This window comes from Aulonocara sp. 'chitande type north' Nkhata Bay, linkage group LG6, assembly GCF_057382095.1.
Source record: "Aulonocara sp. 'chitande type north' Nkhata Bay isolate Kocher_YH1m ecotype deep benthic linkage group LG6, A_spYH_male_GT1.1, whole genome shotgun sequence".
NCBI lineage: Eukaryota > Metazoa > Chordata > Actinopteri > Cichliformes > Cichlidae > Aulonocara > Aulonocara sp. 'chitande type north' Nkhata Bay.
In genome coordinates, this window is record NC_141349.1 from 28960556 (window position 1) to 29074090 (window position 113535).

General features: G+C 39.9%; 6 protein-coding genes, 3 long non-coding RNA genes and 1 pseudogene across 15 annotated transcripts; 7 read left to right on the forward strand and 3 right to left on the reverse strand.

Moving 5' to 3' along the window:
* Positions 1-3626: 3626 nt before the first annotated feature.
* On the reverse strand, positions 3627-5950 carry LOC147328031 (uncharacterized). The gene is made up of 5 exons (XM_086297625.1): positions 5895-5950; positions 5326-5658; positions 4722-4775; positions 4281-4384; positions 3627-3959 (listed from the first exon to the last, which is right to left on the reverse strand). Exons 1-5 carry the CDS (start codon positions 5944-5946, stop codon positions 3849-3851), a joined length of 654 nt encoding a protein of 217 aa, XP_086153751.1. The 5' UTR covers positions 5947-5950; the 3' UTR covers positions 3627-3848.
* An 8150-nt stretch (positions 5951-14100) lies between these two features.
* On the reverse strand, positions 14101-20520 carry LOC147328032 (ubiquitin carboxyl-terminal hydrolase 12-like). 2 transcript variants are annotated; one of them, XM_086296156.1, is made up of 18 exons: positions 19644-20520; positions 19390-19445; positions 19009-19078; positions 18816-18899; positions 18272-18327; positions 17862-17952; positions 17714-17776; positions 17504-17604; positions 17324-17380; positions 17092-17223; positions 16876-16999; positions 16638-16789; positions 16433-16532; positions 16216-16292; positions 15927-16035; positions 15260-15317; positions 14933-15090; positions 14101-14846 (listed from the first exon to the last, which is right to left on the reverse strand). In XM_086296156.1, the coding sequence occupies exons 1-18, from the start codon at positions 19668-19670 to the stop codon at positions 14841-14843; spliced, it is 1521 nt and encodes a 506-aa protein (XP_086152282.1). In that variant the 5' UTR covers positions 19671-20520; the 3' UTR covers positions 14101-14840. The 2 variants fall into 2 exon arrangements, with proteins under 2 accessions (XP_086152282.1, XP_086152281.1); XM_086296155.1 differs by having other exon boundaries at positions 14107-14846; positions 17324-17383; positions 19644-20509.
* A 4500-nt stretch (positions 20521-25020) lies between these two features.
* On the reverse strand, positions 25021-26739 carry LOC147328033 (uncharacterized). The gene is made up of 3 exons (XR_015129910.1): positions 26320-26739; positions 25747-25883; positions 25021-25517 (listed from the first exon to the last, which is right to left on the reverse strand). It is a non-coding gene; the product is annotated as an uncharacterized LOC147328033 (long non-coding RNA).
* Positions 26740-27981: 1242 nt separating this feature from the next.
* On the forward strand, positions 27982-28600 carry LOC147328034 (uncharacterized). Its single transcript, XR_015130053.1, has 3 exons — positions 27982-28107; positions 28224-28357; positions 28464-28600. It is a non-coding gene; the product is annotated as an uncharacterized LOC147328034 (long non-coding RNA).
* Positions 28601-28633: 33 nt separating this feature from the next.
* LOC147328035 (uncharacterized) lies at positions 28634-30258 on the forward strand (annotated as a pseudogene).
* Positions 30259-33297: 3039 nt separating this feature from the next.
* Positions 33298-44179, forward strand: LOC147328036 (uncharacterized). 2 transcript variants are annotated; one of them, XR_015129911.1, is made up of 8 exons: positions 33298-33665; positions 36070-36170; positions 36407-36739; positions 38611-38709; positions 39306-39436; positions 40002-40093; positions 43535-43640; positions 43954-44179. XR_015129911.1 is itself a non-coding variant. In XM_086296164.1 (6 exons), the coding sequence occupies exons 1-6, from the start codon at positions 33649-33651 to the stop codon at positions 40146-40148; spliced, it is 828 nt and encodes a 275-aa protein (XP_086152290.1). In that variant the 5' UTR covers positions 33298-33648; the 3' UTR covers positions 40149-41148. The 2 variants fall into 2 exon arrangements, 1 of the variants encoding a protein (XP_086152290.1); XM_086296164.1 differs by lacking the exons at positions 43535-43640; positions 43954-44179 and having other exon boundaries at positions 40002-41148.
* Positions 44180-44878: 699 nt separating this feature from the next.
* Positions 44879-48263, forward strand: LOC147328037 (uncharacterized). The gene is made up of 13 exons (XM_086296162.1): positions 44879-45035; positions 45234-45289; positions 45588-45657; positions 45767-45850; positions 46339-46394; positions 46714-46804; positions 46890-46952; positions 47062-47162; positions 47283-47342; positions 47443-47574; positions 47667-47790; positions 47877-48028; positions 48134-48263. Exons 1-13 carry the CDS (start codon positions 45009-45011, stop codon positions 48261-48263), a joined length of 1146 nt encoding a protein of 381 aa, XP_086152288.1. The 5' UTR covers positions 44879-45008.
* A 110-nt stretch (positions 48264-48373) lies between these two features.
* On the forward strand, positions 48374-96150 carry LOC147328038 (uncharacterized). 5 transcript variants are annotated; one of them, XM_086296157.1, is made up of 29 exons: positions 48374-48450; positions 48631-48739; positions 49349-49406; positions 49576-49733; positions 49820-49913; positions 60317-60397; positions 60596-60651; positions 60963-61035; positions 61145-61228; positions 61717-61772; positions 62092-62182; positions 75886-75969; positions 76458-76513; positions 76833-76923; positions 91277-91360; positions 91849-91904; positions 92224-92314; positions 92400-92462; positions 92572-92672; positions 92796-92852; positions 92953-93084; positions 93177-93300; positions 93387-93538; positions 93644-93743; positions 93884-93960; positions 94141-94249; positions 94859-94916; positions 95086-95243; positions 95330-96150. In XM_086296157.1, exons 2-29 carry the CDS (start codon positions 48693-48695, stop codon positions 95333-95335), a joined length of 2397 nt encoding a protein of 798 aa, XP_086152283.1. In that variant the 5' UTR covers positions 48374-48450; positions 48631-48692; the 3' UTR covers positions 95336-96150. The 5 variants fall into 5 exon arrangements, with proteins under 5 accessions (XP_086152283.1, XP_086152284.1, XP_086152286.1 ...); XM_086296158.1 differs by lacking the exons at positions 75886-75969; positions 76458-76513; positions 76833-76923; ... (13 more) ...; positions 95086-95243; positions 95330-96150 and adding exons at positions 62268-62330; positions 62440-62540; positions 62661-62720; ... (7 more) ...; positions 64954-65111; positions 65198-65944; XM_086296160.1 differs by lacking the exons at positions 75886-75969; positions 76458-76513; positions 76833-76923; ... (13 more) ...; positions 95086-95243; positions 95330-96150 and adding exons at positions 62268-62330; positions 62440-62540; positions 62664-62720; ... (7 more) ...; positions 64954-65111; positions 65198-65942.
* On the forward strand, positions 70575-73765 carry LOC147328039 (uncharacterized). Its single transcript, XR_015129912.1, has 3 exons — positions 70575-71851; positions 73220-73288; positions 73388-73765. It is a non-coding gene; the product is annotated as an uncharacterized LOC147328039 (long non-coding RNA).
* On the forward strand, positions 77325-78382 carry LOC147328040 (ubiquitin carboxyl-terminal hydrolase 37-like). Its single transcript, XM_086296165.1, has 5 exons — positions 77325-77461; positions 77562-77693; positions 77786-77909; positions 77996-78147; positions 78253-78382. The coding sequence occupies exons 1-5, from the start codon at positions 77325-77327 to the stop codon at positions 78380-78382; spliced, it is 675 nt and encodes a 224-aa protein (XP_086152291.1).
* Positions 96151-113535: the final 17385 nt, after the last annotated feature.

Here is a 113535-nt window from a genome sequence, read left to right on the forward strand (position 1 = left end):
GTTTGCCAGAGAGCACATGGATGATACAGCAGAGGATTGGGAGAATGTCATGTGGTCAGATGAAACCAAAGTAGAACTTTTTGGTATAAACTCAACTCGTCGTGTTTGGAGGAAGAAGAATACTGAGTTGCATCCCAAGAACACCATACCTACTGTGAAGCATGGGGGTGGAAACATCATGCTATGGGGCTGTTTTTCTGCCAAGGGGACAGGACGACTGATCCGTGTTAAGGACAGAATGAATGGGGCCATGTATCGTGAGATTTTGAGCCAAAACCTCCTTCCATCAGTGAGAACTTTGAAGATGAAACGAGGCTGGGTCTTCCAACATGACAATGATCCAAAACACACCGCCCGGGCAACAAAGGAGTGTCTGCGTAAGAAGCATTTGAAAGTCCTGGAGTGGCCTAGCCAGTCTCCAGACCTCAACCCCATAGAAAATCTGTGGCGGGAGTTGAAAGTCCGTGTTGCTCGGCGACAGCCCCAAAACATCACTGCTCTCGAGAAGATCTGCATGGAGGAATGGGCCAAAATACCAGCTACTGTGTGTGCAAACCTGGTAAAGACCTATAGTAAACGTTTGACCTCTGTTATTGCCAACAAAGGTTATGTTACAAAGTATTGAGTTGTATTTTTGTTATTGACCAAATACTTATTTTCCACCCTGATTTACGAATAAATTCTTTACAAATCCTACCATGTGGATTCATGGATTTTATTTCACATTCTGTCACTCACAGTTGAAGTGTACCTCTGGTGCAAATTACTGACCTCTGTCATCATTTTAGGTGGGGGAACTTGCACAATCGGTGGCTGACTAAATACTTTTTTGCCCCACTGTATATATCAGATGCTGGAAATGAAAGACAGCATGAGCACATGAACAGTTTTTATAGTCTGACAGGCTGAGGTGAACTATGTCAACTGGGGAAACTCCCATGTTAGAAGAATACATGTTGAAGTTGGACAGGAAGGCTCAAGGACACTAGAAAGAGCATCACAAATTTAATTTTTGTGTGGCAACAAAGACAACAAACAGAGATAAAAGAGTGACATATGAAATATTTGAATTAAATAACACTTTTAGAAAAGATGTGAAAGAAATAGATTAGATAGAATTTACATTCCTTTGTTACTGTACAGATGAAATAATCAGAATGATGCTTTATTACACATTAGCCTTCAGAAGTATTTGCCTCATAATCAGTTACAAATAGTTTGATAACCTTGATGCTGTAGCAGTGTAGGTAAAAGATACTGTAGCATAGTATTTTCTATAGGGTTTAAAGTCACTGCGTGTAAAAGTTTCAAAGCTAGATGGGAGTAAATATAGACTGTACCCCAAAATGGTCTGTAAAAATGTCTGCAAAATCAATAAAACAAATAGCACAAACTATATTTTAACTCTGAATAATATCAATACTCAGAATAAATTAAACAAAATATGTGTCAATTAAATATTTTGCAATATTTTATGCTTTTACTCTTGAGTCTCCTCAAAAACGGTGGCACTCTGGGTAGGCTGTCAGTCCACGTTTCACCTCAGCTGTTAATAAGCCAGGTAAGAAACATCTATATCTATTTTCTCTGGAGGAGTCAGTGAAGCTAACTTTGGCTACGTCTTTCCTTAGCCTTTTCTTGGTGAAACATAGGTACAGTGGCTTGCAAAAGTATTCGGCCCCCTTGAACTTTTCCACATTTTGTCACATTACAGCCACAAACATGAATCCATTTTATTGGAATTCCACATGAAAGACCAATACAAGGTGGTGTACACGTGAGAAGTGGAACGACAATCATACATGATTCCAAACATTTTTTTACAAATAAATAACTGAAAAGTGGGGTGCGTAATTATTCAGCCCCCTGAGTCAATACTTTGTAGAACCACTTTTTGCTGCAGTTACAGCTGCCAGTCTTTTAGGGTATGTCTCTACCAGCTTTGCACATCTAGAGACTGAAATCTTTGCCCATTCTTCTTTGCAAAACAGCTCCAGCTCAGTCAGATTAGATGGACAGCGTTTGTGAACAGCAGTTTTCAGATCTTGCCACAGATTCTCGATTGGATTTAGATCTGGAATTTGACTGGGTCATTCTAACACATGGATATGTTTTGTTTTAAACCGTTCCATTGTTGCCCTGGCTTTATGTTTAGGGTTGTTGTCCTGCTGGAAGGTGAACCTCCGCCCCAGTCTCAAGTCTTTTGCAGACTCCAAGAGGTTTTCTTCCAAGATTGCCCTGTATTTGGCTCCATCCATCTTCCCATCAACTCTGACCAGCTTCCCTGTCCCTGCTGAAGAGAAGCACCCCCAGAGCATGATGCTACCACCACCATATTTGACAGTAGGGATGGTGTGTTCAGAGTGATGTGCAGTGTTAGTTTTCCGCCACATATAGCATTTTGGGCAAAAAGTTCCATTTTGGCCTCATCTGACCAGAGCACCTTCTTCCACATGTTTGCTGTGTCCCCCACATGTTTGTGGCAAACTGCAAACGGGACTTCTTATGGTTTTCTGTTAATAATGGCTTTCGTCTTGCCACTCTTCCATAAAGGCCAACTTTGTGCAGTGCACGACTAATAGTTGTCCTATGGACAGATTCCCCCACCTGAGCTGTAGATCTCTGCAGCTCGTCCAGAGTCACCATGGGTCTCTTGGCTACATTTCTGATCAGCGCTCTCCTTGTTCAGCCTGTGAGTTTAGGTGGACGACCTTGTCTTGGTAGGTTTACAGTTGTGCCATACTCCTTCCATTTCTGAATGATTGCTTGAACAGTGCCCCGTGGGATGTTCAAGGCTTGGGAAATCTTTTTGTAGCCTAAGCCTGCTTTAAATTTCTCAGTAACTTTATCCCTGACCTGTCTGGTGTGTTCTTTGGACTTCATGGTGTTGTTGCTCCCAATATTCTCTTAGACAACCTCTGAGGCCGTCACAGAGCAGCTGTATTTGTACTGACATTAGATTACATACAGGTGCACTCTATTTAGTCATTAACACTCATCAGGCAATGTCTATGGGCAACTGACTGCACTCAGACCAAAGGGGGCTGAATAATTACGCACACCCCACTTTGCAGTTATTTATTTGTAAAAAATGTTTGGATTCATGTATGATTTTCGTTCCACTTCTCACGTGTACACCACCTTGTATTGGTCTTTCATGTGGAATTCCAATAAAATTGGTTCATGTTTGTGGCTGTAATGTGACAAAATGTGGAAAAGTTCAAGGGGGCCGAATACTTTTGCAAGCCACTGTATATCTTCTGAAAGTGCAGACATGACTAAAAACTTACCTCCATGGCATGCAACTGTCTACGCGTCCCTTTCTCCTCTGGTTTTGGTGTACTACGTATATGGTTGGTCTTTGGCCATCTCAACAATGTCCATCTCAGCTGCAAAACTATACCCATTCCTATCTTTTTTTAATGGACTAATTCTAATTAATCATGAGAATCCATTAATTGGCCGAAGATCTATTTACACACTAAGTGTATATTTTTAAACACAATAGTCTATTTTCTATTAAATAAGCAAAAAAAAGAAAAGAAAAAGAAAAACGATTGTGTGTACCAACTCCTTTATCTATTTGCAGTACTTGTGCTTCATTATTCAAATATAGACCAATACTATACAATGAAATATGACAGTGAAAATAATGCTGATCAATCCTAAGAATGATTTGAAATAATTCAAGTGGTTTCGATTAACCAGTGTTTAAAAAATGTAAAAAAAACCAAAAACAAATTAATGTTTGACATTTTGACCTGTGATTGAAATGACTTCATGAGACTTCAGTGAGCCAACAACATTTGACTGCATTACTAATCAAACTCATAGGGACTTGAGTTTGATTAGTGCCCTGAGACAGGGGAGAGGTCACTCTTGGTCATGACTTCGTAAACGTCATTGGATTCTTGCATCGAACGTCTTGGTCTTATGTTGTCACTACGCTTTTGTTTCACCTGTTGGTAGTAAAACACCAAAAAAGTTTGTATACAAGTTTGTATACATACATACATATATATGTGTGTGTGTGTGTGCGTGCAAACATCTGCAGCTGCACTCTAAGATGCAAACAGAGCAGTCAGTGGTTTTAGATGTTATCATGAACTCAGGGCAAGAAGATTTATAATGATTACAGCAGTTCTAAGCATTTGCGGTGATTCTGATAAATGTGAAAACTTACTGTATCTGCAGCTATACAAAATAACCACTGCTGCACATGATAGCTTGCAGAGCATGACCTTACTTTAAAACCTTTAAGCAGACAGAACTGAACTCACCTTTTGAATGATCAATAGGATGAAGACTACGATTAACAGCACGCCCAAGACACCAATGCTGATGATCAACACCAAGATGTGCTGGTCATCTTGTCCAGGATGTGCTGTGAAAAATATAGGAAAATTGGATATTTGCTTATACAAGCTGTGGTATTTTAGTGCAGCTACACAAGAAATTTGCTGTAATTTTTTTTTTCTGGTCGCACGTCTTTAAATGTACTGTTTTTACTCTTTGCAATGCAATACAGAATTCTCTGAAACCCTGAAGAGAGGTCATCTAAAACTAAACTGTATGTATCATATAGGCAAGCAGTAAAATAAAAATAAGGGTGGACTAATTTATGTCAAATTAGAACCACAACTCCTGTTTATTTTGCAGCCAACTGCAAAAAATCATAGAAATTTGGCTATTTAAAACCAATAACGGTGTACTGAACTCACTCGTGGGTATCTTGGGTGTATTTTCACAGGAACAGTTCTCCACTACATGTACCCCTGTGCAAAATGAAGGAAAATGCAGGTTACACCAAATGTCTCAAATCTTGCAGCTGCCCTTAAAATATTTACACGACAATCTTTTGTACTTTTCCATCAATAAATTTTCTGCTTGTTAAATAATTCTCAGAAACCATAAAAAACCCAGAAAGAGAAGAACATTAAAAATTATTAAAATACTGGTAGACTAGTGATATTTTCTTTTTCACATCATTTTAAAAACTGAAAGAAATATTAAAACAATATGAAAGACAATAATAAAAGTAAGAGTCTTTTATTTATATAATTTAGCCCATTGGAGTTAAATTTTGGCTGTAAAGAAGCTGAGATCACATTCAAGTGTAATGTCGCCACTGCATAGGTTATGATATTGCTTTTTCTTGGATATTTCTGCAATTTCTCACCTTCACAAAATTCAAGATTACAAAACATTGCATAGATTTGCATATTCAACAGACAATGTCCTGCATTTGGCCAGCTCTACAGAGATGCGAGTTACAGGATAAAAATAGAGAGTTTTTAAGAAGAAGGGTAAAAAACAACAACACACCTCTTATAAAAACTGTGTAGACTTTGCACTCAGCACTTTTGTCTACTGATTCTTTGTAGACACAAGTGTAGACACCAGAATCATCCACAGTCAGATTAGTCACGGTGATGCTGTGGTTCATGGGAGCTCCGTTTGACTCAATCCTGCCTTTGAATCTCGATCGCACAGAAACTTTGCTGTTTACCTGGTTGATATAGTAATACACCTCATTCTGTTCAGTAAACCTATGATACAGATACATCCCGGTATATCGACTATTGTTTTGGGGGCATTCTTCTGAGGAACATTTCAAAGTGATGCTCTCACCAGGCTCTGTGATGATTATAGTGCTCTCTGTTATTAAAAAAAAGACAAAATATCTGATTAGTTGGTGTAAAAATATATAATATAATATAATATAATATAATATAATATAATATAATATAATATAATATAATATATAAACGTCAACATTAATAAGTCAGTATGGATAAAAATATCTTTGTCTGATGATTTTGTAAATATTGTTCCAAGCAGTCTTGAACTATACCAACACAAGAAAATATTATAAGAAAAGTAAATGGACATACCTGAATAGCAATAATAACAAATCAATAATATGGCCCAACAGAGTCGTACCATCTCTGCAGCACTAACAGCATAAAGTCTCTGTTTCAAACACAATGCGCATACTTATGCACCAGTTCAGACAACAAGCAGTGTTTCCTGTATGGTTTTTGATGTAGATCAATGATGTGTGCATCCTGTGAGATTAAATCATTCATTACATTCACTCATTTAGACAGCGTGTAGCTTTATGTAACACTCTGAAAATGTGTACGAATAAAACAAAGGTTTACAAATGTATAAAGAACTCAATAAAACAAATAAGACACATAAATATGCCAAGCATTAAAAAGCAAAAGAGGGGGAACTCAGTTCATCAACAATAGTTTTAATTCATGCTATTACTACGAATCCCAAAAAGTAATAAAACTATTCATATAGTTAGTTATTCATTCATGTAGGAATTCTTTTCATGTATAAACCATGAATTCTGCCATAATGGAGCCAGAAGATACATTTACGTTTAGTTCCAGGATTGATACAAAGTACTGAATTCATCCTCCTTGTCTAACTCGAACACCAACTCATAAATATTGCTTTCCAGTATAGTCTGCTAGTGAGAAAGCCTCTCTAGCAGAATGATTCATGTGGATTAAATGGTCATTTTAGCCATATGAATCCCTGGGATTTTATTCCTGGATTAAAGACTTATAAAAGCAGGAAACATGTGGTTAATACTAGTGCCCAAATATTTGGTATATTGAGTACATTAATTGATACATTAGTGAAAAACAGCAACATCCTTCTCACAGAGCTGATCTGAGATGGAGTTAAGATTTCTCTTTTATGTTTAACAGGCATAAACCAAAAAAGGAATCATAAACACACACCTTTTATATTTATATGTATATTTATACCTATATCCCTAAATTTATCTATTTATGTTCATATTTATCTATCACTATCTCTGTTTCTACACTCATTTATATGAGTGGTTATGATGTTGTATATTTGCTGCCATGACAACTCTGCCCTCTTGTGGGCAAAGTGGAGAAAAAACTGAAGATATAGTTTTACACGATTGCGCAAAAAATCCATGCATTTTCAGGTCAGGCCCCTCTTCTGTGGAACCAGCTTCCAGTTTGGATTTGGGAGACAGACACTATTTCTACTTTTAAGATTAGGTTTAAACCTTTCCTTTTTGCCAACGCATATAGTTAGGGCTGGACCAGGTGACCCTGAATCCTCCCCTTAGTTATGCTGCAATAGGTGTAGACTGCTGGAGAATTCCCATGATGCATTGAGTATTTCCTTTTCAGTCACCTTTCTCACTCACTATGTGTTAACAGACCTATCTGATGAATCACACTTGTTATTAATCTCTGGCTCTCTTCCACAGCATGTCTTTCATCCTGTCGTCCTTCACCCCAACCAGTCGCAGCAGATGGCCCCGCCCTAATGAGGGAAGTAGGTACACATGGGGAAGCAGCTGACACACATGAAAATAACGACATCACAGGGGAAACATAAAGCTAAACACACTGAACACAGGACCTCTTCAAAATAAAACAGGAAACATAATGAAACGCAGACATGACTACACGAACCTGACGACAAAAGACATGCAGACATGAAACACATGAAGGGCAAGGGAGACTTAACATAGGGCTGAAGACACAAGCGGAGTCTAATAACAAAGAACTGTAACGGCAACCTAAGCATAATAGAGATGAACTCAGAAAACCTAAACGACTTAAACATAGAAATAAACTAAAACTCAAAACTCAGGGTCAAAAGACCCAGGATCGTGACAAAATAATCATAATTACAATGCACCAAAATCTTTTAAAACAGGTCTTTTTGTTTGTCCCCAAAGCAAAGGATCTGGGCTAATGTCAGAGTCATCTCTGATTACTTAGTGATGACTGATTACAGAGCGCCTGAGCGCCCTCCTGGGGAGTGCAGTAATTTCCAGTAAGAATAAGCATATTAAATAAATTGCTGTAATAATATAAAGATAAATGAGCTAATGTATAATTTCTGATAGGGGTGGAGGGCATACAACTTTTAGGTAGATACAAACTAAAGGATTATAAATCCTTAAATGTAGTCATCTCTCTGCACCATTCAGATATTGTCGTGCACATGGAGTGAATTGATTGTTTAGCTCTTAAGCATGATAATGTTTGACATTTTGTCTCAGTTATTTTGATTGAAATTACTACATTGTTAAAACAACATCAACAACAACAAAAAGAAAATCCTTAGATTTAACGGCACTGCAAAGGAAACTCTGGAGCTGATGGAGGTTGCACACCAGTGTTCGTATAACTTTGATTACAAAATCAGTGGATTGCCCTGCAGCTACTCCATTGTTTCACCTGTCAATAGTAAAACAAGACTGCAGTGATTGTGTGTGTGTAGTATAACAATTTTAACAGATTTCAAAACGATTTATTCCAGAAAAGATTAATTTTAAGCAGAAGGACATGAGCTTACCCTCTGGACGATGAATATGATGAATGTTATGACTAACAGCATGCCGAGGACACCAGTGCTGATGATTAAGACCAGTAGTAGATAACGCTTTTTTGCGGTGGTCTGGAGCTCTTCTCGGTTTGTACATGCATTTCCTGTGAAAATATAGGAAGACATGGGTTATAACAAATTAGTTGTTTTCCTGTAATTACACTATAACTCTGGGGTACATCTTTTATTAGAATGTTGTAACAATAAATATGCAATGTGCACTGAAGAACAACTCATCTAAAGCTAAAAAAATGTTTCTATTCTCGTTGTATGTGTCATACAGATAGCTAGAAGGGTGTATACCATCCACCTCTATCTATGCCACCTGTTAAATTCTCTTTTTAGATCATTTTACAAACTGTAAAAAGTAATAAAATAATAAATAAATAGATTATGTTAACATGAAGAGTCCTACACCTACAGGGGTAGGTGTGCCAAACTTGTGTTAATACAGTAACTTTTTATATGCTTTTTAATCTTTTTATAGACCTTAACCCATTCCAAGGGGGATAATTATTGACTACGTTGTGAGCTTTAGGTTTAGGCTTATGAGAAACTGACTTTCTTGTAGATCAAATGACCACATTCAGGTGTAATATCATCACTGTGTAGGTAAGCGTAAAGGAAGTTTCCTTCCTATTCTTAGACATTTCTGCACTTTTCACTTTCTTAGCTGAGGAAAAAGATAAGCATCATGTCTTGAAGATGGAAATGGGACTGTATGCATGCATACAGTACACTGCAATTAGCCAACTCTGAAGCATTGTGAATTACTCAATGAGATTGTGGAGTTTTTAACAAATAGAAGAAAAAAAACACACACCTCTCACAAAAACTCTGTAGACGTTGGAGTCAACGCTCCTGTCAAGCAATTCTTTGTAGACAGAAGTGTAAACACCAGAATCATCCACGGTCAGATTAATGATGGTGATCTCGTAATTCATGAAAGCTTCATTTACCCAAATTCTGACTTTGAGTGTTGGTCGCTCCACAGTTTTGTTATTGAAGTACACCTCATTCTGTTCAGTAAAATTATGATACAGATACATCCCAGCATATCCATCATTGCTCAGGGGACTTCCTTCTGTTTAACACTTCAAAGTGATGCTCTCAGCAGGCTCTTTGACAATTATAGTGCCCTCTGTTAAAAAAAAAGAGTGTGTGTAATATAAGACACATACATTTGCATTAACGGTGACAACATTTTTATTTATTTTGGAAGCACTCAGTGTCAGGGTCCTGGGTCTGGGTCATACATAACCTCACTTCCTCAAGTGCTGGTCCACGCAACAATGAGAGTATAAAATCACACTGTTCCTCGGTGCTCTGTTCTCTGGACCTCGTCACTCTTTCAACCTCTTCAATAAATTCTTCAACAGACCTCCCGTCCTTTCCCAATTCCCCTGTAAAGACTTGGACCTGGCGTTCACGTGGAACACAAATGTATGAACGGTTAAGGGCACGACCAGCACTGTCCCTTTGAGCCCTTGTTTCATCAGTTAATCTGATAAGGTCATCCCTCAACCTCGTCAGCTCCTGAAGCTGGTTTTGTATCTCATCATCTGGAGCCCTACTTGGTCCTGCCGGCTCTAATGGGCCCTGACTGGATAAATCCCCACCACTGGCCTTATCCCCAGCATCTGGAGCACTTGAAATGGCGCTTCTAATTCAGTCCACAGTCCAAGCTTAAGTATAGTTTAGCTATAATAAGGATACTATGGGAAAAGTCCAGTTCAAGGAACAAGACAAATCTTGTTTGCTGCTATCAGATTGCCAGGTCCAGATGGGTTCTGTTCCAAGCGCCGCACCAGCAACTCTGCAGAATCACCACCTCCGCACGTCCTCCCGCAGTGATGGTTAGTCCCTGTAGTCTTCACCACTGCCGTATTTTTTTGTATTTTTAATAAAAAGGAAATAACATGCCACTGTGCTGCCAGTTATAAGTTAGTGAACTAAAACTCTCCTTCTGCTGCACACCCCACTCCTGGTACCAAAATTATGTAGCCTGGGAAATGATTAGCCACACAGGACACAATTACTGGGGTTCTTAATGTGCAGTTTTATTGTCAATGACGACTGAATAAACCAAAAAAATGTCCTTTGACCTTTACTTTTGTCAAACAGCGGCCATATGGACTTGTACTGAACATCGACAGCACGAGAGGTAACGTGGCAAAGTAACAGAATAACCGATTGAACAAAGATGCGCCAATACAATACCAGGAATTTATTATTATTTATTAAGTGGCATACTGTTAATTGCATGGGTAATCTCCTCCACTGTAATTGGAGCATCTATAATCTGCTGGTCAGTAGTAGAAAGCTGTGGCAGGTTTAAATCAGTAAAGAATGCTTCGAATTTCTGTTCATCTAAACTACCTTGTGTAGAATAAAGATTATTGTAAAAGGCCCTGAATCCATCATTTATATGTCTAATAGAAGCTGAAATAACCCCATGTGATTGTCGTATGCCTGGGATATGGTTCATACTGTCTTTCTGTTTAAGACGGTATGCTAATAAACGACTCGGCTTTTCTCCCATTTCCCAATATGCTTGATTAATGCGAAATAAAGCGTATTCTGCCTTTCTGTTGTACAGTACATTCAACTTATATTTAACTTTAACAATTTTATTCAACGTAACTCTGTCTTTTGTATGGGAATGTACTGCCTCAAGTGCCTTTAATTTGGCTTCTAACGTAATGATATTCTTGTTAGCTGCCTTCTTTTTAAAGGGAGCGTAAGAAATTATCCTCCCCCTTAAGTATGCCTTCATAGCATCCCACCAAGTAGCCAATGTAGTGTCCTCTCGATTATTTGTCTGTTTGTAAAATTGTATTTCATCTCTTATCAATTTAATAAACCCAGAGTCTTTAATTAAGGACACATTTAAATGCCATCTGCGGCTTTGAGGTATCTGTAAAATATTTCCAAGACACAGAAAAATTGGCACATGGTCCGAGAATACTATATTACCAATACTAGAATCTATAGAGTTATTCACTAAGGCTTCAGAAATAAAGTAGTCGATTCTAGTATAAACATTATGAGGCGGAGAGTAAAAGGAATATTCCCTGCCTTCTGGATGCATTGTCCACCAAATATCATTCAGACCTAAATCTGAGGTCATCTGCCTTATGGCAACTACAGATTTACTCTCTGTGCCTCTCCTAGGAAGTGATCTATCTAGGTCTTGATCCAGTATTTGATTAAAATCTCCTCCTACCACTATTTGTGCACCTTCTAATTCCAAAAGATACTGTGACAGGTTATGAAAAAAGGCGAGTATGTCCGCATTAGGTGCATAGATATTACATAAAATTATTGGTGTGTCCAGTAGTTGTCCATAAACCAATATAAATCTACCTCCCTTATCTGTTATTACTTTTGTTTCAGCAAAGCTAACTGCTTTATGAATCAGAACCGACACTCCCCTACTTTTACCAGTTCCAGGACTGTAAAAGACTTTACCTACCCAGGAACATTTAAGTTTTAAGGCTTCTGACTTGCACATGTGCATTTCTTGAATAAAGGCTATATAAACTCTTGATAACTTTAGATATGTTAATATTTTCTTCCTCTTAATCCCGTTATTCAACCCCTTAACATTCCAGCTGGCTATTTTGAAATCTGTCTGTCTATCCATCTTATATGTTGTCTGCTTGACCTGGAGACAACATATAAGATGACACCGCCATGGACCTCAACCAGCAGGCTTTGTGTTACTTGTTTCTTTATACAGGAGCATGTAGGGGTGGACGGCCTTTTTATTTGATTACCCTTTTCTCATGTTTTTGTTAGTTAGGGACATTTTGGGGGACGTTATTCTCTTACTTGTTAAACACATGCTCCCATCCACTCTCTTGGTCCAGAAGCTCCATAATCCAAGTGTCCCAACTCAGGTCTGATGGCATTTTTTCAGTGGTGTTTTTAACCTCTTGGGAACTTTCACTACATTCCTTACTTGATGCAGAAAGAAGAAACGAGTCAGGGATGCATAGCAAGCACAACAAGACACCAGCAGCCCAGACCTTTCACCAACTGAAGACATTTGCAGCACCATAAAACATGACAGAGAAGAGCTGGGACTATGTGAAAGGGTGAAGTGCTGCAGTAAAGTTGCAATGGTCCTATCTTTTATACAGTCTATAGTTCACTCTATTCGATTACCCTTTTCTCATGTTTTTGTTAGTTAGGGAGATAAGACATTGTTATTTGGTTTTATTCTTTTCATAAATAAGTTTTGTACATCCTTTAGATACGGTCCCTTTTGTTTGTTGTTTTGGGGTCCACCCCGAAGCTGTAGTTCGCTCCTTTCCTTTGTTAGAATTCAATCACTGTGAAAAAAAATCACCATCAAAATTGTACTGGTTGTGTGATGTGCTGCTTGGGGTCAGACAGGGGTGGATCACCCTTATATTATGGTCTGGCCACCCTTAGACAGGCCATAACACTAACTAAAATGAAAATTAAAACTAGACTTATAACTGGCTGGCTGGTGTCCTTACCAGTGTCCTTGGGTCTGAACTGTGGGCTCCTCTTTCCAGGTGTTCGTACTGCCTGAGTGGCACCAAGGTGTGCTGTCTTGCCTCTTTTGGGTTTTCTGCATGTTTCTGGCTCAACATGCAAGTATCCACTTCTTGACGTTCGCTGTTGGTTGCAGCCACTTGAGGTTTTTGGGCTCATTTGGGTTCTCAACACTGGGCGACTTTGATGGGAGTGAAAGCATCCTCACAACATAAATCACCACACTACCTGCTTTTGTTTCAGGTTTTTTCTTTATCCTTGTTAACATGTTTGGGTACTGGGTTTACCTGTAATGCATTTTGTGCTCCAAAAGCTGTTATTTTGTGCAGCTGTGCTCCAAAAGCTGTAAGCATGACCTTTCTTATCATTAGATTGTGCCACACCAGCACCTGAGAGAAAAGCTTTGAGTTTGATTTTGTGTTTGTGTTTTGCAGGCACTCAGGAGAATAAGTCATGATGTTTCTTGTGTTTGTCATGTTAGTATCTCAGTGCTTGTCAATCACCAGTCAACAGTGTCACCACTGTGAACAACATCCTGCGACTGTTTGAGCCAAAACCTTCGAGAAGTCCCTGCAGCTGCTTCAAAACTCATCACTGAGCTCGATCTCTCTTTTAACACGCTGGAGACAACAATGAAAGATGACTTTCTTTCATATGCTGCTTTGAGGGCTTTGCTGATGAAGTTCAGCCAAAACAGGAAACATGCAGCAGGAGACAGTAACTTGTTAAAATGTTATAAAAGGTACAATTAAAGATTTTCACCCTACAGGGTTGTCAATGATCCAAGGATAAATGTCTAATTTGGTCAAAAGTTTATAAGCCATTTCTGGAGAGACTGCAGTGGAAATGTTGTCACTTTTGGACTTTGCTACCTGCAGCTAAACATTTGCAGCTAAATCATTTATTTAAAAGCAGAAGCTGCAACTGATCGAGTGAATGTTTGTCTGAAAACTTAAACTGAACTCCAAGCGTACCATTGCTCCAGCTTACCATCTTTACCTGAGTGAATCAGTTTGTTGAACAATCTAAATGATTCAGAAACTTCTGTGACATCAACTTAACTAAGGCTCATTACAAATTTCACAAAACACTGCTGAATACTTTTAATATTTTTTTTATTAGTTATTTTTGTTTTGTTGTTATTTTGATTTTAATAAAACAAAATAACATAAAGAATCAAATTGTTTCTTTGTTTTTTTAAATTTAATTTATTTTACAAATAAATTAATAATAATATTAATAATAATAACAACAAATTAGTGCTGTCAGCGTAAACGTCATTAGTTAAAATGACGTTAACGCTGACAGCACTAATTTGTTGTTCCAGAGAGCAAGCCAAACACTGGTCTAGAAAAGGACGATCTCTAGTAGTGCTGCACTACTAGTAGATTTTGTTTTAACCTCCTAGGACCTGGTGTCCACATATGTGGACATAAGATTTATGAGACCAAAATACAAAATTTTGCTCTTCAAAAACCTGATATCCACTTATGAGGGAGGACATTACACTGCCCCTGTTCAATCGAACTTTAAAATGAATGTCCTCATATGTGGATCTCATTTTTTTGAGAAACAAAAAAAAGATAGTCCGAATCTGATGTCTTTGTTTTCACATTCATCAGGTCCCAATCAACCCAAATGGCACAGAGAAATTAAAAATGCATGCCATGAAAGAGTTCAGGTCTTAGGATGTTAAAAATGTCCCTGCTGATGAGACCAGTGAATGTGGGGCGACGGTGGCAAGAAAAAACTCCCTCCTGGAGGAAGAAATCTTGGGAGGACCAGGCTCTCTGGGAGGACCCTTCCTCCTGAGGGCAATACTTACCAGTACTTGTCCTCCAGTGTGCGATGGTGGGCTGGGACGAGTGTTGTTTCTTCTCAGCATGATGATGACCTTCCTTCCATTTCCTGTTTCAGAACTGAGAATGAAGACAAAACTGGTTAACAAGGTAACAGGACATTTAAAAATTCTCTCACTTCAGGATGAGATGCTGTGTCTTCTTACGTTTCTCTTGTAAAACAGCATGTAGGCCGAGTGCTGCTGTTCCTCACAAGCTGCCGATCCGGTTGTGTGGAGCACCTGTGCGTCATTATAGGTGAGCCAGCGATCTGATGTAGAGTGCTGACTCTCCTCAGGATGGACAGAACTACAGATGTAGTGTCCTGAAATCACATTAAGACAAATGAATCCAACTTCTGGAAGTCAGCTGATTCAAGCAAACAGTGATTTTGACTTAGTGCGTCTTAGAACATCAAAAGCTTTTGTGTGTGAGTCCTTCACTGAAAAGTAGAAAGTTTTCATTTTCTGTTTGTAACAAGTCTGTTGTTTTACCTGATTCTGTGCCTCCATAATGACTGATGATGCTGACAAGACTATAACAGCCACCACCCTGAGAAGGAACAAATCCAAAGAGTGTTAGTTTCACAAAGTCTCACATCAGAGCCATAATTAAGCTGATTTGCTGAGGCTACGTCCACACTAATGCGTTTTCGTTTGAAAACACATCGTTTTCTCTCCGCTTTGACCTCCCGTCCACACTGAGATGGCGTTTTCCTCAAGGAAAAACACAGCATCTTGAAAACGCTCTCGAAAACGCACACATTTCAAAACGGAGTTGTCCCGTCGCAGTGTGGACACTCGAAAACGCAGACTTTCTAAAACGATGACGCATTTTAGCCATGTGATGCAGTCATGTGAGCAATTAAACAAAGATAGCCGAGTGCATTATACAGCGGTTGTTTTGATTGCTCTCAACTTTGACAGCCCTAAAAAAGATTAATATCAGTTTGTACATGCTCCGGATAGCTTTTCTTCAAATTCTGTAATCCTCACTCACTTTTGCGCATGCGCAGGACTGGAACGTAAGCGTTTTCGGCCGTTTCAATGCAGACGCACAACTATTTGAAAATGACTGAAAACACTAGTGTGGACACGGAGTTTTCAAATCTATCAGGGCTAGTGTGGACGTAGCCTGAGACGTTCTGCAGTCTCTTTTTACCTGATTGGATGGCACCACCAAGTCCCTCTGCAGCCTGACGGGGTCATCCACCTTCTTAATGTTGTAGGTTTGTGTAAAGCCAAACCTCTTCAGATGCAAGATCAGGACTCTGGCAGAAAAGAAGAAAAAAAACACAAACAAGGTAGAAAATAAGAAGAATGAGTGTCAAACACAAACAGAAGATGGGAGAAAACGACTGCTCAAGTATTGTCTCGAAAAACTCTGATATTTGATGCGCCACAGTTTGGAAACCTGGTCAGTCGATCACTTCTGATGTGACCTTACTCACCTTGGCAGTGTATCAAAAGACGACTTCAGTTCTGAGGCCGTCCCTCCACAATCACAGCGAAATTCTATTTCTTGTTCCTGAACAACAGCACAGAGAAAACAGGCTTTATGGTAGAAAGAAATCTCAACATATGCACACACACATACGCACAAACACTAACAAAAAAGGTGTGTTAAGATCGCTGACACTACAACTCTATTGGAATTTGTGATCTTACCTTCAAGTATGTCTCTAACATGTTTATAATAGACCCCTCTGGAACAAGGTCAAGAGACAAGCTGGTGAAGTCCTCGTGCTGTGATGATTGGTGACCACAGCTACACATTTCAGGAGTAACGTAGTTAAAGTAAAGATCAGGTAGGTGGAAAAGAGGTATATGAAAATATTGCAACCAGCTCTGCGTTTCTGAAAGACAGGCTTACCTCTTGCATGTCCTCATGTTTTCCATTTTAAAAATGTGATGCTCTTCTACTGGGCAGGTATAACTTTGGCCCAGGAGAGCTGCGTTCCTCTCCAGGTGAGGTGCGAGCCTTTTGACCTCATTGAGGAACAATGTTAGGAATTCATGAGCGTCCTGAAAGAAAAGCAGAGAGATTTAAAACAGTACATCAAAATCAGAAGGTAAAGCAAAAAAACAAAATGTCCAAATAGCTGACGCACTTTCTGTGCACTGCCGGTGTATTCAGGAGCTTGACTGCTGAATGCCTTCTTAAAAGCTCTTAGGTGGTGATCTTTAAGGCCATAATCTGTTGACTCATGACAGTCCCTGACATCAATGAGCCTTCTGTAGAAAGGAAAGGGTAAACAGACATTTCTGCTGTTAGATCTCTTTGTTCTTCAGGTTTTTGAAGAAAGTAGAAGGTTGACGTAGCGCACCTTAAGAGCTGAGCTTCTGGATCTGTGCTCCACAAAACCTCCTGACGCCTGATGTCTCTTATGAACTCCTCAATGTTGAGGAGGCTCTGCAGGCAGGAGTTCATGTAGCAGGTGTTTCCGATGTTTGGAAACCTGACACACACGCACAACGTTTACAGTATCAGTGTAAAAGAATTCATTTTCTCCACTTTGACAAAGTGAGCTTTGGTCTTTGTGCACCACGTGTACTCACCCGAAGCAGTCTATAGTCCCAGTTTGACTTTCTATTATTTCTCCACCGCATGCTACACTGCTCCAAAAAGGTAAAAACACAAACACAAAATTAGGAAAGATGTCAGGATGCTGAGCAGTGTATGTGCATGGATGCATGAGCTTTGAAGTTGAAACATTTTGGAGGACGTCTTTCTCTTACCTGTTAAACACATGCTCCCATCCACTCTCTTGGTCCAGAAGCTCCATAATCCAAGTGTCCCAACTCAGGTCTGCTGGGATCGTTTCCGTGGTGCTTCTTACCTGATATAAATATATAGGACATAGCTGTGTGCCTCATTGCTCTTAATTGCTCTCATTTAACTGTGATGAGTAAATGCTTGATGACAGTGACTCTTTCCATAAAACATACCTTCCCGGATTTAAAAAGAGTCTTCACAGTGTTGCTCTCTGCCTCTGCATCGCTGTCAGTTTGCTGCAGAGGACGAACAAACATAAGTTTATTAAAAAGTACATTTTAAAGAAAATGTGTATTTCATATGTTTTGTGTAAAAGCAAACCGAGGAACAGCAGAAGATGTGTCTCCATTTTCTCTTCTTTTGGCCATTTTCAGGGTTAGCTGGTGTGGCAGCAACAGAAGCATCCGGGATGCTGATGAGGACAAAAGTGTAAATGTTGTGGAAATTTATAAGAAGGAGTACATTTTGCTAATACAGATTGCTAATAAAAGTGAATAACTGTAATGGAATACCAACATGAACAAAATCATGTATTTTATACATTTACACTCTGCATTTTCAAACGCTAATCTCTGCATCCATATAAATAATAGACAAGACTAGAAGGAGTAAAAAAGATGTAAATACACAAGGTGGAAGAAAAATGCCAATAAAAGGGAAATAAAAGAGCTCCAACTCAACCACTGCTATAAATATCTCCAGCAGCATTAAAGAGTGGCGCATTTCTTTACCTCTGATGAGACGTAGAAGGAATTTCCTTCTCTGCCACGTTTTGTTTGTGTAATTTCTGTTTAGAAACAAGAAAAGCAACATCAGTAATGGCATAAAACAAACATACCAAGTGGGTCTCTCCATGAAAAGTGTCCAGTTAGAGAATTTGGTATTATTTCATATTATTTATCACTTTAGTGAGCTGTCAGCTCATGAAGCAGATATAGGAATATCTTTAAATAAAATAAAAACAATTTATTCATGCCTTAAATTGAGTTTTAAAGTTTGTCCTATGAAATACAAAATCCTTCATTTGGTTCTGATCAAAATTCAGTTTTTACAGAAATCATCCATGAAGCTTCAAAAATGCTTATTCACCATAAAAAATATTTAGAGAAACATCCTGCAAGTCTCTTCGAACTTACCTTTCTGTGAAAAAAAAACGCTTAAACATCTTTGAACTTAATTTGAGGACATGGCTGTGTGCTAAATTGCTCTTAATTCTTCTCATTTAACTGTGATGAGTAAATGCTTGATGACAGTGACTCTTTCCATAAAACATACCTTCCAGAATTTAAAAAGAAACCAGCGACACTTTTTTTGTGTCTTCACAGTGTTGCTCTCTGCCTCTGCATCGCTGTCAGTTTGCTGCAGAGGACGAACAAACATACGTTTATTAAAAAAGTAAAGTCACTTTAAATTAACAAGTGCAATTTAAAGAGAATGTGCATTTCATATGTTTTGTGTAAAAGCAAACCGAGGAACAGCAGAGGTGTCTCCATTTTCTCTTCTTTTGACCATTTTCAGTAACAGGAGCATCCGGGATGCTGATGAGGACAAAAGTGTAAATGTTATTTTTCAAAGTGCAAATTTTTAACAAGGAGTACATGCTGGAGATTGCAGATAAAAATTAATAACTGTAATGGAACAAAATCATGTATTTTGTACATTTACACTCTACATTTTCAAACGCTAATCTCTGAATCAATATAAATTATAGACAAGACTAGAAGTAGTAAAAAAGATGTAAATACACAAGGTGGAAGAAAAATGCCAATAAAAGGGAAATAAAAGAGCTCCAACCAAACCACTGCTATAAATATCTCCAGCAGCATTAAAGAGTGGCGCATTTCTTTACCTCTGATGAGACGTAGAAGGAATTTCCTTCTCTGCCACGTTTTGTTTGTGTGATTTCTGTTTAGAAACAAGAAAAGCAACATCAGTAATGGCATAAAACAAAGTATATGGTATGAAAATACAAAATCCTTCATTTGGATTCAAAATTCAGTTTTTACAGAAATCATCCAAGAAGCTTCCTTAAAAGTTTCAAAAATGCTTGTTTACCATAAGAAAATATTCATAGAAATGTGCTGCGAGTCTCTTCAAACTTACCTTTCTGTGAAAAAGAAGTTTAAACATCTTTGGACTTGATGTGATCGCAGCCAAAATCTCCTCAGCTTTGCAAAAGTTCAACTGAAAACAAGCAGTCAAAGGTTGTATATTTATAAACTTTCAGCATAGAATGTTCATACCCTGAACAGCAAACATCATCATTATGATGTATGGGGCAAATTTGCATATTTTGGAATGTATGCTCATTTGAACTGTATGGTGCTCGTCTCCAAGCAACTGCTACACAAAACAGGTCAAGTCAAGTGGCTTTTATTGTCATTTTAACCACGTGCAGAGGTGCTGTACAGAGTGAAACGAGACAGCGTTCCTCCGAGACCCTGGTGCTATATATGACATATACGGACAAACCCAGGACTACATAAAGTGCAGTGTGCATAAATTGCAAAAATAAACAAGACAAAACAGTGCAAAACGTGACAGAACAGGACGAAACAGACACAAGACAATGGAAATGTGCAAAATGCTGAGTATTGTGCAAAAGTAACTTGGTGTCTGTATGTATGTATATGAGTGTGAGATACTGCAGATAAGTGCTTGGTAGTGACATGTGTGAAGGTGTGCGTGTGCCAGTGCAGTCACTGAGTGTTCAGGGGTCTGACGGCTTGTGGGAAGAAACTTTTCCGTAGTTTGGTAGCGAGGGCCCGGATGTTGTGGGACCTCTTTCCAGAAGGCAGCAGGGTGAAGAGTGTGTTTGAAGGCTGTGTGGGGTCCTCCAGCAAGCGGGTGTTATAAGGAGGGGAGAGGGGCTCCAATGACCTTCTTAGCTGCTCTCACAATCCGTTGTAGGGTACTGCGATCCAATACGCTGCAGTTACCATACCAGACAGTGATGCAGCTACTTAGGATGCTCTCATTAGTCCCACTGTAAAAGGTGGTGAGAATGGATGGTGGGAGATGGGCTTTCCTCAGCTCTGGATGAAGTAGAGACGCTGCTGGGCCTTCTTGGTTATGGAGCTGGTGTTGAGGGAGCAGGAGTGGTTCTCCGCCAGGTGGACACCAAGAAATCTGGTGCTCTTGACGACCTCCACAGAGGATCCATTCATGTTAAGTGGGCAGTGATCCCACTGTGCTCTCCTGAAGTCAACGATCTCTTTTGTTTTGTTTTGGTGTGCTGGGGGAGCAGCACAGCAAAGAAGGACTCATCCAGGCTGGAGAAACTGATCAGGAGGGCTAGCTCTGTGGTCGGCATGAAGCTGGACACTCTGGTGACAGTGGCAGAGAAAAGGACATTAAAGAAACTGATGGACATTATGAACAATGCTGGGCATCCTCTGCACATGGCCATTAACAACCAGAAGAGTCTGTTCAGTGACAGGTTGCTTCTCCCAAAGACAAGAACTAACAGACTTAAAAACTCCTTTGTCCCACACGCCATCAGACTGTTTAACTCCTCTCTGGAGGGGAGAGGGAGGGGAAACAGGAGGACAAAGGAGGGGGAACAACTAAGCTGTAGTGCCTCTTCACCTCACTGTGCAATACCTTTTGTGCAATACTTTTGTAAATAGTCAACAGTGCAATAGACTCAATACTTGAAATGTGCAATTCACTTGTATTTTTATTTTTTATTCCTATTTATTCTATTTATCCCCTTCGTATATGCTGCTGTTCCTCACAAGCTGCAGATCCAGTTGTGTGCAGCACCTGTGCATCATTATAGGTGAGCCAAGGATCTGATGTAGAGTGTGGACTCTCCTCAGGATGGACAGAATTACAGATGCAGCAGCTGTTTCCGATGTATGGAAACCTGACACACAAACAAAAGTTTACAGTATCAGTGTAAAATAATTCATTTTGTCCAGGTTGAGAAGGTGAGCTTTGGTCCTTGTGCACCACGTGTACTCACCTGAAGCCGTCTCTAGTCTGAATTTTATTTTCCATTATTTATCCACCGCCCAAATGTTTCACTACGCTACTGCAAAAAGGTAAAAACACAAACACACAATTAGACGCTGAGCACTAGATGTGCATGTATGCTAGTGATGTGTCGAGTAATGGAGGGGGCGTTTCCGCGATGCACGTATCGAGGCTTGCTTCATTTATGGGAGGAGCTGAAAATGATGACGTCCGAAGCCTCGCTGCCCGGCTGTACCACGTGACTGGTTCATGAAGTGGTTCGAACTTTGCCGCGAGATGTGACAGCGATACAAACCCCTCAGACTTCAATCAAAATGTGGGTGTTTGATGGAGAGCTGCGGTTAGTGAGAGTTGGAGACAGCTGGGAGGCAGTTTGGAGGTTTATGAGAGTGAGGAGAGAAAGTCAGGAGAGAATGGAGCCAGCTAAGAAGAGGAGGATGTCCTCCCCTGTGTGGGAACATTTTGATCTTATTCCTCCCAACAAGGTATTTCTACAGAAGATGTATTTTCATAATACTGATGGTGCAATACAATTTATGTTAAGCTGTATTTACTTTTGTACAAGGTGAAGTGTTTGCTATGTGCCAGGGAGCTGGGATATAACAACAACACCTCATCCATGCTTAGGCACTACAGAGCTTTGCATGAGAATAAGGGGAACAGCGATTGTTGAGCAAGACCAGGTGAGCCATCAAATGCCATGATAATAATAGCATGCCGTAATGTTACTAAATGATATAACAATATTATACAACTGTAATAAGTTACGTGTGTGATATTTATATTTGTGCTTTGTTTTTATTGTCTTTCCTCAGGAGAACAATCTCAAATAGATGAAAACCTGGTTAGCATGGTGATTGAGGACTCCCAGCCATTTAGCATTGTGGAGGACAAAGGATTTATAAGATTTGTTAAATCATTAAATCCTAGCTATGTTCTCCCCACTAAAAAGGTCATAAAAGCAGTGAAAATTTAGTTTTTACTGAATAAAATATGGGCAGGACTGACGCCTCAGTGTGTATCTGTCCATACCTCAACGTTACAAAAGCACAACCACTGTCCACACCCCAACCACACCTCACCTCACAGTAAATGATCATTTCCATTTTAAGCATTTCCAAATAATCATTTTCCATACTGCCAGTATAAATATACACAGTATACTGCATCACTACAATATACATGTTTTACACACTCCTTTTGTTGTTGACATTTACAGGCTGTGTGCAAAAGGCCACACTCTTCAAATTCATGCCAACTAATATTTTTACGTCCAGTAGGTGTCCTACTAGAGCAAATGAAGCTTCAAGAAGCTTTGCGCTGGGGTGAACCAATTGGATGAAAAGCTTCAGTGCTTCATCTGCCCATCACTAATGTATGCATGAGCTTTGAAATTTAAACATTTTGGGGGACGTTATTCTCTTACTTATTAAACACATGCTCCCATCCACTCTCTTGGTCCAGAAGCTCCATAATCCAAGTGTCCCAACTCAGGTCTGATGGCATTTTTTCAGTGGTGTTTTTAACCTCTTGGGAACTTTCACTACATTCCTTACTTGATGCAGAAAGAAGAAACGAGTCAGGGATGCATAGCAAGCACAACAAGACACCAGCAGCCCAGACCTTTCACCAACTGAAGACATTTGCAGCACCATAAAACATGACAGAGAAGAGCTGGGACTATGTGAAAGGGTGAAGTGCTGCAGTAAAGTTGCAATGGTCCTATCTTTTATACAGTCTATAGTTCACTCTATTCGATTACCCTTTTCTCATGTTTTTGTTAGTTAGGGAGATAAGACATTGTTATTTGGTTTTATTCTTTTCATAAATAAGTTTTGTACATCCTTTAGATACGGTCCCTTTTGTTTGTTGTTTTGGGGTCCACCCCGAAGCTGTAGTTCGCTCCTTTCCTTTGTTAGAATTCAATCACTGTGAAAAAAAATCACCATCAAAATTGTACTGGTTGTGTGATGTGCTGCTTGGGGTCAGACAGGGGTGGATCACCCTTATATTATGGTCTGGCCACCCTTAGACAGGCCATAACACTAACTAAAATGAAAATTAAAACTAGACTTATAACTGGCTGGCTGGTGTCCTTACCAGTGTCCTTGGGTCTGAACTGTGGGCTCCTCTTTCCAGGTGTTCGTACTGCCTGAGTGGCACCAAGGTGTGCTGTCTTGCCTCTTTTGGGTTTTCTGCATGTTTCTGGCTCAACATGCAAGTATCCACTTCTTGACGTTCGCTGTTGGTTGCAGCCACTTCAGGTTTTTGGGCTCATTTGGGTTCTCAACACTGGGCGACTTTGATGGGAGTGAAAGCATCCTCACAACATAAATCACCACACTACCTGCTTTTGTTTCAGGTTTTTTCTTTATCCTTGTTAACATGTTTGGGTACTGGGTTTACCTGTAATGCATTTTGTGCTCCAAAAGCTGTAAGCATGACCTTTCTTATCATTAGATTGTGCCACACCAGCACCTGAGAGAAAAGCTTTGAGTTTGATTTTGTGTTTGTGTTTTGCAGGCACTCAGGAGAATAAGTCATGATGTTTCTTGTGTTTGTCATGTTAGTATCTCAGTGCTTGTCAATCCCCAGTCAACAGTGTCACCACTGTGAACAACATCCTGCGACTGTTTGAGCCAAAACCTTCGAGAAGTCCCTGCAGCCGCTTCAAAACTCATCACTGAGCTCGATCTCTCTTTTAACACGCTGGAGACAACAATGAAAGATGACTTTCTTTCATATGCTGCTTTGAGGGCTTTGCTGATGAAGTTCAGCCAAAACAGGAAACATGCAGCAGGAGACAGTAACTTGTTAAAATGTTATAAAAGGTACAATTAAAGATTTTCACCCTACAGGGTTGTCAATGATCCAAGGATAAATGTCTAATTTGGTCAAAAGTTTATAAGCCATTTCTGGAGAGACTGCAGTGGAAATGTTGTCACTTTTGGACTTTGCTACCTGCAGCTAAACATTTGCAGCTAAATCATTTATTTAAAAGCAGAAGCTGCAACTGATCGAGTGAATGTTTGTCTGAAAACTTAAACTGAACTCCAAGCGTACCATTGCTCCAGCTTACCATCTTTACCTGAGTGAATCAGTTTGTTGAACAATCTAAATGATTCAGAAACTTCTGTGACATCAACTTAACTAAGGCTCATTACAAATTTCACAAAACACTGCTGAATACTTTTAATATTTTTTTTATTAGTTATTTTTGTTTTGTTGTTATTTTGATTTTAATAAAACAAAATAACATAAAGAATCAAATAATTTCTTTGTTTTTTTAAATTTAATTTATTTTACAAATAAATTAATAATAATATTAATAATAATAACAACAAATTAGTGCCAAGTGCCTTGGCACATTGTGCGCTGTCCATCTTGCGTGTTGCACAATATCGTTTATTATTTAGTAACTATTGATATCTACTGCTAGCTAGTTTATTGTGATGGTGCTTTTTTTTTTCTATTATTATGTTGCTCTTTGTTGTTTGCTGTCTCCTCTGTTTTTTTTTTTCTCCATACAGGTGACCCAGGAGTTTTTTGTTTTGTTTTTTTTCTCTCTTCCCCCCCTTCTCACCGTCTCTTCTCCCCTTTGGTTTTCTTTCTTTCTCTCCCCCTCTTTCTTTCATTCTTTCCCCCTGTCCTATCCCACAGTTATGTCTGTCCCGTTTGCAACTGAAAATAAAATAAATTCATAATTATAATAAAGGTCAATCAAATGGACCAATATGGCAAGGCCATGATGATCCACTTGGTAAAATAAATCCGCTTGGCATCTTTCTTGGCCTCAAGACAACAATTCTGATGGCTATCCAAACGGGACACAAAAAAAAAAAAAAAAAGAAAAAAAAAGAGGAAGAATGAGCCGCTGACCATTCACTTTGCATAGATCGAACTGCAAGGGTATGTCTGCAATATTGTCCCGTAGTGCCTGCCTGAATTCAGCTGCATTTAGGTTTACAGGAACGACCACCCGAGTAGCAGGAGTGGCATCTGTAATCAAATTTAAACCAAATTAGCTTTCCCTAAAAACGGAAAAGGGTAAATTGTCACATTGTAGTGTCTCAACATCAACTTATTGGTGCAAGGAAATAAAGATTACAAAGGTGCTAAAAATCTAATGCCAAATTCTACAATTTGTAAACAACTGACACCATGATGTAATTCTCATTTTTCAAACCCATCACTCCAAATAATTAATATTAATATAAATATTGATTACCCCTATGAGATCGGTAGTGTGTCAGTGTGGGATTCCTTAGTACTGACACCTTAAACGTTAACTGGCGATGTCTGGTTCTCCCGCCTCTTGGTCTGCGCACTGGCCCACCTCCGTGCTGTTGGCGGAAAACTCCAAAGCTATCATTAGACCATGAGATAATTTTAGTCAAACTAATGACAGAGACACCCCCCCCAAGAAAAAAAAAGAAAAAAAAAAAACCACCCAACACACTCAGAGTAAGGAATGAGTGTTCAACACATCGGTGTTTATTGCATGCATTTTTCGATTGTCTCGCAAATTAAATGCTCCCTGAAAATATGGGATATGCTACATTTATAAACTAAAATCTTTATGCATAAATGCACATAACAGGGATTAAAATGACTGTCATTTGAAGTCGTCAATCTAGGATAGACGTTTATGATTACAGAATTTGTTGTTGAATTGTAACAGATAATTAGTAAACGAGCCATTTATTATTTAAAAATGTAAAAGTTATTTCCTTTTGCAAAAACAAAAAAGGCGCAAAGCTAAAAGCTTGCCAATAGAGTAACCACCACCAAAGCATTTCACCTTTGTAGAAGAGATGTCCCCTCTTCACTGTCATCTTGATTCAGTAGCCGGTTAAATTGGGCATTCATTCTGTCTCTGATATCAGTGACTCTCCGTCGAAATGCAGCGCTCCGTTCGGACATGACTGTCCACAAAAAGTTCGCCAAAAGGCTGGGCAGATATATATATATAGCATCCCTAAAATTCAAAGTACGGCGGGAGAAGGTACATTGTTTGTGATTGGATCAGCAAGACTGAAGGTTGTGTTTTTTTTTTAATCCACCCCTTACCACAACCTGTGATCAGAATTTGTGTTAACCAATCACAGTCAACCTCATATTTGTGTTGTCTCAATCAAGCTATGTGCGACAAACTACATACAGATGAATGCATGCGAAATCTCTGCGCCAACAAAAAACACCGTAAGTACCCTAGTTAATCTCAATTATTGTTCGACTTTGCTAACTAAAAGCGAAGCGATGATTCAAAAACATTGCTTTGTCCTTTTAAGCACATGTTATATGTTAGCTTTGTATTGTAGTAGGCGGGAAAAAAAGTCATGCTGAGAACCTTCACAGACAAGTCATGCTAACCTTTGTCCGTTAGGAATGTTGCCAACATGCCATTTTAGGTGAGGCATGTTAATAAGGTCTTTAATATGGTACTCCGTTTAGCCACTTTATATTATTTAAAATACGGTTTTATATCACTTGTTACATTAGCCGGATTAGGCTACACGGTACTGCACTGCCATCCCAGATAGCAAGACGACATTGAATTGATGTTGATTTTTTCTATAAAGTACCGGAGAAAGTAGATTGAATGTTCTTTTGTTATCACTGATTTATGGTCTAGTTACAGTTCACTAGCTATGTCGACGTGCAATTTAGGTATATCTGACCGGTAAATTAAAGCAGCGATCACCTGGACTGTTCCGTATCACCCCTCTCACAGTGGTACATCCCTCCAGGTAACCATTCACAAGTCTTGTACAGTAGAGCGGGAATTAATCTCAGCGGAATTGAGAGGAGAAAGTGGATGCAAGCTGCCGTTAAACTTGACTGAAGAAGAAGAAGAGAGGAGAAAGTAAAGAAATGAATAAAGAACAGTCAGTATATGCAGAAACTAAATAATAAAGTTAAAAGACAGCATGGTCTTCATGAACCCAGGGTACAATACAAAAATGTCGTTTTATTTAAGTGAGCAAAACAATGTAGACCATGTTCATTTTGGTAATTAGTTGGAAAAAAAAAACTAATGACAGCATTTAAAATAAACAAAGATGAATAACATGGATGGGAACATTTGACAATGGAATTGGAACATTATCAAAAATGATTTTTCAGATATGCTGAGTAGAAGATGCGGAGATTCAAATTTTTAACTTGGGTGTGTGTTTGAAATATGAAAATATTGGTTGACATCGTTGACATACTGCTATTAAAGATAGGAATATGTATGAAACGTAGATTCAAAAGCTCTATTAACAGAACTATAACCTGTTAGAATGTGACATTTATTTCAGATGCATTCTGTAACTGTTCACAGTCCCAATACTTAGTGATGACAGAGTGTTTCCAAAAGTGCTCAGTCACAATTTTCAGAAGACTAACATGAAATTTTTTGATTTATTTAAATATATAAACCTGTTGAAAGCAATCATTTAAATTTTTGTCTTTGTAGAATCACAGTACAAAGTATGGCCTGGAGGATTTTCATCTCAAGGTGCAAGAACATTCATAATGACTGTACACGGCGGCTGCTGATGGACGATGTTGGGCCAGATGTGCTACAGTTAGCGTTAAGGAGGTATGATGAAAGCATGATGGAAAACATTTAACATTTTAACTTGCATAAAATGTTTAGGGGGAATATGGCCTGAAAATATAACATGAATTAAGAAGTAATTTTTTGATGTCTTTGAGGTTGGAGACAATGCAGAGAAGCCTTCGGTGGGCAAGAGGAAGACTGATCAGTGTAACTGCAGCAGATCAACTTCTGCGTGACTTGGCTGAATTGATTCAGGAGGTCGAACTGTCTACTCAGCATGGCCAACAAGGTAAGCACATATTGCGTCGATTCCTTGACTGATCAAAAGTGTGAAATTAATTATGACTCTGTCTTAACCTATTTTCCAAATACACCAAACGCTTATATATTTTCAGGCTCTTTTGGATACCAGGCACCAGTGGTTTTCAACAGAGGTAGAGGCAGATCCCTTTACCTTATCACTCGGGAACAGCTTTCATTCCTGAAGTCATGTGGATTCACTGCACCTCAGATGGCTGATATTTTGAATGTTTCACTTCGTACAATTTGAAGACGTCTGCGGTCAGTGACTTTTGAAACCAGTGTGACTTTCAGTTCTTTTGTGACACACACCCACTGTTTATTCAAATTAAATGGTATTGTGAAATTGTAAAAATTAGTATATTTGAATGTGCACTAACTAGTCAAGTAATGATGTGTGTTGTTATGGCAGTGATAAAATACTCGTGTTCTTTTTGTCTGATTTCAGACAGTATCATTTCACCCGTGCATCAATGTATGCGGAACTGACTGACAGTGCGCTGGATGAACATGTGCAGGACATTGTCGCTGGCAATGAACAAATTGGTCCTGAGGCTGTCAGAGCCTCCCTGCGAGTACGTGGACTACGTGTACAGCGAAGGAGGGTTCGAGCAAGCATGCTACGGATAAATCCTGGAGCAGCTGCCATAAGAGCAGTTTTGCGGAGACCAGAACGAAGAACATATCAGGTTGCAGGTCCAAACTCATTGTGGCACATTGATGGAAATCACAAGCTGATAAGGTAACCAAGCACACTGATTTGTTGAACACCTATTTTGACCAAAGTGAAATTCAGCATTACATCAAATATAACTGTTGAACAGTAAGACACATCCAATAGAGCCAGGCCCTGGGATGGGCAGTCCTCTAACACAACTGGTTATGTTTAAAGGGGAAAATGAGAGAACACAGACATCGCAAGCAACGTACAGACAAACTTGACATGCAATAGTGCCATGTAAATCAATTAAGAGTGTGTGTTTCCATTGTTTCAATAACAAAGCAGAAATAAGATTTTTCTTCTTATGGACCACGGTTTTAGGTGGAGGATAGTCATTCATGGGGCTATTGATGGATACAGTCGTCTTGTGGTCTTCCTTCATGCCTCAAACAAGCAGTACTGTTTTATCAAGTTTCATCAGAGCCGTGGTATCCTATGGTGTACCCTCGAGGGTCCGGACAGACAGAGGAGGGGAAAACAATGCTGTCTGCCTGATGATGAACATTTTCAGAGGCTTTGATCGTGGAAGTGCCCTAAGAGGAAGGAGTACCCATAATCAGAGAATTGAGAGGCTCTGAGGTGATCTGTGGCGAGGAATGACCAATGTGTACTGTGATTTATTTCACCACCTGGAGGAGGAAGGCATCATTGACATTGACAATGAAATGCACCTTTGGGCTCTCCATTACATCTATCTCCCAAGGATCAACAGAGATTTGAAAGACTTCACTCAACAGTGGAACAATCATGGCTTGCGGACAGAGAGACACTTGAGCCCATTACAGATTTTTGTCCGAGGCAGCCTCCAGCAACAGGGCCGATTCTCAACTGCCATGCAGGACATCTTTCAGACCAGAGCAGCTGCTGCTGATGGGACTATTGGTGGGACAGCTGATGGTGGTGTGACAGCCACTGAGAGTGAGACGACTGCTGCTCAGGGCTCAGGTGCAGATTCTGGTGGTGGTGCTGCTGCTCATGGTACAGATGAGCTGGGATTGCTGGTCGACTGGCCTGAGAGGATTACTGTGCCAGACATTGAATTTACTCTGGACGGAATGGTGATGGAGCAAGTGGTAGAACTGTTTAATCCACTAAGTGGCACCAGAGGGAGTCATGGTATTGAGCTCATCACTGGCTTAATATACTTTCTGGACTCCACATATCACTGAGACAGTTCAATTAATGACTGAAACATAATAGCAGCAAGTGGAAAGACTTCAAAATAACTAGGTGACTGGATACATACAATGTGAAAAGTTATGATACGTGTTTACTATGTACCATTGAGTAGTGGTGTAAATGCTGTTAAAATGTTCTGTGTGGATTTCATGATGTAGATGACTGATTTATAATAAGTTACATAATATCATGAATATATATAGTTTGTGTTGAAATGTCTTTATTTGAAATGTACATGTGTAAAGTGTAAGAGCTAGTGTCTCGTGAGAATACCCTTAACGAGAGTACACGAGACTTTGCATGGACTGCGAGGGAGCAGATGTCTCTCATGAAGCGATTTTAAGTTAAAAGTTTACTAAAAGAAAAAGCAACACAAGGACATAAGGACCTCTTTTCAGGACAAGCAGCCAACGAGGTATTTGTCATTTGAGAAATGTTGTTATTTGTGTTTGGACTTAATATGTGTACTCTAAAGTTGCTAATTGATTTGTACTGTTCGCTTGTGACCAGTTCTCATGGTGTATCGGCGTACTGGTGATGGTGAAGCCGAGGAGAGAAGGCCCAAGTAATAAACGCCCGTTTCAAAGAACCGACCTGTGTCTGTGTTGTTGTGAATTCTGTCATGGAAATCAGTGCATTTCCTGTATCCTTTGGGGCAACAGACCTGAGTCACACTTTTAGAGAAGTACCTGGTGAGGTGGATTGAGAGGAATATCCATGATGCATGGCAGTTTGTTCACTCACTTCCTCTCCACCACAGCTTCCGAAGTGCAGCCAATCACAGAGCTTGCTCTCCTGATCCAAGAAGAACACATCAAAGTGCACTGCACAAGCTTGCTCACAAAAAATAGCCTGCCCATACACTGCTTGTGTACAGCTTCTGTTTTGATCTTCCAGTTCAGCAAATGTATATATGTGGGTGTCCAGGTATTTGTGCTCCTCCACCACATGATATCAGTGGGTTCAGTATCTTATACTTTTGTCAAGATAATGCACACTGCAGCCGACAGTTATCAGAAAGATGTCATTACCATGTTACATGGATTCTTTTTTTTTTTATAACTTCATGTCATATAAACTAGTTATGTTATGTGCAACACTGTCATGTGCCACTCTGGTTTTATGTTTCAAATTCGTGTAAGACATCCAGAGTACTCTGATGACATTGACAAGGACATCTCCAGTTTACATGGGAAACTATTATTTCAGGTTCTTGAGATTATTTACATCACTTTTGAGAAAACGTACATACAGGTCTGATTCAAAACTGTATATCTATTTTTTTAATGCATGTTGAAAGGGCAAAAATATTCCTGAGATACTGTTAACATTATTAAATTTGAAGGCTATTATACAGTGGTATTACTTTAAACTGAGTAAAACGGTATTTTGATAAAAGTTAAGGTCTCCGTTTGTTTCAGAAAGAGCATACTGTCATTTACTTGCTTTTATTATTTATTTATATGCCCTCCGCGGACCATCTCTGCACTGCGTGGGTGATTAGTGGCTCCCTGCACAGTAAGGGCTGCACACAGGGACAAGACGCACTCGGTTACGATCGGATCTTCCCTGGGCAGGGGGAGGTGATGAACTGTATGCCACTTTTTCATTGGCATACATTAAGTACAATGTTTTATTGCCTACGGTGGGGCAGGTCACATACTGGGTGAAGGTGGGCAGTGTGGAGTCCAGCGAGACATGATTAAAGTCCCCTGATATTAGAAGAAGAGCTCTCGGAGATTGCGTTTGCAGTCTGCGGACCACAGAGTCACAGGCTACCTCCACGGATGCTAACGGCTAACGCTAATGCTAACGGCAATGTCTGTGTTGCAGAGTTGTTCTTTCACAGCGATGTGCCCAGAGATACCTCAACCGTCTTTAACAAACACCGCCAGCCCCCCTCCTTTCCTCTCACCGCTGTCTCTCGTCTTGTCCGCCCGCAGCAGCTGGAAGCCGGGCAGCCTACTCACAGAGGGAGTGCCGGGCAGTGCCGGGATACTGCCACTGTGACCGGGTTAGCGTCATTAGCTCCTCAATCATATCAGGGAGCGATCTCACATTTAAAGTGATTACAGGAAGGAGAGATGGTGTGTGAGGTGTCCTCGGGAGACATCACCCCCGTTTCTTCCCTCACTGGGGATGTAGGGTCTGTCTGCCGGTAGCGCAGCTGCAGGGCGCAGCGCTAACAGCTGATCCCTAATGTAAACAAAGGAGCCATGCCCCGAGTGTCCAAACACGGGTGAAAAAAGTGGAGTAAAAAGAAGAGAAAAGTCAACATAACTAGCACGAAGCGGTAATGCAAGATGGCAGGATCTGATTGCTAAGACATAAGTTTAAGGTTAAGAGAAGTAAAGAGGAAAATAAGAAAGAAGCTCAGCTCATTACCTGTTAGCTGCCATAACAGGTAACACAGTTAAGGTTTCAGAAAAAGTATTCTGTCGTTTGTTTGCTCGATCATGCCTTAAACACATCAAAATGCATAGTGGGATTATAATACAAGTGAATACTGTGACAAGCACTGGTACTGAATAGGCAATCACTTAGCAGCAAGGTGAATCGTGATGCATTAGTGTGGTCTGCACTTCCTCTTCTTTGATTGGGTGAAATGAGTTGAAAGTAATTGGATGAGGGAACCATGGGGAGTGCCCTGCATAATTTCAACAAAACGCCGTTTTAAACGCCGTTACAGCTGGCAGAGAACGCCGTAAAAAACGCCGTTCAAAGATGCATAAAAACGGCGTTTTGTGCCGAGTAGCGTAAAAAACGGCGTTTCCGTCTGTCTTTGAACGCCGCTTTTTACGTCACTCGGATGGTGCGTTCAGGGCGCCATCCGAGCGGCGGAAAAAGCGGCGTTTGTCGGAACAGAACGCCGTTTTTTTCGGCGTTTTGAATAATTAAACGGCGTTTTTTACGCCATTTCTTAACCAAACGGGTTAGGAAAGTGGCGAATTTTGGCTCTAATGGCTTGCCATACTAGACCGCCCCTAGCTGGTCGCGTGCACATTTGCACCTCGACGCGGGACCAACACGAATTGGTCGCGCTTCAAAATATGCAATTTTCACGCGTGTGAAGCGGAAATGTGGGAGGAAGTAGTGCCAGACGGTATGTTTGCAAGACGGCAGCTGTCAATCTAGCGTTTGAAGAGAGAGTCTCCTTCTCTATTTACTGTGGAGAGCAGAGCAGCGGCGTAAAGGATGTCCTCGCCGTACCTGGGTCCATCTGGTCCTCTAGAAGCATGAGCAGTTTGGTGAGTTTCACCACTTGCTCCAGGAGCTGCATATGGATGATGGCCGCTTTCAGCGGTACCACCGTCTTTCCCTTGCCCAGTTTGAGGAGCTGCTGTCCCGCGTGGGTCCCAGCATCGCCCGCCTAAACACCAATGTCTGTCTTCCTGCGGTTAGTAAAAGTGTTTAATACGGTAGTCCTTTATTGATACCTGTGCTAATATATTATATTAGGGGTGCAACAATACTCGTATCGATATTGAACCGTTCGATACAGTGCTTTCGGTTCGGTATGCATATGTATTGAACAATACACATTTTTTATTTATTTTATCAACTTTTCTTCTGACGATGCTGTCTGTGTCGAGCGCTCAGTGGATCTGCGTTCAACTACTCCGCCTAGGCTGCACTGTCGCAGCACAAGCTAGCAAGACAGAAGCTAAGCTCATTGTAACATGGCAACTGCCTCAACGCTACCCGAAATTGAACGGCCCCCACCCTCATTCAGATCTGCCGTTTGGAACTATTTTGGTTTTCATGTGAAGCATGACCCTGATGGTAAGCGCGTCATGGACAAAAGTAAAACAGTATTTCGGATGTGCCACGCAATGCTCAAATGGTGGGAACTAGTGCGTTAGCGCAGTTAGCTCGTTAACGACAGACTGTCTGATGAAGGAAGAACAAACAAATATTATTTGAAATCAAATTTAACTTCCCTTTTCTTTTTTTTTTACAGAACTCTTAGTTACCACATAGCTGGTTAATGTGCATGACTGTGCATCCTCCCAGCCTATAACATGCAGTAGGCACGATACATTTTGCTGTGTGTGTTGTATACAATAATGTCACACATCTTAAATGACATCAGGGAAATATTAAAAATAAAAGCTTTATTGCAGTTTGTGCACCCACATAACCACTGGTGTGCTTTCACACACCTGGAAAACTTTTATTTCTCTGATTGTGACTGTGAGAAGAACATTTGGTGTTTTGTCTTTTGACAAGACAGCCACATCCCACTACCACACAAAATGTTGTAGATGTACACTGTGGTTTTAGCTTAGCTGCAGAGGTGGGGCAGAGCATTTCAGAGAGCAGTGCCAGCTTGAGCTGAATGGTACAGCTGCTGCATATCTTCTAATCAGCCATTCCTTTTTACTTAGCAGGCTGAAATTTTGAGACACAGAGACCACAGAGCAGCCACAGCCGTACCAAGCTACACACCTGTCTAAGAAGGAAGTAACCTGAGTTGTTGCTTAGCGTATTGTGGCAGACTGGGTTTGAGCAGCACATGGCTTTTGTTTGTATACAACTGCATGTGAGCTTAGGCTGCTCTCAATTAAGATTATTTCTTCTGAAAGTCATAAATCCCTGCAGCTCAAGAACTTTGGATACGGACCCAAGATCTCTGGGAGTATCCCCAAAGCATCAGAGTTTTCCACATTAATGCACATGGAACAACAGTAGTACCCTAAGCCTTTCCACAAAGTCATAGTTTTGCTGCCATTTGGAGCACACCAGCTTTAAAGCAAGGAAGAACACACAGAACCTTCATGGTTGTTGTGATGGAGGACATGCAGAAGGGCGATGTGACAGTGGAGGATGGGTGAGATGGAGGCAGATGTCCCACTATGTTGATTCCTAAATGGAGTGGCTGGAAAAAAAAGCTGCCGTTTCATTACCTGCGTGAAGTAACTACAATATGGCAACACACAGATGTTACAGATGGTTCTGAAATCCCCAAAATAATAAAGAAGTTTTACAGACATTCGGACTTGCTTAAAGTGAACATTTCACTTCTCAAATGTTGCAGTGTGGAAGGGAAACATCTCCAAACATTTATGTAATATAGCCAAAAAATAACTGAATGAAATAACTGTCCATACTTCCCAATCATTACATATTAACTATGCTTCTTTAATACATCCCAGCCTTCATTTATCAGAAGCCAAAATTGGCTTTTGTGTAGGTCTAAGTCCAACAATCAGAGACTCATAGTGGATCATCTGGTTGAGGCACCTTGACCTTAACAGTATTTCTTCATCTTACGGTATGTTATATATTCCTTAATACGTATGATACTCTGATGATGAGCAGGAATGTGAACCGTGAGACCAGTTGAAAATCTACTGCTATTGTCTGTTGTCAACTTTTGTAAAAGGTGATTTGATTTACATCTACATTATTTACAAAATATTGAGGTAAACTAGGTTATATGCTTTAAAAAAATGTAATTTTTAAAAAAACAGACATTGTGTCTTTGTTAGTAAAGCACAGAAATGAGTTGGGTTTTTTTTTATTGCTGTCTTATTCTTCATTGTCAGATTGCGCATGGCAATCTGCTTTTTGCTTTTAAATGGTAAATCTGAGTCATTTTAAAGAAGTTATTGACATACTTGTACTGTATTTTTTCTCATGAACACATTTGCATCGAGATTTAAAAGCTAAACACAACTTCACTATCTAAAACTGAAACCAGTGATTTTATCCTACAAGATGCGCTAATCATCAGTCCAGACCATACATACAGGAAACACTACTCACTGTCTCTTTTATCTGTGTGTGTGTGTAAATAGAGAGAGAGCATTAGAAACACAAGCAGTTTATGCTGCCACTGCTGCAGAGATGATGCGACTGTGTTGGGCCCTAGTACTGATTTTTTCTTATTCCACTTCAGGTATGTTCATTTACTTTCCTATTCTGAGGTTTTCATTTTGTTTATGTCTGCATGAAATAACACTAGCTGAGAGAGGACTTTTTTACCATTTCTTAATTTGTTTCTGGTTTAAATTAATGTCACATTACATTTTGATATGTGTCTAAAGTGCTTCCAGAACAACTGGTATTCAGCCACTGTTAATGCAGGTGTCTTTGACATGTCTTTAATCAGAGACTTTGTCTCTTTTATAACAGAAGGCACTATAATCATCACAGAGCCTGGTGAGAGCATCACTTTGAAGTGTTCCTCAGAAGAATGCCCCAAAAACAATGGTCGATATGTTGGGATGTATCTGTATCATAGGTTTACTGAACAGAATGAGGTGTATTACTATAGAAACCATGTAAACAGCAAAGTCGCTGTGCGATCGAGATACAAAGGCAGGATTGAGTCAAACGGAGCTCCCATGAACCACAGCATCACCATGACCAATCTGACTGTGGATGATTCTGGTGTCTACACTTGTGTCTACAAAGAATCAGTAGACAAAAGTGTTGAGTGCAAAGTCTACACAGTTTTTGTAAGAGGTGAGTGTTTTCTTCCATTTAACTCCAAAATCTTGTCCAGTAACTAAAAGACTTTAGAGGGGCTAAAGACAGTGTACTGTAAATGTACAGTACACAGTTACAAATTCAGGATGTGATTTTTACATTACGAAGTAGCAACAGTATAGGAAGTTGGTTTATATTTACCTACACAGTGGTGACATTACACATGGATGTGGTTATTTGGGCTCCAGGAAAGTCAGCTTTTTATAACCCTAAACTCCAATATGTAGTATTTTTATGAAGTATTTAGGCAGGATAGCACTCTATAAACACCACTGTTGCTGAAAAATATATTTAAGAAAGTTATTGTACCAGCAACAACTGTTTCAGTTTAATACTTTTGCACTTCTGAATCTGTAAAATATAACCTCATTTTTTAAAAAAAGTTCACTGTAAAATGTTACTAAAAACAGCACACAGTGATTTGCAAATCTCATAAACCCACATTTTATTCATAACAGAATATTTAAACTGAAAATATATACAATTTAAAGAAAAAAATTAGGTCAACACATCTACAAAACATTAGGACAGGGTCACATTTAGTACTGTGCAGCATACCTACTTTTTTTTAAACAACAGATCAGTTGCTGGACTTTTAGGAAAGTAATGTCCCATTTTTGTCCAATAGCACTCTAGCTGCTCAACAGTCCAGGGTCTTCCTTGCCATGTTTTTCTTTTTATGATGCACCAAATGTTTTCAGTTGGTGAAAGTTTGGAATACAGGCTGAAGAGCTCGGCACCGTGTTGTCCAGATTGGAACCTACTGTTTGTTGCTCTAAAACCTGCATATACCTTTCAAAATCGATGGTGCCAAATGTACAGGCTTTCAGTTCCACAGGCACTAATGCATCCTCACTAATGGTCCCTCTCTTCTTTAGTCTGAAAGAGTCCAAGTTTTCCAAGAAGTATTTCAAATTTCGGGTTTTTTGTCCACAGAACAGTTTTCGACTTCATTTAAAACTAACTTTGGCCCAGAGAAGATGGCACTGTTTCTAGATCACATACACATATGGCTTCTTTGCATGATAAAGCTTTAACCTCCTTTTGAGGATGGCATGGTCAACTAACACAGGCAGTGATTTATGGCTGTGTTCCTGAAACCATGCAATGATTTCCAAGGTAAAATCATACCTGTTTTTACTGAACTACCACCTGAAGGCCCAAAGATCACTGGCATCCAATACTAATTCTCTGAATCTTTTGATATTATGTAATACAGATGATGAGATATTCAGTCTTAATGGTTTTACATTGAGGAACATTATAGTTTTTACCAATTAATGGCCCTCTGCCCATCTTTACTTCTTAGAAACTCTGCCTCGCTACAATGCTCTTTTTGTACTTTGTTATAACGCTGACTTCCTGCCAATTAACCTAATTAGCAAGAGGTGAAGTGTTCCTGCAGGGCTTTGTTTTTGCTACTACTTTATTTTACAGTCTTTTTTTGCCCTCCACCATCATTTTGAGACAAACTGCTGCCATCAAATGAAAAATGACTTAATATTTTTCATGAAAAAGTAAAATTTCACAATTTAAATATTTGACATGTTTTCTGTGTTTATGAGATTTGCAGATCATTACATTCAGTTTTAATTTACACTTTACACAACTTCTTTGGTCGTATACAAACACAGGGCTCCTGTTTAATGTGTCTTCTATATGTTTCATTACTCCAGCTTGTAAATGATGTGACCTAATCCACTTTTCTTGTCAAGGTGACATATACAAAAAATACCAATTTTCTGTTGTCCTTCCTGACTATGAAGGGTTTTGTATCAAAATTTTTTTTGCTGTTAAAGTACAGTTAAAGCTATTCTAAATTTGTATTTACATTTTTTTCCATACAGAAATAACAAACAAACCTAACAGAGAGCTCCAGACGACCACAGAGAAGAGACGTCTACCTGGTGGTAATCGTGAGCATAATACTACCGAGCATCCCAAAGGTCAGTTTGATTCTCTCAACTAACAGCCTGTCTGTTAACTCCCAGTGCTGTTATCAGCCAAGTGAGGTGCACTGCATACAGATGCTTCCATTGCCACAAATTAGCTTGCACACTTTATGAAGCTATAAAAAAAAGAAGTAGCAATAACAAAGAAAACGATTTTATGTTAAGTTTTACAATTGTGATATCTCTTATGGTTGTGGTCTTCAGTAGGGCTGAACTCAACTTACAGTAGATATAAAACACAATAGACCATAATTCACAATTACTGATGTGCCATTTGGGCTTGGTGACACCCTCAACAGTAATGCTGAATAAAAGTAATATAAAAGGCTATTGTTTTTTTTAAACAAACAGTGACAACACAGATTTTAATTACTTTTAATTACTTTTCCTCTTCCTATATGATATACAAAGAGAAGAGCAATCTTCCTTTTATTTTTAGATGAGCTCTTCTTGAGTTTTCCTTTGGAGAATTCTGCATTACATTGCAAATTTAAAGTTAGAACAGTGTAATTAAAGGAGTGCACCAGGATGGTAAACTTCTTATGTAGCTGAATGAAGACATCACTTGTGTTTCCCTGTATTTCACACAGAACCATGTTCCAGACAAAAAGCGCTCTTGTCCACTGCAGAGGAGAGACATCTACCTCTGGTGTTAATCATCAGTATTTCCACCATCATCCTGCTGTTCATCATAATCTTAATCCTACTGATGATCCAGAAGGTGAGTTCAGTTCTTTCTACTTAAAGCTTTCTATGTAAGGTACTGTTATGTAATCCAGCCCTGCAGCTATGGTGTGCAGCAGTGGTTATCTTCTGTCTGCAGACATGTAAATGTACACATTTATTAGCCTCACCGCAACCAAGTATGACTGCTGTAAACACTGTAAACGCTCTTGCGCTGACTTGCTGATTATATCAGAAACCACTGAATTATCTGTTTGGATCTTGAAGTGCAGCTGTGAAAGGGCTGCAGCTCCTTGGAAAGTGCATCACACTGTTCACGTCTTTCGCTCTGTTAGCTCAAGATGAAAATAATTTTTCTTTGTTACAAAACCCAACGTTAATAATACACTAACACACCTGTCCTCTGTAAACTCCACTTCTTAAGAACTCCACTTGGCTTTGTACCCACTGTGAGCACTGTTTTATTGTTTTACCATGTGTCAAATCATTTGTCAAAAATGAAAACTTTCTAGAAGTTAACTGGATGTACTTTTTTGAAATCTGCTTAAACCATCATACTATTTATACAGAAAACTGATACAGTGGTATTTTACTATTGACAGGCGAGAAAAATGAAAAGCCATGAAAGAAAAGCAAGACCTTCCCTGCAAGGATCCAATGATTATGTGTATGAAGTTATGATGAAGACCAACAGGTGCCCAGCAGCAGCTCCAGAGCAGCCAACACAAAACCCCTATGAGCTTGTTTAGATATGTAGTCGAATATTATTCACTTCTGGAGGGTTTCTTTTGAAGCTGTTGATGGGGTGTTTTTTCTTCTTCTTTTGTGTCACTGCTTTTGGTTGATTTTTGTTTTTGAAGTGATATAAATCACAATGATGCACTCAAAGTGACCATTCATAGTGTTGCATTGCCTCTGTTCCCTGATTATTCGAGACTTGAGAGGGCATTTGAAAAAAGCATAAATATATATTGTGATATCATAGGGATAGGTTTGGGTTGTTGCTTGTGTGGACCTAGACCTCAGACACCATAATAAACATCAGCAGCCTGATTATTCATCTGTTAGTTTAGCACAAATGAACACGTGGTGAGTGTTTCTTGTTTATGTATTATAACTTGGAGGGTGCATGCGAGGACATGTGAAACACACTTGTGGCCAAAAACCACCGAAGATGGGTGGGAGGGTGGGGATGGGGATGAGTGGTTTATATTTCTACATGCAGATATCTCACATGGTTTATTAATGTTGATTTGATAACAGTCGCATATAAATAACTGATGTAATTAGAGTTCTGAAAGTGGAGATGAGACTGGATGATAACTGGTTAGACTGTTTATTGGTAAATGGCCTGTATTTGTATAGCGCTTTTACTAGTCCCCCTAGGGACCCCAAAGCGCTTTACACACCCAGTCATTTATTAGAATGGAAATAACAGACATGTTTTGAAACAGTTGTAGTTTTGTTTGTTTGTTTGTTTCTTGGCTTGTATGCTTTATTATTGTTAATTCCAAACCTTCTCCATAATTTGTGCTCTGTGCTCTGGAATATAAGAACAGTAATCTGAGGTATATAATAAAAAAAACATTCAATGAAAAATATTCAATGAAACACACACAAACACACACACGCACACACATACAAACAGTATATCTGGTTTAAGTAAATGCTGCAAGATCTTTATTGTTCAAAGGGGAGAGTGTACAGTATGTTCTGGATTAAACTCATTTGTCATTGCTGTCAATAAAAACCTGCATTATGTGGTGCTTGCACTTTCATAGAGTGAAATTTGTTTTGATTTAGGGTTTTGTGAGCATATTTCCTAGGCATTGTTTCCCCACTTTTTCAGGTTACTGGGCTATTTTCAGCAGTGTCTTCTTCATATCACCTGCACTGAGAGGAATGTTTGCTTTGAGAGGAGACTTTGTCAGGAGTTGTACCTTGATAGAGTGGTGAGATTTTCAGTACGAGTCCCAGATGGGTTTAAGGTGAGGGTGGAATTACATCAGTGATTGACTCTGAGCTTCTTCTTGTTTGCAATAGTGGTGGGTAGGTTTACTGATGGGGTCAGGCTGGAGTCTCCATGAACTGATGTTTGCAAGCGACATTGTGAAAGCAGGGAGCAGGTGGATGTGTGCTCTGGAGAGAAGAGGTATAAAAGTCAGTAGAAGGAAGACAGAATACTTGTGAATGAGTGGGAGAAAGGTGTAACAACAGAGCTGCAGAAGTATAAGTAGTGAAGGTAGCTGTGTTATGTATCTGGTGCGTGCCATTCAAAACAACGGGCAATGCAGAGAGGTGAAGAAAATAATGCAGGCAGGTTGGAGTGTGTGAAGACCACTGTGAAGGGTGATTTGTGACAAAGGGATAGCATGAGGAGTGAATGTGAGACCTGCTATGGTTTGGTTTTACTGACACAAATTTGGCAAACAGTGTAATTTGTGAATATACATTTTAATGGCAGTCCCAGAGTGAAAAAAAGAATATGACCAATAAAAGCCACGATCTATTTGAACTCTTAGATTATTCATTCATTCATCAGTTAGTTTTGTTTTATTTATTTAGTCTCCTGCAGAGTAAAAGCCAGTCACATGGCTACTGATAGTCTCACTTTTAACCACAAGAGAGCAGCACTTGACAGTTTTTCTATTGTAAAACTCTTCCAGTAGGATCAGCAGGACCGGCACCACAAATACAGGAAGCCTGGATCAGCTCTGTGGTTAAAAGGTTGCAATCTCTGATCCTATGGGTCTTACCCAGAAGGAAATGCACAATTCAGATGGAGCTGATGTGGGTGGGGGGACTCGCCCAGCTCTAAATACGTTGAAGTCGGCACGTCCTCCCTGCTTCCCCTGATGAGATAAGCAAAACCTGAGTAGCCTTGCAGGTCAAATCCTACCAGTCCCACCTGTTATGACAGCTCCCCTCTAGATTGGTGCACTTCTTAATAACATGGTCAATTTTACGGGCCTGGACAGTATTTAAAGGGCTGGAGTAACCTGTAAAAGCTATTTGCACTAATAAGGATAAATACTCGGATTTTTACCTGCACTGCTTAACAAAAGTTTAAAAAGTGAATATCCACCATTTGAACCTATTACAGGATATTTTATTAAAGCAGTTTGGCAGGAAAAAAAGCTAAATGAAATAAAACTAAATAATAATCAGTTAAATCACTTGAACTATGCTTATCCAATCAACCTACTCTGAGCTAATGCTGATTTTGTTTTGATCGTTTGAAGGAGAAAGGCACATCCAGGCCTAGAGATGCACTTATTTCTGTGTTCTGTGTTGACTGGGAATTCAAATGTTCTTGATTCTATAATCCAACATGACAAAAAATGAGTAGAGAAAAAGCCAAAAAAACCATACAAAACCAATTTGCAGGTTCACTGGTTGGGTTGCAGTTGATCCCTCTGGCATCTCCGCTGGAATTTACGACTGTGGACACCTTAGGTCAAATCTGCAGTACTGCAGGGTCACATTCAAACCTGTTTCATTTGCCCAAATCTGCCTGCAATGCTGTAGCAATTAGCACTGACATGGCATCTCAGATTTGAACAAGTCTAGGGGCAGCTCTGTTTAGAAAAAAAGAAAAACAACACTGCGGGGGGGTTTCCATTCAGTCGAGGTTTATTAGCCACCGAGGGCATTGACTGATTGCAGGGGAGAGTGTAGCCGAGTGGTAAATTAATAATATTTTCCATTTCAGTTAACCAAATATCCATTTAAGGTTCAAAAAGGGGTCTTAAAATGTTTTTCTTTGTTTCCATGTATGGTAAGACAAGAATGTTGTTGGGTAATTTAATGTTATTGCTTGTGCTATTTCTTGGGTTATCTGCATGTTGTGTGCACTTGAAGCTGTTAATTTTATAGGTTTGTGTAGGGGGCAGTGCTTAAGGGTTAACTGCAGTTTTCCAAAAAAACTTAACAAGAAATGCATCTTGGGACTTCCTGTTTACCTTTCTTTTTGTTGTGGATGTGGAACGGGAATGTTGTGAAGGAGTTAAATTGTTGGTAGGGAATTGTTAAATATGCACATAACTCATTGAAACATATTGTTATAATTGTAGTGCAGTGGCAAAACGTCAGTATTTTAACAAGATGATGTATTTCTTAAATGTATGATGCAAAGGACCTGTATGTGCAGTGTGGAGCGGCCATTTTCTCCATGCAAGGGATAAGCTGCGAGATCGTCTGTGTGCTGCAGTATTGCAAGTGAGCTGAGATTTCTGTGGAATGTAAGTATTTATAAAAATGTATGTAACACTTCCACATTTTTTAAAGGAGCCTTGTGTGATTTAGTTCTTTGTATTTTGTTCTGCACAGACAGGGGCCACTGCCGTATTTTTGTTTTTTGTATTTCATTTCATTTATTTTATTCCTCGTATTGTATTGGCGCATCTTTGTTTAATCGGTTATTCTGTTACTTTGCCACGTTACCTCTCGTGCTGTCGATGTTCAGTACAAGTCCATATGGCCGCTGTTTGACAAAAGTAAAGGTCAAAGGACATTTTTTTACACTGATACTGTAAACTGTTGTTTGTGTGTCAGGTTTCCATACATCGGAAACAGCTGCTGCATCTGTAATTCTGTCCATCTTGAGGAGAGTCCACACTCTACATCAGATCCTTGGCTCACCTATAATGACGCACGGGTGCTGCACACAACTGTATATTGTAGTGATGCAGTATACTGTGTATATTTATACTGGCAGTATGGAAAATGATTATTTGGAAATGCTTAAAATGGAAATGATCATTTACTGTGAGGTGAGGTGTGGTTGGGGTGTGGACAGTGGTTGTGCTTTTGTAACGTTGAGGTATGGACAGCTACACACTGTGAGAGCAGCTAAGAAGGTCATTGGAGCCCCTCTCCCCTCCTTATAACACCCGCTTGCTGGAGGACCCCACACAGCCTTCAAACACACTCTTCACCCTGCTGCCTTCTGGAAAGAGGTCCCACAACATCCGGGCCCTCGCTACCAAACTACGGAAAAGTTTCTTCCCACAAGCCGTCAGACCCCTGAACACTCAGTGACTGCACTGGCACACGCACACCTTCACACATGTCACTACCAAGCACTTATCTGCAGTATCTCACACTCATATACATACATACAGACACCAAGTTACTTTTGCACAATACTCAGCATTTTGCACATTTCCATTGTCTTGTGTCTGTTTCGTCCTGTTCTGTCACGTTTTGCACTGTTTTGTCTTGTTTATTTTTGCAATTTATGCACACTGCACTTTATGTAGTCCTGGGTTTGTCCGTATATGTCATATATAGCACCAGGGTCTCGGAGGAACGCTGTCTCGTTTCACTCTGTACAGCACCTCTGCACGTGGTTAAAATGACAATAAAAGCCACTTGACTTGACCTGTTTTGTGTAGCAGTTGCTTGGAGACGAGCACCATACAGTTCAAATGAGCATACATTCCAAAATATGCAAATTTGCCCCATACATCATAATGATGATGTTTGCTGTTCAGGGTATGAACGTTCTATGCTGAAAGTTTATAAATATACAACCTTTGACTGCTTGTTTTCAGTTGAACTTTTGCAAAGCTGAGGAGATTTTGGCTGCGATCACATCAAGTCCAAAGATGTTTAAACTTCTTTTTCACAGAAAGGTAAGTTTGAAGAGACTCGCAGCACATTTCTATGAATATTTTCTTATGGTAAACAAGCATTTTTGAAACTTTTAAGGAAGCTTCTTGGATGATTTCTGTAAAAACTGAATTTTGAATCCAAATGAAGGATTTTGTATTTTCATACCATATACTTTGTTTTATGCCATTACTGATGTTGGTTTTCTTGTTTCTAAACAGAAATCACACAAACAAAACGTGGCAGAGAAGGAAATTCCTTCTACGTCTCATCAGAGGTAAAGAAATGCGCCAGTCTTTAATGCTGCTGGAGATATTTATAGCAGTGGTTGAGTTGGAGCTCTTTTATTTCCCTTTTATTGGTGTTTTGTATTTACATCTTTTTTACTACTTCTAGTCTTGTCTATAATTTATATTGATTCAGAGATTAGCGTTTGAAAATGTAGAGTGTAAATGTACAAAATACATGATTTTGTTCCATTACAGTTATTAATTTTTATCTGCAATCTCCAGCATGTACTCCTTGTTAAAAATTTGCACTTTGAAAAATAACATTTACACTTTTGTCCTCATCAGCATCCCGGATGCTCCTGTTACTGAAAATGGTCAAAAGAAGAGAAAATGGAGACACCTCTGCTGTTCCTCGGTTTGCTTTTACACAAAACATATGAAATGCACATTCTCTTTAAATTGCACTTGTTAATTTAAAGTGACTTTACTTTTTTAATAAACGTATGTTTGTTCGTCCTCTGCAGCAAACTGACAGCGATGCAGAGGCAGAGAGCAACACTGTGAAGACACAAAAAAAGTGTCGCTGGTTTCTTTTTAAATTCTGGAAGGTATGTTTTATGGAAAGAGTCACTGTCATCAAGCATTTACTCATCACAGTTAAATGAGAAGAATTAAGAGCAATTTAGCACACAGCCATGTCCTCAAATTAAGTTCAAAGATGTTTAAACGTTTTTTTTTCACAGAAAGGTAAGTTCGAAGAGACTTGCAGGATGTTTCTCTAAATATTTTTTATGGTGAATAAGCATTTTTGAAGCTTCATGGATGATTTCTGTAAAAACTGAATTTTGATCAGAACCAAATGAAGGATTTTGTATTTCATAGGACAAACTTTAAAACTCAATTTAAGGCATGAATAAATTGTTTTTATTTTATTTAAAGATATTCCTATATCTGCTTCATGAGCTGACAGCTCACTAAAGTGATAAATAATATGAAATAATACCAAATTCTCTAACTGGACACTTTTCATGGAGAGACCCACTTGGTATGTTTGTTTTATGCCATTACTGATGTTGCTTTTCTTGTTTCTAAACAGAAATTACACAAACAAAACGTGGCAGAGAAGGAAATTCCTTCTACGTCTCATCAGAGGTAAAGAAATGCGCCACTCTTTAATGCTGCTGGAGATATTTATAGCAGTGGTTGAGTTGGAGCTCTTTTATTTCCCTTTTATTGGCATTTTTCTTCCACCTTGTGTATTTACATCTTTTTTACTCCTTCTAGTCTTGTCTATTATTTATATGGATGCAGAGATTAGCGTTTGAAAATGTAGAGTGTAAATGTATAAAATACATGATTTTGTTCATGTTGGTATTCCATTACAGTTATTCACTTTTATTAGCAATCTGTATTAGCAAAATGTACTCCTTCTTATAAATTTCCACAACATTTACACTTTTGTCCTCATCAGCATCCCGGATGCTTCTGTTGCTGCCACACCAGCTAACCCTGAAAATGGCCAAAAGAAGAGAAAATGGAGACACATCTTCTGCTGTTCCTCGGTTTGCTTTTACACAAAACATATGAAATACACATTCTCTTTAAAATGTACTTTTTAATAAACTTATGTTTGTTCGTCCTCTGCAGCAAACTGACAGCGATGCAGAGGCAGAGAGCAACACTGTGAAGACTCTTTTTAAATCCGGGAAGGTATGTTTTATGGAAAGAGTCACTGTCATCAAGCATTTACTCATCACAGTTAAATGAGAGCAATTAAGAGCAATGAGGCACACAGCTATGTCCTATATATTTATATCAGGTAAGAAGCACCACGGAAACGATCCCAGCAGACCTGAGTTGGGACACTTGGATTATGGAGCTTCTGGACCAAGAGAGTGGATGGGAGCATGTGTTTAACAGGTAAGAGAAAGACGTCCTCCAAAATGTTTCAACTTCAAAGCTCATGCATCCATGCACATACACTGCTCAGCATCCTGACATCTTTCCTAATTTTGTGTTTGTGTTTTTACCTTTTTGGAGCAGTGTAGCATGCGGTGGAGAAATAATAGAAAGTCAAACTGGGACTATAGACTGCTTCGGGTGAGTACACGTGGTGCACAAAGACCAAAGCTCACTTTGTCAAAGTGGAGAAAATGAATTCTTTTACACTGATACTGTAAACGTTGTGCGTGTGTGTCAGGTTTCCAAACATCGGAAACACCTGCTACATGAACTCCTGCCTGCAGAGCCTCCTCAACATTGAGGAGTTCATAAGAGACATCAGGCGTCAGGAGGTTTTGTGGAGCACAGATCCAGAAGCTCAGCTCTTAAGGTGCGCTACGTCAACCTTCTACTTTCTTCAAAAACCTGAAGAACAAAGAGATCTAACAGCAGAAATGTCTGTTTACCCTTTCCTTTCTACAGAAGGCTCATTGATGTCAGGGACTGTCATGAGTCAACAGATTATGGCCTTAAAGATCACCACCTAAGAGCTTTTAAGAAGGCATTCAGCAGTCAAGCTCCTGAATACACCGGCAGTGCACAGAAAGTGCGTCAGCTATTTGGACATTTTGTTTTTTTGCTTTACCTTCTGATTTTGATGTACTGTTTTAAATCTCTCTGCTTTTCTTTCAGGACGCTCATGAATTCCTAACATTGTTCCTCAATGAGGTCAAAAGGCTCGCACCTCACCTGGAGAGGAACGCAGCTCTCCTGGGCCAAAGTTATACCTGCCCAGTAGAAGAGCATCACATTTTTAAAATGGAAAACATGAGGACATGCAAGAGGTAAGCCTGTCTTTCAGAAATGCAGAGCTGGTTGCAATATTTTCATATACCTTTTTTCCACCTACCTGATCTTTACTTTAACTACGTTACTCCTGAAATGTGTAGCTGTGGTCACCAATCATCACAGCACGAGGACTTCACCAGCTTGTCTCTTGACCTTGTTCCAGAGGGGTCTATTATAAACATGTTAGAGACATACTTGAAGGTAAGATCACAAATTCCAATAGAGTTGTAGTGTCAGCGATCTTAACACACCTTTTTTGTTAGTGTTTGTGCGTATGTGTGTGTGCATATGTTGAGATTTCTTTCTACCATAAAGCCTGTTTTCTCTGTGCTGTTGTTCAGGAACAAGAAATAGAATTTCGCTGTGATTGTGGAGGGACGGCCTCAGAACTGAAGTCGTCTTTTGATACACTGCCAAGGTGAGTAAGGTCACATCAGAAGTGATCGACTGACCAGGTTTCCAAACTGTGGCGCATCAAATATCAGAGTTTTTTGAGACAATACTTGAGCAGTCGTTTTCTCCCATCTTCTGTTTGTGTTTGACACTCATTCTTCTTATTTTCTACCTTGTTTGTGTTTTTTTTTTTCTTTTCTGCCAGAGTCCTGATCTTGCATCTGAAGAGGTTTGGCTTTACACAAACCTACAACATTAAGAAGGTGGATGACCCCGTCAGGCTGCAGAGGGACTTGGTGGTGCCATCCAATCAGGTAAAAACAGACTGCAGAACGTCTCAGGCTACGTCCACACAAGCCCTGATAGATTTGAAAACTCCGTGTCCACACTAGTGTTTTCAGTCATTTTCAAATAGTTGTGCGTCTGCATTGAAACGGCCGAAAACGCTTACGTTCCAGTCCTGCGCATGCGCAAAAGTGAGTGAGGATTACAGAATTTGAAGAAAAGCTATCCGGAGCATGTACAAACTGATATTAATCTTTTTTAGGGCTGTCAAAGTTGAGAGCAATCAAAACAACCGCTGTATAATGCACTCGGCTATCTTTGTTTAATTGCTCACATGACTGCATCACATGGCTAAAATGCGTCATCGTTTTAGAAAGTCTGCGTTTTCGAGTGTCCACACTGCGACGGGACAACTCCGTTTTGAAATGTGTGCGTTTTCGAGAGCGTTTTCAAGATGCTGTGTTTTTCCTTGAGGAAAACGCCATCTCAGTGTGGACGGGAGGTCAAAGCGGAGAGAAAACGATGTGTTTTCAAACGAAAACGCATTAGTGTGGACGTAGCCTCAGCAAATCAGCTTAATTATGGCTCTGATGTGAGACTTTGTGAAACTAACACTCTTTGGATTTGTTCCTTCTCAGGGTGGTGGCTGTTATAGTCTTGTCAGCATCATCAATCATTATGGAGGCACAGAGTCAGGTAAAACAACAGACTTGTTACAAACAGAAAATGAAAACTTTCTACTTTTCAGTGAAGGACTCACACACAAAAGCTTTTGATGTTCTAAGACGCACTAAGTCAAAATCACTGTTTGCTTGAATCAGCTGACTTCCAGAAGTTGGATTCATTTGTCTTAATGTGATTTCAGGACACTACATCTGTAGTTCTGTCCATCCTGAGGAGAGTCAGCACTCTACATCAGATCGCTGGCTCACCTATAATGACGCACAGGTGCTCCACACAACCGGATCGGCAGCTTGTGAGGAACAGCAGCACTCGGCCTACATGCTGTTTTACAAGAGAAACGTAAGAAGACACAGCATCTCATCCTGAAGTGAGAGAATTTTTAAATGTCCTGTTACCTTGTTAACCAGTTTTGTCTTCATTCTCAGTTCTGAAACAGGAAATGGAAGGAAGGTCATCATCATGCTGAGAAGAAACAACACTCGTCCCAGCCCACCATCGCACACTGGAGGACAAGTACTGGTAAGTATTGCCCTCAGGAGGAAGGGTCCTCCCAGAGAGCCTGGTCCTCCCAAGATTTCTTCCTCCAGGAGGGAGTTTTTTCTTGCCACCGTCGCCCCACATTCACTGGTCTCATCAGCAGGGACATTTTTAACATCCTAAGACCTGAACTCTTTCATGGCATGCATTTTTAATTTCTCTGTGCCATTTGGGTTGATTGGGACCTGATGAATGTGAAAACAAAGACATCAGATTCGGACTATCTTTTTTTTGTTTCTCAAAAAAATGAGATCCACATATGAGGACATTCATTTTAAAGTTCGATTGAACAGGGGCAGTGTAATGTCCTCCCTCATAAGTGGATATCAGGTTTTTGAAGAGCAAAATTTTGTATTTTGGTCTCATAAATCTTATGTCCACATATGTGGACACCAGGTCCTAGGAGGTTAAAACAAAATCTACTAGTAGTGCAGCACTACTAGAGATCGTCCTTTTCTAGACCAGTGTTTGGCTTGCTCTCTGGAACAACAAATTAGTGCTGTCAGCGTTAACGTCATTTTAACTAATGACGTTTACGCTGACAGCACTAATTTGTTGTTATTATTATTAATATTATTATTAATTTATTTGTAAAATAAATTAAATTTAAAAAAACAAAGAAACAATTTGATTCTTTATGTTATTTTGTTTTATTAAAATCAAAATAACAACAAAACAAAAATAACTAATAAAAAAAATATTAAAAGTATTCAGCAGTGTTTTGTGAAATTTGTAATGAGCCTTAGTTAAGTTGATGTCACAGAAGTTTCTGAATCATTTAGATTGTTCAACAAACTGATTCACTCAGGTAAAGATGGTAAGCTGGAGCAATGGTACGCTTGGAGTTCAGTTTAAGTTTTCAGACAAACATTCACTCGATCAGTTGCAGCTTCTGCTTTTAAATAAATGATTTAGCTGCAAATGTTTAGCTGCAGGTAGCAAAGTCCAAAAGTGACAACATTTCCACTGCAGTCTCTCCAGAAATGGCTTATAAACTTTTGACCAAATTAGACATTTATCCTTGGATCATTGACAACCCTGTAGGGTGAAAATCTTTAATTGTACCTTTTATAACATTTTAACAAGTTACTGTCTCCTGCTGCATGTTTCCTGTTTTGGCTGAACTTCATCAGCAAAGCCCTCAAAGCAGCATATGAAAGAAAGTCATCTTTCATTGTTGTCTCCAGCGTGTTAAAAGAGAGATCGAGCTCAGTGATGAGTTTTGAAGCAGCTGCAGGGACTTCTCGAAGGTTTTGGCTCAAACAGTCGCAGGATGTTGTTCACAGTGGTGACACTGTTGACTGGTGATTGACAAGCACTGAGATACTAACATGACAAACACAAGAAACATCATGACTTATTCTCCTGAGTGCCTGCAAAACACAAACACAAAATCAAACTCAAAGCTTTTCTCTCAGGTGCTGGTGTGGCACAATCTAATGATAAGAAAGGTCATGCTTACAGCTTTTGGAGCACAGCTGCACAAAATAACAGCTTTTGGAGCACAAAATGCATTACAGGTAAACCCAGTACCCAAACATGTTAACAAGGATAAAGAAAAAACCTGAAACAAAAGCAGGTAGTGTGGTGATTTATGTTGTGAGGATGCTTTCACTCCCATCAAAGTCGCCCAGTGTTGAGAACCCAAATGAGCCCAAAAACCTCAAGTGGCTGCAACCAACAGCGAACGTCAAGAAGTGGATACTTGCATGTTGAGCCAGAAACATGCAGAAAACCCAAAAGAGGCAAGACAGCACACCTTGGTGCCACTCAGGCAGTACGAACACCTGGAAAGAGGAGCCCACAGTTCAGACCCAAGGACACTGGTAAGGACACCAGCCAGCCAGTTATAAGTCTAGTTTTAATTTTCATTTTAGTTAGTGTTATGGCCTGTCTAAGGGTGGCCAGACCATAATATAAGGGTGATCCACCCCTGTCTGACCCCAAGCAGCACATCACACAACCAGTACAATTTTGATGGTGATTTTTTTTCACAGTGATTGAATTCTAACAAAGGAAAGGAGCGAACTACAGCTTCGGGGTGGACCCCAAAACAACAAACAAAAGGGACCGTATCTAAAGGATGTACAAAACTTATTTATGAAAAGAATAAAACCAAATAACAATGTCTTATCTCCCTAACTAACAAAAACATGAGAAAAGGGTAATCGAATAGAGTGAACTATAGACTGTATAAAAGATAGGACCATTGCAACTTTACTGCAGCACTTCACCCTTTCACATAGTCTCTTCTCTGTCATGTTTTATGGTGCTGCAAATGTCTTCAGTTGGTGAAAGGTCTGGGCTGCTGGTGTCTTGTTGTGCTTGCTATGCATCCCTGACTCGTTTCTTCTTTCTTTTTTTTCTTTTTTTTAAATGTATTTATTTATGCAAGTTTCAAAATTTTTTTACACATTCACAAACAGCGGGACAGAAGAACACAGACAATAAAGACAATAACAACCAAAAAAAACAAACAAACAAACAAAAAAAACAGAGCAACAAACCACACAACAGGGTACAAGGCCAGCACTTATTAAAAACAGCAGAGAAGCAAACAAAGCAACTGGTATACATGTCAAACAACTCACAATCTAGTGAGTCCAATCCACAAGATCAAATCCAAAGATCGCTAGGAGGAGCTGATAACAATCATGCAAAAACAGTTATGGGCAACAGCTCAGAATGAAAGCAGTTAAAACAATGTGGTCAGGACCCAGGGCGTGGACTGTCCTTCTTAATGTGGTCTATAAAGGGCCCCCATATCTTCCTGAACTTCTCCATGGAATCAGACGTAGAGAACCGAATTTCTTCCAGGTATAGACAGGAGACCATCTCCTCGAGCCACCTCTTGAAGCAGGGAGGGGAGGCAGATTTCCACTCCCCCAGAATCAAACGTTTGGCAATCACCATACCAAACATGAGGGCCTGTTGAACAGCAAAGGGAAGTGCCAAGGAGTCGCCGGAGCAGCCCAGGATCACCATAAGACAGTCAGGATACAGTTGCCTATCATAAACAGTGCTATAGAAACTAAAAATACTAGTCCAAAAGGCTGTAAGCGTAGAACAGGACCAAAAAAGATGCCCAAGAGTACCGTCCACAAGTTTACATTTATCACATTTGGGGGAAACGTTAGGAAAAATCTTGTTCAATTTGGTTTTGGAATAGTGCAGTCTATGGACAACCTTAAATTGAATTAACTGAAGCCGGGCGTTAACAGAGCATAGTTTTATCCGACTTAACACTTCAGCCCATAGATCGTCAGAGATAACCAAACCAGTGTCCCTTGTCCAAGCCTCTTTAATATGGCAAGAGGGGGCTGCCGAAGAAAAAAGGTTGACAAGCCGAGAAATTAAGTGTTTTGAGGTGGGAGGTTCGTTCATCATATTGTAAAAGACATGCTGTATGGGGATGGTATCTAAATTTGAGAATGCTTGCTTGACATAATTCCTAATTTGTAAGTACCGAAAAAAATAACTTGTAGGGAGATTGTACTTTGTCTGAAGCTGAGCAAAAGAGGCAAAATGATTGTCAATATAAAGATCCTTTATAGCAATTAACCCTTTGACAGGCCATTGTTTGAAAGCAGCATCCATTGTACTAGGCGTAAAGCTAGGATTGTGGCAGATCGGGGCAAAAGTTGACACTACCGGGAGGTTCAAGATTCTCTTAATTTGATTCAATATTTTTACGGAGTTGCAAAGAATAAAGTCATCACATGCACTTTTAATAACCGATTTTGAAAATAAGATAGCTGGCAAGGATGCTCCAGTGTGCTCGATAGCAGTGCTAAGCTCCAATTCGAGCCATTTAGGGCTGGACCTGCATCCCACAGCATCACCAACTATAGGCAGATTCCAGAAGACCCAGGCTCTGGCATTACAGGCCCAGTAATAATGTCTGAAAACTGGAAGGCCCAGACCACCCTCGTCCGAGGGCTTTTGCAAGTGAGACTTCGAGATGCGGGGGGGCTTGTAGGCCCAAACGAAAGGCATGATAATGGCATCCAACGCTTTGAAAAAGGAAGACCTGAGAAAAATAGGAACGTTCTGGAATAGGTACATGAATTTAGGGAGCACAACCATTTTGATTATATTGATACGGCCAATCATTGAAAGTGGGAGAAGTTTCCACCTATCTATCATACACTTGAGCTCATCAGTTAGAACCGAATAATTAAGCCTGAAGAGGAGTTTTGAGTTCCTAGGGATGTTAATACCCAGGTATGAAAAGTAATCCTGGGAGACCTTAAAGGGCAAACTAGACAGGAAATCAGGGCCCAGACCAGACGACAGCGGCATAAGAACAGACTTCTTCCAATTTATGGTGAACCCTGATAGGTGGCCAAAGCTGTCAATCAGCTTAAGAAGTGGAGGAAGGGAGATCTTTAAATCTGAAAGAGCCAATATGATATCATCTGCATACAGACCGATGGTGTACTCTGACGTGCCACAATTTATACCAGAGATATGGGAATTGGCTCTGATGGCAATGGCCAACGGCTCAAGAGCTAAAGCAAAAAGCATTGGAGAGAGGCAACAACCCTGCCTTGTCCCACGGTGTAAGAGGAACGGGAGCGACCTCTCATGGTTGGTAAGGACCGAGGAACGAGGGCAAGCGTAAAGCAACTTAATCATATTCAAAAAATTCGACCCAAAACCAAATTTTTCAAGAGTAGCAAACAAATAACTCCATTCCACTTGGTCGAAAGCCTGCTGGGCATCGAGTGAAATCACCGCAGAATTGGGCAGTGTCGTTGAGTACATCGCATTTAAGAGACATCTAGTATTAGAAAAAGAGAATCTATTGGGGATAAAACCCGATTGGTCAGGATGAATTATAGAGCCTATGTGCTTATTTAACCGGTTGGTTAGGACTTTAGCAATTATCTTTTGGTCTGAGTTGAGAAGACTTAGGGGACGATAGGAAGAAACATTAGTTTCGTCTCTGTCTTTTTTCAGGAGGAGACATATATGGGCATCGTAGAAAGAATGAGGGAATGAGCCGTTTAACACTGCGCAATTTACCATCCGAAGTAGCAGGGGAGCGATAACGTCAATATGTGTCTTATAAAGCTCTATCCCGAAACCGTCCGGACCACATGCTTTTCCATTAGGAAAGGAGCAGATTGCATTTCTAATTTCCTCCAGCGTAAAGTCTGCATCGAGTAAGCCCCGTGCAGCCTCAGGAAGAGTCGGGATGTCTAAAGCATTAAGAAAATTAGTGATTTCAGCAACTGTGGCCGTAGTACTAGATGTGTATAACTGACAATAAAAACTGCGAAATCTGTCATTTATCTGCTTGTGATCGGACAGCAACTGGCCAGTTGCAGAGAGAATTCTGTGTATCGCCCTTTCAGCTTGAATGCCCTTCAGCTGTCTGGAAAGCACCTTGTCAGCCTTTTCACCAAGCTCAAAATGCTTCTGTTTTAATCGACGAATACAATTCATGACCTGCTCCCCCAACATGTGGTTGTAGTCATATTTCAATTTGAGAATGGTATTAAGTGTGTCAGCAGCCCCGGTATCGCGATACTTCTCCTCCAACACAGACAGCTCTGCCTCAATATTAGTACGCAGCCTGAGTTTGTCCCTCTTCTGAGAAGCTTGATAAGCAATAATATGGCCTCTAATAACGACTTTAAAGGACTCCCACAAAACAGAGTCTGAAACTACACCATTATCATTAAATTGTAAAAATTCTGCGATTTTAGTAGATAGGTAAACCGTAAAAGAGTCATTTAGATATAAAGAGGGGTTAAATTTCCAATTGTATTGGGGGGTATATAGGTTGAAGTCAATTACCGTTGAGAGAGGTGCGTGGTCCGAAACTAAAATACTGTGATAAGTGGAACTAACCACTTTCGAAATAAGCCTGGAATCAATAAGAAAATAGTCAATTCTACTGAAGCTGCCATGGACAGGGGAGAAGAAAGAGTATTGCTTTTCTAACGGATGCTGGTGCCTCCAAATGTCAACCAAGTCCAAAGATTTAGTAAGAGTATTGAGTACAGAAACAGCTCTCAAGGTTGGGGCCAGGGACGCAGAAGACCTATCCAACAATGGATCGAAATAACAATTAAAATCACCACCGAATATGATATTATGGTCATTGTATTGTGAGACAAGATTGAATATTTTACTAAAGAAGTCAGGGTTGTCAAAATTAGGGGCATAGATGTTCAAGAGGACTACAGGGGTGGAGTTGACTGTACCTGTAACAAGTATGAACCTCCCACCTGGATCACATATCTGAGTTTTGAATATAAAAGGAATAGTTCTGCGAACAAGAATGGCAACCCCTCTCGCCCTGGAAGAAAAGGCGGACTGGTACACCTGTGACACCCATACCGATCTTAATCGCCTCTGCTCTGAAGGTTGGATATGGACTCGTTTCTTCTTTCTGCATCAAGTAAGGAATGTAGTGAAAGTTCCCAAGAGGTTAAAAACACCACTGAAAAAATGCCATCAGACCTGAGTTGGGACACTTGGATTATGGAGCTTCTGGACCAAGAGAGTGGATGGGAGCATGTGTTTAATAAGTAAGAGAATAACGTCCCCCAAAATGTTTAAACTTCAAAGCTCATGCATACATTAGTGATGGGCAGATGAAGCACTGAAGCTTTTCATCCAATTGGTTCACCCCAGCGCAAAGCTTCTTGAAGCTTTATTTGCTCTAGTAGGACACCTACTGGACGTAAAAATATTAGTTGGCATGAATTTGAAGAGTGTGGCCTTTTGCACACAGCCTGTAAATGTCAACAACAAAAGGAGTGTGTAAAACATGTATATTGTAGTGATGCAGTATACTGTGTATATTTATACTGGCAGTATGGAAAATGATTATTTGAAAATGCTTAAAATGGAAATGATCATTTACTGTGAGGTGAGGTGTGGTTGGGGTGTGGACAGTGGTTGTGCTTTTGTAACGTTGAGGTATGGACAGCTACACACTGAGGCGTCAGTCCTGCCCATATTTTATTCAGTAAAAACTAAATTTTCACTGCTTTTATGACCTTTTTAGTGGGGAGAACATAGCTAGGATTTAATGATTTAACAAATCTTATAAATCCTTTGTCCTCCACAATGCTAAATGGCTGGGAGTCCTCAATCACCATGCTAACCAGGTTTTCATCTATTTGAGATTGTTCTCCTGAGGAAAGACAATAAAAACAAAGCACAAATATAAATATCACACACGTAACTTATTACAGTTGTATAATATTGTTATATCATTTAGTAACATTACGGCATGCTATTATTATCATGGCATTTGATGGCTCACCTGGTCTTGCTCAACAATCGCTGTTCCCCTTATTCTCATGCAAAGCTCTGTAGTGCCTAAGCATGGATGAGGTGTTGTTGTTATATCCCAGCTCCCTGGCACATAGCAAACACTTCACCTTGTACAAAAGTAAATACAGCTTAACATAAATTGTATTGCACCATCAGTATTATGAAAATACATCTTCTGTAGAAATACCTTGTTGGGAGGAATAAGATCAAAATGTTCCCACACAGGGGAGGACATCCTCCTCTTCTTAGCTGGCTCCATTCTCTCCTGAGTTTCTCTCCTCACTCTCATAAACCTCCAAACTGCCTCCCAGCTGTCTCCAACTCTCACTAACCGCAGCTCTCCATCAAACACCCACATTTTGATTGAAGTCTGAGGGGTTTGTATCGCTGTCACATCTCGCGACAAAGTTCGAACCACTTCATGAACCAGTCACGTGGTACAGCCGGGCAGCGAGGCTTCGGACGTCATCATTTTCAGCTCCTCCCATAAATGAAGCAAGCCTCGATACGTGCATCGCGGAAACGCCCCCTCCATTACTCGACACATCACTAGCATACATGCACATCTAGTGCTCAGCGTCTAATTGTGTGTTTGTGTTTTTACCTTTTTGCAGTAGCGTAGTGAAACATTTGGGCGGTGGATAAATAATGGAAAATAAAATTCAGACTAGAGACGGCTTCAGGTGAGTACACGTGGTGCACAAGGACCAAAGCTCACCTTCTCAACCTGGACAAAATGAATTATTTTACACTGATACTGTAAACTTTTGTTTGTGTGTCAGGTTTCCATACATCGGAAACAGCTGCTGCATCTGTAATTCTGTCCATCCTGAGGAGAGTCCACACTCTACATCAGATCCTTGGCTCACCTATAATGATGCACAGGTGCTGCACACAACTGGATCTGCAGCTTGTGAGGAACAGCAGCACTCAGCCTACATCCTGTTTTACAAGATTAACGTAAGAAGACACAGTCTCACTAACCACTTTAATAGTGACTTGTGTCCCAAATACTGTTTATTTGTCTTAGTTACAGATAGTGAAATAAAATGGGAAATGATTGTTTCATAATTGTATACTCAGCTTGGTCGAGAACGAGGGGCAGGATTTTGAATTGATGCCATTGGTGCATTTACTAAAGTTCTGGGGTCAGTTTGAATATCAGTGACTTTGACCTTGAGTTCAAGTTTTCTGAAAATGTTGTGAATGCTACAACTCTGTGACGAGAAGTAAGTCTCCTAGGTCTTTAAATTTGTATATAGGTGCATTTACTAGGAAGCTGAAGGGTTGCACTGCGGGCCATCTGTAGAGGTGTAGAGTCAACAACCTGTCTCTGAATGTTTAGATTAGATTAGATTAGATTAGATTAGATAGAACTTTATTAATCCCTCGGGTGGGTTCCTCTGGGAAATTCGATTTCCAAAAAAGCACAGCACCGACGGAAGTTACAGAGTTACTGAATATTATATATATATACACACACACACACACACACACACACACACACACACACACACACATATATAAATACAGAGACAATATAAATAAAATATACGAAGGGGATAAATAGAATAAATAGGAATAAAAAATAAAAATACAAGTGAATTGCACATTTCAAGTATTGAGTCTATTGCACTGTTGACTATTTACAAAAGTATTGCACAAAAGGTATTGCACAGTGAGGTGAAGAGGCACTACAGCTTAGTTGTTCCCCCCTCCTTTGTCCTCCTGTTTCCCCTCCCTCTCCCCTCCAGAGAGGAGTTAAACAGTCTGATGGCGTGTGGGACAAAGGAGTTTTTAAGTCTGTTAGTTCTTGTCTTTGGGAGAAGCAACCTGTCACTGAACAGACTCTTCTGGTTGTTAATGGCCATGTGCAGAGGATGCCCAGCATTGTTCATAATGTCCATCAGTTTCTTTAATGTCCTTTTCTCTGCCACTGTCACCAGAGTGTCCAGCTTCATGCCGACCACAGAGCTAGCCCTCCTGATCAGTTTCTCCAGCCTGGATGAGTCCTTCTTTGCTGTGCTGCTCCCCCAGCACACCAAAACAAAACAAAAGAGATCGTTGACTTCAGGAGAGCACAGTGGGATCACTGCCCACTTAACATGAATGGATCCTCTGTGGAGGTCGTCAAGAGCACCAGATTTCTTGGTGTCCACCTGGCGGAGAACCACTCCTGCTCCCTCAACACCAGCTCCATAACCAAGAAGGCCCAGCAGCGTCTCTACTTCATGCAGAAGCTGAGGAAAGCCCATCTCCCACCATCCATTCTCACCACCTTTTACAGTGGGACTAATGAGAGCATCCTAAGTAGCTGCATCACTGTCTGGTATGGTAACTGCAGCGTATTGGATCGCAGTACCCTACAACGGATTGTGAGAGCAGCTAAGAAGGTCATTGGAGCCCCTCTCCCCTCCTTATAACACCCGCTTGCTGGAGGACCCCACACAGCCTTCAAACACACTCTTCACCCTGCTGCCTTCTGGAAAGAGGTCCCACAACATCCGGGCCCTCGCTACCAAACTACGGAAAAGTTTCTTCCCACAAGCCGTCAGACCCCTGAACACTCAGTGACTGCACTGGCACACGCACACCTTCACACATGTCACTACCAAGCACTTATCTGCAGTATCTCACACTCATATACATACATACAGACACCAAGTTACTTTTGCACAATACTCAGCATTTTGCACATTTCCATTGTCTTGTGTCTGTTTCGTCCTGTTCTGTCACGTTTTGCACTGTTTTGTCTTGTTTATTTTTGCAATTTATGCACACTGCACTTTATGTAGTCCTGGGTTTGTCCGTATATGTCATATATAGCACCAGGGTCTCGGAGGAACGCTGTCTCGTTTCACTCTGTACAGCACCTCTGCACGTGGTTAAAATGACAATAAAAGCCACTTGACTTGACCTGTTTTGTGTAGCAGTTGCTTGGAGACGAGCACCATACAGTTCAAATGAGCATACATTCCAAAATATGCAAATTTGCCCCATACATCATAATGATGATGTTTGCTGTTCAGGGTATGAACGTTCTATGCTGAAAGTTTATAAATATACAACCTTTGACTGTTTGTTTTCAGTTGAACTTTTGCAAAGCTGAGGAGATTTTGGCTGCGATCACATCAAGTCCAAAGATGTTTAAACTTCTTTTTCACAGAAAGGTAAGTTTGAAGAGACTCGCAGCACATTTCTATGAATATTTTCTTATGGTAAACAAGCATTTTTGAAACTTTTAAGGAAGCTTCTTGGATGATTTCTGTAAAAACTGAATTTTGAATCCAAATGAAGGATTTTGTATTTTCATACCATATACTTTGTTTTATGCCATTACTGATGTTGCTTTTCTTGTTTCTAAACAGAAATCACACAAACAAAACGTGGCAGAGAAGGAAATTCCTTCTACGTCTCATCAGAGGTAAAGAAATGCGCCACTCTTTAATGCTGCTGGAGATATTTATAGCAGTGGTTTGGTTGGAGCTCTTTTATTTCCCTTTTATTGGCATTTTTCTTCCACCTTGTGTATTTACATCTTTTTTACTACTTCTAGTCTTGTCTATAATTTATATTGATTCAGAGATTAGCGTTTGAAAATGTAGAGTGTAAATGTACAAAATACATGATTTTGTTCCATTACAGTTATTAATTTTTATCTGCAATCTCCAGCATGTACTCCTTGTTAAAAATTTGCACTTTGAAAAATAACATTTACACTTTTGTCCTCATCAGCATCCCGGATGCTCCTGTTACTGAAAATGGTCAAAAGAAGAAGAGAAAATGGAGACACCTCTGCTGTTCCTCGGTTTGCTTTTACACAAAACATATGAAATGCACATTCTCTTTAAATTGCACTTGTTAATTTAAAGTGACTTTACTTTTTTAATAAACGTATGTTTGTTCGTCCTCTGCAGCAAACTGACAGCGATGCAGAGGCAGAGAGCAACACTGTGAAGACACAAAAAAAGTGTCGCTGGTTTCTTTTTAAATTCTGGAAGGTATGTTTTATGGAAAGAGTCACTGTCATCAAGCATTTACTCATCACAGTTAAATGAGAAGAATTAAGAGCAATTTAGCACACAGCCATGTCCTCAAATTAAGTTCAAAGATGTTTAAACGTTTTTTTTTCACAGAAAGGTAAGTTCGAAGAGACTTGCAGGATGTTTCTCTAAATATTTTTTATGGTGAATAAGCATTTTTGAAGCTTCATGGATGATTTCTGTAAAAACTGAATTTTGATCAGAACCAAATGAAGGATTTTGTATTTCATAGGACAAACTTTAAAACTCAATTTAAGGCATGAATAAATTGTTTTTATTTTATTTAAAGATATTCCTATATCTGCTTCATGAGCTGACAGCTCACTAAAGTGATAAATAATATGAAATAATACCAAATTCTCTAACTGGACACTTTTCATGGAGAGACCCACTTGGTATGTTTGTTTTATGCCATTACTGATGTTGCTTTTCTTGTTTCTAAACAGAAATTACACAAACAAAACGTGGCAGAGAAGGAAATTCCTTCTACGTCTCATCAGAGGTAAAGAAATGCGCCACTCTTTAATGCTGCTGGAGATATTTATAGCAGTGGTTGAGTTGGAGCTCTTTTATTTCCCTTTTATTGGCATTTTTCTTCCACCTTGTGTATTTACATCTTTTTTACTCCTTCTAGTCTTGTCTATTATTTATATGGATGCAGAGATTAGCGTTTGAAAATGTAGAGTGTAAATGTATAAAATACATGATTTTGTTCATGTTGGTATTCCATTACAGTTATTCACTTTTATTAGCAATCTGTATTAGCAAAATGTACTCCTTCTTATAAATTTCCACAACATTTACACTTTTGTCCTCATCAGCATCCCGGATGCTTCTGTTGCTGCCACACCAGCTAACCCTGAAAATGGCCAAAAGAAGAGAAAATGGAGACACATCTTCTGCTGTTCCTCGGTTTGCTTTTACACAAAACATATGAAATACACATTCTCTTTAAAATGTACTTTTTAATAAACTTATGTTTGTTCGTCCTCTGCAGCAAACTGACAGCGATGCAGAGGCAGAGAGCAACACTGTGAAGACTCTTTTTAAATCCGGGAAGGTATGTTTTATGGAAAGAGTCACTGTCATCAAGCATTTACTCATCACAGTTAAATGAGAGCAATTAAGAGCAATGAGGCACACAGCTATGTCCTATATATTTATATCAGGTAAGAAGCACCACGGAAACGATCCCAGCAGACCTGAGTTGGGACACTTGGATTATGGAGCTTCTGGACCAAGAGAGTGGATGGGAGCATGTGTTTAACAGGTAAGAGAAAGACGTCCTCCAAAATGTTTCAACTTCAAAGCTCATGCATCCATGCACATACACTGCTCAGCATCCTGACATCTTTCCTAATTTTGTGTTTGTGTTTTTACCTTTTTGGAGCAGTGTAGCATGCGGTGGAGAAATAATAGAAAGTCAAACTGGGACTATAGACTGCTTCGGGTGAGTACACGTGGTGCACAAAGACCAAAGCTCACTTTGTCAAAGTGGAGAAAATGAATTCTTTTACACTGATACTGTAAACGTTGTGCGTGTGTGTCAGGTTTCCAAACATCGGAAACACCTGCTATATGAACTCCTGCCTGCAGAGCCTCCTCAACATTGAGGAGTTCATAAGAGACATCAGGCGTCAGGAGGTTTTGTGGAGCACAGATCCAGAAGCTCAGCTCTTAAGGTGCGCTACGTCAACCTTCTACTTTCTTCAAAAACCTGAAGAACAAAGAGATCTAACAGCAGAAATGTCTGTTTACCCTTTCCTTTCTACAGAAGGCTCATTGATGTCAGGGACTGTCATGAGTCAACAGATTATGGCCTTAAAGATCACCACCTAAGAGCTTTTAAGAAGGCATTCAGCAGTCAAGCTCCTGAATACACCGGCAGTGCACAGAAAGTGCGTCAGCTATTTGGACATTTTGTTTTTTTGCTTTACCTTCTGATTTTGATGTACTGTTTTAAATCTCTCTGCTTTTCTTTCAGGACGCTCATGAATTCCTAACATTGTTCCTCAATGAGGTCAAAAGGCTCGCACCTCACCTGGAGAGGAACGCAGCTCTCCTGGGCCAAAGTTATACCTGCCCAGTAGAAGAGCATCACATTTTTAAAATGGAAAACATGAGGACATGCAAGAGGTAAGCCTGTCTTTCAGAAACGCAGAGCTGGTTGCAATATTTTCATATACCTCTTTTCCACCTACCTGATCTTTACTTTAACTACGTTACTCCTGAAATGTGTAGCTGTGGTCACCAATCATCACAGCACGAGGACTTCACCAGCTTGTCTCTTGACCTTGTTCCAGAGGGGTCTATTATAAACATGTTAGAGACATACTTGAAGGTAAGATCACAAATTCCAATAGAGTTGTAGTGTCAGCGATCTTAACACACCTTTTTTGTTAGTGTTTGTGCGTATGTGTGTGTGCATATGTTGAGATTTCTTTCTACCATAAAGCCTGTTTTCTCTGTGCTGTTGTTCAGGAACAAGAAATAGAATTTCGCTGTGATTGTGGAGGGACGGCCTCAGAACTGAAGTCGTCTTTTGATACACTGCCAAGGTGAGTAAGGTCACATCAGAAGTGATCGACTGACCAGGTTTCCAAACTGTGGCGCATCAAATATCAGAGTTTTTCGAGACAATACTTGAGCAGTCGTTTTCTCCCATCTTCTGTTTGTGTTTGACACTCATTCTTCTTATTTTCTACCTTGTTTGTGTTTTTTTTCTTCTTTTCTGCCAGAGTCCTGATCTTGCATCTGAAGAGGTTTGGCTTTACACAAACCTACAACATTAAGAAGGTGGATGACCCCGTCAGGCTGCAGAGGGACTTGGTGGTGCCATCCAATCAGGTAAAAACAGACTGCAGAACGTCTCAGGCTACGTCCACACTAGCCCTGATAGATTTGAAAACTCCGTGTCCACACTAGTGTTTTCAGTCATTTTCAAATAGTTGTGCGTCTGCATTGAAACGGCCGAAAACGCTTACGTTCCAGTCCTGCGCATGCGCAAAAGTGAGTGAGGATTACAGAATTTGAAGAAAAGCTATCCGGAGCATGTACAAACTGATATTAATCTTTTTTAGGGCTGTCAAAGTTGAGAGCAATCAAAACAACCGCTGTATAATGCACTCGGCTATCTTTGTTTAATTGCTCACATGACTGCATCACATGGCTAAAATGCGTCATCGTTTTAGAAAGTCTGCGTTTTCGAGTGTCCACACTGCGACGGGACAACTCCGTTTTGAAATGTGTGCGTTTTCGAGAGCGTTTTCAAGATGCTGTGTTTTTCCTTGAGGAAAACGCCATCTCAGTGTGGACGGGAGGTCAAAGCGGAGAGAAAACGATGTGTTTTCAAACGAAAACGCATTAGTGTGGACGTAGCCTCAGCAAATCAGCTTAATTATGGCTCTGATGTGAGACTTTGTGAAACTAACACTCTTTGGATTTGTTCCTTCTCAGGGTGGTGGCTGTTATAGTCTTGTCAGCATCATCAATCATTATGGAGGCACAGAGTCAGGTAAAACAACAGACTTGTTACAAACAGAAAATGAAAACTTTCTACTTTTCAGTGAAGGACTCACACACAAAAGCTTTTGATGTTCTAAGACGCACTAAGTCAAAATCACTGTTTGCTTGAATCAGCTGACTTCCAGAAGTTGGATTCATTTGTCTTAATGTGATTTCAGGACACTACATCTGTAGTTCTGTCCATCCTGAGGAGAGTCAGCACTCTACATCAGATCGCTGGCTCACCTATAATGACGCACAGGTGCTCCACACAACCGGATCGGCAGCTTGTGAGGAACAGCAGCACTCGGCCTACATGCTGTTTTACAAGAGAAACGTAAGAAGACACAGCATCTCATCCTGAAGTGAGAGAATTTTTAAATGTCCTGTTACCTTGTTAACCAGTTTTGTCTTCATTCTCAGTTCTGAAACAGGAAATGGAAGGAAGGTCATCATCATGCTGAGAAGAAACAACACTCGTCCCAGCCCACCATCGCACACTGGAGGACAAGTACTGGTAAGTATTGCCCTCAGGAGGAAGGGTCCTCCCAGAGAGCCTGGTCCTCCCAAGATTTCTTCCTCCAGGAGGGAGTTTTTTCTTGCCACCGTCGCCCCACATTCACTGGTCTCATCAGCAGGGACATTTTTAACATCCTAAGACCTGAACTCTTTCATGGCATGCATTTTTAATTTCTCTGTGCCATTTGGGTTGATTGGGACCTGATGAATGTGAAAACAAAGACATCAGATTCGGACTATCTTTTTTTTGTTTCTCAAAAAAATGAGATCCACATATGAGGACATTCATTTTAAAGTTCGATTGAACAGGGGCAGTGTAATGTCCTCCCTCATAAGTGGATATCAGGTTTTTGAAGAGCAAAATTTTGTATTTTGGTCTCATAAATCTTATGTCCACATATGTGGACACCAGGTCCTAGGAGGTTAAAACAAAATCTACTAGTAGTGCAGCACTACTAGAGATCGTCCTTTTCTAGACCAGTGTTTGGCTTGCTCTCTGGAACAACAAATTAGTGCTGTCAGCGTTAACGTCATTTTAACTAATGACGTTTACGCTGACAGCACTAATTTGTTGTTATTATTATTAATATTATTATTAATTTATTTGTAAAATAAATTAAATTTAAAAAAACAAAGAAACAATTTGATTCTTTATGTTATTTTGTTTTATTAAAATCAAAATAACAACAAAACAAAAATAACTAATAAAAAAAATATTAAAAGTATTCAGCAGTGTTTTGTGAAATTTGTAATGAGCCTTAGTTAAGTTGATGTCACAGAAGTTTCTGAATCATTTAGATCGTTCAACAAACTGATTCACTCAGGTAAAGATGGTAAGCTGGAGCAATGGTACGCTTGGAGTTCAGTTTAAGTTTTCAGACAAACATTCACTCGATCAGTTGCAGCTTCTGCTTTTAAATAAATGATTTAGCTGCAAATGTTTAGCTGCAGGTAGCAAAGTCCAAAAGTGACAACATTTCCACTGCAGTCTCTCCAGAAATGGCTTATAAACTTTTGACCAAATTAGACATTTATCCTTGGATCATTGACAACCCTGTAGGGTGAAAATCTTTAATTGTACCTTTTATAACATTTTAACAAGTTACTGTCTCCTGCTGCATGTTTCCTGTTTTGGCTGAACTTCATCAGCAAAGCCCTCAAAGCAGCATATGAAAGAAAGTCATCTTTCATTGTTGTCTCCAGCGTGTTAAAAGAGAGATCGAGCTCAGTGATGAGTTTTGAAGCAGCTGCAGGGACTTCTCGAAGGTTTTGGCTCAAACAGTCGCAGGATGTTGTTCACAGTGGTGACACTGTTGACTGGTGATTGACAAGCACTGAGATACTAACATGACAAACACAAGAAACATCATGACTTATTCTCCTGAGTGCCTGCAAAACACAAACACAAAATCAAACTCAAAGCTTTTCTCTCAGGTGCTGGTGTGGCACAATCTAATGATAAGAAAGGTCATGCTTACAGCTTTTGGAGCACAGCTGCACAAAATAACAGCTTTTGGAGCACAAAATGCATTACAGGTAAACCCAGTACCCAAACATGTTAACAAGGATAAAGAAAAAACCTGAAACAAAAGCAGGTAGTGTGGTGATTTATGTTGTGAGGATGCTTTCACTCCCATCAAAGTCGCCCAGTGTTGAGAACCCAAATGAGCCCAAAAACCTCAAGTGGCTGCAACCAACAGCGAACGTCAAGAAGTGGATACTTGCATGTTGAGCCAGAAACATGCAGAAAACCCAAAAGAGGCAAGACAGCACACCTTGGTGCCACTCAGGCAGTACGAACACCTGGAAAGAGGAGCCCACAGTTCAGACCCAAGGACACTGGTAAGGACACCAGCCAGCCAGTTATAAGTCTAGTTTTAATTTTCATTTTAGTTAGTGTTATGGCCTGTCTAAGGGTGGCCAGACCATAATATAAGGGTGATCCACCCCTGTCTGACCCCAAGCAGCACATCACACAACCAGTACAATTTTGATGGTGATTTTTTTTCACAGTGATTGAATTCTAACAAAGGAAAGGAGCGAACTACAGCTTCGGGGTGGACCCCAAAACAACAAACAAAAGGGACCGTATCTAAAGGATGTACAAAACTTATTTATGAAAAGAATAAAACCAAATAACAATGTCTTATCTCCCTAACTAACAAAAACATGAGAAAAGGGTAATCGAATAGAGTGAACTATAGACTGTATAAAAGATAGGACCATTGCAACTTTACTGCAGCACTTCACCCTTTCACATAGTCTCTTCTCTGTCATGTTTTATGGTGCTGCAAATGTCTTCAGTTGGTGAAAGGTCTGGGCTGCTGGTGTCTTGTTGTGCTTGCTATGCATCCCTGACTCGTTTCTTCTTTCTTTTTTTTCTTTTTTTTAAATGTATTTATTTATGCAAGTTTCAAAATTTTTTTACACATTCACAAACAGCGGGACAGAAGAACACAGACAATAAAGACAATAACAACCAAAAAAAACAAACAAACAAACAAAAAAAACAGAGCAACAAACCACACAACAGGGTACAAGGCCAGCACTTATTAAAAACAGCAGAGAAGCAAACAAAGCAACTGGTATACATGTCAAACAACTCACAATCTAGTGAGTCCAATCCACAAGATCAAATCCAAAGATCGCTAGGAGGAGCTGATAACAATCATGCAAAAACAGTTATGGGCAACAGCTCAGAATGAAAGCAGTTAAAACAATGTGGTCAGGACCCAGGGCGTGGACTGTCCTTCTTAATGTGGTCTATAAAGGGCCCCCATATCTTCCTGAACTTCTCCATGGAATCAGACGTAGAGAACCGAATTTCTTCCAGGTATAGACAGGAGACCATCTCCTCGAGCCACCTCTTGAAGCAGGGAGGGGAGGCAGATTTCCACTCCCCCAGAATCAAACGTTTGGCAATCACCATACCAAACATGAGGGCCTGTTGAACAGCAAAGGGAAGTGCCAAGGAGTCGCCGGAGCAGCCCAGGATCACCATAAGACAGTCAGGATACAGTTGCCTATCATAAACAGTGCTATAGAAACTAAAAATACTAGTCCAAAAGGCTGTAAGCGTAGAACAGGACCAAAAAAGATGCCCAAGAGTACCGTCCACAAGTTTACATTTATCACATTTGGGGGAAACGTTAGGAAAAATCTTGTTCAATTTGGTTTTGGAATAGTGCAGTCTATGGACAACCTTAAATTGAATTAACTGAAGCCGGGCGTTAACAGAGCATAGTTTTATCCGACTTAACACTTCAGCCCATAGATCGTCAGAGATAACCAAACCAGTGTCCCTTGTCCAAGCCTCTTTAATATGGCAAGAGGGGGCTGCCGAAGAAAAAAGGTTGACAAGCCGAGAAATTAAGTGTTTTGAGGTGGGAGGTTCGTTCATCATATTGTAAAAGACATGCTGTATGGGGATGGTATCTAAATTTGAGAATGCTTGCTTGACATAATTCCTAATTTGTAAGTACCGAAAAAAATGACTTGTAGGGAGATTGTACTTTGTCTGAAGCTGAGCAAAAGAGGCAAAATGATTGTCAATATAAAGATCCTTTATAGCAATTAACCCTTTGACAGGCCATTGTTTGAAAGCAGCATCCATTGTACTAGGCGTAAAGCTAGGATTGTGGCAGATCGGGGCAAAAGTTGACACTACCGGGAGGTTCAAGATTCTCTTAATTTGATTCAATATTTTTACGGAGTTGCAAAGAATAAAGTCATCACATGCACTTTTAATAACCGATTTTGAAAATAAGATAGCTGGCAAGGATGCTCCAGTGTGCTCGATAGCAGTGCTAAGCTCCAATTCGAGCCATTTAGGGCTGGACCTGCATCCCACAGCATCACCAACTATAGGCAGATTCCAGAAGACCCAGGCTCTGGCATTACAGGCCCAGTAATAATGTCTGAAAACTGGAAGGCCCAGACCACCCTCGTCCGAGGGCTTTTGCAAGTGAGACTTCGAGATGCGGGGGGGCTTGTAGGCCCAAACGAAAGGCATGATAATGGCATCCAACGCTTTGAAAAAGGAAGACCTGAGAAAAATAGGAACGTTCTGGAATAGGTACATGAATTTAGGGAGCACAACCATTTTGATTATATTGATACGGCCAATCATTGAAAGTGGGAGAAGTTTCCACCTATCTATCATACACTTGAGCTCATCAGTTAGAACCGAATAATTAAGCCTGAAGAGGAGTTTTGAGTTCCTAGGGATGTTAATACCCAGGTATGAAAAGTAATCCTGGGAGACCTTAAAGGGCAAACTAGACAGGAAATCAGGGCCCAGACCAGACGACAGCGGCATAAGAACAGACTTCTTCCAATTTATGGTGAACCCTGATAGGTGGCCAAAGCTGTCAATCAGCTTAAGAAGTGGAGGAAGGGAGATCTTTAAATCTGAAAGAGCCAATATGATATCATCGGCATACAGACCGATGGTGTACTCTGACGTGCCACAATTTATACCAGAGATATGGGAATTGGCTCTGATGGCAATGGCCAACGGCTCAAGAGCTAAAGCAAAAAGCATTGGAGAGAGGCAACAACCCTGCCTTGTCCCACGGTGTAAGAGGAACGGGAGCGACCTCTCATGGTTGGTAAGGACTGAGGAACGAGGGCAAGCGTAAAGCAACTTAATCATATTCAAAAAATTCGACCCAAAACCAAATTTTTCAAGAGTAGCAAACAAATAACTCCATTCCACTTGGTCGAAAGCCTGCTGGGCATCGAGTGAAATCACCGCAGAATTGGGCAGTGTCGTTGAGTACATCGCATTTAAGAGACATCTAGTATTAGAAAAAGAGAATCTATTGGGGATAAAACCCGATTGGTCAGGATGAATTATAGAGCCTATGTGCTTATTTAACCGGTTGGTTAGGACTTTAGCAATTATCTTTTGGTCTGAGTTGAGAAGACTTAGGGGACGATAGGAAGAAACATTAGTTTCGTCTCTGTCTTTTTTCAGGAGGAGACATATATGGGCATCGTAGAAAGAATGAGGGAATGAGCCGTTTAACACTGCGCAATTTACCATCCGAAGTAGCAGGGGAGCGATAACGTCAATATGTGTCTTATAAAGCTCTATCCCGAAACCGTCCGGACCACATGCTTTTCCATTAGGAAAGGAGCAGATTGCATTTCTAATTTCCTCCAGCGTAAAGTCTGCATCGAGTAAGCCCCGTGCAGCCTCAGGAAGAGTCGGGATGTCTAAAGCATTAAGAAAATTAGTGATTTCAGCAACTGTGGCCGTAGTACTAGATGTGTATAACTGACAATAAAAACTGCGAAATCTGTCATTTATCTGCTTGTGATCGGACAGCAACTGGCCAGTTGCAGAGAGAATTCTGTGTATCGCCCTTTCAGCTTGAATGCCCTTCAGCTGTCTGGAAAGCACCTTGTCAGCCTTTTCACCAAGCTCAAAATGCTTCTGTTTTAATCGACGAATACAATTCATGACCTGCTCCCCCAACATGTGGTTGTAGTCATATTTCAATTTGAGAATGGTATTAAGTGTGTCAGCAGCCCCGGTATCGCGATACTTCTCCTCCAACACAGACAGCTCTGCCTCAATATTAGTACGCAGCCTGAGTTTGTCCCTCTTCTGAGAAGCTTGATAAGCAATAATATGGCCTCTAATAACGACTTTAAAGGACTCCCACAAAACAGAGTCTGAAACTACACCATTATCATTAAATTGTAAAAATTCTGCGATTTTAGTAGATAGGTAAACCGTAAAAGAGTCATTTAGATATAAAGAGGGGTTAAATTTCCAATTGTATTGGGGGGTATATAGGTTGAAGTCAATTACCGTTGAGAGAGGTGCGTGGTCCGAAACTAAAATACTGTGATAAGTGGAACTAACCACTTTCGAAATAAGCCTGGAATCAATAAGAAAATAGTCAATTCTACTGAAGCTGCCATGGACAGGGGAGAAGAAAGAGTATTGCTTTTCTAACGGATGCTGGTGCCTCCAAATGTCAACCAAGTCCAAAGATTTAGTAAGAGTATTGAGTACAGAAACAGCTCTCAAGGTTGGGGCCAGGGACGCAGAAGACCTATCCAACAATGGATCGAAATAACAATTAAAATCACCACCGAATATGATATTATGGTCATTGTATTGTGAGACAAGATTGAATATTTTACTAAAGAAGTCAGGGTTGTCAAAATTAGGGGCATAGATGTTCAAGAGGACTACAGGGGTGGAGTTGACTGTACCTGTAACAAGTATGAACCTCCCACCTGGATCACATATCTGAGTTTTGAATATAAAAGGAATAGTTCTGCGAACAAGAATGGCAACCCCTCTCGCCCTGGAAGAAAAGGCGGACTGGTACACCTGTGACACCCATACCGATCTTAATCGCCTCTGCTCTGAAGGTTGGATATGGACTCGTTTCTTCTTTCTGCATCAAGTAAGGAATGTAGTGAAAGTTCCCAAGAGGTTAAAAACACCACTGAAAAAATGCCATCAGACCTGAGTTGGGACACTTGGATTATGGAGCTTCTGGACCAAGAGAGTGGATGGGAGCATGTGTTTAATAAGTAAGAGAATAACGTCCCCCAAAATGTTTAAACTTCAAACCTCATGCATACATTAGTGATGGGCAGATGAAGCACTGAAGCTTTTCATCCAATTGGTTCACCCCAGCGCAAAGCTTCTTGAAGCTTTATTTGCTCTAGTAGGACACCTACTGGACGTAAAAATATTAGTTGGCATGAATTTGAAGAGTGTGGCCTTTTGCACACAGCCTGTAAATGTCAACAACAAAAGGAGTGTGTAAAACATGTATATTGTAGTGATGCAGTATACTGTGTATATTTATACTGGCAGTATGGAAAATGATTATTTGGAAATGCTTAAAATGGAAATGATCATTTACTGTGAGGTGAGGTGTGGTTGGGGTGTGGACAGTGGTTGTGCTTTTGTAACGTTGAGGTATGGACAGCTACACACTGAGGCGTCAGTCCTGCCCATATTTTATTCAGTAAAAACTAAATTTTCACTGCTTTTATGACCTTTTTAGTGGGGAGAACATAGCTAGGATTTAATGATTTAACAAATCTTATAAATCCTTTGTCCTCCACAATGCTAAATGGCTGGGAGTCCTCAATCACCATGCTAACCAGGTTTTCATCTATTTGAGATTGTTCTCCTGAGGAAAGACAATAAAAACAAAGCACAAATATAAATATCACACACGTAACTTATTACAGTTGTATAATATTGTTATATCATTTAGTAACATTACGGCATGCTATTATTATCATGGCATTTGATGGCTCACCTGGTCTTGCTCAACAATCGCTGTTCCCCTTATTCTCATGCAAAGCTCTGTAGTGCCTAAGCATGGATGAGGTGTTGTTGTTATATCCCAGCTCCCTGGCACATAGCAAACACTTCACCTTGTACAAAAGTAAATACAGCTTAACATAAATTGTATTGCACCATCAGTATTATGAAAATACATCTTCTGTAGAAATACCTTGTTGGGAGGAATAAGATCAAAATGTTCCCACACAGGGGAGGACATCCTCCTCTTCTTAGCTGGCTCCATTCTCTCCTGAGTTTCTCTCCTCACTCTCATAAACCTCCAAACTGCCTCCCAGCTGTCTCCAACTCTCACTAACCGCAGCTCTCCATCAAACACCCACATTTTGATTGAAGTCTGAGGGGTTTGTATCGCTGTCACATCTCGCGACAAAGTTCGAACCACTTCATGAACCAGTCACGTGGTACAGCCGGGCAGCGAGGCTTCGGACGTCATCATTTTCAGCTCCTCCCATAAATGAAGCAAGCCTCGATACGTGCATCGCGGAAACGCCCCCTCCATTACTCGACACATCACTAGCATACATGCACATCTAGTGCTCAGCGTCTAATTGTGTGTTTGTGTTTTTACCTTTTTGCAGTAGCGTAGTGAAACATTTGGGCGGTGGATAAATAATGGAAAATAAAATTCAGACTAGAGACGGCTTCAGGTGAGTACACGTGGTGCACAAGGACCAAAGCTCACCTTCTCAACCTGGACAAAATGAATTATTTTACACTGATACTGTAAACTTTTGTTTGTGTGTCAGGTTTCCATACATCGGAAACAGCTGCTGCATCTGTAATTCTGTCCATCCTGAGGAGAGTCCACACTCTACATCAGATCCTTGGCTCACCTATAATGATGCACAGGTGCTGCACACAACTGGATCTGCAGCTTGTGAGGAACAGCAGCATATACGAAGGGGATAAATAGAATAAATAGGAATAAAAAATAAAAATACAAGTGAATTGCACATTTCAAGTATTGAGTCTATTGCACTGTTGACTATTTACAAAAGTATTGCACAAAAGGTATTGCACAGTGAGGTGAAGAGGCACTACAGCTTAGTTGTTCCCCCCTCCTTTGTCCTCCTGTTTCCCCTCCCTCTCCCCTCCAGAGAGGAGTTAAACAGTCTGATGGCGTGTGGGACAAAGGAGTTTTGAAGTCTGTTAGTTCTTGTCTTTGGGAGAAGCAACCTGTCACTGAACAGACTCTTCTGGTTGTTAATGGCCATGTGCAGAGGATGCCCAGCATTGTTCATAATGTCCATCAGTTTCTTTAATGTCCTTTTCTCTGCCACTGTCACCAGAGTGTCCAGCTTCATGCCGACCACAGAGCTAGCCCTCCTGATCAGTTTCTCCAGCCTGGATGAGTCCTTCTTTGCTGTGCTGCTCCCCCAGCACACCAAAACAAAACAAAAGAGATCGTTGACTTCAGGAGAGCACAGTGGGATCACTGCCCACTTAACATGAATGGATCCTCTGTGGAGGTCGTCAAGAGCACCAGATTTCTTGGTGTCCACCTGGCGGAGAACCACTCCTGCTCCCTCAACACCAGCTCCATAACCAAGAAGGCCCAGCAGCGTCTCTACTTCATGCAGAAGCTGAGGAAAGCCCATCTCCCACCATCCATTCTCACCACCTTTTACAGTGGGACTAATGAGAGCATCCTAAGTAGCTGCATCACTGTCTGGTATGGTAACTGCAGCGTATTGGATCGCAGTACCCTACAACGGATTGTGAGAGCAGCTAAGAAGGTCATTGGAGCCCCTCTCCCCTCCTTATAACACCCGCTTGCTGGAGGACCCCACACAGCCTTCAAACACACTCTTCACCCTGCTGCCTTCTGGAAAGAGGTCCCACAACATCCGGGCCCTCGCTACCAAACTACGGAAAAGTTTCTTCCCACAAGCCGTCAGACCCCTGAACACTCAGTGACTGCACTGGCACACGCACACCTTCACACATGTCACTACCAAGCACTTATCTGCAGTATCTCACACTCATATACATACATACAGACACCAAGTTACTTTTGCACAATACTCAGCATTTTGCACATTTCCATTGTCTTGTGTCTGTTTCGTCCTGTTCTGTCACGTTTTGCACTGTTTTGTCTTGTTTATTTTTGCAATTTATGCACACTGCACTTTATGTAGTCCTGGGTTTGTCCGTATATGTCATATATAGCACCAGGGTCTCGGAGGAACGCTGTCTCGTTTCACTCTGTACAGCACCTCTGCACGTGGTTAAAATGACAATAAAAGCCACTTGACTTGACCTGTTTTGTGTAGCAGTTGCTTGGAGACGAGCACCATACAGTTCAAATGAGCATACATTCCAAAATATGCAAATTTGCCCCATACATCATAATGATGATGTTTGCTGTTCAGGGTATGAACGTTCTATGCTGAAAGTTTATAAATATACAACCTTTGACTGCTTGTTTTCAGTTGAACTTTTGCAAAGCTGAGGAGATTTTGGCTGCGATCACATCAAGTCCAAAGATGTTTAAACTTCTTTTTCACAGAAAGGTAAGTTTGAAGAGACTCGCAGCACATTTCTATGAATATTTTCTTATGGTAAACAAGCATTTTTGAAACTTTTAAGGAAGCTTCTTGGATGATTTCTGTAAAAACTGAATTTTGAATCCAAATGAAGGATTTTGTATTTTCATACCATATACTTTGTTTTATGCCATTACTGATGTTGCTTTTCTTGTTTCTAAACAGAAACCACACAAACAAAACGTGGCAGAGAAGGAAATTCCTTCTACGTCTCATCAGAGGTAAAGAAATGCGCCAGTCTTTAATGCTGCTGGAGATATTTATAGCAGTGGTTGAGTTGGAGCTCTTTTATTTCCCTTTTATTGGTGTTTTGTATTTACATCTTTTTTACTACTTCTAGTCTTGTCTATAATTTATATTGATTCAGAGATTAGCGTTTGAAAATGTAGAGTGTAAATGTACAAAATACATGATTTTGTTCCATTACAGTTATTAATTTTTATCTGCAATCTCCAGCATGTACTCCTTGTTAAAAATTTGCACTTTGAAAAATAACATTTACACTTTTGTCCTCATCAGCATCCCGGATGCTCCTGTTACTGAAAATGGTCAAAAGAAGAGAAAATGGAGACACCTCTGCTGTTCCTCGGTTTGCTTTTACACAAAACATATGAAATGCACATTCTCTTTAAATTGCACTTGTTAATTTAAAGTGACTTTACTTTTTTAATAAACGTATGTTTGTTCGTCCTCTGCAGCAAACTGACAGCGATGCAGAGGCAGAGAGCAACACTGTGAAGACACAAAAAAAGTGTCGCTGGTTTCTTTTTAAATTCTGGAAGGTATGTTTTATGGAAAGAGTCACTGTCATCAAGCATTTACTCATCACAGTTAAATGAGAAGAATTAAGAGCAATTTAGCACACAGCCATGTCCTCAAATTAAGTTCAAAGATGTTTAAACGTTTTTTTTTCACAGAAAGGTAAGTTCGAAGAGACTTGCAGGATGTTTCTCTAAATATTTTTTATGGTGAATAAGCATTTTTGAAGCTTCATGGATGATTTCTGTAAAAACTGAATTTTGATCAGAACCAAATGAAGGATTTTGTATTTCATAGGACAAACTTTAAAACTCAATTTAAGGCATGAATAAATTGTTTTTATTTTATTTAAAGATATTCCTATATCTGCTTCATGAGCTGACAGCTCACTAAAGTGATAAATAATATGAAATAATACCAAATTCTCTAACTGGACACTTTTCATGGAGAGACCCACTTGGTATGTTTGTTTTATGCCATTACTGATGTTGCTTTTCTTGTTTCTAAACAGAAATTACACAAACAAAACGTGGCAGAGAAGGAAATTCCTTCTACGTCTCATCAGAGGTAAAGAAATGCGCCACTCTTTAATGCTGCTGGAGATATTTATAGCAGTGGTTGAGTTGGAGCTCTTTTATTTCCCTTTTATTGGCATTTTTCTTCCACCTTGTGTATTTACATCTTTTTTACTCCTTCTAGTCTTGTCTATTATTTATATGGATGCAGAGATTAGCGTTTGAAAATGTAGAGTGTAAATGTATAAAATACATGATTTTGTTCATGTTGGTATTCCATTACAGTTATTCACTTTTATTAGCAATCTGTATTAGCAAAATGTACTCCTTCTTATAAATTTCCACAACATTTACACTTTTGTCCTCATCAGCATCCCGGATGCTTCTGTTGCTGCCACACCAGCTAACCCTGAAAATGGCCAAAAGAAGAGAAAATGGAGACACATCTTCTGCTGTTCCTCGGTTTGCTTTTACACAAAACATATGAAATACACATTCTCTTTAAAATGTACTTTTTAATAAACTTATGTTTGTTCGTCCTCTGCAGCAAACTGACAGCGATGCAGAGGCAGAGAGCAACACTGTGAAGACTCTTTTTAAATCCGGGAAGGTATGTTTTATGGAAAGAGTCACTGTCATCAAGCATTTACTCATCACAGTTAAATGAGAGCAATTAAGAGCAATGAGGCACACAGCTATGTCCTATATATTTATATCAGGTAAGAAGCACCACGGAAACGATCCCAGCAGACCTGAGTTGGGACACTTGGATTATGGAGCTTCTGGACCAAGAGAGTGGATGGGAGCATGTGTTTAACAGGTAAGAGAAAGACGTCCTCCAAAATGTTTCAACTTCAAAGCTCATGCATCCATGCACATACACTGCTCAGCATCCTGACATCTTTCCTAATTTTGTGTTTGTGTTTTTACCTTTTTGGAGCAGTGTAGCATGCGGTGGAGAAATAATAGAAAGTCAAACTGGGACTATAGACTGCTTCGGGTGAGTACACGTGGTGCACAAAGACCAAAGCTCACTTTGTCAAAGTGGAGAAAATGAATTCTTTTACACTGATACTGTAAACGTTGTGCGTGTGTGTCAGGTTTCCAAACATCGGAAACACCTGCTATATGAACTCCTGCCTGCAGAGCCTCCTCAACATTGAGGAGTTCATAAGAGACATCAGGCGTCAGGAGGTTTTGTGGAGCACAGATCCAGAAGCTCAGCTCTTAAGGTGCGCTACGTCAACCTTCTACTTTCTTCAAAAACCTGAAGAACAAAGAGATCTAACAGCAGAAATGTCTGTTTACCCTTTCCTTTCTACAGAAGGCTCATTGATGTCAGGGACTGTCATGAGTCAACAGATTATGGCCTTAAAGATCACCACCTAAGAGCTTTTAAGAAGGCATTCAGCAGTCAAGCTCCTGAATACACCGGCAGTGCACAGAAAGTGCGTCAGCTATTTGGACATTTTGTTTTTTTGCTTTACCTTCTGATTTTGATGTACTGTTTTAAATCTCTCTGCTTTTCTTTCAGGACGCTCATGAATTCCTAACATTGTTCCTCAATGAGGTCAAAAGGCTCGCACCTCACCTGGAGAGGAACGCAGCTCTCCTGGGCCAAAGTTATACCTGCCCAGTAGAAGAGCATCACATTTTTAAAATGGAAAACATGAGGACATGCAAGAGGTAAGCCTGTCTTTCAGAAACGCAGAGCTGGTTGCAATATTTTCATATACCTCTTTTCCACCTACCTGATCTTTACTTTAACTACGTTACTCCTGAAATGTGTAGCTGTGGTCACCAATCATCACAGCACGAGGACTTCACCAGCTTGTCTCTTGACCTTGTTCCAGAGGGGTCTATTATAAACATGTTAGAGACATACTTGAAGGTAAGATCACAAATTCCAATAGAGTTGTAGTGTCAGCGATCTTAACACACCTTTTTTGTTAGTGTTTGTGCGTATGTGTGTGTGCATATGTTGAGATTTCTTTCTACCATAAAGCCTGTTTTCTCTGTGCTGTTGTTCAGGAACAAGAAATAGAATTTCGCTGTGATTGTGGAGGGACGGCCTCAGAACTGAAGTCGTCTTTTGATACACTGCCAAGGTGAGTAAGGTCACATCAGAAGTGATCGACTGACCAGGTTTCCAAACTGTGGCGCATCAAATATCAGAGTTTTTCGAGACAATACTTGAGCAGTCGTTTTCTCCCATCTTCTGTTTGTGTTTGACACTCATTCTTCTTATTTTCTACCTTGTTTGTGTTTTTTTTCTTCTTTTCTGCCAGAGTCCTGATCTTGCATCTGAAGAGGTTTGGCTTTACACAAACCTACAACATTAAGAAGGTGGATGACCCCGTCAGGCTGCAGAGGGACTTGGTGGTGCCATCCAATCAGGTAAAAACAGACTGCAGAACGTCTCAGGCTACGTCCACACTAGCCCTGATAGATTTGAAAACTCCGTGTCCACACTAGTGTTTTCAGTCATTTTCAAATAGTTGTGCGTCTGCATTGAAACGGCCGAAAACGCTTACGTTCCAGTCCTGCGCATGCGCAAAAGTGAGTGAGGATTACAGAATTTGAAGAAAAGCTATCCGGAGCATGTACAAACTGATATTAATCTTTTTTAGGGCTGTCAAAGTTGAGAGCAATCAAAACAACCGCTGTATAATGCACTCGGCTATCTTTGTTTAATTGCTCACATGACTGCATCACATGGCTAAAATGCGTCATCGTTTTAGAAAGTCTGCGTTTTCGAGTGTCCACACTGCGACGGGACAACTCCGTTTTGAAATGTGTGCGTTTTCGAGAGCGTTTTCAAGATGCTGTGTTTTTCCTTGAGGAAAACGCCATCTCAGTGTGGACGGGAGGTCAAAGCGGAGAGAAAACGATGTGTTTTCAAACGAAAACGCATTAGTGTGGACGTAGCCTCAGCAAATCAGCTTAATTATGGCTCTGATGTGAGACTTTGTGAAACTAACACTCTTTGGATTTGTTCCTTCTCAGGGTGGTGGCTGTTATAGTCTTGTCAGCATCATCAATCATTATGGAGGCACAGAGTCAGGTAAAACAACAGACTTGTTACAAACAGAAAATGAAAACTTTCTACTTTTCAGTGAAGGACTCACACACAAAAGCTTTTGATGTTCTAAGACGCACTAAGTCAAAATCACTGTTTGCTTGAATCAGCTGACTTCCAGAAGTTGGATTCATTTGTCTTAATGTGATTTCAGGACACTACATCTGTAGTTCTGTCCATCCTGAGGAGAGTCAGCACTCTACATCAGATCGCTGGCTCACCTATAATGACGCACAGGTGCTCCACACAACCGGATCGGCAGCTTGTGAGGAACAGCAGCACTCGGCCTACATGCTGTTTTACAAGAGAAACGTAAGAAGACACAGCATCTCATCCTGAAGTGAGAGAATTTTTAAATGTCCTGTTACCTTGTTAACCAGTTTTGTCTTCATTCTCAGTTCTGAAACAGGAAATGGAAGGAAGGTCATCATCATGCTGAGAAGAAACAACACTCGTCCCAGCCCACCATCGCACACTGGAGGACAAGTACTGGTAAGTATTGCCCTCAGGAGGAAGGGTCCTCCCAGAGAGCCTGGTCCTCCCAAGATTTCTTCCTCCAGGAGGGAGTTTTTTCTTGCCACCGTCGCCCCACATTCACTGGTCTCATCAGCAGGGACATTTTTAACATCCTAAGACCTGAACTCTTTCATGGCATGCATTTTTAATTTCTCTGTGCCATTTGGGTTGATTGGGACCTGATGAATGTGAAAACAAAGACATCAGATTCGGACTATCTTTTTTTTGTTTCTCAAAAAAATGAGATCCACATATGAGGACATTCATTTTAAAGTTCGATTGAACAGGGGCAGTGTAATGTCCTCCCTCATAAGTGGATATCAGGTTTTTGAAGAGCAAAATTTTGTATTTTGGTCTCATAAATCTTATGTCCACATATGTGGACACCAGGTCCTAGGAGGTTAAAACAAAATCTACTAGTAGTGCAGCACTACTAGAGATCGTCCTTTTCTAGACCAGTGTTTGGCTTGCTCTCTGGAACAACAAATTAGTGCTGTCAGCGTTAACGTCATTTTAACTAATGACGTTTACGCTGACAGCACTAATTTGTTGTTATTATTATTAATATTATTATTAATTTATTTGTAAAATAAATTAAATTTAAAAAAACAAAGAAACAATTTGATTCTTTATGTTATTTTGTTTTATTAAAATCAAAATAACAACAAAACAAAAATAACTAATAAAAAAAATATTAAAAGTATTCAGCAGTGTTTTGTGAAATTTGTAATGAGCCTTAGTTAAGTTGATGTCACAGAAGTTTCTGAATCATTTAGATTGTTCAACAAACTGATTCACTCAGGTAAAGATGGTAAGCTGGAGCAATGGTACGCTTGGAGTTCAGTTTAAGTTTTCAGACAAACATTCACTCGATCAGTTGCAGCTTCTGCTTTTAAATAAATGATTTAGCTGCAAATGTTTAGCTGCAGGTAGCAAAGTCCAAAAGTGACAACATTTCCACTGCAGTCTCTCCAGAAATGGCTTATAAACTTTTGACCAAATTAGACATTTATCCTTGGATCATTGACAACCCTGTAGGGTGAAAATCTTTAATTGTACCTTTTATAACATTTTAACAAGTTACTGTCTCCTGCTGCATGTTTCCTGTTTTGGCTGAACTTCATCAGCAAAGCCCTCAAAGCAGCATATGAAAGAAAGTCATCTTTCATTGTTGTCTCCAGCGTGTTAAAAGAGAGATCGAGCTCAGTGATGAGTTTTGAAGCAGCTGCAGGGACTTCTCGAAGGTTTTGGCTCAAACAGTCGCAGGATGTTGTTCACAGTGGTGACACTGTTGACTGGTGATTGACAAGCACTGAGATACTAACATGACAAACACAAGAAACATCATGACTTATTCTCCTGAGTGCCTGCAAAACACAAACACAAAATCAAACTCAAAGCTTTTCTCTCAGGTGCTGGTGTGGCACAATCTAATGATAAGAAAGGTCATGCTTACAGCTTTTGGAGCACAGCTGCACAAAATAACAGCTTTTGGAGCACAAAATGCATTACAGGTAAACCCAGTACCCAAACATGTTAACAAGGATAAAGAAAAAACCTGAAACAAAAGCAGGTAGTGTGGTGATTTATGTTGTGAGGATGCTTTCACTCCCATCAAAGTCGCCCAGTGTTGAGAACCCAAATGAGCCCAAAAACCTCAAGTGGCTGCAACCAACAGCGAACGTCAAGAAGTGGATACTTGCATGTTGAGCCAGAAACATGCAGAAAACCCAAAAGAGGCAAGACAGCACACCTTGGTGCCACTCAGGCAGTACGAACACCTGGAAAGAGGAGCCCACAGTTCAGACCCAAGGACACTGGTAAGGACACCAGCCAGCCAGTTATAAGTCTAGTTTTAATTTTCATTTTAGTTAGTGTTATGGCCTGTCTAAGGGTGGCCAGACCATAATATAAGGGTGATCCACCCCTGTCTGACCCCAAGCAGCACATCACACAACCAGTACAATTTTGATGGTGATTTTTTTTCACAGTGATTGAATTCTAACAAAGGAAAGGAGCGAACTACAGCTTCGGGGTGGACCCCAAAACAACAAACAAAAGGGACCGTATCTAAAGGATGTACAAAACTTATTTATGAAAAGAATAAAACCAAATAACAATGTCTTATCTCCCTAACTAACAAAAACATGAGAAAAGGGTAATCGAATAGAGTGAACTATAGACTGTATAAAAGATAGGACCATTGCAACTTTACTGCAGCACTTCACCCTTTCACATAGTCTCTTCTCTGTCATGTTTTATGGTGCTGCAAATGTCTTCAGTTGGTGAAAGGTCTGGGCTGCTGGTGTCTTGTTGTGCTTGCTATGCATCCCTGACTCGTTTCTTCTTTCTTTTTTTTTCTTTTTTTTTAATGTATTTATTTATGCAAGTTTCAAAATTTTTTTACACATTCACAAACAGCGGGACAGAAGAACACAGACAATAAAGACAATAACAAACAAAAAAAACAAACAAACAAACAAAAAAAACAGAGCAACAAACCACACAACAGGGTACAAGGCCAGCACTTATTAAAAACAGCAGAGAAGCAAACAAAGCAACTGGTATACATGTCAAACAACTCACAATCTAGTGAGTCCAATCCACAAGATCAAATCCAAAGATCGCTAGGAGGAGCTGATAACAATCATGCAAAAACAGTTATGGGCAACAGCTCAGAATGAAAGCAGTTAAAACAATGTGGTCAGGACCCAGGGCGTGGACTGTCCTTCTTAATGTGGTCTATAAAGGGCCCCCATATCTTCCTGAACTTCTCCATGGAATCAGACGTAGAGAACCGAATTTCTTCCAGGTATAGACAGGAGACCACCTCCTCGAGCCACCTCTTGAAGCAGGGAGGGGAGGCAGATTTCCACTCCCCCAGAATCAAACGTTTGGCAATCACCATACCAAACATGAGGGCCTGTTGAACAGCAAAGGGAAGTGCCAAGGAGTCGCCGGAGCAGCCCAGGATCACCATAAGACAGTCAGGATACAGTTGCCTATCATAAACAGTGCTATAGAAACTAAAAATACTAGTCCAAAAGGCTGTAAGCGTAGAACAGGACCAAAAAAGATGCCCAAGAGTACCGTCCACAAGTTTACATTTATCACATTTGGGGGAAACGTTAGGAAAAATCTTGTTCAATTTGGTTTTGGAATAGTGCAGTCTATGGACAACCTTAAATTGAATTAACTGAAGCCGGGCGTTAACAGAGCATAGTTTTATCCGACTTAACACTTCAGCCCATAGATCGTCAGAGATAACCAAACCAGTGTCCCTTGTCCAAGCCTCTTTAATATGGCAAGAGGGGGCTGCCGAAGAAAAAAGGTTGACAAGCCGAGAAATTAAGTGTTTTGAGGTGGGAGGTTCGTTCATCATATTGTAAAAGACATGCTGTATGGGGATGGTATCTAAATTTGAGAATGCTTGCTTGACATAATTCCTAATTTGTAAGTACCGAAAAAAATGACTTGTAGGGAGATTGTACTTTGTCTGAAGCTGAGCAAAAGAGGCAAAATGATTGTCAATATAAAGATCCTTTATAGCAATTAACCCTTTGACAGGCCATTGTTTGAAAGCAGCATCCATTGTACTAGGCGTAAAGCTAGGATTGTGGCAGATCGGGGCAAAAGTTGACACTACCGGGAGGTTCAAGATTCTCTTAATTTGATTCAATATTTTTACGGAGTTGCAAAGAATAAAGTCATCACATGCACTTTTAATAACCGATTTTGAAAATAAGATAGCTGGCAAGGATGCTCCAGTGTGCTCGATAGCAGTGCTAAGCTCCAATTCGAGCCATTTAGGGCTGGACCTGCATCCCACAGCATCACCAACTATAGGCAGATTCCAGAAGACCCAGGCTCTGGCATTACAGGCCCAGTAATAATGTCTGAAAACTGGAAGGCCCAGACCACCCTCGTCCGAGGGCTTTTGCAAGTGAGACTTCGAGATGCGGGGGGGCTTGTAGGCCCAAACGAAAGGCATGATAATGGCATCCAACGCTTTGAAAAAGGAAGACCTGAGAAAAATAGGAACGTTCTGGAATAGGTACATGAATTTAGGGAGCACAACCATTTTGATTATATTGATACGGCCAATCATTGAAAGTGGGAGAAGTTTCCACCTATCTATCATACACTTGAGCTCATCAGTTAGAACCGAATAATTAAGCCTGAAGAGGAGTTTTGAGTTCCTAGGGATGTTAATACCCAGGTATGAAAAGTAATCCTGGGAGACCTTAAAGGGCAAACTAGACAGGAAATCAGGGCCCAGACCAGACGACAGACTTCTTCCAATTTATGGTGAACCCTGATAGGTGGCCAAAGCTGTCAATCAGCTTAAGAAGTGGAGGAAGGGAGATCTTTAAATCTGAAAGAGCCAATATGATATCATCTGCATACAGACCGATGGTGTACTCTGACGTGCCACAATTTATACCAGAGATATGGGAATTGGCTCTGATGGCAATGGCCAACGGCTCAAGAGCTAAAGCAAAAAGCATTGGAGAGAGGCAACAACCCTGCCTTGTCCCACGGTGTAAGAGGAACGGGAGCGACCTCTCATGGTTGGTAAGGACCGAGGAACGAGGGCAAGCGTAAAGCAACTTAATCATATTCAAAAAATTCGACCCAAAACCAAATTTTTCAAGAGTAGCAAACAAATAACTCCATTCCACTTGGTCGAAAGCCTGCTGGGCATCGAGTGAAATCACCGCAGAATTGGGCAGTGTCGTTGAGTACATCGCATTTAAGAGACATCTAGTATTAGAAAAAGAGAATCTATTGGGGATAAAACCCGATTGGTCAGGATGAATTATAGAGCCTATGTGCTTATTTAACCGGTTGGTTAGGACTTTAGCAATTATCTTTTGGTCTGAGTTGAGAAGACTTAGGGGACGATAGGAAGAAACATTAGTTTCGTCTCTGTCTTTTTTCAGGAGGAGACATATATGGGCATCGTAGAAAGAATGAGGGAATGAGCCGTTTAACACTGCGCAATTTACCATCCGAAGTAGCAGGGGAGCGATAACGTCAATATGTGTCTTATAAAGCTCTATCCCGAAACCGTCCGGACCACATGCTTTTCCATTAGGAAAGGAGCAGATTGCATTTCTAATTTCCTCCAGCGTAAAGTCTGCATCGAGTAAGCCCCGTGCAGCCTCAGGAAGAGTCGGGATGTCTAAAGCATTAAGAAAATTAGTGATTTCAGCAACTGTGGCCGTAGTACTAGATGTGTATAACTGACAATAAAAACTGCGAAATCTGTCATTTATCTGCTTGTGATCGGACAGCAACTGGCCAGTTGCAGAGAGAATTCTGTGTATCGCCCTTTCAGCTTGAATGCCCTTCAGCTGTCTGGAAAGCACCTTGTCAGCCTTTTCACCAAGCTCAAAATGCTTCTGTTTTAATCGACGAATACAATTCATGACCTGCTCCCCCAACATGTGGTTGTAGTCATATTTCAATTTGAGAATGGTATTAAGTGTGTCAGCAGCCCCGGTATCGCGATACTTCTCCTCCAACACAGACAGCTCTGCCTCAATATTAGTACGCAGCCTGAGTTTGTCCCTCTTCTGAGAAGCTTGATAAGCAATAATATGGCCTCTAATAACGACTTTAAAGGACTCCCACAAAACAGAGTCTGAAACTACACCATTATCATTAAATTGTAAAAATTCTGCGATTTTAGTAGATAGGTAAACCGTAAAAGAGTCATTTAGATATAAAGAGGGGTTAAATTTCCAATTGTATTGGGGGGTATATAGGTTGAAGTCAATTACCGTTGAGAGAGGTGCGTGGTCCGAAACTAAAATACTGTGATAAGTGGAACTAACCACTTTCGAAATAAGCCTGGAATCAATAAGAAAATAGTCAATTCTACTGAAGCTGCCATGGACAGGGGAGAAGAAAGAGTATTGCTTTTCTAACGGATGCTGGTGCCTCCAAATGTCAACCAAGTCCAAAGATTTAGTAAGAGTATTGAGTACAGAAACAGCTCTCAAGGTTGGGGCCAGGGACGCAGAAGACCTATCCAACAATGGATCGAAATAACAATTAAAATCACCACCGAATATGATATTATGGTCATTGTATTGTGAGACAAGATTGAATATTTTACTAAAGAAGTCAGGGTTGTCAAAATTAGGGGCATAGATGTTCAAGAGGACTACAGGGGTGGAGTTGACTGTACCTGTAACAAGTATGAACCTCCCACCTGGATCACATATCTGAGTTTTGAATATAAAAGGAATAGTTCTGCGAACAAGAATGGCAACCCCTCTCGCCCTGGAAGAAAAGGCGGACTGGTACACCTGTGACACCCATACCGATCTTAATCGCCTCTGCTCTGAAGGTTGGATATGGACTCGTTTCTTCTTTCTGCATCAAGTAAGGAATGTAGTGAAAGTTCCCAAGAGGTTAAAAACACCACTGAAAAAATGCCATCAGACCTGAGTTGGGACACTTGGATTATGGAGCTTCTGGACCAAGAGAGTGGATGGGAGCATGTGTTTAATAAGTAAGAGAATAACGTCCCCCAAAATGTTTAAATTTCAAAGCTCATGCATACATTAGTGATGGGCAGATGAAGCACTGAAGCTTTTCATCCAATTGGTTCACCCCAGCGCAAAGCTTCTTGAAGCTTTATTTGCTCTAGTAGGACACCTACTGGACGTAAAAATATTAGTTGGCATGAATTTGAAGAGTGTGGCCTTTTGCACACAGCCTGTAAATGTCAACAACAAAAGGAGTGTGTAAAACATGTATATTGTAGTGATGCAGTATACTGTGTATATTTATACTGGCAGTATGGAAAATGATTATTTGGAAATGCTTAAAATGGAAATGATCATTTACTGTGAGGTGAGGTGTGGTTGGGGTGTGGACAGTGGTTGTGCTTTTGTAACGTTGAGGTATGGACAGCTACACACTGAGGCGTCAGTCCTGCCCATATTTTATTCAGTAAAAACTAAATTTTCACTGCTTTTATGACCTTTTTAGTGGGGAGAACATAGCTAGGATTTAATGATTTAACAAATCTTATAAATCCTTTGTCCTCCACAATGCTAAATGGCTGGGAGTCCTCAATCACCATGCTAACCAGGTTTTCATCTATTTGAGATTGTTCTCCTGAGGAAAGACAATAAAAACAAAGCACAAATATAAATATCACACACGTAACTTATTACAGTTGTATAATATTGTTATATCATTTAGTAACATTACGGCATGCTATTATTATCATGGCATTTGATGGCTCACCTGGTCTTGCTCAACAATCGCTGTTCCCCTTATTCTCATGCAAAGCTCTGTAGTGCCTAAGCATGGATGAGGTGTTGTTGTTATATCCCAGCTCCCTGGCACATAGCAAACACTTCACCTTGTACAAAAGTAAATACAGCTTAACATAAATTGTATTGCACCATCAGTATTATGAAAATACATCTTCTGTAGAAATACCTTGTTGGGAGGAATAAGATCAAAATGTTCCCACACAGGGGAGGACATCCTCCTCTTCTTAGCTGGCTCCATTCTCTCCTGAGTTTCTCTCCTCACTCTCATAAACCTCCAAACTGCCTCCCAGCTGTCTCCAACTCTCACTAACCGCAGCTCTCCATCAAACACCCACATTTTGATTGAAGTCTGAGGGGTTTGTATCGCTGTCACATCTCGCGACAAAGTTCGAACCACTTCATGAACCAGTCACGTGGTACAGCCGGGCAGCGAGGCTTCGGACGTCATCATTTTCAGCTCCTCCCATAAATGAAGCAAGCCTCGATACGTGCATCGCGGAAACGCCCCCTCCATTACTCGACACATCACTAGCATACATGCACATCTAGTGCTCAGCGTCTAATTGTGTGTTTGTGTTTTTACCTTTTTGCAGTAGCGTAGTGAAACATTTGGGCGGTGGATAAATAATGGAAAATAAAATTCAGACTAGAGACGGCTTCAGGTGAGTACACGTGGTGCACAAGGACCAAAGCTCACCTTCTCAACCTGGACAAAATGAATTATTTTACACTGATACTGTAAACTTTTGTTTGTGTGTCAGGTTTCCATACATCGGAAACAGCTGCTGCATCTGTAATTCTGTCCATCCTGAGGAGAGTCCACACTCTACATCAGATCCTTGGCTCACCTATAATGATGCACAGGTGCTGCACACAACTGGATCTGCAGCTTGTGAGGAACAGCAGCACTCAGCCTACATCCTGTTTTACAAGATTAACGTAAGAAGACACAGTCTCACTAACCACTTTAATAGTGACTTGTGTCCCAAATACTGTTTATTTGTCTTAGTTACAGATAGTGAAATAAAATGGGAAATGATTGTTTCATAATTGTATACTCAGCTTGGTCGAGAACGAGGGGCAGGATTTTGAATTGATGCCATTGGTGCATTTACTAAAGTTCTGGGGTCAGTTTGAATATCAGTGACTTTGACCTTGAGTTCAAGTTTTCTGAAAATGTTGTGAATGCTACAACTCTGTGACGAGAAGTAAGTCTCCTAGGTCTTTAAATTTGTATATAGGTGCATTTACTAGGAAGCTGAAGGGTTGCACTGCGGGCCATCTGTAGAGGTGTAGAGTCAACAACCTGTCTCTGAATGTTTAGATTAGATTAGATTAGATTAGATTAGATAGAACTTTATTAATCCCTCGGGTGGGTTCCTCTGGGAAATTCGATTTCCAAAAAAGCACAGCACCGACAGAAGTTACAGAGTTACTGAATATTATATATATACACACACACACACACACACACACACACACACACACACACACACACACACACACACACACACACACACACACATATATAAATACAGAGACAATATAAATAAAATATACGAAGGGGATAAATAGAATAAATAGGAATAAAAAATAAAAATACAAGTGAATTGCACATTTCAAGTATTGAGTCTATTGCACTGTTGACTATTTACAAAAGTATTGCACAAAAGGTATTGCACAGTGAGGTGAAGAGGCACTACAGCTTAGTTGTTCCCCCCTCCTTTGTCCTCCTGTTTCCCCTCCCTCTCCCCTCCAGAGAGGAGTTAAACAGTCTGATGGCGTGTGGGACAAAGGAGTTTTTAAGTCTGTTAGTTCTTGTCTTTGGGAGAAGCAACCTGTCACTGAACAGACTCTTCTGGTTGTTAATGGCCATGTGCAGAGGATGCCCAGCATTGTTCATAATGTCCATCAGTTTCTTTAATGTCCTTTTCTCTGCCACTGTCACCAGAGTGTCCAGCTTCATGCCGACCACAGAGCTAGCCCTCCTGATCAGTTTCTCCAGCCTGGATGAGTCCTTCTTTGCTGTGCTGCTCCCCCAGCACACCAAAACAAAACAAAAGAGATCGTTGACTTCAGGAGAGCACAGTGGGATCACTGCCCACTTAACATGAATGGATCCTCTGTGGAGGTCGTCAAGAGCACCAGATTTCTTGGTGTCCACCTGGCGGAGAACCACTCCTGCTCCCTCAACACCAGCTCCATAACCAAGAAGGCCCAGCAGCGTCTCTACTTCATGCAGAAGCTGAGGAAAGCCCATCTCCCACCATCCATTCTCACCACCTTTTACAGTGGGACTAATGAGAGCATCCTAAGTAGCTGCATCACTGTCTGGTATGGTAACTGCAGCGTATTGGATCGCAGTACCCTACAACGGATTGTGAGAGCAGCTAAGAAGGTCATTGGAGCCCCTCTCCCCTCCTTATAACACCCGCTTGCTGGAGGACCCCACACAGCCTTCAAACACACTCTTCACCCTGCTGCCTTCTGGAAAGAGGTCCCACAACATCCGGGCCCTCGCTACCAAACTACGGAAAAGTTTCTTCCCACAAGCCGTCAGACCCCTGAACACTCAGTGACTGCACTGGCACACGCACACCTTCACACATGTCACTACCAAGCACTTATCTGCAGTATCTCACACTCATACACATACATACAGACACCAAGTTACTTTTGCACAATACTCAGCATTTTGCACATTTCCATTGTCTTGTGTCTGTTTCGTCCTGTTCTGTCACGTTTTGCACTGTTTTGTCTTGTTTATTTTTGCAATTTATGCACACTGCACTTTATGTAGTCCTGGGTTTGTCCGTATATGTCATATATAGCACCAGGGTCTCGGAGGAACGCTGTCTCGTTTCACTCTGTACAGCACCTCTGCACGTGGTTAAAATGACAATAAAAGCCACTTGACTTGACCTGTTTTGTGTAGCAGTTGCTTGGAGACGAGCACCATACAGTTCAAATGAGCATACATTCCAAAATATGCAAATTTGCCCCATACATCATAATGATGATGTTTGCTGTTCAGGGTATGAACATTCTATGCTGAAAGTTTATAAATATACAACCTTTGACTGCTTGTTTTCAGTTGAACTTTTGCAAAGCTGAGGAGATTTTGGCTGCGATCACATCAAGTCCAAAGATGTTTAAACTTCTTTTTCACAGAAAGGTAAGTTTGAAGAGACTCGCAGCACATTTCTATGAATATTTTCTTATGGTAAACAAGCATTTTTGAAACTTTTAAGGAAGCTTCTTGGATGATTTCTGTAAAAACTGAATTTTGAATCCAAATGAAGGATTTTGTATTTTCATACCATATACTTTGTTTTATGCCATTACTGATGTTGCTTTTCTTGTTTCTAAACAGAAATCACACAAACAAAACGTGGCAGAGAAGGAAATTCCTTCTACGTCTCATCAGAGGTAAAGAAATGCGCCACTCTTTAATGCTGCTGGAGATATTTATAGCAGTGGTTTGGTTGGAGCTCTTTTATTTCCCTTTTATTGGCATTTTTCTTCCACCTTGTGTATTTACATCTTTTTTACTACTTCTAGTCTTGTCTATAATTTATATTGATTCAGAGATTAGCGTTTGAAAATGTAGAGTGTAAATGTACAAAATACATGATTTTGTTCCATTACAGTTATTAATTTTTATCTGCAATCTCCAGCATGTACTCCTTGTTAAAAATTTGCACTTTGAAAAATAACATTTACACTTTTGTCCTCATCAGCATCCCGGATGCTCCTGTTACTGAAAATGGTCAAAAGAAGAAGAGAAAATGGAGACACCTCTGCTGTTCCTCGGTTTGCTTTTACACAAAACATATGAAATGCACATTCTCTTTAAATTGCACTTGTTAATTTAAAGTGACTTTACTTTTTTAATAAACGTATGTTTGTTCGTCCTCTGCAGCAAACTGACAGCGATGCAGAGGCAGAGAGCAACACTGTGAAGACACAAAAAAAGTGTCGCTGGTTTCTTTTTAAATTCTGGAAGGTATGTTTTATGGAAAGAGTCACTGTCATCAAGCATTTACTCATCACAGTTAAATGAGAAGAATTAAGAGCAATTTAGCACACAGCCATGTCCTCAAATTAAGTTCAAAGATGTTTAAACGTTTTTTTTTCACAGAAAGGTAAGTTCGAAGAGACTTGCAGGATGTTTCTCTAAATATTTTTTATGGTGAATAAGCATTTTTGAAGCTTCATGGATGATTTCTGTAAAAACTGAATTTTGATCAGAACCAAATGAAGGATTTTGTATTTCATAGGACAAACTTTAAAACTCAATTTAAGGCATGAATAAATTGTTTTTATTTTATTTAAAGATATTCCTATATCTGCTTCATGAGCTGACAGCTCACTAAAGTGATAAATAATATGAAATAATACCAAATTCTCTAACTGGACACTTTTCATGGAGAGACCCACTTGGTATGTTTGTTTTATGCCATTACTGATGTTGCTTTTCTTGTTTCTAAACAGAAATTACACAAACAAAACGTGGCAGAGAAGGAAATTCCTTCTACGTCTCATCAGAGGTAAAGAAATGCGCCACTCTTTAATGCTGCTGGAGATATTTATAGCAGTGGTTTGGTTGGAGCTCTTTTATTTCCCTTTTATTGGCATTTTTCTTCCACCTTGTGTATTTACATCTTTTTTACTCCTTCTAGTCTTGTCTATTATTTATATGGATGCAGAGATTAGCGTTTGAAAATGTAGAGTGTAAATGTATAAAATACATGATTTTGTTCATGTTGGTATTCCATTACAGTTATTCACTTTTATTAGCAATCTGTATTAGCAAAATGTACTCCTTCTTATAAATTTCCACAACATTTACACTTTTGTCCTCATCAGCATCCCGGATGCTTCTGTTGCTGCCACACCAGCTAACCCTGAAAATGGCCAAAAGAAGAGAAAATGGAGACACATCTTCTGCTGTTCCTCGGTTTGCTTTTACACAAAACATATGAAATACACATTCTCTTTAAAATGTACTTTTTAATAAACTTATGTTTGTTCGTCCTCTGCAGCAAACTGACAGCGATGCAGAGGCAGAGAGCAACACTGTGAAGACTCTTTTTAAATCCGGGAAGGTATGTTTTATGGAAAGAGTCACTGTCATCAAGCATTTACTCATCACAGTTAAATGAGAGCAATTAAGAGCAATGAGGCACACAGCTATGTCCTATATATTTATATCAGGTAAGAAGCACCACGGAAACGATCCCAGCAGACCTGAGTTGGGACACTTGGATTATGGAGCTTCTGGACCAAGAGAGTGGATGGGAGCATGTGTTTAACAGGTAAGAGAAAGACGTCCTCCAAAATGTTTCAACTTCAAAGCTCATGCATCCATGCACATACACTGCTCAGCATCCTGACATCTTTCCTAATTTTGTGTTTGTGTTTTTACCTTTTTGGAGCAGTGTAGCATGCGGTGGAGAAATAATAGAAAGTCAAACTGGGACTATAGACTGCTTCGGGTGAGTACACGTGGTGCACAAAGACCAAAGCTCACTTTGTCAAAGTGGAGAAAATGAATTCTTTTACACTGATACTGTAAACGTTGTGCGTGTGTGTCAGGTTTCCAAACATCGGAAACACCTGCTATATGAACTCCTGCCTGCAGAGCCTCCTCAACATTGAGGAGTTCATAAGAGACATCAGGCGTCAGGAGGTTTTGTGGAGCACAGATCCAGAAGCTCAGCTCTTAAGGTGCGCTACGTCAACCTTCTACTTTCTTCAAAAACCTGAAGAACAAAGAGATCTAACAGCAGAAATGTCTGTTTACCCTTTCCTTTCTACAGAAGGCTCATTGATGTCAGGGACTGTCATGAGTCAACAGATTATGGCCTTAAAGATCACCACCTAAGAGCTTTTAAGAAGGCATTCAGCAGTCAAGCTCCTGAATACACCGGCAGTGCACAGAAAGTGCGTCAGCTATTTGGACATTTTGTTTTTTTGCTTTACCTTCTGATTTTGATGTACTGTTTTAAATCTCTCTGCTTTTCTTTCAGGACGCTCATGAATTCCTAACATTGTTCCTCAATGAGGTCAAAAGGCTCGCACCTCACCTGGAGAGGAACGCAGCTCTCCTGGGCCAAAGTTATACCTGCCCAGTAGAAGAGCATCACATTTTTAAAATGGAAAACATGAGGACATGCAAGAGGTAAGCCTGTCTTTCAGAAACGCAGAGCTGGTTGCAATATTTTCATATACCTCTTTTCCACCTACCTGATCTTTACTTTAACTACGTTACTCCTGAAATGTGTAGCTGTGGTCACCAATCATCACAGCACGAGGACTTCACCAGCTTGTCTCTTGACCTTGTTCCAGAGGGGTCTATTATAAACATGTTAGAGACATACTTGAAGGTAAGATCACAAATTCCAATAGAGTTGTAGTGTCAGCGATCTTAACACACCTTTTTTGTTAGTGTTTGTGCGTATGTGTGTGTGCATATGTTGAGATTTCTTTCTACCATAAAGCCTGTTTTCTCTGTGCTGTTGTTCAGGAACAAGAAATAGAATTTCGCTGTGATTGTGGAGGGACGGCCTCAGAACTGAAGTCGTCTTTTGATACACTGCCAAGGTGAGTAAGGTCACATCAGAAGTGATCGACTGACCAGGTTTCCAAACTGTGGCGCATCAAATATCAGAGTTTTTCGAGACAATACTTGAGCAGTCGTTTTCTCCCATCTTCTGTTTGTGTTTGACACTCATTCTTCTTATTTTCTACCTTGTTTGTGTTTTTTTTCTTCTTTTCTGCCAGAGTCCTGATCTTGCATCTGAAGAGGTTTGGCTTTACACAAACCTACAACATTAAGAAGGTGGATGACCCCGTCAGGCTGCAGAGGGACTTGGTGGTGCCATCCAATCAGGTAAAAACAGACTGCAGAACGTCTCAGGCTACGTCCACACTAGCCCTGATAGATTTGAAAACTCCGTGTCCACACTAGTGTTTTCAGTCATTTTCAAATAGTTGTGCGTCTGCATTGAAACGGCCGAAAACGCTTACGTTCCAGTCCTGCGCATGCGCAAAAGTGAGTGAGGATTACAGAATTTGAAGAAAAGCTATCCGGAGCATGTACAAACTGATATTAATCTTTTTTAGGGCTGTCAAAGTTGAGAGCAATCAAAACAACCGCTGTATAATGCACTCGGCTATCTTTGTTTAATTGCTCACATGACTGCATCACATGGCTAAAATGCGTCATCGTTTTAGAAAGTCTGCGTTTTCGAGTGTCCACACTGCGACGGGACAACTCCGTTTTGAAATGTGTGCGTTTTCGAGAGCATTTTCAAGATGCTGTGTTTTTCCTTGAGGAAAACGCCATCTCAGTGTGGACGGGAGGTCAAAGCGGAGAGAAAACGATGTGTTTTCAAACGAAAACGCATTAGTGTGGACGTAGCCTCAGCAAATCAGCTTAATTATGGCTCTGATGTGAGACTTTGTGAAACTAACACTCTTTGGATTTGTTCCTTCTCAGGGTGGTGGCTGTTATAGTCTTGTCAGCATCATCAATCATTATGGAGGCACAGAGTCAGGTAAAACAACAGACTTGTTACAAACAGAAAATGAAAACTTTCTACTTTTCAGTGAAGGACTCACACACAAAAGCTTTTGATGTTCTAAGACGCACTAAGTCAAAATCACTGTTTGCTTGAATCAGCTGACTTCCAGAAGTTGGATTCATTTGTCTTAATGTGATTTCAGGACACTACATCTGTAGTTCTGTCCATCCTGAGGAGAGTCAGCACTCTACATCAGATCGCTGGCTCACCTATAATGACGCACAGGTGCTCCACACAACCGGATCGGCAGCTTGTGAGGAACAGCAGCACTCGGCCTACATGCTGTTTTACAAGAGAAACGTAAGAAGACACAGCATCTCATCCTGAAGTGAGAGAATTTTTAAATGTCCTGTTACCTTGTTAACCAGTTTTGTCTTCATTCTCAGTTCTGAAACAGGAAATGGAAGGAAGGTCATCATCATGCTGAGAAGAAACAACACTCGTCCCAGCCCACCATCGCACACTGGAGGACAAGTACTGGTAAGTATTGCCCTCAGGAGGAAGGGTCCTCCCAGAGAGCCTGGTCCTCCCAAGATTTCTTCCTCCAGGAGGGAGTTTTTTCTTGCCACCGTCGCCCCACATTCACTGGTCTCATCAGCAGGGACATTTTTAACATCCTAAGACCTGAACTCTTTCATGGCATGCATTTTTAATTTCTCTGTGCCATTTGGGTTGATTGGGACCTGATGAATGTGAAAACAAAGACATCAGATTCGGACTATCTTTTTTTTGTTTCTCAAAAAAATGAGATCCACATATGAGGACATTCATTTTAAAGTTCGATTGAACAGGGGCAGTGTAATGTCCTCCCTCATAAGTGGATATCAGGTTTTTGAAGAGCAAAATTTTGTATTTTGGTCTCATAAATCTTATGTCCACATATGTGGACACCAGGTCCTAGGAGGTTAAAACAAAATCTACTAGTAGTGCAGCACTACTAGAGATCGTCCTTTTCTAGACCAGTGTTTGGCTTGCTCTCTGGAACAACAAATTAGTGCTGTCAGCGTTAACGTCATTTTAACTAATGACGTTTACGCTGACAGCACTAATTTGTTGTTATTATTATTAATATTATTATTAATTTATTTGTAAAATAAATTAAATTTAAAAAAACAAAGAAATTATTTGATTCTTTATGTTATTTTGTTTTATTAAAATCAAAATAACAACAAAACAAAAATAACTAATAAAAAAAATATTAAAAGTATTCAGCAGTGTTTTGTGAAATTTGTAATGAGCCTTAGTTAAGTTGATGTCACAGAAGTTTCTGAATCATTTAGATTGTTCAACAAACTGATTCACTCAGGTAAAGATGGTAAGCTGGAGCAATGGTACGCTTGGAGTTCAGTTTAAGTTTTCAGACAAACATTCACTCGATCAGTTGCAGCTTGTGAGGAACAGCAGCACTCGGCCTACATGCTGTTTTACAAGAGAAACGTAAGAAGACACAGCATCTCATCCTGAAGTGAGAAAATTTTTAAATGTGCTATTTCCTTGTTAACCAGTTTTGTCTTCATTCTGAGTTCTAAAACAGGATACGGAAGGAAGTTAAGGTCATCATCATGCTGAGAAGGAAAAGCAGTCGTCCCAGTCCACCATCGCTGACTGGAGGACAAATATTAGTAAGTATTGCCCTTAGGAGGAAGGGTCCTCCCAGAGAGCCTGGTCCTCCCAAGATTTCTTCCTCCAGGAGGGAGTTTTTTCTTGCCACCGTCGCCCCACATTCACTGGTCTCATCAGCAGAGACATTTTCAACCTCCTAAGACCTGAGCTCTTTCATGGCATGGTTTTTCTCTGACGTGCCTTGCTTGTCTTTTGAGAGGGAACGCCCTGTGGGTTGATCACTGTGATTGACTCCTATACACTCTCATTCAAAACTCTGGTAATCTATCATTGCAGTAAGATATTTGAGATTTGAAGTTAAATAAGTGGAAAACTGTTGAGAAAGTTGAACTCACAAGTTTCTGCCAAACAGAATCTGTTCTAGCTGTTTGAAACTGCGTAAGACAATTAGTGTCTCAGTGAGATGGCTTTTTTGGTCAAGGAAAACAGAGTAGTGTAGACGTAGCCTAAGAAGTGTAAAATAATCACTGAAAACAAAAAAAACAGCTCAACAGCAGTGAAACAAAGGCTACGTACACACGTATTTTTGAAAACGCAGCTTTTCCTATGCATTTGCACCTTTCATCCACATGTAAACTGCGTTTTCAATCACTGAAAACAGATTTTTAAGAACTCCTGCCACGGTGGAGATTTTCGAAAACTCAGTTTTTGCGTATGGATAAATTTAATTTTTTTAAATTAAAATGTATGCAGTAGCTGCTCTACCAGGCATAATAATTAAGTTTAAAATCCAGGCATCCGTGAAAACAGAACTTATCAAATTTAATGTAGTTAGAAGTTAGCATGCAGTTAGCTTACTAATAATAATAATAATAATAAATTTTATTTATGAGCGCCTTTCAAGTCACCCAAGGACACTTTACAATAGGATAAAACACTTAGTAAAACAATGGCAGAATAAGAACAATAAAATAAAGCACAAATAGTTTCCAGTTAAACATATACCATGTTCTGCCTGAGGGATTTCTGAAAAAATTAAAACATACAGCTCTGCTATCACTTGTGAAATAAATGAAGACAGAAAACTTGTCAGTTTGCCCCCTCCCCCTCCTTTAATATTGACAGTTATAGCACAAACAGCACTACTATATGGTACTATTCAAGGTACTCATTCATGCTAGTTATTTTATGTCTCCGTCAGACTCTCCCACATATATAATATTTCTTTGACACAGACTTGACAGGTCGATACTGCAGATGATTGAAAAAAATGTATAACATTTTATTAATATCTAAAATATAAATTATATTTTCAAAAATATATAAATACTTTTGTATTATTAAATGTTATATTCTAAAGGGTCTTTTATGATATACATATCTGAACATTATTCTTATCAGCATTTGTGATAGATCCATTTATCATGGGTACTGTTTGATCATGCTGGATACAAGGCCTTGTCCAATGAAAGACTGCAAACAGCCGAAATTACCTTTTTTTTCTTCCAAAAAAATCACGTTAGTCTGCCTGCTATTTCCTTTAAAATTGAAAAATTGTAAAACATATATAAATTGCAAAAACATAAACTTAAAAAAAGAAAGATGAACAATTTTGAATTATTTGGGTTTTTTGTGTAAACATATAATGTTCAAAGTTCACAAAAATAAACGTGAAAATAAATGTTAAAATGTGACTTTTAAGATTTTTAAATAAAATGAAACATGTAAAAACCAAACAACAAGAGTTTATTATATGAACCTCTATACCCATATGGAAAAGATATATATAAATCTTATAAAGTTTGTATCTGTCTTGTGTGAAACTTGTATGAAAAGCATATAAGTGTGAAAACAGATATAAGATCCCTTGAAAAATTATATAATGAAACTTGTATGTTTTGGATACTTACTAAAACAATGTATGAAAGTAATGCGAAAGTGGCCACTTTCATCAGTAAATCATGTAAGCCTTATATGATTTACTCATGAAAGTGGCCACTTTCATGAGTAATCACATATAAGTTTTTACTATTTCTTTTCCGTATGGGTATAAGATAGAAAAATATCCTAATATGGTTAACATATGAATAAAATAATGGTTTTACAGCCAACACTAAAAGATAAGCACCCACACCATGACTGGGATGATAATTACTAATGTTAAAAAAAAGTGGTTTTATTTATATATGTTTACATATAAATATATGCGGTGGCCCCTAGAGACAAAACACGTACAAACTCCAAAACACGTAAAAACTCCAAAATACGTACAAACTTCGAAGCATGTAAAAACTCAGAAGCACATAAAAACTCAAAACAGTACAAAACACAACAGAAGTGCTCCAGGATGCTAGGCGCAGTGTTGAGCTTTTGTTACCTAGTGGCTACACAACCCAGCAAGTACCAACGACCGGATTTGGTGTGTGGTAGTAACAGGTAAATGAACATTTTTTTTTAAATTATTTGAATATATATGAGTGCTTGTGTATAAATACACAAACAATACACATATGCTTTCAATTGTGTAATTTAAGTGATCCAGGTAGCTCTGCTTTGGAAGTTCAGTTAACGCTAGAAATGTGTTTTGGAGTTTGTACGTGCTTTTTGGAGTTTGTACGTGTTTTGTCTCTAGGGGCCACCGCATATATTTATATGTAAACATATATAAATAAAACCACTTTTTTTAAACATTAGTAATTCCTTTTGTGCATAATTTTATATCATTGTTAATAATAAATTAAAGCAACAAAACAATCTGAAGAGCCGGTTCGGAGCCGAAAAAGCCGGCTCTTTTTAGTGAGCCGAGCCGAAAGAGCTGTACGTGTTTTGGAGTTTTTACGTGTTTTTGAGTTTGTACGGGCTTCACGGTTTGTACGTGCTTCAGAGTTCGGACGTGTTTTGAAGTTTGTACGTGCTTCGTCTCTAGGGGCCACCGTAAATATACTTTTATTTATTCACTCCACGTAAAATGTAATAAAGAAATCATATAATACAAAACTATTCACGTTTCAACTTTCAACTATTGAAATTAAAACTATTTAAACCCCACGGCTCGCGATAAGGAGCCGGCTCACGTCGTTCACGTCAAAGATCCGGCTCTAAGAGGCAGCTCTAAGAGGCATTTCGTTCGCAACCGACACATCACTAATACAATCTTTACTCATTTATTGTTGCAGGAACCGACCTGAGTGAGCGTGTGGACAACAGGTATGGGAAACCATTCAAAAGCGGACAGAGCAGTTGGGGAGCCAAGGCAATAGAAAAATATAAAAGATTTGTTTTATGTAAATAATTTCAGAAAAAGACAAAAACAGTTAAAACACGCCTTCCAGGGAGAACATAAAGTTAAAAGCATAAAAACAATACAGCCAAAAAGTCCAATGGCCTCAGCCACAAAATTAAAATCCGTCCTCGCCTGTCGTTTCTGCCTGTCTGGTGCCAACTAAAGGAGAGAGGAGCAGTGGCAGTCACTATTCTTTTATTTCACCGGAGTTTCTTCTTAAAACGAAATTGATCAGGATTTACCCCGGATAGGCAGAGCTCTTAACTCTGCCTGCTGCTTTGCTGTGTTTTTTAACATGCACATTAGTGATCAGGAGGGGGGCGGTGAAAGGAGAGGCAAGTCAAGAAATATTTACAATAAAAGCATAGCACAACTTGGAGGCCTCACACTAACGCAGGCTAGCAGAAGATCTGGCAAGGACTCATTGAGAGCGCTGGTCTTTTATGCAGGTAGTCCAAATTGCAAACAGGTGCAGACCGTTAAGGGTTTAGGGGAAAAATACATCTACTCACCCAGACCATGACATTGTTAACCAATTAGTAAACATTAATTTTAAATCCACTTTAATCCTGAATGATAAGACTTCATCAATCATCATATCACAACACTTTGCTCTGAGACTGTGAGGTAGAGCCCTCAGCTATCAGGCCCCTTTGCTATAAAGTCAGCTCCCCGTTTGAATTCACAAAACAGACCTCTCTATTTTTAAGATAATGCTGGAAATTTTTGTTTTTTGTTATAAAGATCATAGTTCGGGCTGGATCAGTTGACCCTGAATTGACTGTAAGTTAATTATCTCTTAGACAAGTTTGAAAATGTATCTCTGTAGACTCACCAGAGGGTTACAGTTCCTGGTACCATTGATACTACTACACTACTACTAGTCACCACTTTGTGGGTGGGAATTCTGGAAGTACTCAAATATCTGAATCCGTTAGTTTAACCCTTGTAATGTCTTCCAAATTACCATACTCTTTTTGTAATATGTAAAAGTTAAGATGGCATGTTAGTTTTAAAGCACTTAATTTTTTTCTTTTTCAAATCAATGGGTTGATTTTTGCAGATGTATGGATTGCATTTTTGGCCCATTTTTGATGTTTTGAAATCAGTCTTACAAGGGCAGAATTTGCACCTCCTTGGGTGATGGGAAAGTAGGGACAGCTGGTTGAGGAAGAACTGCGGCAGAGGTAGAGCTGGAGCAGAAGTGCTGGTTCTCCATAACCAGTCTGCCAGCTGCTGGTGTCAAACGTTATAACGAATCGTAGTGCAATTACACAGCAGGTTTGTCAGTGTATACTTGCATATTCCATGCATAACTAGACCTGGCATCGCATGCTGCCCATATTTTTATTCCATATTTCCCTGGTTTGCTTGGGATGTGCTGTTTGAATGGACAGCGACAATGGACAGCTGTTTGAATGACACTAGGTGCTCATCCACAGTCATATCAGTGACTGAATTGTACATCATTGGCAGAAGAGACACCTACTTATCCCATACATCTCGTATGGGAGCAACATTGCCTTGTGCATGACAATCTTCTCTTGTGTCTTTATCATTGAATCAAATCACTCTTTAGATTTTATGAAACATCTTGAGTGTCATGCTAGCACGGAAAATTGTCCTACCAGACTCAGCATGCCATAAATTAGCCGTAGCTTCTTTACTGGAGTGGTACACACCAGCGAAAATCTGCATACCCACATATGCCTGCAGGTCGATTCAATCCATCTTTCTCCACTTGATGCCATACACGTCGGCCCTCCTTGTTTGTCATGTTCAGCACCACCTCTTCAATAAACTTGGGAAAAAGTGGAATTTATGTCATCAGTACGAGACCTTGCATATGCGGTTGGACCATGGTGGCTTTTGCCTCTCTTTATTGTCAACTTGCTTAATCTGTCGCTGGGAGGAACTAAAGACCAGATCAATTTTTCATCCTTTGACTGGATATTTATATATTTGACTGGATATATTCTTCTGTCTCAGCTGGGTCCTCTTCCACATATTCTTCCTCTTCATCAGAAGTGTAGCACAAATGGTACCTTAAAAAGCAGGTACCAAGCAAGGATGATCTGTCATATATGCATCACAGTGTTTACAATACAGTCTTTGTGTAGTTGTAGTTGTTTGTAGATATGATCTGTTTGTTAATCAGCATTTCGACTGATGGATTCAATGAGACGAGTCAATCCAGAAGGGGTCATGATGCGAAGGTTATCTATTCAGACTGCAAGCCGTCGTCAGTACATTTCTTTTTATATTTCTGCCTTGTCAGAAGGAGATTTGTTGTCCATGGTGGGATAGATGGTTCTTCTAGGTTAATTGTCTACCTTAAAGCTGCCACCAACAACAAAGCTACAACCGTTTTTGATGGTTTTTTGTCAGCAATCAGACTATATGTCATACCATCACGAGTCCGGTAAGAGGCATTTAACAAATACAGTATGCCAAAAAATTCTGCATCGGACAGTAGTTATATTCAGATTGTTACTCTCACTGACTCAGATCAAAACTTTTCTACTTTTTTTCGAGGTCAGACAAGGGGTGGGCATTTCATGATGCAGACAATGGGGGAGAACAGGAACTCTCACAATCAGAAGTGTTCACAGCCAGCGGTAAGGACAAGTAAATTGATGGCCTGTCTTACATTGTTTCAAACATGCACTTGTAATAAAACAAATGGTTTATGAGCATAATTGACTGGTTGCACAGCACATTAATACTACACTAATAATTGACTCTTTATTGAGACTTTGTTTGCTAAAGTGCAGCAGTGAGTGTGGAGTGAAAAACAAGGACATATGAAAACAGTGGGGCAGATAAAGTTTGGGTGACAGGGTTAGGTTTCTCTTAAAACTAAAACTTTGACTACTATAGGTGATGAACAGCAGGAAGAGAATATCGCGCATTATATCAGTACACCGTCTGTGTTTTCTTTTTAAAAAGAAGTGAGATAACATTAAGTAACATGGACAGGGTAAGTCTTGCATGGGTGTTTAATTTTGTGGTGATAAATGTGTCTTCCAGGGGTTAACAAAAACACACACATTACTAGGGCTGGGCCATATTATACTGTTCATGGTAATACCGGTATAATGTTAGGTAACGATAGGAAAATGAAATATCGCGATAGAATATGAGTAAAACGCGCATGCGCAGTGCCTTTGTTTTCATACGCACATGGCCGATTGTTGAGTGAAACAGATGAACCACAATTGGTTTGTAAAAATGGTGCAACTTCAGTGATGTGGAACTGGTTTGGTGTTTGTCCGTCAGATACACGACAAAGCACATTTTTTTGCAGAACATGCAAGCGGCCGTCGTTATTGTCGTATTTGTCGGACTAAGATGCTCTTAAATCTGGGAGTAATCTGGGTCCTAAACTCCGTATGCTTCAGGTCAAACGAACACTGCAGCATCACTGAGAGTTAAAAACTGTCTAAATTCTTTCATCTTTAATAAAACGATCAGCATTGCTGCTTTACCAGGTGTAACTATGAAGTTTAACTTCCAGGCATCCATGAAAACAAAATTTATTACATTTAACGGAGTTAGCAGGAAGCTAGCGGAAGTTAGCTCGCTAGCTTCGCTAGTTACCTAAGCATGATATAGCATGTTCTGACAGAGATTTCTGGAAATATTCAAACGTACAGCTCTGCTATCACGTCCAACATAAATGAAGACGGGAAACTAAACAGCACGTTTGTAGGGTTACTGAAGTTGGGCTAGCTGGTATATAATGATGTGCTACGTGATCGCTAGCGACACAGCTATGTTAGCATAACATAAACAGTGAAGCTGGAGGACGAACACTAACATTTTTCCACTTATAAAAGTTAACGTGAAGGTTCCTCATGGTTAGAGACAAATGCAATCGCATGGCAGGATGCTGTAAACGGACCAAACTTCAGTCAGGAGAACAACTGAGATAATCCATCCACAATACGAGGTTAGTCATTAATATACTGCAACAACATGGGAATAGAGCAGCTGCCAGAGAATTCAACATTAATGAATCAATAGTACAGAAGTGGAGGAAGCAAGAAGAATGAGTTTAATAAAGTTTGATTTATCTGACTGCTTTGTTTCGCTTAATGTGCCTTATAATCCCGTGCACCTTATGGTCCGAAAAATACGTACTGCACACTGCAGTTTAATCTTTTTAACTTCAGTGGATATTATACATGGTTATGCTCAGGATGTGTCAGCACATTTCTACTGGAAATGCCTTTTGGTTAAACTTTCAGCAAGGAATTTGCATTTGCACTGTTACATTTTTATAAAGCTTTAATGTACATAAAAACCAGCTTCTTGTTTAAGTGAAAATAAATGGAAGGTTACCATACCATACCATACCAACTTTATTTCTAAAGCACTTTAACATAAAACCAGAGTTTCACAAAGTGCTGTACATGTTAATAGCATACGTAAAGAAAATTAAAATGAGATACGATAAAATAAATAGATACAATAAATTGAAACATGTTAAAACAAATTGAGTCAACCCCTCTAATCAATGCCAAAGGCTTCAGCGAATAAATATGTTTTAAGAAGACTTTTAAATTCAGAGAGAGAAGAGGCCTGCCTAACATGCAAGGGCAGATCATTCCACAACTTTGGAGCAGCTACAGCAAAAGCACGATCACCTTTAAGTTTATACTTAGTTTTCGGTACCTTAAGGAGTTGCTGATTGGCGGACCTAAGGGAACGGGCAGGTGTATATGGTTGTAGTAGCTCCGAGAGGTAGGGGGGGGCCAGGCCATTAAGAGATTTAAAAGCAAATAAGAGAATTTTAAAAACAATCCTAAAATGTACAGGTAGCCAGTGGAGTGAAATTAAAATAGGGGTAATGTGCTCAAACTTTTTTGTTCCAGTTAAAAGACGTGCTGCAGCATTTTGCACAACCTGCAGGCGCCTAATGGACGCATCACTAACCCCAAAATAAAGTGCGTTACAATAATCCAGCCTAGAAGTAACAAAGGCATGGATTACTGTCTGAAAATGCTGTTTCGATAAGATAGGCTTTATTTTGGCTAATTCCCTCAAATGAAAAAAGCTAGATCTTACAACAGCTCTGACCTGGCTTTCAAGTTTAAGATTTGCCTCTATTTTAACTCCCAGATTAGTGATGACTGGTTTAACATACTGTGCCAGTGAACCAAGATCTATAATAGTGGCCTCAGAAGCGCCACCAAAAACCATCACTTCTGTTTTCTGTTCATTAAAATGTAAAAAGTTCAAAGCCATCCAAGTCCTTATTTCATCAAGGCATCTGAGCAGCGGGTCTACTGAGAAGCCATTTATCTTTTTAAGTGGGAAATAAATCTGGGAGTCATCGGCGTAGCAGTGGAAAGAAATCCCATGTTTCCTGAAAATAGACCCAAGGGGTAGGAGATATAGAGAGAAAAGAAGCGGGCCTAAAACTGAACCCTGTGGAACCCCACATTGAAGAGAAGCAGTAGAGGATACAAACTCCCCTAGTTTCACAGAGAAAGTTCGCTCTGCCAAATAGGATCTGAGCCACTGCAGTGCGGTACTCCGCATACCCACCAACTGCTCTAAACGGGAAATTAAAATATTATGATCCACTGTATCAAAAGCAGCAGTTAAATCTAACAGCACAATAATAACACAGTCACCTGAGTCATTTGCCAAAAACACATCATTAAAAACTCTTAAAAGGGCAGATTCAGTACTATGTAAAGCTTTAAAACCAGATTGGAAAACTTCTAAAATACCGTGTTCTTCTAGGAAGGACATTAATTGCTTGTAAACTACCTTTTCAAGAATCTTTGAGATAAAAGGCAGTTTGGAGATAGGTCTGTAATTCGCAATAATATCAGGATCAAGAGCAGGTTTTTTGAGTAGAGGCTGAATCACTGCATGTTTGAGATTGACAGGTACAACACCAGAGGACAGACTACTATTTACAATGGATTGTACAGCTGATGCTATAGTGAGAAAAACCTCTTTGAAAAATCGAGGAGGGAGAGCATCATAAGGGGAACCTGAGGGCTTCATGTGAGCAACCAACTCCTGCAGGCAGAGCATGGAAACTGGCTCGAACCTGTCAAAGACAGCAGAACTAGGGACAGGGGTAGAAGGGTCGGGAACGGACTGGGAAGTCTGTGCTTTGACAGATAGCACTTTATCAATAAAAAAGTGTAGGAAGTTTTCACAAATTTCCTGAGAAGACTCGACAGAAGACTGTGGAGCATGAAGGACCATGTCAATAGTCTTAAATAAGACATGAGGCTTACGACAATTTGCCTGAATAATAGTAGCGAAATGTTTCCTCTTAGCATCTTTTACAGTTTTCTGGTAAGAATTCCAGTAATCTTGTAACATTTGGTATGACACCTGAAGTTGATCCTTCTTCCATTTACGTTCAGCTCTCCTGCACTTTCTTCTGGCAGCCCGGGTGTCTTCATTCAGCCAGGGTTCAGATTTGGCTTTAACTTGCTTAAGCTTAAAGGGGGCCACTGAATCTAAAGCAGTTTGGCAGACAGAATAAAACCACGTACTCAGCTCTTCTGTATCATTGCATATGAAATCAGGAAGGCCGCCGTTCTGATTAAAAACAATAGAAAACTGTCCAGCAGAGAAAGGGTTAAAAATACGACAGCTCCTAGCAGCAACAGGAGGAAGATTAACTTTAGTACAAGGAAGGAAAACCTCAAACAGGACAGGCCTATGGTCTGACCATACAACATCACAAACCTCTAAGTTAGAGATAGGTAAATTGTGAGTTAAAACAAGATCCAACGTGTGCCCATATTTTTGTGTAGGCACAGACACAGGTTGCACAAGATCAAAAGAGTCAATAAGATTTAAAAAGTCCTTTGCCATTGGCTTGTCAGGGCAGCACACATGAATATTGAAGTCCCCAATAATAAGGACATGATCATATTTTGGCATAATTTCAGCCAACAGATCAGAAAAGTCATTTAAGAAGTTCTTATTGTATTTTGGGGGTCTGTAAACCACAGCACAGAGCACTGTGTGAGACCGACCTAGCTCAAACATGCTCAGTTCAAAGCTACTAGGTGAGGTTAGTAATGGCAGTGGTTTACATTTATACTGCTTCTTAAAAACAACCGCTAGTCCTCCTCCTCTGCCTGATATTCGAGGAGAGTTTAAGAAGCAGCAGTCATCAGGTAAGAGATCTGTAAAAGCGCTGGACTCACCGGCCCTCAACCATGTCTCAGTTATACAGAGGAAATCCAGTCCTTGGGTCGTAAATAAATCCCTTAAAATAAAAGTTTTATTACTCAGCGATCTAGTGTTCACCAATCCAAACCTGGTGGAGGTCAGCGTGTTCGTGGCTGACAGCGAGACCCGACGCAGCGGCCGCAGGTTCTGTAGGTTCGCACCGTGCTGACGAGGATGGGAAATCTTTCGTGGCTGGGACATCTGATCCGAGCCAACAACGGGCACCAGCCAGGCATCGATGGGCTCCAGAGAGCACGGAGAAAAGGCATGACAAGGTACCGATCCACGTTCGTTCCAAAGAGCCGGAGAAGAGCGCACCAAGTACGCCTTAAGTTTCACGAGTAGACCGCTACGTTTGCCCCGGCGTCTGAAGCGCTTTCGCCGTGAGGCTGGGGCCGGGGTCCGACAGAGGTTAGCTGGTATCCCAGACAGGAATGGAGGTAACGCCTTATGTCCATTATAAGTTGTATTGGTAAGATCACTGGCAACTGGTCGGAGGTCCAAAAGTTTTTGGCGATTGTACATTAAAAGAGAGTTGACTCTAGCAATAAAAAACAACATAAGCAAACACAACAGAGGAAGAGCCAGACGGCGAGCCACACACACTGGCGCCATCTTGAAAAAGGTTGTCTTTTTGCGCTAGTAATGTTGTGGAGTTGTATTTTGTCTCGCATCAATTATATCGTCAGTTATATCGTTATCGCAAATTTTCAAATATATATCGTGATAAATATTTTTGGCCATATCGCCCTGCTCTACACATTACACCAGAAACCACACAGCTAGACATTTTAGCCCCCCTGTCCTAGGGGGGCTAAAATGTAAGGATTTCACCACCTATCCAGTGAGCTTTGAGTGAGACTTACCTATTCATTACAGGTCCTGTGAAATTAGGATCAAACTGCACTGGTTGCCAAGATAAAGGCAAACATTCATCATTAAACAACAGCTTCCTTATTTATGAAAAGATGATCAAGGACACACAGTTTCTTACACATTTTTGAACTGCTGATTTCTCTGTGCAACAATGGAGAAGGTGCTGTTATGAATAACAGGCCCTTTTGTATAAAGACATATTTTGACCATTGTCGTCTTTTAACCTGCTTATACTGGAGGTTTCCCATATGGAAAAGAAATAGAAAAACTTATAAAAGACTTGCATCAGATGTGGCCTACTTCATATAGTGAATCATATAAGGCTTATATGATTTACTCATGAAAGTGGCCACTTTCATTTATTGTTTTAGTAAGTATCCAGAACATACAAGTTTCATTTATATAATTTTTCTGTTTTCACTCTTGTATGCTTTTCATACAAGTTTCACACAAGACGGATACAAACTTTATAAGGTTTATATATATTTTTTCCATATGGGTTATTTAGCCAGTTCCTGAAATATTTCTTACAGTGATATTTGTTTAACTTTAAAAGCAGGGGCCCTATTTTTAAAATGAATTACTTGTAAGTGAATAAGGAAAACTTTCACAGACTTGTATTCATATTTTATGGGCTGATTGTTCATAGATGTGCTGCAGTATAATTACTATGACAGAAATTCCAGTGGCTACAATAAAACACGGTTGTTTTATTCGAACACCAATTTGCAAAATAACGAAAAAGGAATAAGAAGTTTATTCTCCCCCAAAACAACATGGCAGCAGGATTTTGCAAAGTTTTATGTGAACAAATCACGAGAGTTCTGGGACAGTGTCCCTTGGACAGACATGACCAAAGTGGAGATGTTTGGCCTCAAAGATGCTGCAATACTGAAGGACTGATATGAAACAATGTTAACTGATCAGGCCATGCTCAGCTGACACTGTGGTTAATTCTAAGCATGACATTAATAATGGAATACAATTTAAAGGATAGGATGCACTTGTTTAAAGCTATTTTAGCCTCTTATTTTCTCCCATTTGGATATTTTGTCATTCTCCTTACAGTCAGATTTCTGAGGTGTCCTGATTTGTCAGCAAAAAAACTGTCAAAACATATTACAACTAAGTTATCTGTAAAACAATAAAACAGTTTCATTAGGCTAATATTGGCACGTGGGATAAAAATACACTGCCTACTGTTAAACAGGAAGATAATTAAGATAACACTGAACTTAACAACCTAACACTCATACAAATATAATCCACTTTAGAAACAATGGGTTTATGCTAATAATAATTTTATTTAAAAAAATTTAGAAACTGATTTAAATCTCTAACAACAAATGAACACAGTTCTTACAAAGCATTTAACTCTAAACTCATTTATTCCATTGTTCTCTTAGCTGCCATTGGAAACTTTAAAGGCTGAAAGCAGATCTCTGAGAACACCAATGGTTGACATTAGAGATGGCACGATACCACTTTTTTATGTCCGATACCGATATCATAAATTTGGATATCTGCCGATACCGATATGAATCCGATATAGTGTTTTTTAATCAACAAATATCTTGCTGCATTTTGTATAAGTTCATACTCAAGTTTAAAACAACAACTACACTAAAGCTATTCTGTTATACCTGTATGCAAAAAAAAATATTTCATAGTTCAGCAATACTGATCAATAGGGCTGCTCGATTATGGCAAAAATGATAATCACGATTATTTTCACTGAAATTGAGATCACGATTATTTGACGATATTTATTTAACCCTTTAAGACCTACTATAGAACCAAGTCCACCAGAGCTTATATTATTTTTATTTATTTTTTTTACATGCTGTAGTGCCATTTGTGGGAGCATTTCAAGTTGCTATACATCAATACAACTGTTATAGCCCATATTTTAATAATATGTATGCATTAAGTCCATAGTAATTACATAAATTGCAAAAAAGTGCAATAAACTACAAAAAAAATTGAAAATCGCTTTTGTTTTGTTTACATATATTTCTACTTGGAGAGGTTTATCCCTCAAAACTTTAAATACAATAAAGTTGCAAAAAATAGTTTCCCACCACAGGAAATTTATTTTGAGTGTCTTCATAGTTTTATTTTGGAGATACAGCAATTTTTATATACTGCAGGAAAAACAAAAAACAATCCTATGATGCAAATTTGCAAAGAAAACAGCATGTGCATCATTTCACTGTGGGAAGTGTTACGAACAGCTGATAGGATCGGCAAAGCGTGTTTCTGGAATATTATGTTTTTGTTCCTGCAAGCGCTTTTTATGCAATTTTTGCAAAGCTATATGTGGAACGAAACCGTGACTGAGGACAAGCTGATGGCATAAAATGTAAGTACAACTCCTCCGGTTTCATATGCAAAACAAATTATTGCGCTAGCTTACACGGTTCAGGTTCTACGGGGATTTAAAAATAGTTACACAAAATGGAGCGTGCTGCTCTGACCGGCTTTAAAGGGTTAACAATGACTTTAAAAAAATAATATAAAATAGTGTGCAACACCACTGAAGTTTTTTTTTTTTTTTTAAACTCTTTTCAACCAACGGCAGTCACTCTCCAAATAACTTCTGCTTAGCTTTCCGAGCTTCCCTCGGGTCCTCTTAATCAGCGGTCTCCAACCTTTTTTGCGCCACGGACCGGTTTATGCCCGACAATATTTTCACGGACCGGCCTTTAAGGTGTCGCGGATAAATGAGGGAGGGGCTAATAATCGGCTCAGTCATTTTTAATGATCGTTGAAAGCCCAGATCGTAATCGTGATTAAAATTCGATTAATTGAGCAGCCCTACTGATCAATCTAATAAACTTAAACCTACACCATCCTCCCTATTCTGGTATTTTAAAGAGTACTTAGCATAAATATTAAGCAACCTAACTAATAGGGTTCCAACTCCCAGCAACAACAAAAATAAATAAATAAAAAATAGGGAACCACCCCTCACGCTCCACCTCATGATGCTTAATCGACGTAATCAACCTTAATTTGATGCAGTGTGAAAAAAAATGCACAGAAATCAATTATTTTTCAAGAAATATTAAATAGATTCAACATCTTTCTTCAACAGAATTGCAGACTGCACAGATGGTACCTTCCCAAAGGAAAAAGTACTATAGCTTACAAGGGTATATATATTAGACTTAATAGTTACTATATACAGTAATGGACTTCTATTCCTTTTACATCAGATTAAAACTTTGGGTGTCAGATAATTATTTATTAAAAGCTCGACATTTTAAATGAGAATAAGAAAGAAAAGTATGTCTTTGTGCCCCCTTTTCCCTGTTAATGCCCTATCGGCCCCCCTGGCTAAACTTTGCTAGATCCGCCCCTGCACAGTTACCAGCCGTCAGCTACGTAGAAAAAGATCCTCGAGTAGAAAGTAATATTAAATACATTCTAACAACAGCTGATCAAGCTTAAACGTGCTGCTGTTGTTCAGCCGCTGGTTTCCTCTTTCTGGTGCAAAATGGGCCAAAAGCAAACTAGAGACACGGACTCGCGACAGAAAAGCCGATCAGCTGATCGTTAAGCAGTTTCATGATTGAAGTAGCAGCGAGAAGAGGCAGTCGCTTGTTAAGCTTAACGCAGGAATGCTTTACAAACATTCAGAGATGGACTTACACACTTGCTTTACTTCTCTCGGGGATAACTTTGTCGGAGATGAAATGCCGGGTTGCTAGCGAAGCTCCAAATGCTATCCAGACCACCGACAGGTCCCGCATGCCACAGCCGCTCTATCTCGTGATGCATACTGCGCCGACGTGCTAACGTTCTGAGGTGAGTTACGGCGTGTTGCAAGTTTTGTGAGGTGCTTTCGTGATATTTAATGGATCGGATTACATTTTTTTATTTTTCTCCGATATCCGATCCAGTAATTTAGGTCAGTATCGGACCGATACCGATACGTAATATCGGATCGGTCCATCTCTAGTTGACATCAGCTCACCGTACTCAGATTTGGGATTTTCCTCTGGCTTAATTTTGTTAGCCATGTTGCGCACCTGTTCCTCCTTTACGTATAAAACACAACAAGAAGGTAAAACTCATAACCAATAGCTGAAGAAATCTTTTTTTTCCCCAGGCTGCTGTAACCAGGGAATGACGCGGCATGCGCGCCTCCATGGTTGACCAAAGATTGTTTATTAATAAGAGGGCTCGCTCTGCATAGCTTATAGTAACCCGGTCTTTAAGTCTGACGACATTAGCCGATTCCGGGTCCAAACTCTGCTTCAGCTCCCAAAGTCAAACAAACACTGCGGTATCACTTAGCATTACAAACTGTCTAAATTATTTCATCTTTAATAAAATGGTCAGTGTGGCTGCTCTACCAGGTGTACCAATTAAGTTCAAAATCCAGGCATCCGTGAAAACAGAACTCATGAAATTTAACGTAATGGGAAGTTAGCCTGGCGTTAGCTTGCTAGCTTCCAGCTAAACATAATATACCATGTTCTGACTGATGGATTTCTGAAAAAATCATCAGAAAAGTTTGCAAAAAGACCCCAACACTTACCCGTACTTTCTGTTTAGTGCGCCAGCGTCAGGTAAATAACACCCCAATGTAATCACCTGAGGTGCAGGAAAATCTAAACACCTGTGCCACCAGAACAAATAAACAAAACATAAACATTCAATTTGGCTCTTACAATACTGGCCCCTAATTATTCTTCTTCAAATCATAATTACAAAATAATCAAGTCTTACAACTTTTGCTGGTTTATAAAGAATTCCAATTACCCTGTAGTGCAAAATTGACCAGTACCACTACTTATAACACCACGGTTCACCATCTGTGAAGTTAATAACCCATAAGTAAAAAAAGTAAGCCACTTGGAGATGATTAAGTAATTCAAGTTTGTTAAAGTTCTCTGCTTCCTGCAAAAGACAGACTTTATTTATAGCTCTATTTAAGAACAAATCCTTTTTTGTCCTGAATTGTCTCTTCAATTTTTCCAGTTATCCAGGAATTCCATTGTGCTGAACCATCAACAATGAACACAATGTGTCCTGGCATGAAGTTTCGTCTTGGATTGCACCATTTCTGTCTTTGTTGCAGTTGTGGAAGATATTCCTTAATCCACATTTCCAGAATAAATCCAACATATATTGGACTTATTTCCATGTGCGGTGAGCATATATGTCATCTTTCTGAAAACATCCTGGTGGTAGTAATGGTGCAGTCTTAAGAAGCAACAGGTGGTTCTGGGTAAGTGCTTCAAGGTCATTTGGATTTGTAGAAGCCTTTGTGGGACGAGCATTCAAAAAGCTTCAGCTTCACATAAAGCAGTCCTGAGACCCTCTTCATCAAGACTTTGTACATTTAAGGTGGAATTGAGAATTTTTCTCACAGATCCTGTCTTTCCCATACACCTCCATGAAGGGAGCGAGCTGGGGGATGGAAAGTCCATTTAATGCCCTTTTGGAGAAGTGTACATCATATAACAGTAAGGCCAACATTTCTTGACTGCTCTGTCAAGCCACAGTTCAAACATACAGTTCCATCAGTTATTCAGGCTTTAGACAGTTCTACGTATTCCGTATCATTGTCTAAGTGACGTTAATATATATTTTGTAAAGCATTATAAAACCATAAAAAGATCATTGTATGTCTGTATGTGTTGG

Excerpts from the sequence above, each read along its gene's own strand:
- LOC147328031 (XM_086297625.1), bottom strand. The coding sequence starts at position 5,946 with ATGGTACGACTCTGTTGGGCCATATTATTGATTTGTTATTATTGCTAT. Across the intron at positions 4,385-4,721 it reads TACACCCAAGATACCCACGA|CACATCCTGGACAAGATGAC; the intron begins GTGAGTTCAGTA and ends TATTTTTCACAG. Across the intron at positions 3,960-4,280 it reads TCCTATTGATCATTCAAAAG|GTGAAACAAAAGCGTAGTGA; the intron begins GTGAGTTCAGTT and ends TACTACCAACAG.
- LOC147328032 (XM_086296155.1), bottom strand. The coding sequence starts at position 19,670 with ATGTTTAAACTTCTTTTTCACAGAAAG. Across the intron at positions 18,900-19,008 it reads GACACCTCTGCTGTTCCTCG|CAAACTGACAGCGATGCAGA; the intron begins GTTTGCTTTTAC and ends CGTCCTCTGCAG. Across the intron at positions 15,318-15,926 it reads TGGTGGTGCCATCCAATCAG|GGTGGTGGCTGTTATAGTCT; the intron begins GTAAAAAGAGAC and ends GTTCCTTCTCAG.
- LOC147328036 (XM_086296164.1), top strand. Across the intron at positions 36,740-38,610 it reads CTACACAGTTTTTGTAAGAG|AAATAACAAACAAACCTAAC; the intron begins GTGAGTGTTTTC and ends TTTTCCATACAG. Across the intron at positions 39,437-40,001 it reads TCCTACTGATGATCCAGAAG|GCGAGAAAAATGAAAAGCCA; the intron begins GTGAGTTCAGTT and ends TACTATTGACAG.
- LOC147328037 (XM_086296162.1), top strand. The coding sequence starts at position 45,009 with ATGTTTAAACTTCTTTTTCACAGAAAG. Across the intron at positions 46,805-46,889 it reads ACATCTTCTGCTGTTCCTCG|CAAACTGACAGCGATGCAGA; the intron begins GTTTGCTTTTAC and ends CGTCCTCTGCAG. Across the intron at positions 46,953-47,061 it reads CTCTTTTTAAATCCGGGAAG|GTAAGAAGCACCACGGAAAC; the intron begins GTATGTTTTATG and ends TATTTATATCAG.
- LOC147328038 (XM_086296157.1), top strand. The coding sequence starts at position 48,693 with ATGACCCCGTCAGGCTGCAGAGGGACTTGGTGGTGCCATCCAATCAG. Across the intron at positions 76,514-76,832 it reads CCTTCTACGTCTCATCAGAG|CATCCCGGATGCTTCTGTTG; the intron begins GTAAAGAAATGC and ends TGTCCTCATCAG. Across the intron at positions 93,539-93,643 it reads AACATGAGGACATGCAAGAG|CTGTGGTCACCAATCATCAC; the intron begins GTAAGCCTGTCT and ends TGAAATGTGTAG.
- LOC147328040 (XM_086296165.1), top strand. The coding sequence starts at position 77,325 with ATGCATCCATGCACATACACTGCTCAGCATCCTGACATCTTTCCTAAT. Across the intron at positions 77,694-77,785 it reads CCAGAAGCTCAGCTCTTAAG|AAGGCTCATTGATGTCAGGG; the intron begins GTGCGCTACGTC and ends TCCTTTCTACAG. Across the intron at positions 78,148-78,252 it reads AACATGAGGACATGCAAGAG|CTGTGGTCACCAATCATCAC; the intron begins GTAAGCCTGTCT and ends TGAAATGTGTAG.